The 136,886-nt window shown below is 47.7% G+C and overlaps 1 long non-coding RNA gene across 2 annotated transcripts; it reads right to left on the reverse strand.

The window, feature by feature from the left end:
• Positions 1-65,216: 65,216 nt before the first annotated feature.
• Positions 65,217-116,737, reverse strand: LOC144118630 (uncharacterized). 2 transcript variants are annotated; one of them, XR_013312081.1, is made up of 3 exons: positions 116,431-116,737; positions 109,183-109,261; positions 65,217-65,409 (listed from the first exon to the last, which is right to left on the reverse strand). It is a non-coding gene; the product is annotated as an uncharacterized LOC144118630 (long non-coding RNA). The 2 variants fall into 2 exon arrangements; XR_013312080.1 differs by lacking the exon at positions 65,217-65,409 and adding an exon at positions 85,398-85,436.
• Between the last annotated feature and the right edge of the window lie 20,149 nt (positions 116,738-136,886).

The following is a 136,886-nucleotide window of genomic DNA, read 5'->3' on the forward strand; positions in this document are numbered from 1 at the left end:
CGGTGTCGTCAGTGGCGAGAATATGCGCGGCAGTAGCAGGGGAGGTGTACACAAGAGGATCACACAGCGGCGAGAAATCAATTTGAGCACGTGCACAGTCGATGACTGCGTGATGCGCGGACCGAAAGTCCCAACCGAGGATGATGTCGTGAGAGGAGCGGGCAAGAACGAAGAACTCAATGGTGTAGGAGAGACCTTGGACGATGAGGCGAGCGGTGCACGCTGCGAGAGGTCGAATGGGGTCACCGCTGGCGGTTCGAAGGGAAATTTCAGAAAGCGGCGTCGTCACTTTTTTTAGTTTGTGGCACAAGTTGCGGCTAATGATGGACACGGCAGCACCAGTGTCAATGAGCGCATGAACAGGAACACCTCCAACCAGCACTTCAAGATTGTTCACAGGGGTGGCAGTAGGGCTTGAGACGGTCGGTGACGGCGCAGTTCTTGCCTCCGGAACTGCGGCGCCTAGTTTTCCGCTTGGAGGGGCGGCGACCGGCGGCGCATAGACCGAACGGCGGCGAGGAGACGGCGACCGGGGGGTTCGGTGGTAGGAGTCGGAGCGATAGGTAGAGGGATGCTGGGGCAGATGAGAAGAGTCAGGTGCGGAGGGCACGGGAACGTCGTACGTCGGCGCTCGCCCTTAGTCGCGAGGACGGGATCCGCGGGTGGGCCCCAATGCGCCACATGACCAGCGAGGCCGGAAGTATAGCAAATCGGACGGTTATCTTGCGTGCGCCACGGATTCAGAGGGCGTGGAGCGGTGCGAGGCAAAGGCCGGTGAGGGTGAGGCATTGTAGGAGCGAGCGGCGGGTCAGGAAAGACGGTGCAAGGTGGCGCATAGGAAGGAACAACAGGCTGAGGTCGTGGCCGGACGACAGCTCCAGCACAGGTCCGCGGTGCAGTGACTACAGGAGGTGGATTAGCGGGCGGCAGGACCTCTGCAACCTGCTCTTGGATGACACGCTGAATGGAAGGCGACAGCGTTGGCCTTGGAGCGGGTTGGGAGGTAACCAGCGATAGCTGGCGGGCGACCTCCTTCCGCACAAACTGCTGGATCTGCTGAAGAAGGGTCGACTGATCGTGAGCAGGACCTCCGACAGCCAAGCTGGAAAGGATGTCGTCCGGGCAAATGGTACGGCGGGTGACAAGACGCTGTTTCCGGAGCTCGTCATAGCCCTGACACAAACGACGTCGGAGATGGTTTGAGGATTTTTGGACACTAACATCTGAAATGCGTCATCCTCAATCTCTTTAAGAGAGTGTTTTTATTTTGTCCGCGTCGCTCATGGATGGATTCAGACGCTTGCATAAATCAACGACATCTTCGATATAGCTTGTGAAATTCTCGCCGCTCTGCTGGGCCCGACTGCGCAACCGTTGTTCGGCACGAAGTTTTCGGACAGCGTTGCGGCCGAAGACATCGGTAAGGCTGGTTTTGAGGGCCGCCCAAGTAGTAAAATCGGCTTCGTGGTTGCGAAACCACAAGTCGGCGACGTCGGTCAGATAAAAGATGACGTTTGTCAGCTTGACGCTGTCGTCCCATTTATTATAGGCGCTTACGCGTTCATAGCAGGCGAGCCATTCGTCGACGTCGGTGTCGTCCGTGCCGCTGAAGATCGCAGGGTCGCGCTGACGCACGGGAACGGAACAGACGACGTTGACGAGAACAGTGGAGCCAGGCTGGGGCTGGGTGTCAGTCATCGTGGTAGAGGCTGGTAAGGGGTGTAGATATTCACGTAGATCCGTAAGGTCTGTAGCTCCAGGGTGGGAACAGGCAGCACCTCCACCAAATGTAAAGACGCAAATCTGACGCACAAGTAATGTGGACAAGCAAAACCTTTGTCGACACAGCGCAGCTCCAAGCCAAGAGTTCGAGAGCGTCAGCTTCGTCTTCTTCGCAAACTGAACTGCGTCAGCTTCGTCTCCTTCGGCGGCACTGGCCGCTGGGGCAGCAAACCCCAATTGTATGTCTTACATGATATATGGTTTGGTTTGCATTATATGTGTTTAACGTCCCAAAGCGACTCAGGCTTTGAGAGACGCCGTAGTGAAGGGCTCCGCAAATTTCGACCACCTGGGGTTCTTTTACGTGCACTGATGTCGCACTGTACACTATCCTCTCGAATTTCGCCTCCATCGAAATTCGACGGCCGAGGCTGGGATCGAACCCGGCAATATATATATATATATATATATATATATATATATATATATATATATATATATATATATATATATATATATATATATATATATATATATATATATATATATATATATATATATATACAGAATGGTAATACACGACGTGCTACGTCCGCCGCTATGGACGAGGGTGGGGCTGGTGAACACTCTCAAGGATCGCTTACACCTAATGAACATAAATACCCACGAGAGCAGCAGCTTGGAAAGCCGTCGCCGTAGCTCAGTTGGTAGAGCACCGGACGCGATATTCGGAGGTCGTGGGTTCGGATCCCACCGGCGGCATGGTTGTTTTTCTGCTGCTTTATAAGTAATTTTCTTTAAGCGATAGATTAATCTAAGCATTATTGTCCCACTGATTAGGACTATACATTAAAAAAAATTATCATTCCCCTATGCGCCTTGGTTTCGGTGACTGTTGGCTCCCTTCATAAGTATATATATATATATATATATATATATATATATATATATATATATATATATATATATATATGTATATATATACAGTTTTATGCGTTTTTATCGCTGACACATTCAAAAATTTCCCCGCCTCAACCGCTGGCTCATTTGCGGTGAAACGGCACACAGAGCTTGCGTATTATGGTAACTTTTGTATCGTAGCAAGTTTGACAATGATACTTACTTAGTTCAGGCGCACATGATGCGAAAACGTAAGCGTCTACGAGAGATCGGCGAGCCAAAACCCGCAGACGACGCTTTTTCGCTGAGAACCGGCAGTGGCGCCATCTGTTTTCGGCAGCGGAAAGCGTCACGACTAGGCCGCCGAGGCGAGCGTTGCAAGGAGCGCGTGGGCCCTTTGAATTTTTTTTTTAATTGGTTTTGAGGGAAAGGAAATGGCGCAGTATCTGTCTCATATATCGTTGGATACCTGAACCGCGCCGTAAAGGGAAGGGGTGAAGAAGGGAGTGAAAGAAGAAGGGAAGAAGGAGGTGCCGTAGTGGAGGGCTCCGGAATAATTTCGACCACCTGGGGATCTTTAACGTGCACTGACATCGCACAGCACACGGGCGCCTTAGCGTTTCTCCTCCATAAAAACGCAGCCGCCGCGGTCGGGTTCGAACCCGGGAACTCCGGATCAGTAGTCGAGCGCCCTAACCACTGAGCCACCGCGGCGGGGCCCTTTGAATATGCCGTTCGGCATTTGCTTCATCCTAAGTATTTTCAAATTATAGCACTGAAAAACAAACCAATTCCAGGCGTATCTCATCATTTGCCCTATTAAAACGATATACACACATTAGGCCGGAAGAACGGCTCTTTTTCTCGCAGGACGCTCCGTCGTCGGAAGGGAATGGTGTGAGCTGTTGAAAGAAACAATACTAATTTATTGGCAGTACACGCCGTACGCTCGTGTGTACGTTCCGTCCATGTGTCCGTATCTTTCTGAACTGTTTTAAGAATGATCTGACACCGACTCACCCTTGCAGCTGCATTGGATGGAAAGCTGGCAAGTAAAAGACGTTCAGGCTGCAAAGCAATCAATCCTCAAAGTGGCCTCCTGCAGCGTCTATGCATCACTGCAACCTGTGAGCGTATTCCCTGAACACTGCAGCTCTCATGTCGCTTATCGTGTCGAATTCTTTTTTTATATTCTCCTGAAGACGCTCAACACTGTGAAGGCTTCCAGCCCTGTAGACGCGCGATTTTATGTATCCCCACACGAAAAAATCGCATGGCGTCAAGTCTGGCGATCGCGGTGGCCAAGGCATATTGGGCGACCCACGCCCCATCCACCGGCCCGGAAATTCTTCATTGAGCCATTGTCTAACTTTGCTTGCGTAGTGAGCAGGGGCGCCATCTTGCTGGAAGATGCATAGCTGCTGCTGCATGTGGTACTCCACCAGCTCCGGCAGAAATCGTTCCTTCAACAGGCGCAGATAAGAGTCAGCAGTCACAGTGTCCTCAAAGAAGAACGGGCCGACCACTCCCTCTCGCCAAATTGCGCACCAGACAACAGTCCGTGGCGAGTTCACGGCCCTGGTGTGAGTGAAATGCGGGTTGTTTTTCGACCAGAAACGTGTGCACTGCCGGTTTACTTGGCCGTCCAGGTGAAAAACAGCCTCGTCGCTGAACATCAAAAAATCGAGTCGGCCAGGATCTGCTGCCAGTCTCTGCTGCTCTGAGCGACAGAATGAGACCCGCTGGGCTTTGTCTGCTGGGCATAAGTGCTGGTGTACACGCACCCTGTACGGACGCCATCCTTTAATCTGAAGTGCTCGGCTCACCGTCGATGAGGCTACGCCGAAAAGAAGCCCAGCACGGGTGCATGTCATACGAGGGTTGGTTTCAAAGACCCCCTCAACCGCATCACCGATTCCATGGTGCCCCTTTCCTTTACCTTTTCTTGCTTGCCTATTCACGGATCCAGTGTCTTCAAACTTATGGCGCCATTCCGAAACGGCTGTGTGAGACGGTGGCCGCCGACGAAACCACACCATAAATTGTTTGCGGACGTAGTGCACTGAGTTTCTCTCAATTAGCCACACCACTGCCGCAGCTTTCTCTTTCGCACTGTAAGTTGGCATACCGCAGCTCAACACACAACACAGTGCAACGAAGACGTCTAAACAGCAGGGAAGAATAAAAAGTTCGCACCACACAACGAAATTAAACGAGAACAGCAGCTCAGGACTTCTTGGTGTCACACTTCGATGCTTTCAGAGAGTCCCGAAAGCAGACGAAATGAGCTGAATTGGATAAGCCACTCGGCAGAAGAGATAAAACAATATTCTTATTAAGATAAAGCCTCTATATATAAGTTGTTTTGATATTTTTCCGCTCAATTAGCCGAAAATGTTGTAAGCGCTTCAGTTGAAGCAGACGCAAATGCCGAACGGCATATTCAAAGGGCCCGCGCTCCTTGCAACGCTCGCCTCGGCGGCCTAGTCGTGACGCTTTCCGCTGCCGAAAACAGATGGCGCCACTGCCGGTTCTCAGCGAAAAAGCGTCGTCTGCGGGTTTTGGCTCGCCGATCTCTCTTAGACGCTTACGTTTTCGCATCATCTGCGCCTGAACTAAGTAAGTACCATTGTAAAACTTGCTACGATACAAAAGTTACCATAATGCGCAAGCTCTGTGTGCAGTTTCACCGCAAACGAGCCAGCGGTAGAGGCGGGGAAATTTTTGAAAGTGTCAGCGATAAAAACGCACAATACTGTATATATATATATATATATATATATATATATATATATATATATATATATATATATATATATATATATATATATATATATATGGAAATAAATTACACGAGGAATGCTAAACGAAGCAGGGTTTATGTCAACGTAACAACTTAATAAGAGCTGTATACAATGATGTTACTTAAATAAACTCGCGAAGGCTAACTAGCGCGGAGGGTGTGTGCAGATAAATGTTTACGATTGTTAGCCCTCATGGTATAAATATTGAACTTAATGGACCTTTCTCCTCATATATCGCAAAATCTTTCTGTCATAGTTTTTCCACGTGCGCAACGAGCCGTTGGGGTTGCCATAGAAAGCCATTGCGGAACTGTCTTTACGATAGCAAAACCGTTAATAGCTAATAAATGCAAGCATGCCGTGGGCGGATCTGGGAATTTATTGATTTTTATAGTGAACTCTTACAATATAATAGAAAATTGCGCTCAAAAACACTTCCCTGTTCAAAAATGCTTTTGTCCAGAATTGCTGGGTATGCTGGTCGCATTCGTTCCTAGCTTGTCTGGCATAGATGAAACTGAAGGCAGCTAAAATTAGAGCTAGGTTTTTTTAATGTAGTAGAGTAGCAAGAACAAAATAGTCTCATTTCTTCCGAGGTTTGTGTGCACTGACATGGGACTTTCTGAACAAAACCAATGCGAGGTACAACTTTAAATATTCGTCGTTGAAGCCGGAAGCTGTGTGACTTCAGTGTTGAAAAATTGAGCGTAATGGGACAGAAAGAGTATCAATACAAAAACATCAAGTACCAAGCATAAGGAAGCAGGAACATCTGGGGTGTAGAGTACTGAAAGCAGATGAAATGAAGACAAATGACGAACATTGCAAAACAGAAGGAAAGAGGAGCGGGGCGATATTGGAGCTGGAAGCACTATGGAGATACCATAACTACGAGGCAATTCGAGGACTGCGGATGTTGTAGTTATTCTGGGCCTAAAATTAATTAATATATCGCGAAAGGCAAAACAGCCAACCTGGGGGGACGAGAGTTTGCCAGGAACCGAAAAATAAATTCGGTGGCACATCGAGTACAAACTTCAAACAAAAAAACGAAAACGAAACAAACATTACTTTAATGCTGGAATGGATAAAATAAAATCTTGAAGAAAACACTGGGCAAGAATTAAAGAGACAGTGTCCTCCTTTTCGTGGTTTATCTGGTTTTAAAAGCAGCAAGCAAAGAAGTAAGTATGAACAAGCAGATGAAGTTTGTATGTGCCAGCAATGTGGGCAACAATAAACATGCTTTGGTAGGCTTTAGTGCTTCACGCAAACATATCAAATGCGATACGGTCATGCTGCCAACATGTTTTCTTTTAGAGATAGCGAAAGCCAAAATAACATCTGCGCGGTATGACCAAGACCAGACCAAAGTACATTTTAATTAAAAGCAGAACATGATATTAGCTTGAACAGCGATTTTAAGTTACCAGTTATGGCGATAATCGGGATCCCCCGGTTTAAATTGGATAAAAATCTGATCAGTCCATCATTCTGTCTAGTATGCTTGCTGCCTCCCGGCCTGCCTGCCCACCCGCCCGTTTGCCTGCCTGCCTGCCCGCCCGCCCGCCCGCCTGCCTGTCCGTCCGTTCGCCCGACCGCCCGCCTGCTTGCCTGCCTGCCTGCCTGCCTGCCTGCCCACCCGCCCTCCCGCCCACTTGCCCACCCGCCTGTCTGCCCGCCTGTCTACCCGCCTGCCTTTATCTATCAAAGAGCTGTCGCTAAAATGTATAAATGCGCAATTTTTTTCTTGTTGCAGATTAATCATAACGATATGTTGTAATAGTGCTGTCGGAGTATAATAATAGGTGGTCATTTAGGGAAGGGTTCTTATAGGGCTAGTCGTTTAGCATACAGTAACTCCGTGACGATTCCTAGTTGTTAGTTCTGGTCACGATGCCTCCTGTATTACTTTATGTCGTGTTTTTTTGTGGGAGGGGGGGGGGGAAGGGGGCAAATCTTCAATTCATACTGTGGTTCCCTTCGCTACGTTTCATGCATTCATTGTCGAGGCTGGAATTCCGTATACAAAGAAGTGATTCTCAAGAACAATGGAATGGCACCTCGTTCCAGTTATTCGGTCAAAGAAATGAAGTTTTCAGATAGGTATTTCACTTTTCTTTAGTCACACATTCAAGACTACTAAACGTATTTGTGCCTTTGGTAGCCTCCTTCTTCTCTGCTAAAAAGATGTCCAAAAACTCGCTCGCTATTTTAACTATATGAAGAACGCAGTGAAACGTCAGGTGGCACCGCTTAGCTTTCCCACTGTCAAAGTCCAAAGCCAAATTCATTAACAAACATCACAACCATCTAATTTTGTCCAGCGTATAACCCAATACAACACACGAAACTGCGCGATGCTCGTGAAGAAATAACGTAACGGGTGGTTTGAGGCCAAGTAGTTGTAGGAGAAATATTTATCGACAATTGAAAATAAAGACGAAGTGTTCTGCAATTGCTGTCTTTAGTTCAGTACTCCAATGGTTATATATGTTTCTTTTGCCTGGGACACCACGTTACGCTGAATCGTCAGGCCAGAGCTGCAGAGAGCGGCCTCCCACTACTCCTTCGGATAGTGTGTTTGTAGTTTGGTTTTCCGCCCCTCCAGCCCCACGTGATATATTATGCTGTGGGTCTCTCGTCGCGTCATGAGCATGCGTCTTTGCAGTATTCAGGGAATATTATGCGGTATTTACGTAAATTTGGGAAGGTGTTAGTTGCCGTTGCCTCCTAGCCACCTGTGCTCTCAGCCCCTTGTGTAGTGGGGGAGGTGTTTCCCGGGCAGGCTGCACCAATCTGTGTGCAGGCTGCTCGGTTTGGACATACAGAACGAGAACGACTACATTGCCCATAGTCTTTGTCTTAAATTTTTCACCTATGTCTGTACTCCGACGGGAAAATTCATGCAAAAGCACACCCAGTGTGCACTGATACGCATCATACATACATCATATTCTGCACAAATAATAATAGTCAGTGGTTTCTCCTCTAAACACGAAAATCGCCACATCTACAGCTTACAGCTGATCGGAAGTTACAGAGCACATAAGGAGTTTCCAAGGAGGTACCTCTAGAAAAACCGAATTTTAAGGCCTCTTTAGGATCGTACCTCATTTCAAACAAGATTTCTATCCTCAACAGGACAATCAGTGCCGAGGTCCTTGCGAATAATGTCGCAGCTGTTTGTACTTTTGATCCAAAAATTCTATGACACGGAGAAAATTTACTTACCAAGCACGTCTTGTTATCATTAATTGCTCTACCATTTGCTAAGCAGTCATGGTTTGTACAACTCTGTCAATAAAAGTAAAACAGGCGGATTAATTACTCAAACACCAAAATACTCTTTTGAATGTAACAAAAACAGCGGCTAAAGTGGGTCAGGATTACTTCCCGTGCCCACAGAAAATATTGTCGCCCAATCCGAGTGAGTGTCTTCTTATATACTCAGCGGTAGATACCCCATTATTTATTACCTTTTTTATCATCTGTTAAAAAGAATGTTTTATTTCGCAACACGGCCAGTGTATAAAGACAACTTTTGCTTTGTTACCACTAAACTGCAAGCTAAACGAGTTACTATTTTCCAGTACGATCACATTAACATGAGTGGGAAAATGTGAATTAACGTTTTCGAATTCCGGAAAATGGCTTCCTTCTCGCGAAGCGTTATTGATATATCATCAAACCGCTCTAACAGTGGCTCACATACATATTGATGTAATGTGTTCAGCTGTGCTTACGACCTGTAATCAATAACTGCAACCGATGAGAAATACTACAGAAAAGCATGTTACTGCTATAGAAAGGAAGTTTAGCTGTGACGTCGTGACACAGCTGCAGAGGCGAGGTTACTAGTGCGTCACCAAAGCTGTGCATCGTATTCCAGAATGCAGCGTCGATTTAGATAATGGAGATGTAAGCGGTAGTGAAGATTGCAATGTATGCGCCGCAAATATTTTTACCCCGTTGAAATTTGCAACCTTGCCCCCATTATTGTATTTCTTTGTAAGAAAAAATAGCGGGGCCATTTTCCCGCCTTCTCAACTTCTTGCACTTTGATTCAATGTTTTGTCTAAGCGTGTATACTACTTTACCCTTGGAGCGTGAAGAATTTAGCACCATAAAACAAATTCACTCACCTTTGAGCCGAAAAGCCCACTTGCAGTGGCTGATGAAGACAAGGGAATATGAGTGCGAGAACACAAAATGTTTACTCAAAAATATAAAGACGACTTCCTGATTGTTAACTTTTTCAGCAAGATATCCAAGGACCTCGAATAACCTTTCCAAAAAAATTACCCAGAACATGTCATTTTTAGGAAGTACAAATTCAGAATGACCAACTATTCAGGACAATAAAATTTTTAGCAATTGAGGTCATGCTTTCCAGAGAATTGAAGTCATTTTTAGAATGAATTGTGGAATACTAAGTATCAGACTGAAGACAAATAAATATTTGTCACACCCGGCTGGCACAATCTCTTTAGTGATGTTACTTGTCTCGCTGATGGGAAGCAAAAATGCAGTGACAGGAAGGAGTAGGAAGCAAACGATTGAACCGCCAATGCGGGATTCATCGTTCAGACAACACTGCATTTTTAGAGTAGATGTGCAAAACGAAAATATTGCTATTAACGTATCGTGACAGGTGCAGTGATTCCCACTGGGATGCGCCGCTGTTAATTTTAACACTTTTACTGCTTTACATCTGCGGTTCAAGTTCAGTAAACTCTTTTTAGCCTCTAGCAACAGATGCTCAAAAATTTCATCACACGCGTTTTTTCATATTTGAAGACAGTTTTTCTTCGATTGTGAGTAAAGGCGCAGTAACTGTCTCACTGTCAAATTATTGGAACACGAACCCCCAGGCTGGAATAGAAACAAAAAGAGTAAAAACCAGACAGGGCAGAACGCTGTGTATTACGGGATTCCGGATGTATTATTCAGTGGCTTTTGTCAGTATATATCTACATGACCTAGAGGTCTGCCTTATTTGCGGCTTAAAATGAGCTCTAATTCAAAAGTTTCGAAGGAGTGCCCAACCTTGACACACATGAGAAGGAAAGATGTCTCCATGGGGGAAATGAATAAATGTATCTGAAATTGTCCTGACAGCTGCTCGCTCTAGTGCAACAATAGATCTTGCAATATTTTGCCTAAACTTTAAAAGAATTTTTATTTAGACCGCGCGGTCTATATTACGTGTATAATCTGTAACCCTTACGGTTAGGTAATATTGTGATGTAAAAACATTGACGGTCACGAGTAGGCAAGTTCAGGATCCTTGGACATCAGTTTTAATTTGTGAAGCAACTGTGGACCACTGTAAGTTACTGTTATGAAAATACTGAAGATAATGGTCTTTTCTTCCGACGCGCAGCATACCGTTTTTTTCAAATTCTGTGAATCGCTAGCATTGAGAAGCTCAGATTGTTTTATAAATCCGTTTGGGATTGGTTTTCACGAGCAGAAAAATGTTAATAGCAAAAAATGCGAGCCTGCCGAAAGGAGGCCGGTTGATATATTGATAAAGCATATTAAAAAAATTTGCATTCATAAGCTATTTTTCTTTGAAAAATAGCTTGTGCAGAATTTTTCGATATGATTTTGGTTATCTGCCTGTGACTGCATTTCAGGTGTCACAACAGAAGAATATTTGGTAGCTTCATAGTCTAGTTTTCTGAGCGTTTAAAGCTCAAAATATATTCTCTCTAGCCTACATGCTCAAGGTCTCCCCAACGGAAACAAATTAAAAAGCTTTTTGGTTTCTAACTTAAGGTATCAAGTTTGATTTATGCTAGTTAAATTTTGACATTTTCTTCTTTAATATATTGCTTTTGAATATGTATTTGTATTCTTCTATTAATATTTCATCTACGTTATTTATAATTCCTCGCATCCAAAACTTTTGTTTTCATCGTTTAAGAGGCGAGATTTTGCATAGCAATTTGCCAGCGTGACCAACAAGGCTTCTTTAACTGATCTGTTCTATTAGGATATCACGAAAGCCAGAGTGGTATCAAGCAGAACAAAACCAATTTATATTTTTGGAACGTTTTATAAGCACGACGTTGTACAGCAGCTCCGACGGTAGCCCTCCAATTTTCTCGTTCTTGTGCACACTGTGCTTCAGGTTTATGGTCGTCTTATATGGAAAGGTCTCTGGTAAATGTTAAAGGAACGGTTAGCGGGAAACAACTTCGATAAAAAAGGCTCCTCCAGATGAATTACTCAGATCCCGTAAATTTTAATTATAAATAAAGAAAGACCGTTGTTATAGGTATTCCGGAAGCAAAGTTCCGCACGACGCCTTAATATAATCCGCAACTGCGTGCACTCGGAAGGAGTGGCCTATCACATATAAGAAGCGCAGCCTGCACCTCGTCAGCATTGTGGCAACTCGCGTGGCCTACTCCTGCCGCGTGCTGAAGAGGATGAGGCACCTTAAAATGCTCTGGATCCTGGTCGCAACCAGATGCTGTTGCCGCCGACTGCTGCGTTGCAAAGTGCGCAAAAAATTTGGCCGCGGTCGCCCTGCAGGTAACCTTCGCAGTCTGGCAGTCCAGCTAGCTGCACTTACTCCCCGGTGGAATTCAAGGAGCGCAGTCTGGCCGGAACCGGCCTTCAGCCTGTCCCTTGTAGCGTTCGTGTGGCATCGATACATGCATGTCCGTTGGCTGCACTGCACATTAGTGGCCTCATCGTGCAGCCGGTCAAATGGGCAGTACTCTGCAACTTCATTCAGCCCGATCGGTCACGCCGACTCGTCTGCTCAAATTTTTGTCGAAGGCTGTACGACGATCCGCGCCCGGCCAAGATGGCAGACTTCGGCGCCTGCTGCTCTACTATGGACTGGACAGCTTTCGCCTTTGGCCAAGTCCGCCCCGCCCGCCCCTATCAACTCAACTTGGACATTGCTCCTGTTCTAATACCCGAACCATGTTCTTTCATCTCTGTAACTCTCATGTCTCAGCGCCTTCGCCTGCTTTCCACCCAGCGCAAATTGCTCTCAACCTTTGGTTCCTGCGTTTCTGCGTCTCACTACCCCGGCAGTCTGCGCCTAGTCACGATACACAGGACAGGGACAATGCCAACAATATGCTACGCTGAACGTGCCTCCAGCATAATCGTTACTAGCCCCTGTGGGCGCTCGTCTCCTCCGCTTACCCATCGCACGTGACTGGCTATTACCAGTTTCTTCCTGGCGCGACGCGCAATCGCTGTCCCTACACAGCTCTTGCATCTAATGGAGTTGTTCGACATCTACTTTGTCACCCTGCGACCAACCTCATGCGACGCTCAACGGACGCCCCTCACCCAATCGTTCGCCTTGCAGGGTGTCCTCAGGGCTCGCATCGTAACCGTCGTTACGAGTGCCTTTCTCTATCACATATGCCACAGCCCCCTGCCTTATTTCGTCGATGCAGCGCAGCCGGCGATGTCCGTTTGCCACCGCCTCCTAGAACACTGGGCGCAGACCATTCACTGCACATAGTGGTGGAAGCGCTCTTCGAAGCTCTTTGTGGCCGGCTACTAACTCAGTGAACTGTGCTCCCGGCTCTCCCGTCGCTCTTGTGCTCGTACATTGCTTTCCGTGTGTGTTCTGAGCTCTTCATTATAGCAACATCATGGCACTTGCCTCTGCCCAAGGGGATGGGTTCGCGTAACCAGATGGTTTCTATGCTTGACCTGTCACTCCAAGCTCCCTGCCCACCGAAATGTCGCCAGCTACTGCAAAGGCACAACCGACCACCCAAGCTTATAATTCAGCCGTCGGACGCTTTCGATGGCGCAATCAACACTTAGACTTTCGACCTTACCATCGGGCCTTGTACTTGCCGCAACGCATTTGTACATAGCTTTGCTCGCTGTATGCTACCGACTGATCGTCTCGGGAGGTGGCCTGTAGTGAACCGCGTGGCCAGTGCCGCCTGCATGCCAGAGAGTATAGAAGCTGAGCCATCCCGAGTGTCTCAGAACGCTTGAGAACTGCACCGCGGCCGGACGTTGCTGCCGCCCATCTGCCGACAGCTACTTACGTTGGCAAGTGTGCGAATAAATGTCGTGGCGGTCGCCTTCCAGCCGATTTCCACAGAATATTTCAACACGCGAAGGATATGAGTGCGGAAGCACCATTCTGATGGGCAAACCACGAGCAAGAACTTGCAATGTTTGTGCGTTTGTGCCAAATGAAATAAGTAAATAAAAATCAATCAAAAAATCTAGGACAGATTCAATGTCAGAGTGGTGCGAACAGTCAGCTCCGCTTCCCATTGCGCAAAAACATTAGGCTATCGCCGCTTTTTTTTCCAGCACGGTATTTACTATATGAGGTTAAGCATGTACAGAAGAAGCTATATACAGATTATTTACACTCCTCAGCTAGTGGCTGCACTCCACCAGTTTGACCGAAAATAACACGTCTAAAATGGTGACAACGATAGACGCCGCATCAACCCAGGGAATACAGTTCGGTAGAAAGTATCTTTCATCGTAAATGCCCCTGAGCTAGCGCATCATTGCATAAAATTGTTTTTGGGTGAAACAAGAGGTTCAGCGTTGTGATTTAAAATGTGCGTTTTCCACAGGCTATGATTTGCAATGAGAAAAACATGTCATAAGGTTCATAATCAGTTTGAGTGGCCACAAGGTAACGTACACTATAAGAATTTAAAACTAAGTTCTTCTTTACCGTCCTTTGCAGCACACCGCAAACAAAATCGTATCCTTGCAGTTGATAACACAGTGTTTAAAGGTGGCAGGTACAATGCTCAGACGACAGTTAATAGGAAGTACAAAAATGTTCTCTCTACGGGGCCACGCTTCAACAGGTACAGCTTCGGCGTGTAATTAACAGAAAAACGTTTTCGTGGATGGAGAAATCGGCATCGCGCACACGCGGTTTAACACATGTTGACCCGTAAGGCTAAAGTACGCAGAAAGATACAATGGCGACTGACAGAGCGTCGCTCTCAAACCCCTGTATAGTCTTTTACGCGAAACAGGTTATAAGTACTCGTTAGAAATTCGAGCAGTTATGCTTTCACAGCAGCCGAACACGTCTTGTGTTAAATTGCAACACACTATCGCGCTCTCCATTGCACATCGTCTTCTTGATCAACTAGTGCTAATCGCGCTTTGAGGTACGCAGTGGTGTTGTTCACCTGCAAAAAACTGTATTTTCGCACAATATTTTGTGCTTAGCAGCGCTAAACCGCCATGCATGTTAATATTTGCCCAATATTTTCGTGTCTTCACCCCTCCATCTTGCCTCTAAAGTCGTCAAGCCGGTAACTTAGAGCATCTTCAATGATTATATCCTTCGACTTTCATTGATTGCTCCTTCTTAATCATGCTCCTTTACCTGCCGTCTGTACGGAAACAATAGTTTAATCACTTGATTTTCCTGTATTTGAGCTCGTAAAACTGATATTTGCTGTAAATTAGATTATTTTGTAATTGGCGCCTGCTACGTCGAACAGACGAACAAGTTGCCCGCGCTTAAGGGATGTTTTTGTAGGGAGCCAAACACGCATTAGCAAGTCGATAAGCCTGTGATGTGAAGTAACCGCGGATATCCGCGCCGAATTCTTTGATTTGAAGTTTTACGTTAAAGATATAACCTCCACTTTTGCCATAGTACGGTACCACTAAAATTTAAACTCGAGTGTTGATTAATTGGTAACCTGATACGTTAAATATATAACCGGCACTTTTGGCCATAGTACGGTATCCTTGAAATTTAAACTCAACTCTTGAATAATCGGTAACCTCAAAATGCAGAAATATGTATTGTTTACAAATGCCTGTCTCTGTACCTGTGGACTCTGCTACCTCAAATCTTGTGTGATTGTAGAGAGTACGTTTTATGAACTTCGTGCAAGCTTTTGTTATTTAGGAACTGAACACAGCTTTATAATAATCGGAATAAACTACGAAGATGGCATAAGGTCATCATTATCGCCTAAACATCAAACGTTTTTGTTGTGAAAACTTCGCTCTCTCCCTTCGCTCGATCTATAGCAAAGCAGCACTAGTTTAGTGAGAACTAGTTTATATAGGCACACCCACAAGCGTCCGTCCAAGCTGTGCCCTGTTTCTAAATAATCGGAGAAGCTTGCACGAAGTCTCTACAACCACACAAGATTTAAGGCAGCAGAGTTCAGAGATAAAGAGGCAGGCATTTGAAAAAAAAATACATAGTTCTGTCGCCTTGATATCTATGTGAAGCTTAGTCACTGGCAACCGCGCATGGCAAACGTGTTTCTTGGCCTGAATTCCTGATTTACGGCTTGGACCTGTTACGCTGGTGAACTGTTTCCATCAAATGATTGTTGCTTATCTGTCTATTTACGAGTTTTATCCACTCCATTCCAACATATCGAAAGCATGAAGTGGCCTCACTGACCTGTTTGCGAGGGAAGCACCGGCAGGTCGAGTTTTTGCCGCGTGTGCAGATGCAAAATAAAGCTACGTGTTCACTGTTCCTTCTTTCGTTCCATGCACGTAATATTTAGGCAAAATAACATGAGCTCAAGGCCTGTTTGTCCTTGCGCTCTTGTTTTAAGAGCAGTAAACTGTCTACATATATATTTTTGTTATTTAACTTGGAATTCTTTTCTTCTCGGTCATATAATTGGTGGTTTGATAACAGCTGCTCGGAAACTTATTCTTTGCTGTTTTTGATGTTGTAGCCACAAATGCGATGGCACATATTCACAGTGGGGGACTGGCCAGGGCTTGGTGCAGATCCAAACAGGAAAAAGCTCATCCAGGTTTATCTCAAGCGGCTCATAAACATAGAGGAATCTGAGAGAAAAAGAAAACCACGAATGTTGAAAGATTTACAGGAAATCGGAATGAAAATCCAGGAAACAAAGTGGTAGGGGTTGAAGAACTAAATAGAATAAAATAATTTTGAGAGGAAAGTAAAGGCATCGAGAAGTTAACACAAAAATCTCCCAGTTTCAATATTATACTTGGAAAGAAGCTTACACACCGATCTAATGGCATGCCCTTTGACGGTTGCACCAAAGAAGAGGAGGACGAGAAGAGTAATTTTATTATTTTTTTTATCTTGATTCAGTCTTCTGACGTTTCCTTCCCCGCGCAAATGCTTCATTGGCATTCTACTCTATACCTTGGCCAATCCCCCCACGTGGGTATGTGCCATATTACTTGAGGAGGAGAAGAAGAAGAAGAAGAAGAAGAAGAAGAAGAAGAAGAAGAAGAAGAAGAAGAAGAAGAAGAAGAAGAAGAAGAAGAAGAAGAAGAAGAAGAAGAAGAAGAAGAAGAAGAAGAAGAAGAAGAAGAAGAAGAAGAAGAAGAAGAAGAAGAAGAAGAAGAAGAAGAAGAAGAAGAAGAAGAAGAAGAAGAAGAAGAAACGGCGGCCCTGAATGAGCGAGAGCATTTTGCAATTTCTACTCTCTCTCTCAATCTCTCTCTCTTTTTTTACTGATTCCCTTACCTAATTTTCAGTTTGTTAGGTCGCCCTAACCTCCTACAACCTCCCCTGCTACGGAAACAGAGTTACACAATTTTTGTTAGGTGATCCCACGCTTGCCATATGCAATCTGTAATTTAAATAATCACCGTCTGGTTATGGCGAATCCCCCTTGTGGGTATGTGCTATTTTGTGAGTGGAACAACAACAACCACAAAAAGTGAATTCTCTGCCGTGCAGACCGCCGGCAGTACAGGATGATATGATCTATCGTTTCAACGTCCTCGCTTGACGCACATAGATTCGACGGCGTGAGCCCAGAACGGCATAACTATAGGTTAAGGCGAGGAATCCTGCAGCGCAACAGCGTCATGGAAACCTCACGTTGTCTTGATGCGCAAGAAGGTATGTTCCATGGGTATTTTATACGTTCGAAATCCGCTGTACGAAGGATGGGCTCTTGGCTCAGGTAATAGTGTATTTGGTAACGTTCATAACAGGACGTGGCCAGCAGGCTGAGGTTCGGAACGACATGGGCATCGGACATCGAATTTGAAGTAATGCCACAGTGCTCTGGGATCCACTGAAAACGCACATCTTGGACATGACGTGGCACATCGGAACAAGAGACCAGTTGCCGAACTTTCTAGTGCTGCCAAGACTGAGAGACAGTCCGAGAGAATGAGAACTTGAGAAATATTGCGGGGAAGTTCTTGAAGGGGCAAACCAAGATCGAGAAATTAAGCAGCGAAAATTTGCGTATAATCAGGGACCCGGATAGAATAACTCCAATCTAGTGTGTGGAAATAAAAACCTACTGCTGCCTCTTCGCTTTGTTGCGAGGCATCTGTGAAAATCGCCGCAAGGCTCGAATACTGGAACAGATATTCCTCCAAGAAGCCGTTTAGCATATTGGCAAATACGTGCTTTGCATATAACGGCAGCGTATGGTCGAAGCAAACAGCTGGCGCAGCCGGCACATTGCTGACGCATTGCACGGACCTAAGCGAGACTGCAATTCTAGGCAAGAGGTGTTCAGTAAACACAAACTGAGGCAGTTTGTAAAGTGGCCAATGTTTAACTAGAAACAAAGCTGGGTTAGTAGTAAAAATTGGAGGAGCGACTACAGGCATTGGCTAAAGTCCCCGTAAGAAGGTGCGCACTGCGAGTAGCTCGAAGCGAGAGTTCAAGCCCCGTATGCGAGCTTCGAGAAAGAGGACACAATTTGCCACTCATATTGTTAAACAAAGGCAAAATGAAGAATTGTACCTGGCGCTTTTTCGTTCATTACCGTGACCTCTACCGAATTACCAAAAAAGACGTCTATCCAATACCTCTCATACACGATGCCCTGGACTGCCTTCTTGGAGCCAACTATTTCTTACCTGTCAATCTTCGTTCCGGGTATTGGCAGACCGCTGTGAACTACATGGACCATGAAAAAACGGTCTTTATTACTTCCGACGGTCTGTATTAGTTTAAACTAACGCTATTCGCGACATCTAATGCTCCGGCCATTTTCGTGCCGATGATGGATAAAGGCGGCGGAACAGGTGCTGGTAAAATGTGATCATTCGTCATCACCTCATACGAGGATGCGAGGTGGATTCATTTTAATGCGAAAACATTACTAGGCTATGTCGGCGGGGTCGTGTCACGAAAACGTCGGCAGCAGTTGTAACGTTTTTAGAAGAGTTAGGATGAAACGAATTGTTGTAATCGATAGAGGATGATGTGAGGATGCTGCGGAAAAAAATTAGGTCAATAGGATGGGTAATTACTTATTAGAACCAAGAATGGCGAGCAACCGCGAAAATAACGCGGACGTCGATACATTGAGTGGACGGCAAAACAACTGCGGACGGCAAAATAGTGAAAAATAGGCAAGGGAGTTGAAACAAAGTTTGAAATGTATTGAAGTGTGTTTCAAGAGTGATAAGTGAGAACAGTTTCAGCGATATAGAGTAAGTAGTTAAATAATTACATGCGAATTGCGTTAGACGGTTGAATAGGCTGGACGATGATATATCAGTAGGACGGGAAAGCAGCACTGGCGCCAAATTTGAAAAAGAATATATGATTGACGTGACAGATGTCGCCAACTCGGCTGCCATGGTAACACGTGACGTCATGTCGCCTCGTTGAAATGGTGTCACCATGACGTTAGAGAAGAGAGCGACGCCTCGGTGGGGTGAGCGGTAGCACAATGGAAAGAACCTTCTACAACGTTCGTGCGCATCGCCTCCACTTCGGCGCTTCCGTCTTGCGTCATCGTTGCCTCACAGGCTTTGAGTGCGCGGGTTGCTTTCGTATGTGCCGAATGGTGCGGTATCTCGTTGTGTGATTGTGCGCGAATTGACGCGTTTGCTTTCGCATTCTTCCAATGTAGGTCGCCGCAGTGATCTCTAACGTTTTTTCATGCTCGACTGCGTGCGCATTAGCCAAACTTTAAAGCTTTTCAAGCAATAAAATACCAGTTAGGGTACCTATGTGTTAACGGCTCCAGAAAAAAACTGACTTCTCCTGGACCACAGGTGACCTTAAAAATAAAACCTGATGCGTCTGATTTTATTTTGCTTTGATACGCCTGACGCTGCTTTAAAACTTCACATTTTACAATCTTAAGAAAGCCGAATTTGAGAGCAGAATAAAAACTACTCACACGCATCGCTCTTCAACTCACTCACAATATCGGCACCAGAAGTCTGATCTGCGTTGTACTTTGCCATACTAATTGCAACGGCTCAGATATTTTAGCGTTGTCTCTACTTCTCACAACTTACCGCAGCAGTATCCAAATCGTTGAGCATCCAGCTCGCATGCGGCAGGTGCGGGGTTCGATTCCCAGTGCACCCACCGGTGACACAATGTGGACAAGCTTTCCACTGGCCTGGTGCTAGGCTTATCAGGGGTGAGAAGCTGGGATAATGGGTCTTTGACCCCACCGTTACGTGTCGAAAATACCTAGTGCCATGCCACTCTTTGGCCATAGATGTATTTGCCCCATAAATATCTATAATCACCATAATCAGCACTTCTCACATCTCGTCGGATGTCAGCCACGGGTTCGGCTAGTATAGTAAGATTGCTAAGGCATCATCTTAGAATGTTTCACTGTCTTGATGCCTCAGACTAGCGGCAAGTGACCGTTATGAGACCGCCGAAACAGATCGCGCGACGTTAACGACTCAGATCTAAAGTCGCATGCTTCAGTTGTCCTGTGTGAAATTGTAAATTGAAATTAACACTTTTTTGCAGCTATATTCTCTTTGGACGGAATTAATATGCGAAGAGAGGAAGCAACACTTACGTTTGGCTGCCGAGTAGGCAAACCATATCAACAACAAAAAAGCCCCAGAGTCCAGGAGTTTCATACCAATCATCTATTTCTGAAAGAAATGGCGAGAAACAAGTTGTCGAATCGTATTAGAGATTAGAACACAGCGCTGAAATGAAGAATAACGTATGACGGGAAGCAAGTTGGTTAATCACATTCGTGATTGATTCCCTCAGAAATTCACCGACGTTGATTGAGCCGAGAGACGAGACATGGGGGACATATGCATGTTTTGTTGTTATCTTTTATAACCACGCTTCCTACCTTAATGTGCTTGCCTCACAATGGCTTTTTCCTGTAGCCCTCATGTGCACTGGCCCTGTGTACTGGTCTTACCAACTCGTAGGCGAATAGCTGTGAGACGTACCCCGCGAAGTTATCAAGTCGTTCAATCGGTCTGCTCGCATATATCTTGAGGAACATAACCGAATATATCTTTACATAAATTCCTAGGCAGGGTCCCAAAATCCACCGCTTTAAATGCTGCGATGATTTTTTGGCACTTTGCAACAAGATGTACATACATTCGCTGTTGCAGTGCAACCAGTGTACCGCCATTAGTAACACTGCCTAATATCATTTGCTTAACGATATGCCTATTGATAGTGGCCACGTAAAGTCTGATGCCACAGACTCTCGTACTTTGAATTCTAGCTGAAATTGAATTATTGTTTTTGAGGAAAAGAAATGGCGCAGTAATAGTCTCACATCTCGGCGGACACCCGAATCGCAATTTTCCTAGCTTCATAAGTAACGTTTTTATCTAGCACATAACCAGCTTCACAGCATTAAGCCAAGCGGCGCAATAAGCCATTCAGCTTGCAAGAACCAGGCTGCCAACAACAATCATCACCCTTGGCCGGAGTTCTGAAAAGGACTGCAGCCGTTGGAATCATGGTGCCTGATAGCGAGAAGAATTGGAAGACATAATTACCGCAAAACTATGCATTCTGGTGCCTTGAAACTTTTGTGTCATTTTTTTATTTAACACAGGGGGTCATTTGCTGACGGGTCGTTTTTTCCTGAACATTTTTTTCTGAAGCCGGAGGAAAAGTAGAAGCAACTATCTTCTTCACCTTAAAAAACGTGATGCTTCGTCGTAGTGGATTATGTCAGTGGAAGAGACGAAGCCTCAAAAAGCTCACACAACGCGCCAGCCTAAAGATTTTACATTTTCGAACAGACCCTTGAGACTTCCAGAGTCGTTTTTGCCAAAATAAAATAGGTCGCATATGTTGTCGTGCTCATGACAGCGGGTGAGTCTCCATGGCTTTGTTTGTTGCACTCTACAGCTAACCTCAGTCAGTGATTGTGGTAAGTTTATTTATTGTGGCCAAGGAACTGCGAGCCTTCACCATGAAATAAATTTTTCTTTCACGTTACTATGCCTACTCAAAAGGAGATGTTGCCAAAAGGCGTCTCAAAGCCAGTGTACAGCAAAAATGAAGTAGCAAGCTTTTCAATGGATGGACCTCTAGAGCAAGACAAAAATATCTGTACTTTCGTCACATTCCACGGTGCCACGCAGGCTGGCTGAATGTTGGCCTCCTTTCGAAAGCTCTTTTTTATTATGGATAAAAAATCACAGCGTGAGCATGAATTATTCCGACATCATAAATTTGACTACACTGCAGACAAGTTCACGCACGGTTTGGAGGACACATCTGGTTATCATAATTATAGTTAGGAATGTCGTATTTCTAGTGCTAATTTGCAAGAGTTGTCAGCAGCTTTTTGTTGAGCCATTCAGCTTATAAGAGTGCCAGCAAAAAATTTGGCCACTATCATCTTAAAGCAATCGACAGCAATAAATCTCTAAAGCAATCGGAAAATGGGTGCAACTGCTTCTATAGTGCCCTCACTGTATTCATTCGAAAAACATCGGTTGCATCCTTTTGGGAGGGTTCAGAATAACGAGTAATAGACGCCGAAATGCGCCAATAAACAATCCTGCAGTGTGCCTAGATCGAAAACTTTTTATCGAGTCTAGGGGCTCTTTATACCTCCGGTGTAACATTCCTCTACACTTGAGACCTTGGCTATGTCAATGTTCTATGCTGGCTTTTCAATCCTGTTTTTTTTTTCTTGCTTGTTTGCGGTTCGGCTTTAATTTATGGAATCCCATTTGATTACAAAGCAGCATTTTAACATAGAAGTGACTAACCACGCCAATAGCGCACACATTGTCGGCACATTGTTTCCAAAGCTTACAGCTTACATTTCTCGACTTATATACGCTTTGCTGCTAGTAGGCTGTAAAACAACTACTAACGCGAAAGGTGGCAGTGCTCCTTGAAATGGTTCAGCGCACACACTTGCTCCCCACAGTACCGTTCATTCAGAAGCTATGCAGTATTGAATTATAGGGTTTCATTCCAGCTCTGGCAAGCACGCGCTTCTAAGGAAGTTTGAAAACGCCGGCAATGCAGGTCCTGCCATTCATTTCTACCAAAATGTGCTACGAGCGGGGCAACGACTAAGGAAGCTTCAGCATGCTACCTCCTTGCTATCATGTTCCACCAATGAACATTTAATAAGGGCGGGGTGAAAAAGCTAGCAATTTTACCTGCTTAAGGCACTAGCACATTAAAAGCGGGAATGCACAAACTTGCTTGCATACTTGGGTGTGAAATAGATAAATCAAATAAAATTTTATTTCCTTTCTCGAGAAGAAAGAGGTGGTGATAGGTAAAAGAAGGTATAGAAATGCGTGCTAATGCTGCTCAGGTACCATTCTACATCGAAAGTCCTAACCTTTTCCCAATCTTCAGCTGATGGGCAATCCAGCAAAAAGTCACCTCCCGCGAACATTGCTTTTTTCCTCTTCTATGAATGCGTTGTTGTCGAGGGCGGCAAGTGAGTCTTCAAAACAATTTTTGTTCTCTCTTTTTTTTTCGTAAAACATTCCTCCAGCCATGTGAGGGAGAACGTTAGACAGGAAAAGGAATGCCTCCCACGAACTGGTTTTGATTTGCACACAGCCGAAAGCAATGGCGTCGCGGAAAAACTAGCGATTTGGTTCGCTACGTGTTATTCCTATACATATTGGTCCTACACATCTTGTTAATATATATATATATATATATATATATATATATATATATATATATATATATATATATATATATATATATATATATATATATATATATATATATATATATATGCATGCTCGGCACTGGCCCACCTCCGTGTGGCACCAGATTTTCCGACGATATTCGACACCAAAACTCTGATTTGACCGTTTGATGCACCGAGTTTCGGGTGGTATAAGATTTTTCTTTGGATATAGCCTAGTGAAGTTGACGGCTAGCTTGCGACTCGGATTCAAACCGGCAAAATATGCGCTTTTGAATTCATGCCTTCCGAGACTATTTGCTTTTTCCCTCCTGCGCGATGTAGGTGCACGCCTACATGGGATACACTGTGAGAATGTGAGTTACTGCGTAATTTCCTTTCCTCAAAAAACAATTTCTGTATTAAAAGTGTGATGCAACTGTTCGTCGTACAGCGTTCCGCGGGTGTGTGTGTGTGTGGAAGGGGATGGGGTGTAGTGTGTACGGGTCGGAGCCAAGCACCCAGGAACAGTAACGCTTTCGCATTCCAAGGAGTAAGCAGCCTTAAGTGTCGCTAATTTTTCTTTCATGATCTATTTTTTAGGAGCAAGAGGTATTTTCGGTCTAGTCAAATTAGGTTGGAAGTGGTGTTTATCTGCCATCAACGCAGCTGCGTCGACGCAATGCACGGACGGTTGAGTGATCGCCCCCCCCCCCCCCCCCCCCCCCCCCCACGTACCCCCCTTTTGTATTTGGTGCGTTTCTAGCACGCTGTGGCGCACAGCACGGCAGTGAATGAGCCCCAGCACACAGGCGAAGAAACAGAGGGAATTTCTAAAAGAAGTTTCCCGCATTGTGGGAACATCAAAAAACCGAAACGCCTTTGAAGTTTGCCGCGTCTGTTCGCAGTTCCTCAGCATGCACTTGGTGCAACCAGACGTTTTCCTGTCTTTCCATTTTCTACTGGCAGGAAATGAGGGATATAGAGATAAACTGACTTGACCGGCGACTCCCAAAGGGTAAGACGGGTCCTCGGGGCGCCCCAACGAATTATTCCTTGAAAGCGGGAAAAACAGCTGTCCGACTCCCCTATTTAATACAGGCGAAATCAGTAATAATTTACTCGGGTCTGCATTCGGTTTTTCCACACATTTCTCCTTTGATGCTGCTCAATTAAAGGGTCCCTGGCTGCATATCTTGATGGTCGGTACCAGCTGTGTGCACGCGTGTTCCAACGCTTGGAGCTGAAGCGACGAGTTGCTCTTTCATGATATCTGCAACAGCTATATTGGCCAATGTTTTTTGTTGATGCTAGGAATGTTCCTTGGTTCCATGTGAAAATACCTCAAATGGCGCCGCTATATGGTTTCATTTTTGTCCGCCTGGCCGTTTCTGTGCTGGCGTTTCGATTATTCTACGAATATACGTGATAACAACGAAAGGCCGAGGAGACCAACCATTTTGGGCTTGTAGGAAAACAAGAGCGTTCTTTCAAGAACCTAGTGCCTGCCTCAAGAAAAGAGATATGACGGGTACAGGCAAAGGGGTGATTCGAAAAAGCAGTGTTTTTGACTGTAATGCCATCCATTTGCTAACCTGCACACCGCATCAGATAGAAATGAGCTAAATGTTTATATGATGTGCTATGCTATGGCGGAGAGATTGCGAAGAAAAGAGGTGCTTTTAGAGGGCTTACCGGTTGATTTTGTCAGGAAATTCTTTGAGGTAGAGGCTTGGGCAAGCTTTTATTTATCTTAGAACATTGAACACAGCCCAACAAACGGTATGAGAAAACAACACACATGTGTTCTTCACGTCGAAAGCGGTGCGTTTTTTATTCTCATTTAAGAACTTGGGCGAGTGGAAGCTTTCTTCCCAGTTCAACACCAGCATGACGCCTACGCTGCAGCGCTAGCGCTAAACGCAACGGCTCGTCGTGTTCAACTTCTACGAATGCATAGTATTATCTACCACAAGCTTAGTTACCGCTAACGAAGCTTGGTTGAGTACACCGTATTCGTTGTCCGTAAGTAACTCTATATATGATGGGGTCACCAGCTATGGTGTGAACTCTTTGTGTGTGTGTGTGTGTGTCACGGAAGAATATTTTCTTTACGTTGCAGTCCCGGAAGATTCTGGCCGGCTCACTATGCAATCCCAACCGTGCTCATGCGCGCCAATCCATCTTTGTTCATACGCAGTCTGCGGTCCAATCAGATCGCCGCTTTCTACCGTCTTGGCGTATGACCGCGTCATGATGCTGCTACGTGGTGCATTGTGACCAATTGTGCGCACGCGGCCGCATTTGCGGTCATTCTAATTGACGGCGGAAAACATCACAGGGATGCTAAAGGGATGCTTCGTAGAAGCAAGCGACCCGATGATAAAACAAGCTTCTGCTGCTTCCACAGAAAGTTCGTGTCTCCCCCATTCATATTTAACGTACCCTGCAATGGCGGTAACATTTGCCTAAATAGGAGCGCCTTAATAGGGGATAAGATACAGGAAAAGCGGTCAGTCGTGCCGTGATTAATTCTTTGTCCTTTGCCACTCGCGTTTCCCTTCCGCACGTGCCGTTGGTTCCGCTTCGCTGAATCGGCAATTCTTCACGGCATTGTCAAGTGAAAGCGCAATAAGTGTGACTTCCTGCAGTGCGAAAATCACGTCATTTGGCTTCTTTTTGCGCTTTTAGCAACATCCTTTGTCTTCACCAAAGTCTTCGATGGAACAAAAATTAATGTGGCTCAAGGTTGGAGAGGATTACTGAGCACTTTGTGGGGACGGGAAAGGCGGTTTGTTTCGCTGGGGTTGAATCTATCGTTTTGAGGCGGGAAGCCCAGATAAGTTCACAGATGTCCTTTGGCCCCAAGGACATCTCGGTTGCCGAGAATGCCATCAGATAGAGTATTGGTCGACACATTATACCGCATGCGTCTTCTGTTGCTTAAACGGGACAAATCGCTCCTCCAGCGGTCCCAGGGTTAATAAAACCTTAGCTAAGGTGACCTCCCATCAAAGCAGGATGCAAAGGCCGAGAACTTCCTCAGGGCTTCGTAGAGCGGCCTTCTCTTTCTTGTCAACAAAGAAATCCCCTTGCAGACTCTAATCACTTAAGAATCTTAAGTGGCCTGCCATGACTTGGGCTCTATGCCAACATATCAAAGAATGGTGAGCAGCTCGTCATCCCAGGTCTTTAAGGCAAACACAGTGCGAGTAATGAATATTTTTTCTTGAAGGACCAGTGGTGGTGCTGGCCTATTTTGTTCTCATCTCAACACTTCACCGACCGTGCGCTCTTTCGTGTCCGGCGGCCTCTACTTCCTCGACTTGTAATTCTGAGCAGTTCGAATGCTCTAAACATGCGCATGCCTAGACGGGCACTTAACTTATTCAACTTTGACACGTTGACGACTCACTCCCGGTGACCTTCCTGGGCGTTGTTGGTGGTGGTGTCTCAGCCGTTGCGTTGCGGTTTGTGGAGTGGGTACAGCTTCTCCACATGCCTCAAAATATTGTAGAACCTCGGAGGCAAGCAATATTTATATACCTGCGGCTCTCAACGGACCTAACGACTGACTGTTCGGCTTCACTGCTCTGCGCGGGCTGCTGCGCATGTTGCCTTCTCTAATTATCTCGGCGATTCTGTTCCTTTCGATGCGCATTACCTCCCTCGCCTTCCATCTTTCTTTACTTGCACTATGCATTGATTTTTCCAGTCTATAGAACCTACAAGCCATGCTATCTTTCTTCCTTCGTTTAGCTTCTGAGAAAGTACCAGCGGAACAACAGCGACATCACGCCTATTCACTGTGGTGCCGAAGCGAAGGCAAGTGCAGACTGGTTTGAAACGAGTACATTGGTGGCTCCAAGTGACGACAGCATAGTGCGTACGTCTAGTTTGGGTAGTATTTCCTTCTGTTTCGACCATGAGCGCTGCATATCCTGTGCCTCCGGTCAACTACCGGAACATATGGAGTCCCGCTTAGTGGGAATGGAGTCTCTGTTTTGCAACGGTAAGCACTTCATTGAGCTCATGGTGCAATGTTTCCTGAATAAATGAATGGTTCGGATAAATGCGCATCGATGTGTGACTGTCAGGCAGGAAACCCCAGTTTCGTTAGTGCGATAGCTTTTCTAGCAGCATTCTCTGCGAAAGCCGTGGGATGAGTGAAGCCTGCTGCCGGGTCATGTGACTCAATTTTCAGCCGCTGTAAAAAAAGCTGTGATAGGATTTGACAATGAACCTTTAGGTTGGGGGTGTCATTATAGCGCACCCTGAAATGGTCCATGCCCAAAAAAGGGGTGCTTTATGTATTCAAACTGAGTGCATGTGCGATAGCGGGCGTTTATTTTTCGTGTGGAGGAGACACTAAAGCTCCACCTTAAAGACATGAAGCGCTTGCTTTAGTGGGTGATTGCCGGCATATGCAGAATTGGTCTTTCTCTGCTTAACATTCATAGCACGCGGTGAGTCGTCGTGCCACAACCAGCGCAGCGACGCAGCGATTAAGCGATGCGCCACTGCGCTAGCAGTTGGCTGTTTCTATTATAGCCACCGGTAGGAACTGTGCGAACCATGTCGCTCTTACGAAGAAGCCTCATGTGAGCGGGACACTCGTCAAAAATTACCCGAGTCGCTCGGGTAAGCTCGGATTAGTTTGGAGCACAAGGCTGGACAGGATTCTTCCTCGGGGTTGATAGTCTGGAGTAATGCTATCATACTAATATGGCATGAAAAACTCAAACTTACACCTTCAGGTGACTTTGGCCGAAATCATTGGAAACGAATAGTGAGTTTTGAATGTAAGGACCCAGGCTGAATTTGATAGCCAGTGAATTTGGATGTGATCGAATGGAAGGCAGTGGGAGTGAACTATGGGTAGTGATTGTGTGCATACAGGGCGACTGTGGGAGTGGAATATGTGCTATTATAAGTGACTGTGCGCATAGGGGGTTAGATCCGACAGGTTTTAAGATAACATTAACATAGAAGTGACGCTACGGTAGAGCAATTGCCTGCAGAATAAGCAACGCTAATCCGACCTGTAGCATTAAACACCACAACTCAAATCACTGCAAGGCAGCCTTGACCTGGCCTCAAAGAGAAATTGGCCCATCTCCGAAAACAGGGCTCGTCCACGTGCGAAATGTGCCTGGCCCACACCTAAGAATTTAAAACTGTGTTGACCCACGTTCGGAACTAGCCCAGGACACTATAAAAATGTTGTTTAGTCTAACTCTATAATATGGGTCGCCCCCAAAATTTGTGTGACTCACCATGATTTGGCGCAATATTTCGCGCCCAGCAGTGCAAATTGCTAGCTGTCATTTATTCGTTCATGTCGAAGGCTGCTCATCACTGCATACTGCAGAAAAGGAGGAGTCGGTGATAGTCCTGACCTGTAGATGACCGTGAAATGCAATCGGAGTGTACTCCATCGAAAAATGATTGATTTCAATTTGAACGACGAGCTATACGATGAAGGCTCCGCGTAATGTTGTTTTGCGTCTTTATGAGGATAACACGATTTTGTCCTTTTTTTTTATCCCTCGTGAGGATTAAAAAGAAACACGCCAAAAGATATGCTGGCATTCTATTATTCTTTCTCCAGTAAGATTCCTTACGAGGTTGAACACTACAGATATCTGGGACTATGGATCGTTAACACTTTTGACTGGACCAGGCACATTAATCAGGTTCAAGCAGTGCGAACCATTTAATTTTCTTTCTGAGACGGGCATTGAAGCTCTCCACCCCGAAGTTCAGCTTCTAGCCTACAAATCAATTATCCTCCCAATACTACATTATGCGCTTGTAAATTTGGATCCATTCTCTAAAACAAATATTGATAAAATTAACAAAAATAGAATGGAGCGGTCTGCTTCTTATTACAAAAGTGTCACGTAGTGGTGGCGGCAGTCAGGAGGGATTAAGATGGACAAAAGTTCTAAAAAAAAACTCTTCATTTGGGCTGACTGGCGCCCACGATGGGCTCAATCACTCGGCGGCGGCGAAGCGACATGCGTGCTCGGCGGTCATCGAACAGAATGCCCGCCGCTGTGAGCCGTGCTCAATTTAAAGCTGATAGCGAACTTTCGAGATAGCGAACTTTCGAGATAAAGCGTGCACAGTTACTATACTTTCCGGAACAACTCAGAATCAGCTCTGCCTGGCTCCGATCAATCGAGATAAATCTAGTCGTCTCTTGCATGCAAACAAAGCGATAAAGCGCCGTGCCGGCAGCTTTGAAGAATGAACAAACAAACACTCGAAAGATTCGCGGCAAATGTTATGGACGTACGCACATTAGTGACTAGCGTGTTGCATAAACTGGTTCGTTACCATTAACAGAAAGAAATCGCGTTTCTCGTCTCAAATTTTTGTACCAACTTGTAAACGGTCATTTCAAGATTAACCTTAGTGAAATAATATCTTACCCTTCAGGTTACAACACTAGAAAGCGACACAATTTCACAAACACCCTTTTAGCAGTCGTAATAATTGTTTTAAATATTCTTTTTTCTAAGAACAGTAACAGACTGGAATCGGCTTTCCAACGACGAAATTTTACAGCAGTATGTGGCGTCATTCAAGTTTTTCCTAATTCCGGCTTCGTTGTTGCATTTTGTCCTATTTGCTCATCTGGTTTAAATATTTTTGTTACGAACTGGTTGTAATAGTGGCACTACGTATTATTTTCTCGGTTTACTGCTGGTGAGGGGTTGGTTAAATTTGTTCCTTTTTATGTGTGACTTTCTGCCTTAAGTTTTGAGACATGTGCTACGTATTTTCATTTTATTGCCGATGAACGTTTGTTCAATATTTTTACTTTTATGTCTGAGCTTTTTTCCTCAACTTTTGACACTTGTACGTGTAATTTCCTTTTATTTTTTATTCAGGAACCCACCCTGGTGAAATCTCTTGTGGGATTGCAGGGTTAATAAATAAAAAAAAAATATATATATATATATATATATATATATATATATATATATATATATATATATATATATATATATATAGTTAAGTTTGTTAATTAATTTTTGTAAGGTTAATCGTGTTGTTAAAACTGGATATGCAGACGTGTTGTAACATTGAGAGGCGCCTTTTGCACACGAAAATCTTCTTCGTTGTCTAACCTTGTTCGATATATTTTCGCTGCATGCATACTGTTTCATGAAAAAAAAATGAATGAAGAAATCTCCAAGCGCCCGTGTATGCAGAATTTTTGCGAACCGAGAGCAGCAATGTAGTTTCATATATGTGTTTCTAAGTTCTTCTCATTCTTGGGATTCAACTCGTAGTCGTTGTTTGCTTTCTCTATACGTGTGTTTGTAAGTAGTAGTAGTAGTACTGTAAGTGGTTTTATTAAAATAGTAATAAAAAGAAAGGAAAAAGATTTTGCTAGCCCCGGCATCTGCCATCGACACTGAAGCACCTGAGCTTGGGCAGCGGAAATAAAGGATAGCAGGCAGAATTGAGAAATTAAATGAAAGAGGTGAGGGGACAGGAAGAGAGGATAGGAGTAGAGGTAATATACGCAAACTATTTACACAAGAAATGTGTCCAGGTTGTGCACGTGATTAGTTCATGATAGGGCACGCGCACAGCACTATGTTGACTACAACTGGAGTGGGGCGTCCAGTTGTTAATTGTCCAAGGTAACAACTGGACGCCTCACTCCAGTTGTAGTCACGAAATTGCATTTTAATCAGATAATAACTTATACTTGTTACAGGACTTTTTATCGCGGTACTTATGTCTGTCTGTCGAACCATCGCCTAAAGAAACACGTTGCGGGGCTAGTTGGTGATGCGTTTTCTTTTCTTAAAACTAAACAGTGCTACATATCGCCACAGAAAGGGTTCCTACTGTGCTGTACTGTGACAGCGCCGGCAAGGGCTATAACGTCCACCACGGCTAGCCAGACAACTCAGCTTTCCGGGAATGCTGCCCCGCCGCTCGGTCGCCGCCACCTTTACACAGTTACAGGTTCCAGGATGTTGAAGACAGGTTGGCGAGCTTTGACCGAGTGGCGGGCTTCAATGAGATGGACGGCGAGTGCAATTCGCACAACGTCTACATCGCGCTGCAGGACTCCGCCAAGACGTCATTTGAGAAACACAAAGTTTTCTTCACCAACTGGGAGGTTTTTCGGCGAGAGCTGTTAGCGAAATTTAGTATTAGCAAAAGAAAAGAGATGGCTAAAATCGCCCTGCACTCGAGGTCAGAGCAGCCGAACGAGAGCGTTGCCATGCTCATTGAGGACATGACGCGAGTCTTCAATCGAGCCAACCCTGCAATGCCCGCAGCCAAGAAGGTGCGCCATTTAATGCGCTGCGTAAAAGAGAAGTTGTTTTCCGGACTACTCAGTGACCCGCACAGTGTCCGACTTTACCAAAGAAGCAACGAGTATCTGGCGTTCTCTACATGAAGGGGGGCGCGCACTACGGTCGTCAGGCTCGTGTAGCAGCCCCTTCCCAGTACACGCCTACGTCGCTGCCCGCCGAGGAACTTCGGTAGCTTGTGAGAAGCCTTGTGCGGGAGCAAATGACGAAGCTTCGCTTTGAAGCTCCACTACTCAGCATCGTTGTAATAACGGACGTGGTCCGTGACGAAATCCTGCGAGTTGTGCAGCCAGCACCACCTCCACAGCCGGCGCCCTACGCGATGACGTACAGCGACGCACTACGAAGTCCTGGGCCAGCGATTCCAGCATTTCCCCCCCGTGGCTCCTCTGCCTTCTCTGCAGTACCCAATCGCAGCAATACCCTCGGTGCAGCAGGCCCGGAGTCGAGGCCCACCATGAGCAAAGCGCACGTGTGGCGTACGCCATACAATCGGCCGCTCTGTTACCAATGAGGGGGGCCCGGGAACATATCCGCCACAGCCCCTACAGCAGAATGGGTTTAAGGGGGTTTTCACCTGATGCACCTGGACCGCGCTGCGGTGTGCGGCCACGGGATATTGAGCAGTACCTGGCCGATAACGTGCAGTCCTCGACCTCGCAGCGACGCCTGTCTCGATCGCCATTTCCAAGGTGGCTCTCGTCGCCAGCCGCCTGTCGTCCTCTGGCCAGTTCAGACGTACGTCCCCACATAGGAAAAAATGAAGACGGCGTCCTCCAGGAGTAGGGCTGCCGATACTGGACCGAGTCAAAAGCCTCCATCCGACGATTCGCCGAGGCGATCCGACTGATGTAGACCTGATCCGTCAATCTCAACGACGCGCTTCGACCGACTGGTTTCTGCCGAAAGTCAGGCAGCCGCCGAGTAACATGACGTTACCGCACTCATGGATAACGGCGCCAATTATTCTGTGATGAGCATTTGGTTAGCTACGGCCTCATAAAGGTTCTGACCCTTTGGTCTAGACCGCAGATCCGCACTACCGGTGGCCATGTGGTAACACGATTGGTGTCTGCACTTCGCGAATCCGGATCCGCGGTGTTACTTTCCCTTGTTGCTTTGCTGTGTTACCCGAGTGCTCCAAGGACCTCATACTCGGTTTGCATTTCCTTCGAGAGTACGGTGCCGTTATCAAACATTAGGAGCTAATTTTGTTGTTTTTGACCCAAGACCTTGTCGAGAACGATAACCAGCCACTCAGGACTAAGTTACGCGTCTGTGGCGACGACGTATTGATCCCATCCAGATACAGCATGTTTGTTACCGTAGAAAGCGATAACAACCCCGGCACTCGTGGCATTGCTGAAATTGACATGTCGCTTCTCTTGGGTCAGCAAGTCTGTGTAGCTCGCGAAATTATTTAATTGAACAATGGGCGAACCTAACTTTTGATGAGCAGTTTTGGCTGTGAACCTCAGTGTCTGCCTGGCAAAACGGAATAGCGTATTCCTAAGAACTTGGGAAGTTCGAGGGACAGCACGCGTTGTTCGAAACCCCAACATCAGTGGAGGCAGCAACCACTTCCATAAAAAACGACGTGAACCCGAACCTTCCGTCTAAACAAAAGCGCTGCCTGGACTGGAGAGCATAATCGAATCTTTCCGTGACTGTTTTGCTCGACCTCCAATGTTAGGCAGACTCCGCTCACAAATCACCGCAGTACAGTCAACGCAAGCAAGTGACCGTTATGCCAGCTGCCTTATCGGATATCTTTGAATGAACGTAATGCCATTTGCTGATAAGTTTAAGGAATGCTCCAGGACGACGTGATACAGCCGTCGAAGAGCCCGTGGTGGTCACTTGTTGCTCTAGTGGTGAAGAAAGATGAAACCCTACAGTTCTGTGTTGATTACAGACGTCTAAACAAAGTTCTGAAGACATAAAACTACGCAGGAGGCAGGACAAAGAAAAGATGCAGACAGGACCTGTCTCCTGCGTAGCTTTATGTCTTCAGAATGTCTTACCAACTAGCCTCTCATCACACACTTCTAGTCTAAACAAAGGCACCGAAAAAGGTGTTTGTCCCATGCCAGGCATAGATGACTCCCTGGACTGGCTGCGCCACGCGACGTACTTCTCGCCTCTAAATTTGCGCAGCGGCTACTGGCAAATTGAACTGGACGAAAGCGGCCGGAAAAAGAGCGCCTTTATTACACCGGATAATGTGTACAAATTCCGCACCCTTTTGGCCTCTCGTCGGGTCCTGCCACCTTCTAGTGGATGATGGACAGCGTGCGTTCCGATATAAAATGGTAGTCCTGCCTCATGTACCTGGATGACGTTATCATTTCCGCCACGTTCGAAGAGCACCTGAGGCCCATGCGCGCTGTGCTCGCAGCAATTCGTTCTGCCCGACCGGTGTCTATCTGCTCGTCGTACCTGCGGCCTTTCGCGACGAAGTCCTGCAGGCCTGCCATGATGACCCATCTTCTGGTCACCTGGGTTTTTCTAGCAGTTTGTCACGGATACGCCAGAAATACTACTGGCCCAGGGTTGCTGCAGTTGTTCAGCGTTATGTCATAACTTGCCGCGAGTGCCAACATCGCAAGACGCCGCCGACTAAGCCAGCCGGACTACTGCAGCCTATTGATCCACAACGAGTCCGCTTCCAACAAGTCGGCATGGATTTACTCGGTCCATTTCCGGAGTCCTCGCTGGGTAACCGCTACATTGTGGTCGCGACCGACTACATCAGCCGGTACGGTGAAACTAAACCTCTCCCTCGTGGTACCGCTGACGAAATTGCGAACTTCTTCATTCAAAATATTGTGCTTCATCACAGTCCTCCCACCGTCGTTCTGACAGGGGAACAGCGTTCACCTCGGCCCTTACGCAGGAGTTTTTGCGTCTTAGCGGCACAAGTCACTGCAAAACAATCGCTTACCACCCTCAAACGAACGAACGCACTGAATTGTTCAACAAGACGATCGCCGACATGATTTCTGTGTATGTCGATGCAGACCACCTGAACTGGGACGCCATACTCCCTTACGTCACATTTGCATATGCTAGTGCTATACAAGAAATGACGCGCTTAATGCACGATCGCGAAGTCACAATCATGATGGGCGTAATGCTGCTTCCGACTAGTACTACCTCCTCTGCTATGGGTGCTGCCCAATTCGTTCGTCACACCGAGGCAGCCCGCCAACTAACTCGACAGCGCGTCCGCCATCAACAAGCCCACGACGCTCGCCTCTATAACCTCTGCCACAGAGCTGTCAGTTACCAGCTAGGCGAACAAATCTGGGTTTGGAGCCCAATCCTTGTGGGACGGCGCTCCGAAAAGCTTCTGTGCCTATATTATAGTCCCTTCGAGGTGCTCCGCCAAGTCAGTGAGTTGAACTACGAAGCTCTCCCCTAAGAAACAGTTCGCTCCTTTAGACGGCCGACCTCCGAAGTTGCCCATGTCGCACGGATGAAACCGTACCACGCCCGCAAGCGCTTCAGGCGTGTCTACACCAGACGCCAGACACATGCGACTTCCCTTCTCTTCCTGCTTCCCATTGCTGCGGTACCGAGTCGATGCCCTTCAGAGAGTGGGAGTAATGCCACAGTGCGAACTCTTCCAATGCCGTCGTACCACTGCCGCACTGTATTTACCTCGCACTTGGCACGCTTTGGGCATTCTAGGGCCTAGAGGTTTCTCGTCTTCCTCTCTCGAGCTCTCTGATGTCTTGCACGCCCCAGCACGTTTAATTAAACCTGCTTTGTGCACGTTGTTGGGGATGGAATCCAAGCCCATCGCAGGCCACCAGTGTTCGGGTTTGCGCTTCAACGCCACCGGTGCCACCAGAGTTGGAGACAGCGGGGTCCTTGAGTAGGCAGACTCGTTCAGCCCCGCGGGTCCAGTCTCCGAATGACGTTGTCGGACTCCAATAAGGAGGAAAACTGTAGAGAAGGGTTTATTTCTATTAATACAAACATGATAATCAAAAATGGGATCTCTCCGAATGGAGGATCTTAAGGGAGGATGATCTAAAGGGAAGAACATAACGGAGGATGAAAATGGAGGATCTTCACTCCACTCGCTGTCGAGTTTTATGCAGTTCTTCGTCCCTAAATTTCTTAGGTTGAGGACACCCTCGCCGAGGTGGGAGTGGCCTGAAACTTGCATTCTCGCGCACAAACTCGCCCAATCGCACATAGGCACACGCCCCGTTATATGTCGACCCTGGGAGAGAGGAGGATGCCGTCGGGTACACGTCGACTGCGGAGGGGGATGCTCTCTGGCCAGCCGAAAGTTCCCACGCGCCGCTGACACCTGTTCTTTTGGTGACAGCCGACGCGCCAGGCAAGATCTCACGGTCGGGTAGAGAAGCTGAAAGGGGTCGTTTCGTGCTTGTGAAGATAGCGGACGATGACCGCTAGCCCGTCGCCGTACTCCCACGCTGTTCATCTTCAACCGGGAACGAGGCCCCACTGTTCCCCCGCTCTTCTTGGTTCCCGGAATTCACCCGGGCGAAGCTCCGCGTGGTCATCGGATGGGATAAGCATGAAACGATTACTATCGATTGAAGTAACAGGGTGGTTTGGGCTAGTTGGTTGCAGTTCATAATGGAGACAAGTTTCGCAGCATGAATAAAACGCACACAGAAGACAAGGAACAAACAAGACAGGACTGTGCTGCACTTCCAACTGATTTTATTTGAAAAAGCTCGACGTTTAAATACATTCAGTTATCATGAGGTGAAACCTAATCACAATCATGCAAAAAAGCCATTTCATTCTCCAGCAATGACAGTGAAGGCGTGCTGACGCAATTGTCACCGGCTTTCCTAATAAAAAAGGCTTCGATAATTTCACGCTGAAGCTTGTCCTTGGCTTGACCCAGAAACTGCGCCTTCTTAAGCAAAGGTTTGCATTTGCACGACCGGCAGTGTACGGCAAGATGGCCGCTGATACCATCTTTTACAAGATTGAAATGTTCTAGCGCTCTTTCATTAAAACAGCGCCCTGTTTGGCCAATGTACACTTTTTTACACGTAAGAGGAATACTATAAACGACATTCGTTACACATTTTGTGAACTTTGTGACGTGCTTAATACTGCACGGCGCCTTCTTCTTTCTCGTTATCATTGAGCAAATTTTTGAAAGCTTGCATGGTGCGGAAAATACAACGTTAACGTTGTATCGGTTGGCGATCTTCTTCAGATTGTGAAATATCTTGTGCAGATACGGTATTACCTGAGTGTTATTCTGTTTGTTAATTAAATTAAATTAAATGGCGTCATGTCCTAAGCGTAGCATGGTCTCTCGCATATCTCTTGGTAACAGCAGCTGTTGGACCCGCCTTCCTGAACTAAATATGCATTCCCTGTGCAGAAGACCATTTACCAATTGATACTCGAATGACGTCCGACTCTTCTTTCTATTCACCTTTTCCCCGACTCTTTGGAAGCAGGTCTTCAGGCTCGGGTCTTCTTTTTGCATAATTGCAATTTCGCCCATTGTTACGCTCAAGCACATCGTAACAGGGGTAGAGAGCGAACGCTTCGTTGCTTGGGCTTTCGCTTGAGCTCTTGTCTCCACTGCCGACGAGAAACTGACTGCACACGTCTGAGAAGTCGCGGGCCTTTCCTCCTTTGGATGTTCTTCAACGTCGAGCATCCTCCACTCGGGATCGGGGTCTTCGACACTTCTTGCACCCGTAATGTTTCCCAGGATGATCGTAGATGGGCGGGTCTACGCATTTTTCCACTACCTGCCCAGTATAATATGGCGTGGACACTAGAATCCTTGCTTCAGGAAGGCACCTCACTGTGCTATCTACAAGAGTGACGACCGACGCTTCCCCTCTAAGATCCTCGTCCTTCACCAGGCTTCTCCGAACCAAAACTGTGTTGGCTCCGCTATCTCTAAGCACCAATATAGGACGGTTCCCTATTTGCCGAACCACCACTGGCATTGCTGCTTTCGACATGGGTGTTCCACTCACTGCCTCATTTTTCAGCGTCGTTTGCTCTCCTTTCAGCTGTGGAACTTCGGGTGGCGTGGCAAGTTCTACCCTAGAGTCGACAACGCATGCAGCTCGGTCCTGCGTTCTGTATCGGCACTCATCCAGAGTATGGCCCCTCCTCTTACAACCTTGGCACACAACCTGTGTTTTTTGGGCAGCCCTACTAGTCCGACAGTCAGCTGCACGGTGTCCCGCCTTGCCGCAGAGAAAACACCTTAGTGGCGCCTTAGATACACTGCCATATGCTCTTGGTTTTGCCGCATCTGTCTTTAGGGTCTTTTGGGTTCCCTCTTTTGCCTTACTCAAATTCCTTAACCCTTGAGACTCGAGGAATTGGTCAGCAGTGTCGGCAAACTCTTCCAACGAACACAACTTTCTTTCCTTCAGGAATAGCGCCAGCTCTGAGCTGCAACACGCTAAAAATTGCTCTGTGACCAGCTTGTCACGCACACCTTCAAAACTCTTTTCTGTGTTTGGCATATCAAGCCACCTATCAAAATAGATGGATAGCCTGCAGGAAAACTGCTTAGCGGTTTTCGAATCCTCAGGTTTCGCGGTGCGAAATCTCTCACGAAAACCCTCTGCCGTAAGCCTGAATCTTTGGAGAAGTGCCTTCTTGACTTTCTCGTAGTCCATGGAATCAGCCGCAGACATCCTTCCAAACACATTCAGCGCCTCTCCGACTAAACACATGCTTAATGCCGTGGCCCATTCACTGCGCTCCCAACCTTGCCCCACAGCTATCCGCTCGAATCGTTGCATATATGCATCCAAATCATCTCTCTTGTCATCAAAAGGAGCCATCAGCTTCCTTGGGCAAACTCTGGCCGGTCTAGGAGATTCTGTACCCGCTAAGGAACGCTGATCATTGTCCGTGATCTCCTCCTATCCTCCCGCGACATGCGCCTGTTTCCACAAAATAAACTCCTTCTCCCGTTCTATCCTTCTTTTCTCCTGTTCTGCCTCGCGAGCTCTTCTCTCTGCCTCGCGAGCTCTTTTCGCCTCGCGCTCTTCTGATTCGCGAGCGTCTGCGCGTGCTTGCGCCCTTTCCTCTCTCTGCCTCTTTCCCTCCTCCTCATAGAGATGCATCGGCTCTTCCTTGCTTAACCCTAGCTTGAGCGCCAGTTCTAACGTTCTTGCCAAATCCATCCTTTGTGCTGTCGTGAGATCGGAAAGATCCGAGGCAAACCAAAAAATTGGAGGCTTATCAAGGTTAAGCCCAGTGGATGCGAAACACCCTCGGAGCGTTGCCGTCGAGCCGCATATTGAGCGCGCCGCTTGGCTAGGCGTTCTTCATCGGTTTCCGTAGCACGCTGCAGCCTTCGTTTTGCATTCCTATTATTAACGTCCTTAGCGTTTGGAGGCATCTTGACCGCATACACGCCCGGCGCAAAGACGCTGGCGCGGTTGCGGGCACAGAGACTGACGCGACGGCGGGCGCGCGCTGCTTCGTCCCTGGCGTGATGTCACATATTACGTGATGCAGCGATGGTGGCGCCGCCGTAGCGTCGCGCGCGACGGCGCGAACCGAAGCGTGGAGGCCTCCGCCGGGCGACGTCCGACGGCGCGATATGAGGCCCCATCTGCAGCCGGTGTGACGTCATCACGTGACGTCACGTCATGTGATCTCACTTCAGGGTCAATGGTGGCCACCGCCGGGAGGCGACCGACGGCGCGATATGAGGCCCCATCTGCAGCCGGTGTTACGTCATCACGTGACGTCATGTCACGTGACCCCACTTCAGGGTCAATGGTGGCCAACGCCGGGCGTCGCGCGAAGGCCCGAAACCTACGTTAATATGCTTCGCATAAAAGAAAAAACGGCAGTGGCTTAGATTGGTTATGCCTGGTGATTGCGAAGCTTCTCCTTCTTCCGTCTCCGTAGCTCGCTGATGCTCCTCTTTGCATTCTGCCGAGCTGCCTTGTTCGTAGGCACCATAGTAACATCTGGCTGTATGACTGCCTTGGCGAGAGGAGCGGAGCTGTTTTATACAGCTGGTGTGACGTCACTCTGACCGTAGCGCCCCTGGTGAGAGGAGCGGGAGTTAGGCCGCCGTTGGTGGCTACCGCCTCGCCTCGCGACGGCGTGAGATGGGGCCCCGTTTTTACACAGCTCGTGTGTCATCACACCGACCGTAGCGCCCCTGGTGAGAGGAGCGGGAGTTAGGCCGCCGTTGGTGGCTACCGCCTCGCCTCGCGACGGCGTGACATGGGGCCCGGTTTTTACACAGCTGGTGTGACGTCACTCTAGGTCACGTGGTGTGACGTCACGCAGCGAGGTCACGCTAAAGGTCAATGGTGCCTCCACCGCCTCGCCACGGAACGGGCTGAAGTGCGACCTAAAGTAGTATTGCTTCACAATAAAAAGGAAATGAATTCTGGCACCGGCTCGCCACTTTGTCACGGATCTCTCCGGAGAACACTCGGACCGAAAGAATGGACTAGGGGACGGGGGTGTACCCAATCAAACGCACATTTAATACACCCTACGTGGCACACACTAGAACACGAAACTAACAAAACACAAAACACAAAGACTATAAATACACACGACCCGGGCACACTGCTACTAGCGTCTACTACTAGTGTTTTACTATTAGCGGTCGGCGTTCGTGTTCACGGTTGGTTCGGTGTGGCTGCGGCGTTGTATGGATCCAGTAGGCGGCGTCGAGGAGGCATTCGCCATGCTTGGGCTGGCGTCGCTGGCGGCGTTCGACGCGCTTGGGCTGGCGTCGCTGGCTGCGTCGTACAAGCTCCAGGTCCAAGCGCCAGTGGAGGTGATGCCGGTGTTGTTGGCTTTGGGGGCACCACCAGGATGGGTGGCAACAGCGCTGGAGATACCCCTGGCCGTAGCAGATGGTAGCGTCCTCTGATGACTCCCCGGAACGGGCTCAGGCACGGCAGGAAGTCCACGATGTGGAGTCGTAGAAACGCGAGCTCACCGGAGCAGTAGCCGGCGTCGCTCTCTTCCAGCCAAAGTGTCCCTGACCCGCCGGAGCCTCCGCTTCTCTGCTGTTCCCCCCCCCCCCCGGGCCTCGTTCTCACTCGCCCCTTTATAGCCTCGGTGTTAGTCCACGTATGCCTTGTCGTCGTCTTCTCTTCCAATCATCTCTCTCCACCTCACCGCATGCTTCTCCACCAATCATCTCCCGCCACCTCACCGAAAGCTTCTTCTTCCTCTTCTTTATTCTTCGGTTAATTCGCGTCGTATTCTTTCCACCTTTCTCCTTTAAAATTTTATTTAGGCTCCTTAATATATGTGACAACGGCCTTGCCCGCATCCTTATCGAGGTTGTTCCCGAAAAGGGCAGAAAACCAAACACTTTCATTCTGAACAATTAGAGCCCCCTAAGAAGAAGCAGGCCTCGTTTGATGCTCTTGTTGGAATATCACCACTGAGCACAACGGATTTGCCTAGTGGTCTTGGGAGACTTCAACGCCGCCGCACTACATGAGCCCACCGCATCGATAAAGCTAAAAACTCCGCTCTGCAGGACGCAGCAGATGCATTGAGACTAAATCTCTTTACTGACTTCACCTCCTCCACCCGCCTGGCCAACAGCATATCCTGTTATACCTCCTCCGATCTCACTTTCACCCGGAACAATCCACGAGCGGCCTGGACAGACCTAGGGGAGGTCACAATAGTCTTCTCTAACAGAAAACCAATGGCCAGCATCCGCATGATGGACTACAACAAATTCCGCTCGACAACACTCCAATCGTCATCCATGGCAGAAATAGCAAAATGGACCCAATCCCTATACAAGCATTGCTCTAACCACACCCGGAGCATTCAACGCACTGTATAACACTACTCAGCTGACAACCACCTGCTACACCTCTTCATGGGACACACTCTCTCTCAAAACCACGTCATTACAAGGGTCCCCGGCCATGAGGACCTTGATGGAAACGTCAGGGCAGACACCTTAGCTCTAAAGTATACTCACTGAGCGGGGACACCTCCCTGCCCTTTACCATCTATCCTTCCACGCCACCCAGCTCAATACCTAACACCTTAATAGACGCCTCTACGCTTTCTCTCATCCCTACTTCTCCTCTGAAGACTAATGCCTCCTGCGGCGTCTTGAAACAAACACCAATCACAACATACACTTCTTAAATCGCCTACAACCAACACTTTACGAAGACAAATGTCCATGGTGCGGTGACACCACAACCCCAACACATATCAAATGGACATGTCTACAAAAACCCCACCATATAAACCCGCGTAATGCGGCCCAGGAGCTGTGGGAGGTGAAACTGACCAGCGCACGCCTATACGATCATGCAGCGCTCCTTCTCATCGCCGAAAGTTGAGCAGAAGCCTCTGGAGCCCTGGACTGGGGGCCCAACAACGTGCGCTGGAGCTACCATCCTCTTCAAAAAACGTTTACTCACTCACTAACAATGACGCGACGAAAGACACGTGATATAAATGGCAGCTGCATGATGTAGCACAAATAAGCCATGGAACATAATGAACGATTTAAAAACTTTTGTATTAGTTGTCAACACGAAAGGTTTAGTGCAAAAACATCCCTGTAGGAAGTTTATTCTTGGCGCCACATCTTTTCTTTGAGTGCCTTCGGCATCTGATGCAGCTCTTTAACATTTTTGTGATCTGAATTGTACAATTTTTGAAATTTGTTGTAATTAGCATGCAAAGAATTTGCACTGTTACAATTCAAGCGCTTGCTTCTGCTTGCATATCATTGTTATAAGGTCTGCTCTTTCGGCTTTGTTTAGTTTGCCTTTCGGTCCTTCATTACACGTAATAACTATGAGTCCGAATAACTGCGTGTGTGTTCGTTTTTCGATAACAATGGAAATTTATTTTCCTTGACAAATGTCTGTTTTTCAGCAACTTAAGTTTTGCTGACGCAGCCACGTTTCTAGGGAGGCATTACCTGGGGAGTAAACTATTCAAAACATGTTTTTCCCAACTTGACCTCACATATTCTTGGTCTAATTTCTTCATACCACTGCTAAAATTTCGATGCTAATTTATTCCATAAGGTGATTTATCTAACCCCTGTCGTTCTTCTCTCATGTGGTTGTCGTAAGTGCTTTAGCAGCTGAGGACGAAATTGAGTGCGTCTATTTCGTCCCGTCATAAATCACACGTTACACTGCGTGCAAATGCGAGCAGATGGTTGCTTATGTAAACACTGAAGCTCTATGTCAAAGAAGAGCACCTTCTTTGACAACTGAAATTGTTCAGAATATCTACGGGCAACCTATGTCATTCACAGAAATGCACGCTGCGTGCAGAAGGTTCTTCTGATTTAATTCAATAATGCTTGAACATGTCCTCGGATAAGCCTCCAAAGTGTCCAAAACACGCAAATTGAGGACGCTGAACAACCAGCGGTGTTGGGAGTTCCTGTCATGCAGGGACACCAGGCAGTGATGCCATCGATTAGGGTGCGGCTCGCAAGCTGTCTGTATGTGGAGCTTTGTATTCCCCTCGAAACATTCCTTGTTTAACTGTAATGTTTCTCCACGTATTTACTTTTTTGTATAGAACGGCGGTTCAGCTTATATAAGTGGAACAAACAGTTCTACTTCGAGATCCTTTTACTGCTGGAACTTGTGTGGAATCAGATTAAGAGTGTACTGTTGCATTTGTCATGGTGGGGCTTCAAAATGAAATTTAAAAACAATAACCCAGTAGGAACCTTTTGCTTAACATATTGCCGCCAGGTGTCCCCGTGAGGCGCCTTGAGGACAAAGAAGTGAGTCGCGCGTGCTCTTGCACCTCGACACTGCTTCATTGCTTGCGGCCTGTGCCTGGCCCTTTTAGTTCAGCAACCTATTTGTGACATTTTGTGGTGGAGGTGCTGGGTGAATCGCCCTGGAATATGTCGCACACCCCTCCTATCCCCGAGGACCCCGGACCTCTCCCTGTCGACACGCCAGTTCACCGGGTCAGCAGCCGAAATCTCATACTGCCTCCAGAGCATGGGCTATTGGCGACTACCTCGACGCCTGGCCGACTGCTTCCTGAGCTCAGGCCATTCGACTCTATCTCAGCGCCTACCTCTCAACCAGTCATACAAGGGGCCATGTACTACACCCTCCAGAACACACCGCTATCAAAGTCCTTTCACGGGACTCAGCTGGAGGATGTGGGAGATTGGCTCCTCCAATTTAAACGTGTCGCCGCATATAACCAATGGCATGACGCCGCCAAGCTGAAGAACGTTTTTTCAGCTTTACGGACGGTGCTCGTACGTGGAAAGAAAACCGTGAGGACATTCTTTAATCATGGCCTGAGTTCCGACGTCAACTGCTCGCCGCGTATGTCAGCGCTGGTCGTCGGGAGCGAGCTGAACGCGCCCTGCATACCCGCATGCAAATGCCCAACGAAATGGTTACCATGCACGGCGAAGACATGACGCGGCTCTTCCGGTGGGCTCACCCAGCCATGTAGGAAGCCGAAAAGCTGCGCCACCTAATGCGCGGTGTTAAAGAACAGCTTTCCGCCGTCCTGTCTGCCTGTCTGTTGTTGCCAGGAAGAAAGAAAAGAAAAGTGCACAGGCCTGCCCACTGGCTCAAGCCGAGCCACAATCGCTACCACGTGCAGATTGTAGGAGAGTTGAAATATGGGATAGAAAGACAGGATAGTACAGACGCGCTAAAGACAAGGCCGATCTCAGAGGTAGTGCATTACTGGGCCAACCGGTGGCAGGAGTCGTGCGCAGCCCCCAAGCCCTGTTGCCGAGTTGCTAGCGGAGGCTGTCACGATGGAGGAGGTCCTCCGGCAGCGTTCTACCGTGCACGACCGGCCAGACCTTGCTGCTTCTGTTACGGAGTCCCTCCCGGCTTTCAACAGCACTACCGAGTTTCTTCGCGACATGATCTGCGCTGTCGTCCGTGACGAGCTAGAGAAGATTGTGGTACGTCGCAGCCAGCGGCGAGCTCCCTTATGAGCGTTATTCGCGAAGAGGTGCCGCAAGCAATCAGGCCTCTGTTACTACACGGTGAACCACAGCCAATACAGGCCGACTAATGCCGCCCGACATACGCTGAAGCTCTGCGACGCTCTGCCCCAAATCCGCCGGCATTTCCACCGCCCAACCAGACATTCTACTGCCGCCCGACCTACGCTGAAGCTCTTCGATGCCTTGCCCCGAATCCAGCGGCAGTTTTTCCAACCCATCACGACGTCCTGCTACCCTCCGTGCAGACAGTGCAGCACCACATCCCGAGTGATCGAGAATCCCTGCGCAGAGCGGACGTGTGGTGTGGCCCTGACCGCCGGCGTTTGTGTTTCCGCTCTGGGGAGCCCGGTCACCTGTTCCGCCAGTGCCCATATAGGCAGCTTAGCGTGCAGGGTTTTTCCTCCGATGCGCGAAGGCCCCGGTTTGGCCAACGGCCCCGTGAGATTGAAGAGTACGTGACCCAGCAACCTCTGTGGTCCATGGCGTGCCGTCAGTTCCGATCACCGTCACCTCGCCGATCATCGTTTCCACCAAATGCGCAGAATTCCTTGCGAGCGACGGCGGGCCGCTCGTCCAGCCCTCGCTGGGAAAACTGGGAACAGCGACCTCCTGGCGCGTGGTCACTAGATATCGACGCTCTAAAGACCGCCTGACGACGCAGACATCCGATGATATAGCTTTGACGACGTCTACGACAGTAGCTGAACTACAGGACCACTTCTCACTCGACATACCGGTGCTTCTCGATGGTGACAGCATTAGCGGGTTGGTTGACACATGAGCGGTGTTGACACATGAGCGCTGCCAATCTGCCACAGATATGTGGCAGATTGGCAGCGCTTCTAAAGAAAGTTACAACTCCTTGCTCTGACGTCGAGATCCGGACGGCGGGGGGCCACATCATTACTCCGCTTGGACAGTACACTGCTAGGTGTCGTACTGGTCTTCGCTCAAGGATTCTCTCGCTACGGGAGGGACATGTGCGACGCGGCTTAAGATCATTCCTAAATTTATAAAAGGCCATGTTTAAAGGTACAGCAGAGGGATACGGTACATTATATTATAGGGTGTGTTGGGCAGGTTCACGCTGTAATGTACATATAGTAGCTTCTTTTAAATCTAGCGATAATGCTACAACTCTGAACTAAAACTTTTGGGGTTCGAATAACAGCAGAAAAATCACACAGGGACAAACTGTTTAACCATAACAAAAACATTGGCTATATTCAAGAGGCATTACACACGTCTTCTTCCGACGACTGTTCTTTTCGCACTGGCTCCGTCGACACGCTGTTTCGCCCTGAGTGTCCACGAGGCACTTTTTCTGTTTCACCCGCACGTGCACATGGTTTGGTGGTCGCGTCCTCACCCCACACTTGCGCCGTGTTTGACATCTGGAGTTCATTCGGGGAAGGAGACCGCTTGCGGGCGTGTAGAGCTGAAGCGCCGTCTGTAGCCGACCGCGCGGCTCTCCCCTATGTCGCTGCCAATTAAAGGCGCCGTGCTGTTGGTGGTCTTTTCTCCCACTCTTTGGGGCGCCGCCTTTCGGGTGCCTCCAAGGGCGCCCAGGTTTCTGTTGCCGTCTGTTCCTGCTTTGTAGCACTTTACCCAAGCTTGGCGCTTCTTTCCGGGGAACTGCTGTTTCTGCTTCTTTGTTTCCTTGTTTCTTTACACACGCTGCGAATCCGTAATTGCTTTATAACTACGACTAAAAGATAATTAGTTTTGGTCTAGAAAGAAGCAGTCATGAAAGAAACAACCATGCATTTGACGCGAATGAGGAGACATCCGCGCTTGCATATGCCCGTACTGCTGTTATTAACCGAAATAACATTATATATCACGACGACGACCATAAAAATGTTCAGGATAATGGCTGTTTTTGATTTTTTTCTAATTTTTTTGTTTGTTTTTTAATTTCTATAACTTGATACTAAGAACAATGATTCACTAACATTGCTCGCCTTTATCTGAGTGAACGGGAAGAAAGTAGAACCGTAAAAATTTATTCGTGAACTCTTCGAAATGTTAATATTAACTAAGCGATATTACGTTCATCGAGATATATATTAGAGATAAAAAGTTATGCAAAAACTGAAAAAAGATACAACACAGCAGTTAGTTTAGCTTGTGTCGAGAAATATTGTGGAGTTTTTGTATTCCGCTCAGATTCTTCCTCAGTTTTGAAAAAAATATTCAGAACCAAAGAACTTTTACAGCATTATACTTATGCGATGCATACTTATCTGCATGGTTGTCATCGCGGAAAGCTATAGACTGTACAATAATTATGAACTAATAAGAAATAACATAATACAAAAGAAGCACATGAAAAAGAATAAACCGGCATGTCGGCTGTTCAAGCCTCTGCCCCCCCCCCCCCCCCCCCCCCCGCCCCTAACCACCGTGCGTACTTACAAACCGCCTCTCCCTTAGGTGTTAATACCTCACCCCCATTTGGCACAATAATAAGTTTGTGCCGCCTTTCTTGTGCGTCCACTGTTGTGGCGTCCTGGCATAAATCAGTAGTTGTTCCCACCACGCAGCGTCAGCCGGAAGAAGTAAATTGCGGGCAGGTGGCGCTCTGATAAACCTTACGCCAGAAATGCGCAGTCAGACAGTGAGAAAGCGGTGAAGAAAAGCTAAAATTGCTTTTGGGGCAAAGGAAATGGCGCGGTATCTGTCTCACGTCTCCGTGGACACCTGAACCTCGCCTTAAGGGAAGGGATAAAGGAGGGAGTGAAAGAAGAGAGGAAGAAAGAAGTGCCGCAGTGGAGCGCTCCGGAATAATTTCGACCACCTGGGGATCTTTAACCTGCAATGACATCGCAAAGCACACGGGCGCCTTTGCGTTTCACCTTGATCGAAACGCGGCCGCCGCGGTCGGGTTCGAACCCACGTACTCCGGATAAGTACACGAGCGCGCTAACCACTGAGCCACCGCGGTGAGTGCGGGTCGGCGAAGGATCGTAATTGCGATCAGGGACTTTTGGCTTTTACGACCACGCGTGCGGAACTTCCATGCACCACATAGAATACCACGCGGCGGTAACATTTTTAAATGATTTCCAAGAATAGCTCCATTCTCTGATGCAATCCTCAAGTTCCTTAAAGTCAGAATACACAACCTTCTACGGGTTTTGCTCGTCAAAAAAATTTGTACATACACCCCGCAACACGGGCTCCAAGCCAGACGTTCGCAGAATGGTTCCTGGGCAGAGTGAGATAAACATGCGGGTGCAATACGTAATTTATGTTGCGCAAAGGCGAAGTTATCGACGCAAAAGTTGATGGTTTTTGAGCTTCGACTCCTATGCGTTACCTTATTTCGGGTCGTTTTGACAAGCGCATTCTTATGCTGCTACTGTGAGAACGCTTGTCTTCAACTCATTTCCCAGTTTTTGACAAGTTTACAATATAGCACCCCACCATAAACATGTGTAAAGAAATTACAGATTATTAGCAATATAAAAAAGCAGCACCTTCCCGTAAGAGTCACAGCGACAGTATCCCCGGCCGACGTGTCTTCGCTAACTGTGCAGTTTGTGACACCGGCAGGCATGGCCAGCGGGCACGATCTAAATTGCTTGCAGTGCACCGTTTAGTGTGATAAAAGCATTTTCTCTTCTTGCCATTGTCAGAAACATAAACATAATGCCACGTCCCCGTTTACGAGTCAACGCGAAACCGTCTAAACTACCGTGGCCAGCGCGAATTCGCTGAGTGCACAGTTCGTGACACGGGTGTGCTCGGCCAGTGCACTACTCTAAATTGCTTGCAATGCGCCGTACAGATTGCCCAAAAAATACGTTGCGATTGTCAAAGGAAACAGGACTGCATCGTCGATCAGCAGCAGGGACGCGAAAACAATCAGACGGACAATTTGAGCGAACTACAAACGAAAGACGAAAATTCCGAGCGTTAGCATATGCTATCAGCGTAGCTGATCGCCACGATCTGTGCATGCAGTAGCTTGAAGACGCGCATACGCGTGTGTGGTGCGATCCTTTGCTTGGAGAATTTTCAAGCTTCTTAGGCCATGTATCGTATATCTCGAGGTCAGATTTCGCCAATGTCCGCTCCTTATCAATCTTTTCTTCTTGGTTTCGCGCTCTTGTAAAGCATGTAGTTTCCAGGATTTTAAGACGTAGGATTTTTAACGCGAAAGCTTTAAGGAGCTCGTGAGCCGGAAAAGCCAGTGTCGTGGCCATCGTCTGAGTCGCCAGAGTCTAAGGCTGCCAAGACTCCGTCGCGTCGTTAGTGTCTGAAAGATCCCAGTAGCACCAGTGGCGGACCCCTTGCGCAGCTTGAGTGAATGGAAGCGTTCCACTTCTCGCAATGGCCACCAGTTGCATTGTGAATGCGTGTGACGTCATCATTCGTCCTTGAGGATGTTCACGGCGGCCTCTAGGAGCAGTGCGGAGTGGTGCCGTCATGTGGACGGTATAAAAAGCGTGCGCTAACGCGTTTTTTTCTTAAGGCGGAGCTTAAGTGTCTCCCGAGCTCATTTAAAAACAAAATCAGATAATTTTACACCCTGGCTGATGTTCGCAGTGATATAATGCCGGGAAAAGCCGTAGTTAGAAATGCGCCGCTCAAACATTTGCGAACTTGCGCGCTTGACAAAGCCAACTTTCTGCCGACCCCCGCTGCGCTGCAAACGTTGGAATGGCTCGGCACGGTCGGTATCAGCGAGTACGTGAAATGCGGCGCAGTGCTGTGCGATTCTGCCACTCCGTTAGTTGCTAAAAGCCGGAGCCGTGTTTCCTATTTCGTGCTTTCCATTTTGTCTCGCCGCCAGATGATATATGCGTTCAGCTCTCAAATTAGACTCACTGGTTTTACTTGAAACGCATGGTGATTACGGAAGCTGCCATTCCACGTGCAAGGATTTGTTTAACTGGAATGCTCCGAGACATCAGACCTCTGGGTTTTGTCTTGCTGCGTACCAGTTGGCGCAGCTAAAACATAAAGAACGGGACGAATTTTCGCTTTATGGGGGCTGCATAGCGACGGCATAAGCTTGTAGAAGATATATTGTTGGCACGATGCAGTAGAGCGAAGTATGTATGCCATAACAAGTCGTCTACATACACAGTGTGCTTTCCTGTAGTTATGCGGTCAACTTCATGCGGTCAAAGAAGGGATGCGCCACAATGGCCACTTCGCATTTTTATGCTCAATAATATGTGCACAGCCCTACTGAAGATCACATTTATTTACCCGAAAGACAAGAATGTACCCTTCCTGGATAAGAGGTTGCGGAGAGGCATACAATAAGAAAAGCCCTAACATGTGCCATAAAAGCATTTACAGCAAGCTAATCGTATTCGGACACTCGTATAACGTGAAAAAAGAACTCACCTCAAGAAAATAGCAGTGTCTTTTATAAGTAAGCGGCTCATTCACTGTGCGCCTGTTTCTAAGTAATCGGTGTGTGGTTTCTTTAAGGCCCCTTCTAGGATGCTCTTTCCGCAGCTATTGCCCCTGTGAACACCGGCGTTATGTATGAGAGCGGCACCCCGCCACAAAAAAAAAATCGCACAGCTGTGTGAGAACTATGATCGATTCATCTAGAGGGGTACGTAAAAGGCTGAGCAAGCGACCGTATGGTTAGGAAGCTGCTTCAAGATTTTTCTGGCATCCCTTTGTCTAGTCTTTGTCTAAAGACTAAGATTTTTTAGCCTTCTCCGCCTCGTTATCTATTCTTCTTCAGCTGTTTCACCTATTTATTATTGTGTAAGGCGAATATTCGCTACCGTGCTTAATCTTGAGTTCTTTTGATTTCCTGAAACCTCTTTGTTTAGGGTCAATCCTCACCAGCATTCCACGATTAATTCGGTATTGCATGATGTGCTTGTTATCTGCACCGAGGTAAAGCGTCAGACGAACACTCTTCTGCCATTTAGGTGCAGCCAGTTGATAAAAGGGACGATGGAAAAGTTTTGAACGATGAGCTCAAAATTGTGTTTGTTCCGCCAAAAAGGCAGCAGGAGTGGCTTGAAAACACAGGGTGAGAAGCGGTCAGCTCGAGGCGCTCCTTTGATAGAGGCACTGAAAATAGTCATCATCACTATCGGTTTATTTCTTTTTCATTAGAATACAGCAAGCAGGTCTTCAACTTTCCTTTTTTTCGCAGCTAGTACTTGCACTGGTCATTGAGATCAAAAAACCTCTTCACGCTAATGTCAGTCGTGAACACAATTAGCCGATTTCACAAAACCGCACAAGAAACGTTCCATTGTATTTATGATAAATATGCTGAGTAAGGAATGTCCTTTCATACATTTATTGTACCCGCGAGTACGTTTTCTGGCAATGAAGCAAAGTCTATGGAAATGAAACAAGCCCTCCGTTCCTACGCGCGCTATGTACTCTCCGCTTGCAGTTTTTAGTTTTCTGTTTAAATACAGTATACGTCAAACTTTATTATTTTATGCATATTTCTAATCCATCAGCACTTTAAACGTTCAAATTCATGAAGAAGACGATTTTCTTCATCACCAGAAATTCGGTAGTAACGTCTACTTACAAGAAGGTTCACCAGATGGCGGCTACTGCTTTAGCGACGGACTAAAGTTGTCTTCCTCATAAAGAGACTATGGCGTCTTAAATTTGTCTTTGACCTTAGGAATAACAGTATTGTCGTTATTAACATTCCATAGCATTTTGCAATTGCTAGCACCAGAACATGATTTAATGTCTTGGCAGATCACGTTTGCAAATAACAAATTATTCGTACATTAAACACAGAAAAGTATATAGGTATGAAATAATGCCAAGCATCTGTTGACGCCGTTCAGAGACCAATAACTTAGCTGAAGGTAGAAAGCGAAGGGTCTAATCAGCACAATTATTTTTTTGATGCCCACGAGGGATGAAGCATTAGAAACCATGCTTTATTGTTTCCGATTATGGTGATGTCACAGTTCGGAGTTGCACCCCATTTTTTTACGATTGCAAGCAAGTTTCTCATCAGCGTATTTTTCTTTTTTCTCTTGTGAGATGAATACACAAAAGCACGATCGAACCAACCATCCATTTCGCTAGTTGAGGGTCCAGATACAAGGCAATCAAAGAAGTGATGGCAGAACTTTGAACATAAAATACAAAAAGGCGCTCAACACTACATTCATCGTTTTGCAAACAGGCAAAAGGCAGGTATTTCGTGCAAAAGAATACCAGTGTAATAAAAATGACGAAAAATAAGTTGATAGGGGCACAAATTCCAACACATATTCACTCCTATATTTCCAGGCAGTCAAGAAAAATACGTTAAAGTAAGGCTGAAAAATGACTAGTTGACTTTTATTTCAGTCAGAATCCTCATTAAATAGTCGGGCACTATTTTATTCTAAGAGATTTTGACCATAAGTGTTGTGGCATCGCGGTAGGTTACATTTTTATTAGTAGAAGCTTTTGTTTGTCTCATCCGTGATCTAAACAGCATTAGAGGAAAGGGATGACTACTTTTATTAATGTCTTAATTACGTGAGCTCGCTTTAATTTGTATGCAACTCTGGCACATGGAAGCTTTAAGCCTGCAATATTAACCGGGCACGCCAGCGAGTATCTGCAGTAGTGACGCTGATTACGAGCGCATGAACAAACAGCAGCTTACAAGCCACAAGAGCCAGCCAAGCCAATGCCAAGATCTAGTTCTTAAATGCCGGAATGGACAGATGTGTTCAACGCTGCTACATTCAATTCGACATGCCCACTCGAGCCGGAGCATGATTTTGAGATTTTTCAAGCGAAAGCTTTACTACTCCCGTCTGTAGCTTGTTCGCCGTATGCGCACGTTTGACTTTCAACCAACCTTGAACCACGTGACAGCTGGACGTCACTTAGCCGCCCCTCCGAAACCGAGCGCTCCCCTCTGTTTCTGTACGCCGTCGACGTTACTGTGCTCATTGGCGTTGGCGTTGACAGCGTTCTAGAGTCAGATGATTTTGAGGAAAGAAAGGGAGTATAACTGGCTCCTTGGGTCAGTGGACTCCTCAACCGCTATTTGAGGTACATGGCGCTGGTGAGAGAGAGATGTCGGCTGCATGAATTAGAGCTGACAGCGTTGTGGCAGACACGTGGCACTGCAGCAATAGGCCGCAGCGTTCATTGGGTAATCAACCTCTCGCGATCAACCATTAATATAACTTCCACCTGCCAGGGTGGCACGGTGGGCGCGCTGCCTATCCATTATGCCGAACGCATTCAGCGTTGCAGATGCCAAGCCGCATCCACTTCCCCGATACAACATAGCTCTCCCTCTCTAACCAGGTTCAACAGCAGTTAAACCGCAGCTGATTTTTTGTTTTTGTTTTACTCCATTTCACTCTACAAGGTATTCATACATTAATGTCCTGTATTTCAACACTTAAACCCTAAGCCTTACCCTATGGTGTACGTTCGCTTTTGACTCTTGATTATTACATGCTTCTTGTTTTTTTTTATTGAATCTTGGACAATCATTCAATAGCGAACCTACACCTAAGTATGAAAGAAATTGTAAAAAGCTCAATAAAAATGCTTTCTCGGGCCGCAACTATTGTTCCTCGAATTTGTAAAAGCTTGGCCGCCAATATACCGTGTGATTCATCTAAGATGCTGTGGAAATTTTAAAGCAGTAGGATTTTTGAGTAAGAAGAGCGCTTTTTTTTCGCATGAAATTGGCAGAGCTGTTGCGTATCAGAACACATTTTAGGCGCCCTAGATTGTTCGCCGCTTAATTAATACTTAATAGTAACTTTTTAACTATTACTGTTAGTCTGTTTATTTATTGGAAGGTATGAAGCTCACCGTAATACCCATATCAGTTTTTTTTATCTCTAAAATCGAGTTATCCTCGGCGCTACGGTCCAACAAATTTTGGCCATTGGGGGCATATTGATGGTGTTATTCAACTACATTGGGAGCAGTAACGTGCACTGGAGGGGTTGTTTGCCTGCAAGCTTCTCGAGAGCGCATGTATTTTGGCGCGATATTGGCAAAATTACTTCTGCTGCAGCGCCGAGGGTAACTGCTCTTTCCAAATTCTAAAAACTAATATAGCTATTGTTTACTGTGGGCTTCACGCCCCTCAATCAATAAAAAGACAGAGCTGTAGATAAACATTTAAGTACTGAGTATTAATTATCCAGCATGCTAGTTGACATCAGTTAGCTGTACTCGATGCGCTTTACCACTGACAATGCTATGCTCAAAAATGAACGTATCTAACTCAAAACACCCACTTTTAAAAACTGTATAATATCTCAGGTGAAACGTCAGGTATTTAAAGCACTCAAGATCAGCGAATAGGAAACCTACCTCTTTGCCGTTCTTTACCAGTGTAGTGCATTCGTAGAACCCACCTTCACTGTGTCAGATGCACTTCCGGCGGAACACCATGAACTCGTCGAAGCTTTGTGACAAAGCAAACAGCGTCATGAGTTGATTTCTACTTATAATTACTACTTGAGTTTGGACGAGATAGTCTCATGCAGTGGTGCGGCTAACGGGGTAACCCAATGGTAATATCTTACGAGACTGGAATGGCGACGAAAAGCTGGAGTTTATGACTGGCACACGTTACTAAAGAAAAATGGTTTCGCGTGTACTGAGCCTTCTTCAATGTTTGTTGCGGCCGGTATTAATGTACCTATAAACCATGTTTTCTTCAAGCACTATTAGGAGTTTCCTGATAATGTCATTGATTCAGCAAGTGCAGTTTCCTGAAGCATTATCAGTGAGTGACAGTATCTTAATGGAGGCTTTATGCTAGTCTGCGCTTAATGCAGGCCTGCATCATCACCGCCAGTCATGCCAACCGCAAATGAGTAAAAGTGGTTCTTTTTGCGTATTACGTTTCTCTTGTGGAAGTACTAGCATGGTATGTTCACTTTCAGTGGCACAACAGTTGTAGCCAAAGCAACCAAAAGAGGGAACGTTCCGCTCACAGGACGGATTTTTTTTACCTTTCATTCCTTCTACAATGTTGGCTCAGTAACATATGAAAAGCAAGCTTTGAGGATAGCATAAGAATGCTTCGAATAGAATCCAGTATGCGCAGCTCGTCTTTGAAGAAAATACGCATTTCATTATGATGTATCACTATCTCGACTGTCAAGCTGGCGCCTTATACAGAAAAAGATGTACTTTCTTCTTTTCACAGAAAAGCAGATGTCATCAAACATAATGGATGTATATTTATAATCATGCGAAAATATTTGGCAAACCTAGCAGATGCGCGCGATGCCGCTCGAGCTTTGACGCACGAGCGGCAGGAATGTAACATGTATTAAACATCATTTGCTGTGCCTGTATCTTGCAACAGTCGTTTACTAGGTATTGAGTAAGCGCTGAAACAGACAATAATATTGTGTACAGCCGGGATAGAAAAGGGCATAGAAACAGGCACAGGAAACAGGCATGGTCATGAGGGAACAGACGGTGCACCGCGATGAGAGCAGAAAAACAGTGCAAGATTAGGACCAGACAAATGAAGAGAAAGCTCGCTCTTTCGAATGGTTATATGGGATTCTTTGAACCACGGCGTCACAGGAAGGACGGACGCCATGTCATCCTCTCGTAGTCATAAAACTGCTACAGGTCCAGCCTCGCTTTTCTAAAAATTATCACCTTTCCAAACTCGAATGAATGCCTGCTCTGGCTGTTGGACAAAATTCACGCTTCCTAGCAAAGTGTTGTTTACTGCTGCACCCTGGCTCCATGTAACCTTCACCGCAAGTGCTTTTTTTGCTGCGATAAATGAAACAGAATATTTGAACTTCTGGTCTTCACCCTCAAAGAGCACATATTGTAAGTGAGTATCTAGACGTTTGGAAGCGGATAACCATTTACAAACACCTTTAATGAGATAGCATGTCTGGCGCTGCCAGACACTTCTGCTGACTCGCATTGAAACGCGCCAGGCACGTGTAGCTCGACTGTCCGAGATACAATCAAAGCTCTAAGGCAGACATCACACATATTGCCTCCACACTGCTCTTTCTCTTTGACGCTTCCAGCCGCTGTGTTGAGCACCTCAAGGCCTCTTTTTTTGCAGGTACTTAACTGATACACTTCACAAACTTCATGGCTATCTACACCCTTGCGCTGCGAGTCGCCGTGCCCAATACAGCTATTTCAAGCCCAGGAAAAATCAAAAATATCCTTAAGGAGCGCTTCAGGGTGTCCTCGTAGACTGGGAACCAATCTCAGTTTTTTGAGCTGCGCACACAGCTCGAATGGTGCTCTGAACGCCTCTCTCTAGCTGCGTTGAGTGAAGGATTAATCGTACACGGCCTTGTACAACGTACTGCTGCTTCAGTACTGGATGCCACACGAACCATTCGGGTGAACTCCTCCGCAGCGCTTTGGAAACAGACGACCGAATAATGTTCCGTGGAAACTAGCACTTCGATGTCATGTGAGAACTTACATTTTCCATGAGCCTATAAGTTTTATATGCCTCTAAACGAGGCGGATACAAACGCACTCATGAACACAGAGTGGAGTGTTTGAATAATTTTGTGTCTTAGACTAAAATTTTTACCAGGAAATGTTCCAGGTGCTCCCCGTCGCATTCCTCCATTGCGCGCCGGCTCATGCCGAAAAAATCATCTGCAGTGGGGCACAAGTGCCCTAAACCTTTACTACGTCTTTGGAGACTTAACTGTGAAAAAGGCTTGGCCAGTGGAGGAGATATTTCAAAGTTATTTGCCAGGTGGTAGCTATCGTGAGCAACGACCCTCAAGACAAGAGCAATGAAACCAGTGCATAAGTTGATAGTTTACTGCAAATTATTCATGTAAATTCATGACAGGAAAACACCAGAAAATGTGAATGCATTTCTTTGGTGTGTTGGTGAAGGCGCGGCGGAAATTATACCAGAATTTTTTTTTTGGTATTGAAACTACCAGCTGTTTATATCTAGGAGGAGGAGGAGGTCCTTTAATGAAACGGAATGTTCTGTTAAATCTAGATTGCGACATTATGTTACATTTGATTCTCACCATGTCAGGTGCTGTACATTATATTTGATTTCTTATTTCTTTGCATGCATTTTTGGTTTTATGCCTTCATAATTCAACGCTTAAACTATTTTTTAGTCTTGCTTTTGACAGAAGAAGCACATATGACTTTGGTGCTAAATAAAATTACCATTGCATTTTACAAATACTTATTTGCTCTGTATTTAAAGACCTCAAGGGAAGCTTCTATATATGGTAGCCTATGCCTTTTGGCCCTTATGCTTAGGGGAATCCGCCAAGGTGGAATTCGCTATCGGGAGTCAGTGATTTACACTTTTACTGCGTCTTTGGAGACTTGACTGCTGGAGGAGGAATCTCAAAGTTGACATTGGCCATACGGTAGGTGTCCTGGGCGACAGCCCTCAGAACAAGCGCAATGAAATCAGTGCATAAAGTGATTGTTTACTGAGATGACTTTCAAAGCGCTCTAAGGTATTCTGAACAACTAAATAATTACTCATCCGCATTCACCCAAATACAGCCTTATGGCTGCAAAAAAAGCTATCAGCTTCCACAAAATCGTCGAAGTTGAAGAACAAAGATGACAGGTGATGTTCTGAAAGAGCAAGGTTTGAATACGCTATCAAACAGCTGACCGCGCTACCGACTTCTTTGTTCTTTTTGTAACCACTGCAAACACATTTTGTTGGCCATTGTAAACACTTTCATTTCTTCACTCTTAACTACTGCTTAATCACTGCCTCCACTACCACCAGCGTCTCCTTCACACGGCGTCATAATTCCTTTGTTGGTGTTTATTTTTATTGTTGTGCTTCGTGGTGTATTGCAGCACAGACTATGTTCAGCTCTGTGTACCGCATAACGCGCCACTCTTCGTGGCTATGAGGTTCCGTACTGGCTTCCCACGAGAAATTTCTGGGTTCAAATTTGACCCATGGAAGTTTTCTTTCAGGGCTTTTTCTTCTATTTTCTTGCGCATAAGGACCACGCACTTCGCCGAAACCGGTCACCACAGGCAGTGATGCTAGCGCATTAAAATTATTTCTAGTTCGAGCAGCAACCTCACAAGCACCATCTCGCTACAGCAGTCGCTGCATGAACAGAACTACCCGGGACCGCCAGCATATGTAAGGGTAAGAGCGAATTTAGCAGTTGTTTTGTGGCCATATGGCGGTACTTGGATGAATGTGAGTAATTACACCCATATTACAAATCAACTCAACCTTGAGGCAATTAACTATTAAACCTACGCCGCTCCCACTTCGAGTTATCCTTCAATTCGCTCTCGCCTGACCATGCTACTGCCCCGGTTTGCTGAGTTAGTAGATAAGTGTCCCGGTAGGCGATAGTGCCGGGTATAGCCCCCCGGGCCAGGACGAAATTTTCTTTCACTTCAAAGTTTCTGTGGAAGCTACATAGCTTTCAGCTTTAGCTATATGTCTACGCTTGAGTGGACATGAGTAATTGATTACTTCCTTATTACCCTTTGCCTTTGAAATCAGTAATGAGTTTTCGTACAACCTGCCTTCACTCAGTAAAATCCAGTTTCGTTCAAGCTGGGTAAATATATTGAAGCTTCGAAGTGTGGCCTAGTTACAGAGAGAGAAAGTATTTAATGAGAAGAAAGGTGGAGAGATTGACCTGCTGTAAGATGACCCTTGTCTGCAACTCCGCACTGGGGAAGGAGAGAAGGAAAGTAACAGAAGAGTTAGGATGCGAATGGAGGGCCATGATATCATAATGGTTTTGGTTTGGGTTTGAGGAGACTATGCACACACTGGGTATCACTCATTTCGCGTGACTACATGTACCATGTGAAGCGCATGTCTCCCTCATGCAGCATATGTCTTGCACACACGCACACACATGCACGCCGTGCACACACACACCGCGCGCGGTTGCAGGAAAGGACTCTGCGCACTCTCACATCCCCGCACAAACAGGTGTGCACTCACAGCGTGCGCTGCACACCGTGCAGGCGCACTCAACACACGCTAGTGTCGGAGACGAGAATCGAGGCCTGCTTCAGAGAAAAAGCTGAGAACACCTTTATTGCATAACTGCCGCCAGTGAGGCTCGCCCTGGTGCTTATAGGTATAGTTTCCTCAGAGAGAGGGCGTCCGTCCAACTGTCTGAGAGTGTTTTCCAAGGCCCTCCTAGCATCAGTGTTGTGAAGGCACTCGCAAATAATGTGATGGCTTGTCTCTGTATGGCTGCAGGTGAAGCAGTTCGTGTCCAATCTTGTGCAGGTAGCTTTTTGTGTACGCTGAACCAAGCCGCAACCGATAGAGCAGAGTTCCTTGACGTCGTAATATTTGATGGTAGGTGAAGTCGCAAACCATCATGAAGTCGAGAGATGCAGTCCTGTTGGGGGTTCACCTAGTTCCAATGCTGTTGCAACGCAGCCGGCATTGAACGAGCCAGTAAGGCTGCTGCGTCACGTCTTGAGAACGAGACTTGGATGGAAGCCCGATCAGTATGAGCCAGCTTAGCTTCCGCATCAGCGCTCTCATTTCCCGCTATACTGCAAAGGGTGGGTATTGTTGCGTTGTGTCTGCTCCGTTAGCGGACCCAACGGGTAGCGAAGAGCCGATCGTCAGAAGTCGGGCAGCAGGCACTCGGGCATCGCGTTTGACGACGATTCAGAGACAAGTCGAGCAATAGAGAAAACTAACAGAGATTTATTTACATGGTGATCGACGTGATTTCGGTCCCACAATGAGCACTGCGGCTCGTTTTAAAGGGTCCCGTGTCCCCAGGTCCCTAGTCAGGGAACTTGGTTTAATGAAAAGCGTCCAATCACTACCCTTTTGGGTCACGTGCACTTTCTTCGGGAACCACCCACCGAGACGACCACGACACACCCTCGCCACTTCCGGCGCCTGGCCGTTCCTGCAGCAGCCATGACAAACACGAAAGGCGACCCAGGTGGAAGGGGCGAAAACAACGCACAAGTCGAGGCAGCACTTGCGAACAGAGTTCCGCACAATGGAAGAGGAGGCGTCTTCAGTACGGCTGGTACACAGGTGGTGGGGCTCGCTGTAAACAACAGCAGCCGCGTCCGCCGCCGGGCACGGCCACCCAACACGACACCCCGGCACAGTCTCGCCGCCTCCGGCAACTGGTTGTAATGGGCTTTGCCACTTAGCGCACGACCCTCTCGGCGCCGCTCTCCCGATGCACACAATTGAAAACATACGTGCGCCGGGAACACGAGGAAGCAGCTTGGAGCAGTTTGGCCAGACCAGCGGATGTCCGTCCTAAATCCACTGTCCCGAGGCTCGGGATATTTCGAAACGTAACAGCTTCTCCGGCGGCGTCCGAGGTCCCGATGGACAAAGGTCAACAATCATTGTTCAGAGGGATAACTGGGTCGGATGGTGTTCACCATGTGCTTCACTGATGCTGGTACTCAGTTTCTTCAGGAAGTCTCTGCAGCTCCCTTTTTTTTTCTCTCAAAATGACGGCTTCTTGTTCTCTGCAGGCCAGTTTACTTCCTAGGAAGGCAGCATCAGTTGAACAACACAGAAACCACAACTGCAAAGCAAGCAAGTGCCATGACTCTCTCCCTGAAATTTACCAGGCTTCTTTTCAACGAAAACGGTTTTAATTCTTGCACAATTACGGCAGCAATTGAAGCAACCTGAGCACCTGAGAATTTTGATTAACTTGGTGGAGGATTGACTTGGTCTTGCCCAGTTGCCTCGCGTCCGAAATGGTATAGAATCGCTCTTGCTGTAGGTTTTGAGGTCGTAGACGATCTCTTCTGCCTGCTGGTCATAGAATGCGTTGTCGAGTACGCCTAGGATGGCGTTGTCAGGTTGGGTTATATAGCCTTTCACCGGATACGTCGTGTCTGCGACGAGTAGGGGGGTGATCTGCACGTAGCGCACCGCGCGCTCTTCCGAGAGCGTACTCACTGTGAACGAGTTGTCGAGGGTTTTTATACGGATGACGTCTTGTTGACGTACCGCTTCCACGGGGAGTTTCAATATGGCGCACAGAAGGAAGAGGAGGAAGCCCTCGTTGTGCTTGTGAAGGCCTAGGCCTCCGTTGGGTCGGATTTTAACTTTCAGATCTAGGGTAGGCATTTTCGGTAGCGGAGCCTGGCGCTTGAGCTTAGGTAGAGTGGGCGAAGACGACTTGCCTTTTTGGGGCTGGGCCGGTGTGGCGAGGCCAGCCGGTTGCGAAGACTTGAGCAGCGAGAACGTGGCAGGGACGGCTTGTTTGGACGAAAAAGAAGCTGGGTGCGCTAGCTTGCGGACCGTTAATGCCCGGGCTCATCTCGAATCGTAGCAAACTCTTCGGGCGTGATGTCTTCTCCTTCGACTTGGTAAACCCTGCTGTTGCAGGCAGGCTCGACGTCGAGAGAGGCAACGGCAGCGAACGAGTAGGGAGTTTAGGTCTGGGCTAGGCAAAAGCGTTGCGTGGTCGAGCTATGCCTGGCGCAAGGCCACGCAAGGCGTCCGCCCCGCATTCGGAGCAATACTCGAAAATTTCATGCAAAATTCGTACTCGAAAGTCCCGAGACATGATTTAAAATGATGTGGAGCAGCTTCACGAACAGATTGCAACAGCTTTCAGATCATGGCTCCTCGAAAAACTGCACAAAAGATTGGAAAATTCCGCAGCCGACGCAACACACGTTTTCTCACTCCGGTGGCCACCTGGCATTCCCCCTGGGGATCTTTAACGTGCACTGACATCGCACAGCACACGGGCGTCTTTGCGTTTCGCCTCTATCAAATCGTCGGCGTCGCTAACGCTTCATAGCTGCGACGTTCGTCGGAGCCTCCAATGCGAACGTCGCAGCTATGAAGCGTTCGAAACCGCTTACATTCTTAGTTCTCCTTCCTATCAACTTCGCTCATTCACTGATTCTTCGCGTCTTCTTCGCCTAGCAACAGTTTCGCTGCGCCTCGTAGTTATAGGCCCACCAGAGGCCGATCCTCTTCGCCGTACCGCCACCTTTCCTCGCCGCTGCGGCCGACATCTCCGGCGGCTAACCTCCGCTCGGAAACCTAAATGGTGAAGTATTTTGGGGGGCAAACTGCAAGCATCGGACACTGAAAAATTCCTCCGAACGCCCGTCAATTAAGACTAAACAGTTGGTTGAAAGTTTACGAATGGAGGCTTTGATTGACACGGGCGCTCCTGCTTCTGTAATTCATACTGGCTTGTACTCGCGGTTGTGGCTCAGTGCTTAAGGCGCTCGTCAACAGAGCCAGTGTGCCCGGGGTTCGAACCCGACCGCAGCGGCTGCGTTTCGATAGAGGCGATGTGCAAAAACGCGTCCGTATGCTGTGAAATGCCAGTGCACGTTGACGATCCCCAGGTGGTCGAAATTATTCTGAAGCCCTCCACTACGGCACCTCTTAAGTCTTTCTTCTTCTTCTTTGCCTCTTTCTTTTTTCCTTGTTTCACATCCTTCTTTACCCCTTCTCTAACGGCGCGGTTCGGGTGTGCACTGGGACATGTGAGACGGCTACTGCGAAATTTCCTTTCCCCCAAAACAATCTTCATTTTCACTACGGCACCTTTTTTTTCCTTTCTCCTCCAAGTCCTTCCTTTATCCCTTTCCTTACGTCTGGGTTCAGGTGTACGCCGTGATCTGTGACAGGTACTGCGCCATTTTTTCCCAACTACCAACGTATTATTATTAGACTGTGTTTCCGCCTATGAAAGGTGAGAACGCCGTGCGATGGTCCCACCCTGCGTCGTGCTAACAACGTCACCTTTCGCCCATTTGCAAAGAAACTGTGCGGGTTTCGTTTGGAAAGTTTGGGACCGTCGCCATGTGCAATTTAATTTCGTGTCTCATTGCGCTCATTTCTGAATAATTGGCTGGGGTTGCTTGTCTTCCGCACGCGCTTTTATTTCTTAACGCGACGGCATTGTTGATATGGGCAAGTAACCGATGGCCCCGATGCATGGCATCGCCTCATTGCCGGTGCCGGTTCGGTTTTGCCCGCTGGGTGGCAGGAACTCATCACGCTTACTTCTGATGCTATTGTTAATAAGGATGTGCTGCTCACGCCTTCTGATCGGCACTTAAACTGTGGACTTGCCTTCCACCTCTAGTGTTATTTTCGAAACCCTTCGGCCGTCGTCGCTGCCTTGAAAAACTCCCGTGAACCATTTGTGCTGTCGAAAGGGACCTTTTTTCAAGCGTGTTAGACATTAATCCGGTCTATCCTTGCGGTGCTTACAGCTCCCTCCTCCCAGCCGCCCCTTCAGCGGACGTTTCTCCTTCTCTCTTCTCCAGCGCCATGAATTTGCACCTTCCTGCTGCGCAGCGCAGAGGGTTACAGGACTTGCTCCGCAAGCGCTAAGGCTTTTATGATGTACATCTGCTACGTTAGGAAAGACTTCTGTTCTCGAGCACCGCATTGTCACCGAAGGTGCCTATTAGCTAACCGTCGCCCATACCATCATTCTTTATTCGAACGGAAAGTCGTAGAGGACCAAAATTCGCCACGACGTTATTCGACACTCAACCAGTCCTTGGTCCTCCCCGGTGGTCTTGCTAAAGAAAAAGATGGGTAAGTGAGGTTTTGTGTTGATAACCGCGCCCTCTACAAACTCACTCGCAAAGAGTTTACCCTATACCCCAGACTGATGACTCCCTCGGATCTCCACGGAGCTCAGTGCTTCTCCACCCTAAATCTTTTTACCGGTTACTGGCAGATTCCCATGCATGAAGCATACCAGAAAAAACCGGAACGGCAACGCCCCTTGGACTCGGTAATGCGGCCGCTACTTTTGAACGCATGGTTGACACAGTCCCCGTGGCCTGAAGTAGAAAGCCTGCGTATGCATCCTAGACGACATTGTTATCTTATCGTCGACTTTTCGTGACCACTTACACAACCTCAAAGAACTGCTCACCTGGCTTGCTTCTGCTGGCCTTCAACGCAATACAATAAAATGTAATTCTTTCAGGAAGGACATCAAGATTCTGAGCGACCTTCTCAGCCGAAACGGCATTCGACCCTACCCTGACAAGCTTGCCACTATCCTCAACTTTGCTTGTTCCAAGCGGCCTAAATAACCGCGCAGTTTCCTTGGCCTGTGCTGCTATATTTGTCGGTTTGCCTGAAATTTTCCTACATTGCCGCGCCACTGCATCAACTTCGCATTGCTTGCAGTGCCTTCATCTGGTCAGAGCAATGCGAAAGTGTTTTTCTCGCGAGGAAAAAAATGCATTCGCAAGCCGCTCTGCGACACATGCAGAACCTAACTGCACCATCCCTGAGCAAGAATGTCACGTCGTTTTTCGGGCAGTTCATAAATGCCGCCCTTTTCTTTACAGCCGCCACTTAACTCTTGTCAAAGATGGCAACGCTTCAGCTCATTGTCTGGGCTCCCGGGCATCCGGCATCGAATTTGCGTGTCCTTGCTACGGTGCCCGTACTTTTAAACTTCTTAGCCAACCTTTGCAGACACGAGCGCTGGGGCGGTCGACGATGGCATGTGCCTCTGATCTGCTTCATACGAAGAGAAGGGAGTTGGGCTCGCCCAGCTAAGTCACGGCCATAGCCCTCCCTTAAACGCTGTACGACCGCATTTTTGGTGATATATTCCACTGCTTCGCACCAGAGAATACCAAGCAAGGATAAATCATTCACCCACTGAGCACAGCTACCGTACGTGACAAAGACGAAACCATACGACGCGAAACAGATTTAAGCCCTTTACTGCGATAGACGGAAACCGAACGGGCTGAAATTGCGGCAATATCGTGCACCCCAAGATTTCTGAACATTGGTAACGCTGCCAAGAGCGTCCTCTCGGCCCGTTCTCGGTAGAGGGCTCGTTTCTCCGTTGGATGCGAGGTGGCTCCAGGGCACCATTGCTGCGAAGCCTTTCGAGTTTTAGTTCGCCGTCGGAGCAGACGATGCGGAATACCAAGTAATTCTGACAAAATTGGGCATGTATCATCGACCTAAATGTAGTGTAAAACAAAGCTGACTATTAAATTCAATCTCTGTACGAAATTTGAGCCGGCACAAACGCATGGTGAGGTCGCGAGAATTTTTTTGTCAAATTTTTCCTATCGATACAACAGTCAGTATTATTACCCGCTGGCTGGAAACAGCTAAAAGTGAAATTCCTGCTTATTCACACCTCTAATTATGGTCTCCAAACAGAGGCTAATAGTAGAGCAATCGGCTTCGTTTACGGAAGGCCGAAATACGTTTTATCCCCCAGATCAACGTACACTCGGAACAACATGTGTGAGTAGCCAAGCCGTTAACTATTAGGAATGGCAGCCCGATAACACTCATACAATCACATTGCTACGTGATGGCCAGACGAGGAATGAGGCGCGATGAGCGATGGCAAAGAGATGATTTTAATGGCCACTGGGCTAGCGCGAACGCTCCGTCCGGCGCCACTGACAGCTTCTTATTCGTCACAATATTCCTCCACATAACACAACTACTTTCGGCAAGTCCAAGCGAGAACTCTCCATAAGAAACTGGCCTATCTCTAGGGCAAGTTGGGGCCATCTACTAAAGCTGCTCCTCGTGAACAGCAGAAAGGTTTAGTTCAGCGCTTTTTTTACACCGGAGTTTGCATTTAAAATTAGGTTTCCACATGTAAATTCATGAATAGTCTGATAACAAAGATTGAGTGAGATATACAGCAGCTTTGTTGTAAAACTTCCATTTATTTGCATCTCAGTGGAAGATATGTTCCTAACTTATTTATATGTCACACTTCATTCTGTCCCGAATCTTTAAGTCCCGGCCATTCTAAACTTGTGCACAGTTTATTTTTGCACCGTCCACACAGAGGTGTACCTTCGTATATTTTGGTAACCTCCCCGAAAGCTAAAATCATCTGAAAGAAAAATAGGGCACTGTAGGTGTGAAACTCATCAGCAATTCAATTGCTATAAAAGCTTGCTATGAAAATAGAGAAGATTCATTCACATCAGAAGCAGGATGAAGTGTATAGAGGAACTTTTTTTTGGTCATGAACTTATTTTTTAACATTTTTTGACTGCATAATCCTGCAATATCGTTCTTATCCTACAAACTTTACACTCAGCTAACAAAGTGGTGAGGGTGGGATTTCCCAGCATATTTCATGGGGGCCTTTTAGTACCCTGAACAGTCGTGAATGCAGACGGGGAAGAAATTTATGCGTGCAAGCAGAGAGAGCTTTCTAACAATAAAAAATGTCCTCCTTCTCAATAGCAAGTTGAGTGCAGTACTTATCTTTGGAGTTTATTGTATAAGCTTCGGCATGAAAAAATTTTCAACACAATATCTGCACTGAACTGGCGCGCTGATGAAAGTGCACCGGTGCTGTGCTCTCCTGCCTTGTGTTGTGCTTTTAAAAATATTTGCAACAGTGAAGAAACAGAGTCGAGACTAAAAAAGCGTATATTAACGCGAATAAGATATTTGAGCTGATGCTGCGGACGTTTTACGGAAGGTACTTGTCATGGAGTTCGGGATTTGTGGCCTTAGAAGAGGAATACAAGAAAAAGGTTTGATATTCCGTGGACTGTACAGCAGTACTGATGTAGCTGTTCGAGCATTCTCCTCGTATGCTGGAGGAGCGGGGTTCGATCTTCAGTGCCACCGGGTGTCTAACAGTGGCACGGAGGGTACAAGCTTTTTGCTGGACATGAGCTCAGCATCTCTTAGTTGAAACGCTAAGAAGATGAGTCTACGACGTCATCTAGTGCAGTAAAAACATACTTTGTGCGTTCGCGCTCTTTGGCCGAAAGTTGGCATTCCGTTCTCGCAATACCCTCCCTATTCCTTCCATGATAACCAATGGTTGCCGTGGTAACGATCCTCCAGTTACGCATTCCTACTCCCTTGCCATACCAACTTCCTTCCACGGTACCTCTCTTCCTCCTCGGTGCAGGGTAACTACCGATCGGGTGGTGTATGTGGCAACCTCCCTACGCTTGCACTCTAGGCTCTCGCTATACCTTCTTCCTTCCACGACAATTACCCTCCTATAAAACTCTCCTATGTTCTCGCCATACGCTTCTCCTTTCACGGAAAAAATTCTCCAGTTGAAAACTTCGTCCCTCTGGCCACATCCTCCTCCTTTATCAGAACTCTCCTCCTGCTTCCAGGGTAACTGCACAGCGGGTGCTTCTTGCGGCAACCAGATACCGGCTGTACATTATAACCCTGTCGCCATATTCTTTCATTGTTACCGTAACCGTCCTCCGGTTAGAGGTTATTCTCGCGATACCATCCGCTTTCCAGGGTAAATATCCTCCGCGTGGTTGCGCTGGTAAAAACCTTCCAGTTACGCATTGCTCTGCTCACGTCTTAACCTCCTCCTTGAAATATCCCCGCTCCGAGTCGTCCTCATGGACACGCACCACCGGTTAGGACAACTACTACTAACTACTGCTGCTTATTTATTTATTTATTCATTGGTACCTCAAAGGCCCCATTACGGGGTATAACATGAGGGGTAGGCGTGGAGTACGGCAATGAAGGTTAAAGGTGAGTTTACAAGCGATTTTCGATGGCGGTCTTGAATTGATGATGTTCTGTTAACAAGGCGATCTGGGTGGGAAAGTCGTTCAAGTCCTGGGCTGTTCATGCGAAATATTCTTTTCGGAATGTTGTAGTGTGGTCGTGCTCGAGATAAACATCTTTTGCGTGGCTGTGGCGGAATAAACGATGTGCTGGACGCATGAAGATGTTGTCCAGAGGCAAGGTATAAAAAACTCTGTGATAAAGGCAACGGCGGGCTAGTTTATGACGGGAAGCTAAGGGGTGAAGATCAAGTTGGAACTTCAGTTCAGTCACGATGGTGTGATAAGATTAATTGAAAAGTACGAATCTAGCCGCACGATTCTGAACACATTCGATCAAATTGGTTAAGATAGCTTGATTAGGATCGAATATAGCATGAGCATACTCTAGTTTGGGTCTGACAAGTGCAACAAAAACGATAAGTTTTACACTAGGGGGCGCTAAGGCAAGGTTACGGCGTAGGTAACCAAGATTGCGGTTAGCAGAGTAGGCAGCTTCAATAATATAATTGCAATAAGATAGGTCTCGGGAAAACCTAATGCCTAGGTACATAATTGTGTCGGCTACGTTTAGAGGACAGTCGTAAAGACAAAAAGTAGGAGCTTGGTACTTAATAAAAATACTGCTATACTACTACTACTACTACTACTACCACTACTACTACTACTGCTACTACTACTACTACTACTACTTCTACTGGAATTGAAAATACCACTACTACTGCGACTCGAAACACGGAGACGAGCGATGGCCAGCTCTCGCTGTAGAAAAGAAAGTGCATAAAAATCGGAAGAGGGGAGCCATAATTGTGAACCGCGCCGAGTGTGGTAATCGCCTGCTAAGATTTATTTTATGGTTTAATGGTGGTTTAACGTCCCAAAGCGACTCACGCTGTGAGGAACGCCGTAGTGAAGGGCTCCGGTACTTTCGACCACCTGGGGTTCTTGAACGTGCACTGACATCGCACTATACACGGGCCTCTAGAATATCGCCCGCATCGTTGGAGTCAGCAACCGAGCGCCTCCTAAGTTTTGTGAGATTTTTGATGTGTGAGATGTGTGGGAGCGACGAAACTATAGAACACCTTCTTTGTAACTGCCCTCGGTTTCAACGTGAGCGTGCACTCCTGGGTTCAACACTCCACTGTTTAGATCCTCGGCCCCTTAAGCCAAGATTCTGGGTCCTTGGAATAAACCTTCATCGCAGAGGACAGCTTTGAAGGCACTTTTCAAGTTCTTGAAGGACTCAGCACTGAGTTCAAAATTGCGAACAGTCAGTGTGTGCTCTGTGTACCCTGCAAGTAACGGCCAACGGAAACGTGGAAAAGTGATCATATCCTTTTGTTCTCTCCCTTTTATATCTCTCCCCCCGTTCCACTTCCCACGTGTAGGGTAGCATACCGGGCGCTGCCTAGTTAACCACTCTGCCTTTCCGTCTTTCTCTCTCTCTCTTGGTGCTCCTTTTCGAACTTTCCTCTCAATAAAATTCCTTTCCCTCTCTTTCGCTTTGAAAGTTGACAGTCTTTGCTTCAGTACGTAAACTACTGGTCACTATTAAGCCGCAGATGTTCATGTGGTTATTTCTGAGAAAAACTGGCAAACTTTTTTCGGCGTTAATGTCATTTTGTTACACCGGAGTTTTACGGCGACTTCGAATGTGCAACCGTTGAAAATTGTTCCTATCGGCAAAAATATTTTTCAACGATGAGAGAAGAGTGATAGATGCCAATATACCTTCAGTTTTCCCCTCATTGTTGTACACGCATCCGCCGTGGCTAACTGGTTATGGTGCATGGATGCTGACCCGAAAAGTGTGGGTTCAGTATCGGTCCGAGGGGGTCGAAGTTATACGGAGAATCAACCACGGCGTAGCTCACAGCCTGAGGCGCTGTTTGAAGGTAGTCCCCTGAACCGCTGAAAGCGATCTTTGTTATGTATGCCGAGGACATTTGGTTGCAGAATTAGACTAGTTGATCTTATATAAATGCGTTACTTGTGGAGGCAACACCCAAGTTCGGGGATGCGTACTCAACATCAGTACTTGAGGTTTGAAAAGACGCTCGGGACAATGCGGGTTCGTACCGCGCAGTTATCTAAACAATTGAGCAATGACAGCAGCACTCAACCTTTGCTCATACATCCAGTTCATGATGCTCCACTGCGCCTCACCACCGACGCCTCGGGCATTGCCGTTGGCGCAGTTCTCGAGCAGCACGTCTCTAGTTGGCAACCTCTCAGTTTTTTCTCTCAAAAGCTGAAGCCACCTGAGACTAAATACAGCACCTTCAGCCGAGAGTTGATCCCTGTGTACCTCACCATCAAGCACTTTCGCCACTTCCTGGAGGGCCGGGACTTTCACGTCATCACAGACCACACGCCCTTGACGTTTCCCTTCCAAAGGAACCACAGCACCTACACTGCACGCGAGATCCGCCAAAAGTGTTTTATCTCCGAGTTTGCACTGGATCTCCGTCACGTACATGGCCCGGAGAATGCTGCTGCTGATGTGCTTTCCCGTGTTAGTGTCATGGCGTCCGAATCACCAGTGGACATGGAGGAGCTAGCGGCTGCACAGCGCAATGATTCAGAGCTGCAACATCTTCGCTCCTCATCCACGTCCCTGTCCTTCGCCGACTGTTTATTGTCGTTTTCCTCCCAGTTCATTACGTGCGAGAAATCCACTGGCGTCTCGCGCCCCTACGTGCCTTTGGCTTTCCGACGCGCCATTTTTGAAGAATTTCACCGCCTGAGCCACCCTGGTACTCGTGCTACGCAGAAGCCGATCACATCTCGTTTCCTTTGGCCAAGCATCAGCGCCTACGTCCGCCACTGGGCACGAACCTGCCTTCACTGCTAGCGCGTCAAAGTTAACCGGCATACCGTCACTCCTGCTTCTCCTTTTCGGCGGCCTGACGCACGGTTTTCCCACGTTCACATAGACATTGTTGGACCACTCCAGTTATCACGTGGGGCCTGTTATCTGGTTCACGTGTGTGGATCGTTTCACCCGCTGGCCCGAGCCGTTGCCCATTGCTGACATTAAAGCCGAGACCGTTGCTTCGGCCTTTATGGCCGGCTGGATCTCTCATTTCGGCTTCCCGTCTGTTATCCACACCGACCGCGGCCGCCAGTTTCAATCGGCCGTATTTACTGCTCTTGCCAATATTCTGGGCGTTCGCCATATCCATAAGACCGCCTACCATTCTTCGGCCAATGGCATGGTGAAACGTCTGCATCGACAACTGAAGGCTGCCGTTATCACTTATCAGCCAAGGGAACACCGGTCCGACCACCTTCCCCTCGTCCTCTTGGGCATTCGCTTGGCTCTGAAGGTTGACCTCGTCAGCTCTTCTGCTGAGCTAGTCTACGGCGTTCCCCTGTGTATCCCTGGGGAATTCTGCTCTCCTTCCTCCCCTTCGTTAATTCATGGCGCTTCCACCCACATCCTAGACTTACGCAACACATTTCTCCACATTACTCCTGTCATCCCTGCAGCCCGTCACCCTCAGCCCATGTTCGTGAGCCAAGACCTGGCCTCCTGCACCCATGTCCATAGAAGCGACGCTGCCGTGGAGCAGTTGCCGGCAGATAAAGCAAGGCTAACCCCACCTTTAGCATTCAACGCCTCAACTCAACTCGCCGGCGCAGTCGCAAGCGGCTTTACATTATAAGCGAGAGCCCCCCCAAGCAAATTGGAGAGGTCTTTTTACGCACCGCCGCCGTCTTCACGAGACCCCCTAGGCTATCTTCGGAGAGACACCCGTTGTCCCACAGCTGCCCGCAGTGCCATGTGGAAAAACAAAGGCGTATTTCAAGGATGGCAGCGACGAACACTTGTTAAAACGATTATGCCGTACTCACCCAATGTGAGACCAAACAGGACCGTTCATATGTTGTTTATGGAGGTGGCAGAGAGCACTCAAAAAGGGCAATTACGGCGTTTTTCTGGCAATGCGCAGGAACTAAGCCCATTCCTCATTCTTATCAGCCGAGCGTCCCACCATCTGTGGTGTGGCGGCTTCGTGGCCCTTTCATCTCCCCTTTTGATGCTGACGGACGACACGCGCTTATGGTGGGCGGTAGCGCATCAGCATGAAGAATTTGACTAGCAACGTGAGTGGAAAAGGGTGGAGGAGTGCCTGAGGAAAGTCGGAAGAAAAGCTCCGAAGGGAGAGCGTGCGGATACTCTCGCTTGAGAGAGTGGGATCGTTTCAGATTTGGCTTGTGTGGTTAGCGAGAGCCTGGGTTCGAGTCTGAGCTCAACCCCCGGGATAGTCTCCATTTCGCATGACAGTTTTGATCGGAGAATTGATGCTTGGGGCAGGCCACTGAAAATGACTGCCCCTAATTCTTTTTAATTAAGAGTTTAAAAACGCAAGTGAACGAATGGAGACCAGTCCAGTCTAAGCTGGGGCTCTAGGATTAGCATGTAACGCAGTTATACTTAGGCTCAAACCCGTCAGGTCGATGAGAAAAGTGGAGCTAAGTTTGTTCTTTTGTAAATTCATTTCTGCTTCTACCAATTTTACTCTTTGTGTATGTATGCTCTAAATATATGCTCTGCTGTCGAAATCTACAATGCCGCGTCCTGTTCATCTTCCACGCGAATTTACATTAGAGGAAAGGTTTGGAAACCTTCCTCGATGAATTTAACGACCTGAAATTCTACTGGCGCAACACGGCAGGGTTCGGCATGTCTTATTGCCAAGACAGGCTTCGCAGCAACTACAACAGCCCATCCGACACAGAGCAGCGAGGAGCTGTCAAGGCACGACTCCACCGCGGCTGCTACCAACGCTGGTAGAACGGACGCATCATGCGGGCTTCGTACTGCAGAAAACAGAAGATATGACCGGGTGATTGGGATTTCTTGCGTTTTGTTCAAGCAGGCATGATAGTTTGTGGGGCCCATGATCAAGACAAGAATAACGTTAGCCGCTGAAGATAGAGAATCCAAGCCTGAGAATGAAATGACGTCGAATCCTCGCAGGAGCAGCGATTGCTGGAGAGCGGTGTTGAAACTGGGATGGATCAGAGCGAGGTATTGACTATGGAGAGGATTTCAGTGTGGAGAGCAGGTTACAGACAGGCGACCAGAGACAGACATTGCCACTAAGCTCTACCGGAACTCATACAGATAAAATGTGTGGAGAACCTGTTTCTCTCCTTCATTTCGACGCGGCCCATCTTCACGTCGGGCGTCAGGACAGCACCAGTTGGGCGAGGAGGGAAGTTGTTCTCATGGCGGAAGTGGAAACAGCGGTGGTAGCGCAACCTCATAGGTTACGCGGATGTCCGTGCAGCCGTTGAGTGTCTCTTCGGGATCAGGTCAGGGTCACAAGCCGTTGCAGGCGCACGCTGTCGCCACCTTCAGCAGCAGGCGCACGGAGATCCGTCGTGCCTTGTGGCTGGACTTCTGGTTCCAGGCAGCGAAGCCGTCACCTTCGCCAGCAAATGCTCGGGGGTGGCTTTGCCCCAAGAATGAGGCGCGCAAGGGAAAACCCGGCCGCCATTGCCGGCGCATACAAATGTTCGCCGCCGATACTTCCGAAGTCGCGCCCCTGACCCAGCCGGTAAGTCGAAAGTCCTTTTTACGTAGCCTTATATTTCCGAGGAATGCCTCGTTTATGTTTTGTAGCTAGCTAGCCCGCTCTGTAATAAATAGCAATAGTGTAATAAATAGCATATGAGTGCTCATGCTTTTTCGTCCCTTCCCTTTGTTCTCTCAAACACGAACCCCTCCGCGTTTAGCGAGCGGGAACGTTGCATCCGCGAAGTGGGAGTGCGGGGGCGGAAAGCTGGTCCCCTCATATTTCCTCAAATGGCTATTCGCCGTATGGAGTTAAAAGTTGAAGTTGAGCTACGAATGCACGGAATTGAATCCAGGGAGCGTCTGGCACTCAAACAGATAGTGCTTGTGTTGTCGAATGGACGACTCTCACCACTTGGATCAGGACAGTGTTTAGCAGTGTATAGGCTCAGAATCAATAGCCAAATGTGCGAAAGTCGTTGAGGGCTACAGAATGCCATGCGATGCTGATGTACCACTATGGTTTGAAGAGGTGGAGAACCTTTTCACTACATTCAATGTTCCAGACAGCAGCCCAGTGCACCTAATTATGCCAGCACTGCCAGAGTGAGCCAAGTACTTGCTTTGTAAACTTGATGCAGCGCAATGCACGGAGGATGTGTTATAGGCAGTAGCCTCATGCAGTGGCTAGGTCGTCTGCGTGGCTTGGCATGGCTGCGCGGTTGTGCGCCCGTGTGAGGCTCGCGGCGGCTGGCACGCGTCTCGTGCTCGTGCCGGCATTCGCCTGACTGGAATAAAGCTGTCCGGTTGGCGTCTCAATGGTCCCGCTTTCCTCCACTCAACATGGTGTCAGAAGTCGCGCAATTCCCACAGTAATCCCCACCGGGGCTACCTCCTCTCGCATTTACGGGGGCACACGTTACAGCAGCGTCTACGGCCTGGACTACACGTCGAGTACATCGCGTTCTTCGTCATTCAACCGCCCGAGGCCTTCTGCTTAACGGTTAATGCGGAGTGGCCGAAATGTAGGTAGCGGTTCGAGCGTTTCTACACCGCTTCCAGTCTCTGCGACAAATCAGGGTCACACTAGCTCGACACGGTCTTTTACTTTATGGGCGACCTGGCCGAGGACGTCTTTGGAACATTCAAACTCTCCACTGAGAAAGCTCAGAACTTGGAAGTCGTCCTAAAGCAGCTCGACAGCTACTTCATATCGCGGCGCAACGTCATTTTTGAACGGGAACACTTCAACACGAGGGTCCAAAATGACGGCGAATCCCTCAAAAGAATTCGTAACTGCGCTTCACACGCTTTCTAACCATTGTGAGTACAGCACCCTCCGAGAGGAAATGGTTCGAGACAGACCGGCCGTCGGCTTTCAAGACCAGATATTGTCAGCGAGACTGCAACTAGACTCTGCTCTTACACTTCAGAAGGCGCTAGAGAGTATCAGGCAGGTCGAAAGCGTTCGTCAGCAGCAAGCGGAACTTCACCTTGAAACGCTGACCGTCAACAAAGTTGCATCGGGCGAACAGCAAGTCAGGCACCCCACGAACGCTACTAGCGTCAACAACGGCCGAGAGCACTTTGAATCAAGGCCACATCCGCATCCAGCTGACAGCGTTCCGTCATCGTGTCGTTGGTGTGGTAAAGACCCGTGTTCACTATGCCCAGGGCGGACGCAGGTATGCAGGGACTGCCACAAAAAGGGGCACTACGCGTCTGTCTGCATGTCGCGCCGGGTTGACATCGTTGAAGCATCAGAACCGGAAAGCGAAGGTGAATTTCTCGGAACCGCCTCGTCCTTTGATACGTCGACATGGGAGACAACCATCCTCGTGCAAGGCCAACCTGTCAAATTCAAGATCGACAAAGGTGCCGACGAATTTCTCCTCCAACTTACGACTTTCAGCATGCTCCGACATCAGCCTCTGTTGTCCGTGGCTCCTCGGCAGCTCTACGGTCCTGATGAGAGACCTCTCGCAGCCAAGGGCGTAGCGCGTCTTCAACTCGCCTACCGTGGACGTGAAACGCTCCAAGACGTCTACGTGCTAGAAGATGTCCACACTCCCTTACTCTACAAGCCCGGCATCAGAGACTTGCAGGTGCTAACCAAGAAGGTGAGCCAAAGTGGCTATTTCCTTCGTTGTTTCAAGGCCTCGAAAAGCTGCTAAGAGAACACCACATTCGCCTGCACGAAGGTGCGAAACCATTTGCTTTGAGCACCCCCTGCCGCATGCCAATTCCGCACTACACGAAAACAAGGCTTCAACTGCAGCGATGGAAAATATTGGCGCATTTCCCCTGTTGATGAGCCGACTGCATGGTGCGCAACAATAGCAGTAGTCCAAAAACCAAACGGTGATGTTAGAATTTGCGTCGACTTCACCTAGCTCGACCGTCACGTCCTACGAGAGTGGCATCCGATTCCCTCTGCTGAGCATACACTCGGGCTGCTCCATGGAGCCAAGGTGTTTTCGAAGCTGGCTGCTCATTGAGGGTTCTGGCAGATACCACTCAGTGAAGTCAGCAAGAAGCTCACTATTTTCATCACGCCATTAGGGAGGTTTTCCTTCAACAAGCTTCCATTTGGCATCGCGTCTGCTCCCGAGCACTTCCAGAAGCAAATGTCAAAAATTCTGGAAGGTGTGAATAGAGTTTCGTGTCATATGGACGACATCCTTATCTGAGACTCAGACGAAACAAAGCACAACGAGACACTCCGCGCCGTCCTTTAACGACAATCTAAGGCAGGTGTCACGCTAAACGAGAACATGTGCCTGTTTCACGTCGACCAGCTCACGTTCCTGGGTCACAAGCTTGACCAACAAGGAATGAAACCGGACGACAAAAAAGTTGAGCCATCTTAAAAATGAACGGCCCGACCAACAGAAGCGAGCTGCAAAGGGTGCTTGGGATGGCAACCTATCTTGCCCGCTTTGTCCCCAACCTCCATGACGTCCTCCAACCGCTCATTTGCTTGCTGTCAAAAAGGAGCAATTTGTTTGGGACATTCCTCAGCTGGAAGCGTTTGACAAGTGGAAGCGACTACTTTCGTCTCACCCAGTGCTAGGGGTGTCGACGCTGCAAAGGATACAGTAGTCAGTGCAGGCGCTTCTTCATATAGACTGGGGCGGTGATTCGACAGACACAGTTTTCGGTCATCGCTTATGCCTCCCGGCTTCTATCTGACACAGAGAAACACTATGTGCAGATAGAGAAAGATGCTCTTGCCTTGGTTTGGGCTTGCGGAAAGTTCAGCGCCGATCTCGTCGGCAAGTCCTTCACACTCGAGACCGACCACAAGCCGCTGGAACCAAACTTTATGTCACAGAGTCTTGATGACCTTACACCTCGACTACAGAGGCTCAAAATGAGGATGATGCGGTACCAGTACGAGGTGGCTTACGTCCCTGGGAAAGACCTCCTCGCCGATGACACGCTTTCCAGAGCACCGCTTCAACAGACCCGTGACACTGAGCTAGAGGGCGACGTCGAATCTTTCGTCCGCTGTGTGAGGACAACTCTTCCCATCAAGCAGCAGTGCCTTGAGTGGCTGAAAGAGACCCAAAAATCAGTTGGCATGTGCTTGTATCTCCGAGAAGACGGGATTTGCCCCTTGAGGTCAGGCCAATCTACGAGCATCGTGGCCAACTCACCGTGGAGGACGATCTGCTACTCTACGCAGTCCGGGTGGTTGTCCTACTCACGTGCAGGAACGAAATTCTGCGTCTTCTGCACGAAGGCCACTTCGGCATTACGAAGACGCAAGCTCGCGCCAAGGACACTGTTTTGTGGCCTACAGTGGCCAGACGTCGCAACCACGATAACTATAAAACGTTGTCTAGAATGTGTCAAGACTTCCAGCATCCGAAAAATTCCCCTTCGAAGCACCGAGTTTCCTTCAAGGTCATGGGAGAGAGCTGCAATGGACCTGTTCTTCTTCAATAGCCATCTGCGTTGCTAGCCTGTCGCACCGTGCTTATGAGCCAAGCCACGTTGGCCGCTAGCTTACAGTCCTCCCGTAGCTGTTTCAAGTACTTGGCAGGTTCCTCCTTGAGCATCACTGGTACACTGACTTTCCTGCCCACTTTTGGCGAAGAACCGTAAGCCAACCTGTCTGATTTCGGCAATACAACAGCCGAAAAGGTGACACCCCCGCATTCTATTGGGGAACTTTGCAGTAAGCACATAACACAAAAGAGGTCAATTTATCAATTGTTCAGGCCCTTTCCTTTCACATCAAACAGCATGTTCTTTAGAACTCAATTCAACCTTTCCACGGCGCCATTGCTTTCAGGGTGTTCCGAGGTGGAAAAGCTAAGGGAACAACCTAATTTCACCAGCATCAGCTGTGCGAGTTCAGCCTTGAAATTTATTCCCTGATCCGGACAAATTGTCTGTGGAATTCCTATACGACTGAATATTTCTGAAAGGGCGTCACACGCAGCCCTTGCAGTTAGGGAACGAAGCCATACGACTTCACGCCATCTCGTGCATAAATGGACACGGCAAAAAGCGTATTTGTGACCCCTTCCAGATGACGTGTCAAGTGGCCCTACGACATCCACGTTGAAAACCTGAAAGGGGTGTTCAGGCCTAGTCAATGGGGTGACGGGTATGTCGTCAGTGTGACGCGGGTCTGAGCGGATTTGGTACCACTCGCATGACTGGCAGTACTCTGAAATCTACTTTTCCATAGCGGGCCAATATAGGTTGTATTTTATGCGGCCTTGGTCTTCCTTGGGCTAAGGTGTCCACTCCACAGCGATTCCTGCGCCAAGAACAGAACTAACTTTCGTCTCTCTTGGCGAAGCACCAGTTGTCGCACTTCATTACCCGCTATTGAGTCCCAGTGGTCTGGCAATCCCTCAGCAACGAAAATACCCGCCTTTCCGTGCACACAATTTTTACATGGCTTCCTCAAGCTCTCGTCAGCAATCTGCGCTGCTCGAAACATCTCTCGTTGGCTAAACAGCGAAACTGCATTTTCTCTCTCACTCGCTCTGCTTCCTGTCGTGAAACATCGTACATCGTCATTGGTTGCCCTGCCAACTTCGCATGGTACTGCCTCACAATTCTGATTTGCCGCGTTTGCAGGTTCTTGATTTTCCATCATACTGACTGCAGTACTCGCACCTGTTGTGTATGCCTCATCGCTGTGCTTTTTAAGTAGATGCCTATATTCTGATCATCGGTCATTGTTCCGTTATGAGATATTCTTAGAGGAATCGTCGCCAGTTTCGCCTGCATAGATCTGCTGGAAGCCGACACTAGCTTCACTGTCTCCGATGGTTCCGTCAGCACCTGCAGTAGAATGCTCTCTCTTATTACCGTGATTTCATTATCAGCACCAAGCAATGCCTCTGAGCAGACATCTCCGCATACAAGTTCTACGAACTGTAGTCTTGATGCGGCTGCCCTTGAATGCCGAGTCGGCACTCCCATTTTAGCTGTTAAAACCATACTTTGGTTTATCGCTGCATTTTTTACTTCTTTCTCATCTACCAGCGTGACCTTCTGCACCCTCTGCTTGTGCTTATTTGCTTGTTTCTGGCGCGGTTCATTTCCTTTTGCTCCCGGGCACTTCCAAGCAACTTGGCCAGGTCCATTTCACAGGTGGGACTTTACTGTGGGATTTTCAGCACTACACTGTTTTTGGCCCGCTCGCTGTACTGGCGCCGTAATCTGCCTTGCAGCCCGCACTGTATCCTTTGCTTGCTCTACGGTTTGTAGACCCTTTGATATTCCTTTAGGCTTCAGCCAACTCTCTCCTTCGATGTCCTTCGGACACATTCGATGTCCTTCGGGCGGACGCTTACCTTAATCCGATCGGACGCCATGACATCAGTCAAAACCTCTGTTGAGTCTACCTCTCTAGCCTAGATGTAGTTCGCTGAATAAGTTTTCCCGCCAGACGTAAACTGAGCCCACGTCTGCTCCTTCCTTTTCGATGCTTTCTCAAATATCTCAAGGTACTCAGTCGGAGTGATATTTAATTCGCTTTGAACCACTGTTTTTACTTCCTCATCAGTTGGGATGAGGAAAACTAGAGCGTTGAGACGCCAACCGGACAGCTTTATTCCATTCAGGCAAATGACGGCACGAGCACGAGACGCGTGCCAGCCGCCGCGAGCCTCACGCGGGCGTACAGCCGCGCAGCCAAGCCAAGCCACTCAGATGGCCTAGCCACTCCATGTGGCTACTGCCTATAACATCTCCCCTGACAGAAAAGCAATCTCTTGAGAGGAATGACGGAACGTCCACACCTGGTGTACTGGTGGGAGGCGTCAGCGCAGGTTGTTTGTGAATCTTCTTAAGAAATTGAAGTCCCAGGGGTAGATTCGTCGTATACGACGTCTTAGTGGTCTCTCTCCTCTTTCGCAGGCTTCAGAAAAGGGACAAGAGGGGTTCGATTTCGCCGTATAGTGCTGTTCTCAGTGTCAACTTTATATGACCTAGGCTCGCTTGCGGGCGCCACCACGTTTCCTTCTCGCTTTAAGTCTGTAACCCAGACTTCATCTCCTTCCAGACGGGTCGGAAGTTTTCGTACGCCATGTCGTTTATCGTAATCTTTTCCCTGCTGTTCGCGGTATTGGGTTTCATAATTCCGAAGTTTAGTGGCGTCTGGCAAACGGGGAACAAGCCTTCAGGGAGTCAGAGGAATCTCAACCGCCTCCTCATCAATAGTTCAGAGGGGCTGTAGCCATTTTTCAATAGAGTTGACCTGAAGAAATAGAGGGTCAGGTTCGGGTCTTGGGTCTTCTTCATTGAATCTTGGATGATTTTTTAGTCTCAGGCTTTGAGTCTCAGCGAGTCCGGTACTCTGAGGGTATTTTGGGCTTGATGTGGTGTGTTTGAACCCGTATTCTTGAGCAAACTTAGCGAAGTCGAAAGACGAGAACTGCGGACCATTATCAGAGACCACCATCTCTGGAATACCGTGCCGTGCGAAAACTAATTTGCAGTGATTGATCACTGTACTAGATGATAACTTCTCTAGACGAGTCAGTTCCGGATGTCTGGAGTAATAATCAGTGACAATTAATCACCAGAATTTTTGGCTCTTTGGAGCCGCAGTCAATGTCGTCTCTGACCACAACCCCCTATCATACTTGTCTACGTGCAATCTACATGGAGCAAATTTGGCTAGATATGCGCTGGCGCTACAGCGTTATAACATAACGGTTAGACATAGTAAAGGCACCAAGAATGGAAACGCAGATGCGCTATCAATTCTCCACAATTTGACATAGAAGTGAGTACCTAGCGCTGCTTCCATGCGAGACCAGACAGGCGTGAATGTTCCCAATCAACAGACGCTGAGTGTGCAGGGAGCCATCTGTTGATGTCGGGCACTTATGAAGAGACTTCTGCATGGCGTCTGCATGGAGTAGGTGTTCATGAGTTTTGCGCGCAGACTTGTGAGCCGTGATGAAAATTGCGGCTTCGAGTGTCTGTGCACATGAATGTGGACTGTAAGCAGTGCGTGATGTGGCTGCCCGTTCAGCAGATCTGTGCACCCGCATGCTTAGAGCGGTTCTCGATGTGTCGTATTAACAGGAGATACTGTGTCCCGGGAAGGCTTACATTAGCAAAGAAAAACTGTTGCGGACTTTTTGTTAGTAAGCATAAAGAAGCTGATAGCAAGCTCGGTTGTCCTTTTAGGGGGGGGGGGAGGCATGTAACGCCACCGCTCTTTTCCAGCTGCGTCTCATTGCAGGACGCCGGCACACGGGGAAGCGGCTTTCCATTATAACAGAAAGCCCTCGCAAGCAAAGTGCATATGGGAATTGCAGATGTCTTCTGACGCACCAAATCAAAGGCGTCTTTCAAGGATGGAGGTGCCGAACACCTGTTAAAGCGATTATGCCGTACTCGCCCAATGTGTGACAAAACAGGACCATTCCTTATCCGGTTTGCGGAAGCGGCAAAGAGCACTCAAAAGGGCAATTACGGCGTTTTTCTGGCAATGCGCGGCAAATAAGCCCATTCCTCTTTCTTATCAGCCGAGCGTCCCGCCGTCCGTGGTGTGGCGGCTTCGTGGCCCTTTCCCTTCCCCTTTTGTTGCTGACGGGCGACACGCACTTATGATGGGCGCGAGCGCATCAATGTGAAGAACTTGAGTAGCAACGTGAGCAGAAAGGGGGGTAGCGGTATGCCTGACTAAAGTTGGAAGAAAACCTCCGAAGAGAGAGCGTGCGGATACTCTTGCTTGAAAGAGAGTGCTTTCGTATTTGTTTCAGATTTGGTTTGTGTGGTTAGCGAGAGCCTGGCTTCGAGGCTGAGCCGAACCCCCGGGATAGTCCCCATTTCGAATGGCATTTTTGATCGGAGAATTGATGCTTGGGGCACGCCACTGAAGAAGACCGTTTCTAATTCTTTGTTAATTAAGAGTTTAAAAGCGCTAATGTACGGATAGAGACCAGTCCAGTCTAAGCTGGGGCTCTATGCTTAGCATGTAACGCAGTTCTACTTACGGCCTAACCCATCAGGTTGATGAGTAAAGTAGCGCAAAGTTTGTTCTGTTGTAAATTCATTTCTGTTTTCAGTTTTGCTCTATGTATATGTATCCTCTAAATATATGCTCTGCTGTCATCATCTACAAGCACACCTCCTGTTCATCTTTGACGACGAGCTACACTAGAGGAAGAGTTCGGAAATATTCCACGAAGAAACAAACTACCTGAAATTCTACTAGCACAATGAGGCAGCGCACAGACTCAGTGTGATACGAATACAGCCTCCAGAAGCTTCAGCGGTAGCTCCGAACTGGCATCGTATAGGGTGAGTGCTTCCGCCATCGTTGAATTGTTTGGAGAAATAAATGAATGCGCGCAACAAGCCCTTATTGCAGCGAACTTCTTTTCAAACCTCAACCACTTATTTTCAACCCGTATTTACGAATATCCGTGTTGCCAACACAGGAATGATAACAGATTTAAATAATATCAACGATCCTATTTATACAACAAACTCTCCAGAGCGCAGATAAGAATGGTGGGTTTTAGGACGTAAAGGAGGTTTAACGTCCCACAGCTTCCCAGGCTCTGAGGGACGCTGCATAAAATTCTGCGGATAACTTTGACCGCCTGTGTTTTTTGTAGCGATAGCTACATTACGCTAGCACTTCGAGCCTTCAACGTGGCACCCCTTCAGCTGCTTGGCCACCCTTGAGCTCCGTGGCCGCCCTTGAGCTCCGTGGTGGCGCCGTGGCTGGTCACGTGGTTGGTGATGTAGTGCGGAGCCGCTGCCGGCGGCGCGGCACGCAGGCGGAACCGAGTGGGAGGGAGTGGAGAGGGGGGAGAGAGTGAATCACGTCCAGGGACGAAGATGAAGACGGGACGCCCAGGGAAACGGAGCGGCGAAGGACTGACTTTGCAATTCGACTGAGCAAGTTCCACTCGGCCAGCTGTAGCTTTCGTGTCATTCCAGGTTTAACCAGAGTTAAATCACAGCCATTTTTTAACGTGCACTGACATCGGAGGTACATGAGCCTCAAGCATTTCGCCTTCGTCGAAATGCGACCGCCGCGGCCGAGATTGAACCCGCGCGTTTCGGCTCAGCAACCGAGCACCAGAGCCACTTATCCATATACACAATGCGAAAAAACAACTGATGCTTCTTTGTGTCTATCACTCTGTTTCTAATGTTTGAGAATTTTTGTTTGCAAATAACAAACACTTTCAGCGTGTTACCGTACAAAGCGCCGAGTAACACTGTTTTAAGAATATGAAATAAACGCCAAAAAACAACCATGAATTTTTGTCAGGGAAAACCAGAGGAGAATCCACGACCTAGTTGTGGACAATAGTTTACGGACTCAGGCAATAGACTGTCGACTTTCTCACAGTTTGGCTAGCAAGAAAGTAAATTAGGAACATCGAGAGACTCGCGAAACTCACGGACAAATACGATATCGGGTAATCCATAATTGTAGTTCCCTTTTCCAAATATTCAGCCATAATTTTTCAGCGCCAGTTTCAGCGTTTCTCTTCGTAGTAGTGGTACAGTAGTAGTAGTATTCTAGTAGTCGGTATAACTGGTCGTTCGTATCCATGGGGATCGCTCGAAGCGTGGTTATTTGAAGGAGGAGGATATGAATTGAGCGGAGGAATGCGTTGACGTTGGCTCGTGAGCGCCGTAGCTATCTGGAGGGTAGTTACTCTGGAAATAGGAGGATATAGCGAGAATAGATGAATCTCTAACGGGAGGATGGATATGGTAAAAAATGGGACGGTATTGCGAGAGGGTTAGAAGGTGCAGCCGGTATCTGGTTGCCGCGAGAAGCACCCGCTATGCAGTTACCCTGGAAAGAGAAGGAGAGTTCTGTTAAAGGAGGAGGATGTGGCCAGAGGGCTGAAGTTTTCAACTGGAGAATTATTGCTGTTTAAAGAGGAGGGTAATGCGAGAACGCAGGAGAATTTTATATGAGGGTAATTTCCGTAAAAAGAAGGTGGCATTGCGAGAGCCTAAGGCGCAAACGTAGGGAGGTTGCCACAGACTCCACCCGAAGGATAGTAATCCTGGAACGAGGAGGAGGATAGTTACCATTGAAAGAGGAGGGAATGGCGAGAGAGCAGGAATGCGTAACCGGTGGGTCGTTACTGCGGCAACAATCTGGAGGGTGGTTACCTTGGAAGCAGTAGGGTGAATATTGAAAGAGTGCAGGAATATAGCCTTTCTCGTATGCAGCAGCTGCTGCGAAATCCGGCGCCTACGGAGTGTGTCCTCGGTGGCTGTGCGCGCCTAATCGGTGGAGTAGCGAGGCCATCTTGTCCATTTCAGGATAAGTATAGAAAGCTACAAACACTGCTTTAGAACTCTACATATATGCAGTCACTGTATTATTCTCTGCCTGAACACATCATGAATTATAAATTCCTCAACAGCTGTCCGCGAATCTCGTGTCACCCATTGTTAACCGTGCTAGTACGTTTTTTTATATATTTAATAGACGCAAGCGACGCCCACGCATGTGGCAATATAAGCCGTATATTACTCTCGGGCATTCAAAAAGAAGCAGGGTAGATGCCAACGTAACAAACAAATTGGAAAACATACATGGAAATTTTCTTAAATGAACTGGTGAATGATATGTGGTACAGCGGATGTGTACGGACAAAGACGCTTACGAGAGTAGTGTCTCTTTCGCCACAGTCGTTCATGATATATATAGCATGGATGAAACTCAAGGTAGCCGAGCGTAGAACTTGGTGCTTTTGCGTATAGGAGGAGGAGGAGACGTTAATGAAATAGGAGGTCTTCCTGGTTGCTGGCCTGGCATGCCACTCAAGTTGAGGGTGAAAGAAGAGAAGAAGATTAGAGAAGAGGAGCGTGAAAAAAGAGGAAAAGAGAAAACGAAAAGGGTGAATGGTGACATCAAGCATACTGAACACTCACACTCATAAACACACACACACACATAAATGTCAAAGAGTGTCTACCAAACCCGTGTCTCTAATGAAAAGTAAAAATTCTTTTGTCTCGTGCGCACCCGAAGCCGCAATCCCTCCAGGGTCCAAGGCTCTAAAAACCAAATCTAGCCTGATCTATTCCGAACTTAATGTACGCAGAAAATATTGAACTTTTGTAGTATAAACAAAGTAAGCTACACTCCATTAATAAATTTGTGGGGAGAACAAGGGAATCTTTGAATTTTATATCAACATTAGAGAGTTTACCTTCAAATGGAAGTTATAGAAAGGTATGAACGTCTAAGGCCTCTTTAGAGGTGGTTACTTTTTAAAAAAGATTTTATACTCGCAGCGCAATAGGCAGCGCTAAGCCTAGGGCAATTTATTTCAAAGCTATTTGTCTTTTTCACCCAAAAAATGAATTACGCGTACGAAATTTACTTACCAAACATGTCATATTGTCATTTATGGCTCCATGGTAATTTAAACAGTCATTGTTTTTGCAGTCCTTCTAATAAAAGAAAAGGAAGTGTATTAGGTGCTCAAACTCAAAATAATCATTTCAATTTGACTAAAATTGCGATTAAACAGTGTCTGGTTTAGGTTCCGCGCTCAAACAAAAAATTTGATCGTTGAATCCCGGTGAGCATAGTCTGTTTAAGTAATCAGCAGTTAATACCCCAATATTTTATACGTGTTTTATCAACTGTAAAGAAAGAACATTTTCCTTCACAAGGCAACTAGTGTAAAAATAAACAGCCTTGCCATGTTACCACTAATCTGCCAGTTTGAAAGAGTAAATGTTTCTAGTACGATCACATATATATGTGACATTGAAATCTGGAATAAAGTCTACGCATTTTGGAAAACAGTGTCCATGTCATGAATCATACCACATAAAACATCAAACTACTCATACAGTTGGTCACATTTTGCTGATGTATTATGTGCAAGTGGGCCCGTGACCCATCATCAATAACTGCAACAGTATATATATTCTACACAAAAGCGTGTTACTCCTATACGAAATAACATCAACAGTCACCTGGTGACACATCTGCATAGGTGAAGTTACTAGTGCATCGCCAAAACTGCGCATCATATTCCAGAAAACAGTGTCTATTTGAAACTTGCTGATAGTAGGCGGTAGAGAAGTCTGCAATGCACGCGCGCCAACTGTTCTCATAGAGTTCCAAACCTGTAATTTTACCCGCATTATCTCATTTCTTGCGAAGAGAAAAGAGCGGCGCCGTTCTCGCGCTTTGCTCAATATCTTGCACCTTGGTGCTGTGCTTTGTCTAAGCGTGTATATTACGTTATTATTTCAGCACTAACGAGCACCCTGATGATAAAAAAAATTCACTCACTTTTAAAACGAAAGGCCCATTTTTATCGGATGGATTGGCTGAGGAAGAGGAGAAGAAGAGCGCCAGGATAAAAAATGGTTACTTCAGGATATAATAACTACTTCCTGGTTCCGATGTTCTTTCAACTAGCCTTCTAAGGAGATCTTACAATAATTGTCTTAATTTATACAGAAAATATCAATTTTGGGGAATACAAAGTCGGAAGGACATACATAAACGATTAAAATAAAACAGGAACATTGAGCTCCTGCTTTCAAGATGAATGATATCATTTTAAGAATGAATCTTGAAATATTGAACGTCAGGGTGGAGTTAAAAATTTCACACAGCCGGCTTGCATGCTTTCTTTTGCGCTGTAACTTGTGTTGCTGATGGGGAGGTATGTATTCAGTGATAGAGAGGAGTCGGAAGCAAATGATAGAACGTATCATTCATCGACACGACACCACTGCATTCTGATGGCTTGTTTGCAAAGCGAAAATATTTCTAGTACAAGATCGTGAAACGCTGAAATATCTCACATTGTGTAGCACCGCTCTTAAATTTTACATCATTACCGCTTGCCATCTGCACTTCTATTTCAGTAAACTCGTTTAACTTCTATCAACACATCCTCTAAAGTTATATCATATGCTTTTTGGGGCATTCGGAGGCAGTTTCTCTTCCGTAATGAGGAAACGGGCAGTAACAGTCTCACTTCGTGATACGTTATCGCCCCATGAACCCTGGTGCTTGAACAGAGATAAACAGAACAAAATAGTGACAGAGGAAAACGCGGCATAGTATGGACTCCGAAAGTATCATTCAACTTCTGGAATAGGCGCTAACTACGTGGCTCAGGGTGTTTCATGTTTGCAAGTTAAAATCGGCTCGAATTCAAAAGTTGCAAACAAGTGGCCCACCTTGACACACATTTTATGAAAAACACTTTCATCGTGGATTTGAATAAATCTTTCTGAAATCATCTCCGTAGCTCATTTCTATTGCGCGATGATAATTCTTGTATTATTTTGTTTTCAACTATAAAATAGATTATTATTTTTATACCACTGTCTCGATTACGTCTATATTCTATATTACCTTACCGTTAGATGATATTCTAAGCAAAAACTGCGACGGTCACGGGTACGACTCGGCTCACTGCATGGGAGTCAGTTTAGTTGTCACAAAGAATTTCAGAAAAAAAACAATGAAAGCATTTTTCGCTAAATAGCACCGTTCATATCACCTTTAAAATTAACAGACATACATTCTTTCATACATGCTCCAGGTCTGACTAAGGTACCGAAGGGGAAAAGTTTCGTCCTTCGTAACATAAGGTATTTCAGAAGCGTGAATTGTAGGGCGAGTTGGTACATGTTGACGTGAAAAAAAAAACAGCGAGAAAAGACGCAAGACCAGAGGAAGACGCACACAGACTGTCGCCGGCGACAGTCTGTGTGCGTCTTCATTTGGTCTTGCGTCTTTTCTCGCTGGTTTTTTTTCACGTAAACATAAGGTATCAACGTTCCTTCATGTGAGCCAAAATTACAAATTGTACGTTTTTAATACATTTCTATGTATTATATATTTGTGGTCTTTTATTATTGTTTTATTGAATGTAAAAATTATTGCTCACCTCCCAAAGTGTTTTTGTTTTTAATAACGGTCAGTGTTTGGATATCAATCTGCCCAGCTTGGCGTACAAGAGTTCTTTTAACTGCTCTGTTGTAGAAAGATTTGACGCAAGGCAAAGTGGTATTAAGAAGAACTAGACCGTATTGATTTCTGGGGATGGTTTAAGCATTGCTTTATAAAGCAGCTCCGACGGTAACTTATCCATGTTCTCGATTTTATGCAGAAGTGTTGGGGGTTATGGTGGTCCTATACGGAGAACTCCCGAGAGAATTAAAGATGCGGCTAGGTCGAAAGCAACTCCGATATAAAAAAAAACCTTCGTATGAATGACTCAGATGGGGCAAATTGTACTAAGAAATAAAGAAAATGGCAGTGGTTTAGCTCTGGTTAAACCTGTAGTCACGCGATAGCTACAGCTGGCCGCGCGGAATTCGCTCAGTCGAATTGCAGTCAGTCTTTCACCGCTCTGCTTCGTTGGGCATTCCTTCTTCACCTTCGTCCCTGCGCGTGGATTCACTCTTCCTCCTCTCCTCTTCTCCACTCCTCCACTCGGTTTCACCGGCGCGCCGCGCCACCGGCAGCTGCTCCGCACCACCTGACCAACCACGTGACCAGCCACGGCGCCACCACGGAGCTCAAGGGCGTCCACGCAGCTCAAGCGGTGTCACGCTGAAGGCTCGAAGTGCTATCGTAATGTAGCTAATGTAATGCAATGTAAGCTACGCACAATGCCTTTAACTACTCCACGAATTCCTGCACTCCGAATGAGTGGCTTGTGACGTATAAGTAGCTCTTCCTACACCTAAATAAAATTGTAGCGACTCGCGTGGCCTACGCCTGCCGCGTTCCGAAGAGGTTGTGGCTGCGCCAGCAGTAGCGCCTTTGAACACTCGGGACGTTGGCCGCAGTCAGAAGCTGGAGCAGGCGACAGCTTCGTTGCAAAGTCTGATAACATATGAATAAATGTGGCCAGTCGCCAGCAGGCGACCTCCACATTCTGATGACCCATCTAGACGCACCTACTCCCCGCCGGTGTTCCAGGAGGCTATAGGCTCAACGAAACTGACCTTCGGCCCGTCTCTTACACTGTTCCGGTGACGTCGGTGCATGCATGTTGGTTGGCTGCACTGTACATGAATGGCAGCATGACGGAGCCGTTTAAACAGGCAGCATTTTGATAAATTCTTTAGTCCGACCACCTACACCTACCTGTCTGCACCCCTTTTTTTTGCAGAGAATACGATGAGCTGCGCCCGGCCGTGCTGGCGATCTCCGGCACCTTCTACTACGCGCCGCTGCTCTATTACGCGACTGACCCGCTTTCGCCACTGTCAGAGTCCGCCCGCTCCGCTCAACTGAACTGGAACGCTGGTGCTGCTTCAAGAGCTCAGCTGTGTCCTCTCTTCTCTGCGACTACAAATGTTGCCGTGGCTTAACCTGCCTTTCACCTATTGCATACTGCGGACTCTCTTCGGTTCGTGCGCGCCTGCTCCTCGCTACGGCGGCAGTCTGCTGCACCTAGTCCAGCCCCATAAAACAGGAAAAATGGCAACACTGGGTTCCATCGCACGTGCTTCCGTCAAACTCGTTACTATTCCCTGTGAGCACTCGTACCATCAAAAAGCCCCATAGAACGTGAACGACTCTTACCAGGTTCTTTCTGACGCAAAACACAATCGCTGTGCCCAGTGCACTTGCCTCTACTGCAGCCGCTAGCCACCTACTTGGACATCCTGCCACCAACCTCCTACACGATACGCTCTAAGGACAGGGCTCAACCGACCCTCTCGCCTGGCAGCGTGCCCGCAGCGCTCACGTCATACCCATCACTACGAGTCCTTCTCTCGATCAGAACGCCCCTTGCCCACTCCTCTATTTCGTCGATGTAGCGAAGCAGGCGATTTCCTTTTACCGCCTTTGTCTGAAACGCACAGCGCCCACGCGTTTTCTGTGCTTATCTCTGCAAGCGCTCTTCGACGCTCTTCAATGCAGGCAACAAACTCGGTGCACAGTGCAACTATTGCTCTGCCGCTGCTTTTATGCTCGTGCATCTTCCTTCTTTCTGCGTTCTTAGCCCTTCACTCGAGCAGCATCACGGAATCCGCCGGTACCCCTGGTTATGGGTTGGCGTAACCTATTCATACCTATTCATGGTATTCAGGCGATACCTATTCATGACCTGCCGCTCCAAATGCCCTACTTACCGAAATCTGGCCTGCTACTGAAAATGCAGCGCCGAGCACCTGAACTTCGACTTCCGCCCCTGGACGCTCTCAAGTGCCTATTCGACACCTTGACTTTAGAACTTAGCACCGCGCTTAGGAGTTTCGACGATCCATTCCTTCACAGCTTTTCTCTCTGCATGCTATCGACTGTTCGTCTAGGGAAGCCCTATGGCGACCCGTGTGGCTGCATGCCAGATAGTATGAATCTGCGCAAGCGCGAGCGCCTCATAACGCTCCGGACCTTCGCCGGACAACGGCCGGACGTCGCTGTTGCCCATCCGCTGACAGCTACGTTGGCAAGTCTGCTAATGAATGTGGAAGTTGTTGCCTGTCAGGCGACCTCCAAAATATGTTTTAACATGAGCAGGATATTGATTAGCGCTATATAGTTTGGATTTTTACACCCTTCTGTTTTGCCTCTAAAGTAGTAAGGCTGATTGTTTGGAAAATCTCAAATGCTGAGGCCCTTCAGCTTCCGCTAGAATGTTTTTTTTTTAGTCATTGGCTTTCCTGTCCTCAGGCGCCTTTGCCGAGCCGTCTGTAAAAAACACGTTTTGTCACTTGAATTGTTTTTGAGCTCGTAGAACGGATATTCGCTCTATATTAGATCATCTCTCTCGTCAAAGGTACACGCTATTTTCGTAGTGATGAGCAGGTTGTCGTCAATGTAACGAATGATTTTGTAGAGAGCCAAGCACGCAATTGCAAAGTAAGAAAGCATGTTGTCAGAATTAATGTCGGGACTCCGCGTCGAGTCCTTTAATTTGGCTACACATGTGAAAGATATAACGTTCATTTTTTAAATTGGTATGGTATCACTGCATTTTGAAATAAAACGGTAAATAATCGCTAACCTGAAAATGCAATACTATGTTACTTTTTCAAACGCTTGCCCTTTTTTTTTATCTACGGGCTCTGCTACTGTATATCTCGATGGTTCTAGGGAGTATATTTAGGGACTTCAGAGAAGCCGGCCACTTATTTTTAAAATTAGATTTTGGATATACGGAGCAGCTTTTTGCGGCATAGTAATACCAGTGCTGGCAAATCGTGGCAACAATGGCGAATCATGCTAAATAGTGAAGTGATCAACAAAGTTCGAATTCGAATAAACTTTCTAATATAGTCAGGCGCCTGATTCGAAATAAAGATTTGTAGCCAGCCGTAAGTAATGCCCATATAATATTTTGAAATTTCAAAAGTGTGGATAGCATCGAGGCTGTAGTTAAATTTAGGCCATTTCTCGCGCCATTGAAGACCGTGCGGCTTCGGGAGGCCGAAAACGAAGTCAATCAGATCGCGACATTCTCTGACGCACGCACCACGCGACAATCTCAGACCGGGCTGTGCTGCAATGCTCTCCGCTCCTCACAACGTCGCTTCTCCAGCACGGGCGGGGCAGAGAATTCACACTGTACGTGTGTCCCGAAGTGTCCCGATTTCACTGACGTCACAAACGCGCAGTTTTCGAATGCTGCGAAAATGGCCCAAATTTTGTGTAGCCACAGTGGCCAAGTTAACCGCGTTTTCAAAAATCTCAAAAATGATATCGCTGTTACATAGAGCCAGCTACAAACATCTAGTTGCAATCAGGCGTCTTTCGGTAAGAATTAAAAAGCTGACTTTTAGTATTTAGTTTGCCGTTTTGCTAGTTAACTTGATTCCCATATTTTTTGTACGTCCGCAAACACTGGAATTACTATGCCATAAAAAGCTTCTCTTTAAGCCAACGCAATGGAGATGGAAGGCAGCTATGTCAAGCTCTGACGGTATGAACCAGAAGGTCCTCGTCACAATGGCCAGGGCAGCAGCCTTCGCCGAAGGTGTTCCTGAATAAGTACCCCGCCCGTCACGACCTTCTAAAAGCGCCTTTAAGGCATTTCGCCCCTACCGCCTTGCCTTAAAAACCATAGTTTTACAAATTAGTGACTGGATTCTTTGAACTATGTATATATTATGAGCGCTGTGCGCGCTCTTTCACCTCTTTCATCTGTATATTCCCATCATCATCATCATCGCTTGCCTGGGCTCCGGGGATCGCGCGCTGTGTGCCGGGCTGTTCCCGAATAAAAATGCCTGTGCAAGCAGTGGCTCACAAGCGGTGGAGGTGCTATTCGTATCCCCTACCTCTTCCTTTGGACCCGTCTTTCGCTCTCCCTGGAGCTCCGATCAGGCCGTCGTTTGCGTCTGCAGCCCTCAGGTATGGAGGAAGGCAACGGAACACACTCACTCCCATCGACTTCAACGCTTACTGCGTCTGCCCCAGCCTGGACCGTCACCAGCCACCAGCGTGACCCTCAGGTCCTCGCCGGACTTCGTGGCGATGACGTCGTCGACTGGCTCTACAACTACACCAGGGTCAGTACCTTCAACCGGTGGGATGACTCCCACAAGCTGCTGAATGTCGTTTTCTACTTAATAGATGTTGCAAAGACGTGGTTCCTAAATCTCGAAGATGACATTTCCGACTGGCCTATATTCACACAGCAGCTGCGGCAAATTTTCGGCACGCCGACAGGCCGCTGTGAGCTAGCCCCGCAGAAGCTCGCCGCGCGCCTGCAGCAGCCTGGGGAGTCCTAGACATCTTTTATCGAGGACGTTCTTGCTCTTTGCGGCCGCGTTAGTGATGACATGCCTGAGTCGGAGCGTGGCCGCCACATTATTAAGGGCATCTGTACCGTTGCTTTTAACGCCTTGATAGCCCAGAACCCCTCCAGCCTATCTGCCATTACCCTCACATGCCAGCGCCTGGACGAGCTGCAGTCATGCCGCCTTCAGCCAGACCCCAGTGATGGCAGCGTCCTCATTGATGGCAACCTTCGTTCCGTCATCCGTGCCCTGATACGCGAGGAACTCTATGGGCAGACCCCACTCTCGTCCCTCCCACCTTTTATATCCCGCCTGCTACACCTGACTTGCGCAGCGTCATCATAGATGGCCGCTTTCACTTGCGCCGTGCCCCCCCCCCCTTCCCCACCTTCTCGTCCGCCCACTTATGCCGACATTGCCTCGAGGCCACCCAACCCGGTCCCTCCGTCTTGTTCAACGCCTGTCTGTGGTTACGTGGCTGCCATGGCTCCGTGTCCCCGAGCAACACCTTATGCTCCAGCCTGGCGTACTTCCCGTCCTGTCTGCTACTACTGCGGGATCCGCGGTCATGTTTCCCGCGTCTGTCGCCGGCGACAGCAAGATGAACGACGCGGTTATGCTTCCTTCGAACGTGCACGTGCGCGCCAGCCGGATACTTCTACCACGCCGTCCCCCGAATTTTCCCGTCGCTATCCCTCACCGCCATACTCCCAGGATATCATTCGGGCTCCCGTTCTACTCACCGCCACTCCCCTTCACCTTTTCGCCGCTCATCACCTCTTCGTCCTGCCTCGCAGCCCATCGCTCCTAGCCCGGAAAACTAAACGAAGCAGTTTTTTTAGGGAAAGCTGCTTACCGTGCGAACTGTAAAATTCCTCCCGACCGCCCATCGAATATGTTAACAGTGTGTGTTGAAGGGGTGTGGACCCCAGCTCTCAACGACACGGGCGCCGTTTTCTCCGTCATTCACCTTGCCCTGTGTTCCCGCCTGCGCCAAGTCACAACTCCATGTACCGGTTCGCCTCTCCGTGGAGCCAACGGCACGCTCATCCACCCCTCCGGCCAATGCACTGCGCGCGTTTTCATCGATAACCAGCGCTATCATATTGAATTTGTTGTCCTCCCATCCTGCGTTCATCTGATAATTCTGGGCTGGGACTTTTTGTCGTCGGCTTCTGCCCTCGTCTCTTGCAACGACCGCCTCATCAACATAGCAGACCTCTACTTGGCATCTTCCTCTGACCGTTGGGCACCGCGTATGGTCGCTGCTGTCGACTTCGCTCTGCCCCCTGGCCGTGAACAGCTCAATCATTGCCACTTTCGACGGCGCTTTCGACGGTGATGCCTCAGTCAAGCCTGCGCCATGCTGGACCTCCCAAGGCATCGCTCTTGCCGTTTGCCCCACATGTTTCGTCCGTGGTTGCGCGGTCGTCACGGCGCTGAACACTACAAGCCAGTCCGTGTTACTACCGAAAGGCGCTACCATTGGTTCCCTGTTTGAGGGTGAACCTGTCCCTATCGACACCGACCCGATTTCATGTGCTCTGCTACCAGCTGATACTCCCGCTCCGTGTTCTTCCTCTGCGCTCGCGGCCGCTATCAGCCCTCACCTTACGTCTGAGCAGTCGGCCGCCTTACTAGAAGTTCTTTTGACCCACCAGAACTCATTTTATGTGTGCACGCCCGCTCTATAGGCCAGACTTCTGTAACGTCCCATCGCATACAGACAGACGGCTCAGCTCTGAGCGCAAGATCATTGAAGACTAGGTATTAGACATGCTTTCGCGCCACATCATTCGATTGTCTACAAGCTCCTTGTCATCTCCTGTCCTTCTCGTGCGTAAAAAGGACGGCTCGATTCGTATTTCTATGCCCTTAACAATATAACCCATTAAGATGCATATCCGCTTACTCGCATCCACGACGCGTTGGACTGCCTCCAAGGCGCTGAGTACTTTTCAAGCCTCGACCTCCGCTCGGTATATTGGCAAATCCCCATGCACGAATCAGACAACGAGAAGACCGCCTTTGTTACCCCTGATGGTCTTGACGAATTCAATGTGATACCTTTCGGACTGTGCAATGCCCCGGCCACATTTGAGCGCATGATCGACACCGTGCTACGGGGAATAAAATGGATGAACTGCCTTTGCTATCTGGACGATATTAGCATCTTTTCGTCCGACTTCTCCCAGCACTTGCACCGTCTCAACGAAGTTCTCAAATGCCTTGCGAAAGCCGGTCTTCAGTTAAATACCAAGAAGTGCCACTTTGCCAGTAAGACCATCAAAGTACTCGGCCACGTCGTGAGTAAGGCTGTTATCCGACCCGATCCTGAAAAATTTGTCGCTGTCCTCAGTTTTCCTCGCCCTCAACGCCTGAAAGAACTTCGCAGCTTCTTGGGCTTAGCGTCCTACTACCACCGTTTTATCTGTACTTTCACTTCCATAGCGTCCCTGTCTGCGTGTCTGGGTGAAGAATTCGCTTCATGGATGGCCGATTGTCGCCAGCTCACCCACCTCAACACCGAAGCCGCTTAGCAAGACCGCAAGCACCGCTATGACCGGCAGCACCGTATTGTCTCCTTCAGACCCGGTGATGAGGTCCTCCTTTGGACGCTCGTGCGCACGCCTGGTTTGTGCGAAAAGTTTCTACCGCGCTTCATCGGACCTTATACTGTAGTCAAGCAAACATCTCCCGTCAACTACGCCGCTGTTTCCTTGCACCTCGTCATCGACCGTCGTCGATGTTCTTAGGAGGTGGCTCACGTATCGCGTATGAAGCTCTACATCTGTCGCCCCTCTTCTATTTAATACGCCCGTCGCCCCTCTTCTATTTCCTGCCGAGGGACTATTTATGTGAGCGCTGTGCGCGAGCTTTCACCTATTTCATCTATATATCCCCATCATCATCATCGCTTTCCTGGGCAAGCGATGATGATGGATGATGATGATGACTATATATATATATATATTGACACGAGGATTGGAAGTAGAAGAAGAAAGAGATCGCAGCCTCTAGAAGTAGACGCCAATCCCCCTTGTGGGTATGTGCCATTGTGTGAGGTCAACAACAACAACAACAAGTAGACGACGCTGAAGGGTAGATCCGTTTCTCTGGTGCCCTCGTTCAGCCGCTGCAGTTCCTTTTCAGTGTAGCAACTGTTACACATCTGGTGGAGCAGTGCTGGGTACGCTTCCCGACCTGCGTACGCCTACGAGATAAAGACGGCACTCACACCGGTCCATCAGCGCCCAAGCCACCGCCTCCGCGGTGAGACACCTGAGTTCGGGCCTCTGACAACCCGACGAGGAAGACGCAGCCTCGACCGACGGTTTCACCGGAAATGGCCACAGACAGTAGGTTCCCGGCGCCCATCCTCTTCCACACGCCGCGAACACCACCATCTTTTCACGGCGACGTGTACAAAGATGCGGAAGGCTGGCTGGACACCTTCCAGCGGGTCGCCCGCTACAACGGTTGGAGCGAAGACCGTAAGCTCCATAATGTGTATTTTGCGCTCGAGGACTCCGCTAGGACATGGTACGAGAACCACGAGAGCAACCTGTCCACCTGGGAGACATTTCGCCAAAATCTCATAGCTACATTCCCCAACGCAGACCGCCGGGAGAAAGCTGAAGCTGCGCTTCGCTCCCGTAACCAGCGGACTAACGAAAGCGTCCGCATGTATGTAGAGGACATGACGCGCCTCTTCAAGCGTGATGACCCATCCATGGCGGAGGAGACGAAGCTTCGCCACCTCATGCGCAGGGTCAAGCAGGAACTTTTCGCCGGTCTTGTGCGCAGTCCACCGCGTACTGTTGCCGAATTCCTCACGGAAGCGACTACCATGGAGACGACGCTCCTGCAACGAGCCCGGCAAAACAATCGGGATGTAAGCACGCTTGGGCCCGCTGTTTCTTCGATGCCGCTAGGGAGTGATGCGGCCGTTTTACGGGACCTAATCAGGTCGATCGTCAGGGAGGAATCACAAGCCCTCCAGCTGCCTCCCAGCGCGCCGTCTGTTACATCGCTGTCTGAAGTCGTCCGGGACGAGGTGCGCCTAGCAGCACAGCAGCAACAACTGCCTGAGATCCCAAGACAGACTGAGGTCAGACAAACCTATGCATCTGTCCTCTGCCGGGCCCCAACGCCAGGCTACGACGTGAATACCGCGACTTCACGCAGCGCAGCAGTCTGGTCTTTCCCGTGTGCCTGCTCGACCAGCTTATCAGCGACCACGGAAGTGTGAAGTGTGGCGTGCACCGGACCGGCGGCCCCTTTGCTACCACTGTGGTGAGGCGGGACATCTTTACAGGGCCTGCCCGTACCGCCGAGTGGGTCTGCGTGGTTTCGCGCCCGACGACCCTTGCCCCCGGAATGGCGAACGACCATTCGAAATTGAAGCTCATCTGTCGGCCCGTCAGAGGCCTGGGACATACGGTCGCTACGATCCTAGGTCGTCATCTCCGCTGCGTTACCGTTCCCCAAGCCCTCGCCGAGACGCCGGCTACCCTGAGCGGCGATCTCCCAGTCCACGCCGGGAAAACTAATTCCAGCGGTCTCCGGAGGCAAGGCCGCTGCTGTCGGGAAAACAGAAGATCCTCCGCCGCCGATATACCGATACGTTGATTCCTCACCGGGGCAGGGTAGCGACAGCATCCGACGCGCTACTTCTGATTTGCGTGTGACGATTGACGGAACTGACACCATCGCTTTACTTGATACTGGGGCTGACTATTCCGTGATGAGCCACACCCTCGCCCAGGAATTGAGCAAAGTTTTGAAACCGTGGTTGGGCCCTAGCATTCGCACGGCTGGAGGTCACCTCATTAGCCCGGCCGGAAGGTGCACAGCCCGAGTCGGCATCCGCGGTTTGTCTACGTGGGTGAATTCGTCGTGTTGAGCGAGTGTTCGAGAGATTTGATCCTGGGCCTCGACTTTCTACAGGCAAACGGTGCTGTGATCGATCTACACGAGGCGCGAGTCACATTTTCGACGAAGCAAGCCGTGGCGCACAGTAACACAGAAGGCCCAGGAGTCAACGCTCTGCGTATAGTCGAAGACGACGTAATGCTGCCACCACGGTCCAGTGTGCTGGTGTTATTGAGGAACGACTCGTTTCACGACTACGAAGGTATTGCGGACAGTCACCCTTCGCTGTTGCTCGAGAAGGGTGTGGCTATCGCACGCGGTCTTGTTGAACTGAATGACGGCTGTACGACAGTTTTTCTGACAAATTTCTAGAACGAAATTCAGCACCTCGCCAAGGGAGCGGCCGTCGCCTTCCTCGACGACGTGGATAGGTTGCCGAATCTGTGCCCCGTACAGGTGAATCTTCACGACGATGCCGCCCCAAGTAACGCCCTTCAGAAGGTTAAAATCAACCCGGAGTTGTCACCTCAGCAGAAGAACCTTCTGTCGTCGCTGCTACTTGATTTTAAAGATTGCTTCGCGGCGAGCTCCAAGGTCTGACGTACGCCGGTAGCCAAGCATCGCATTGTCACCGATTCGGCCACGCCACCAGTTTGTCAGCGTCCATACCGCGTTTCGCCTAAAGAACGCGAAGCTATTAGGACGCAAGTCAATGAAATGCTTGCAGACGACGTTATACAGCCGTCAACAAGTCCGTGGGCGTCGCCGGTGGTCCTGGTGAAAAAGAAAGACAACACGTTGAGATTCTGTGTCGATTACAGGAAACTGAATAATGTTACCAAAAAGGACGTATACCCACTCCCGAGGATCGATGATGCCCTTGACCGACTCCGGGGCGCCAGGTTCTTCTCTTCCTTAGATCTGAAAAGCGAATATTGGCAGATCGAGGTGGACGAGCGAGACCGCGAGAAAACGGCTTTCGTCACACCCGACGGACTGTACGAATTTAAGGTGCTCCCGTTTGGACTTTGCTCCGCTCCGGCCACATTTCAACGCATGATGGACACTGTTTTAGCTGGTTTGAAGTGGCAGACGTGCCTTGTGTACCTGGACGACGTGGTCATCTTTTCGTCTAGCTTCGAACAACACTTGCAGCAATTGCGCATTGTCCTTCAAGCTCTTCAGTCTGCACAACTAACGGTCAAGCCAGAGAAATGCCATTTCGCCATCGAGGAGCTCCGTTTCTTAGGACATGTTGTCAGCGCACAAGGTGTTCTTCCAGACCCCGACAAGACTTCCGCCGTCTCCAGTTTCCCACGCCCAACCGACAAGAAGGCCCTCCGACGTTTTTTGGGCCTCTGCTCGTATTACCGCCGCTTTGTTAAAGATTTTTCTTGCCTAGCTGAGCCATTGACTGCCTTGACTCGAGATGACACATCCTTCGTATGGGGAAGTGCCCAAGACGCAGCCTTCGAGGAACTCCGCTGCCGCCTTCAAAGTCCACCAATACTAGCTCATTTTGACGAGAATGCAGAAACTGATGTCCACACTGACGCCAGCAATGTCGGCCTCGAAGCGATCCTCGTACAGTGGCAGGACGGCGCAGACCGAGTAATCGCCTACGCGAGCCGCACACTTTCTCGATCGGAACGGAACTATTCGACGACCGAAAAAGAGTGCCTTGCCGTCATCTGGGCTCTGAGTAAGTTTCGACCTTACATCTACGGCCGACCGTTTCGTGTTGTCAGCGATCATCACTCGCTATGCTGGCTGGCCAGCATTCAAGACCCTTCTGGCCGGTTGGCCAGATGGAGCCTCCGTTTACAGGAGTACGACGTTACGGTCGTCTATAAATCGGGTCGGCAGCACCAGGACGCGGACTGTTTATCACGAGCGCCCGTGGAACCGGCTACGCAAGACATTCCCGAAGATTGCCCTGTTCTTTGTGCCATTAGCATCTCCCGTATGGCGCAACTTCAACGAGCAGATTCTGACTTGGCGCCACTCGTTAAGTATCTGGAGGGTTTGAATTCTCATATACCTCGTGTGTTTCGCCGTGGACTACAGACCTTCATTCTGCGGCGTGGAGTCCTCTACAAGCGCAACTTTGACAGCAACAAAGAGTCGTTTCTGCTTGTTGTGCCATCCCAGTTACGCTCCGAAATCTTAAGCGCTTGTCATGATGAACCATCCGCCGGCCACTTGGGGGTTAGTCGCACACTGGCAAAGATTCGGCTTAAGTATTACTGGCCCAATTTATTCCCATCCGTGCGTAGATACGTAACAACATGCCGGGATTGGCAACGGCGCAAATCTCCTCCTCTGAAGCCAGCCGGCTTTCTGCAGCCCATAGCACCACCAAAGATCTCTTTTCAGCAAATTGGTATAGACCTCCTCGGCCCTTTTCCGAAGTCGACCAGAGGAAACCGGTGGATTGCGGTCGCGACAGATTATTTGACCCGATACGCTGAGACCACGTCACTTGCAAACGGTACTGCTGCTGAAGTCACCGACTTCTTCGTCCACAACTTCGTCCTGCGTCACGGCGCTCCTGCAGCTATCATTACTGACCGTGGAGCTGCATTTACGGCCCGCTTCACTCAGGCTGTACTCAAGCTCACGCACACCAGCCATAGACGTACAACAGCCTACCACCCGCTGACAAATGGCTTGGTAGAACGCCTCAACAGGACCTTGACCGACAAGTTTTCCATGTATATTGATATCGAGCACAAGACATGGGACGAAATTCTCCCATACGCAACATTCGCGTATAATACCGCGCAGCAAGAGACGACGTAGCTCACTCCGTTCGAATTAGTCTTCGGTCGACAGGTTACCACCCCCCCTCGACGCTATGCTACCCGTGGACCCCCCTGACAGTGAGAGTGAACTTGTTATCGACGTCGCCACCTATGTTCAGCGCGCGGAAGAAGCACGGCAACTGGCCAGACACCGCATTCACCGTCAGCAGCAGATCGATGCTGACTGCTACAACCTTGGACGCCGCTACGTTACCTACCACCCAGGCGACTATGTGTGGGTTTGGACGCCCGTTCGTCGTCGCGGGCTGTCCGAAAAGTTACTGCGCCGCTACTTCGACCCTCACCTTGTTGTCCGCCGCCTCAGCGCCGTAACGTACGAAGTTGCACCAGCCTCGCCAGCTCGTTCATCGCACAACGGCAAGCGCAGCGACGTTGTGCATTTGGTGCGAATGAAGCCGTACTACGAGTGACCCCCCGGTTGACTTTCCGGCTGCATGTAGTCATATTCCGTGATGTCAGACTCGTGGTGTACCTCTTGAACACTTTTTCTCCCCGCTATTCGGTCTTACGGTAACACCGCATCGGGGCGATGCTCCTGAAGAGGGGGCAGTGACACGAGGATTGGAAGTAGAAGAAAGAGATCGCAGCCTCTAGAAGTAGACGACGCTGAAGGGTACATCCGTTTCTCTGGTGCCCTCGTTCAGCCGCTGCAGTTCCTTTTCAGTGTAACAACTGTTACAATATTAAGGAAGCCAACAGTCACCGAAATCAAGGTGCATAGGGGAATGTTTCTTTTTTTAATATCTAGTGCCAATCAATTAGTTTTTTTAAAGAAAATTACTTATAAAGCAGCAGAAAAAACAACCATGCCGCGGTGGGATCCGAACCCACGACCTCCGAATATCGCGTCCGGTGCTCTTACCAACTGAGCTACGGCGACGGCTGTCCAATCTGCTGCTTTCGTGGGTATGTTTTGCGTGTAAGCGAACCTTGAGAGTGTTCCCCAGCGCCACCCTCGTCCATAGCGGTGGACGTAGCACGTCCTGTAATACCGCAAGTGTGACGTAGAACGTCATCTAACGGCGAGGGTGGAAACTGTGCGAGAGCCCTCTTATTCTACCTAAGGCATCAAGACTGACAGAACCGAGACCCCCGTTAAGCTATTAGCAGACAAGGCAAATGAAGTGAGGGGCTCGTTTGACAAACATATTAAGGAAGCCAACAGTCACAGAAATCAAGGTGCGTAGGGGAATGTTTCTTTTCTTTAATATCTAGTACTAATCAATTAGTTTTTTTAAAGAAAATTATTTATAAAGCAGCAGAAAAAACAACCATGCCGCCGGTGGGATCCAAACCCACGACCTTGGAATATCGCGTCCGGTGCTCTTACCAACTGAGCTACGGCGATGGCTGTCCAATCTGCTGCTTTCATGGGTATTTATGTTTTGCGTGTAAGCGAACCTTGAGAGTGTTCACCAGCGCCACCCTCGTCCATAGCGGTGGACGTAGCACGTCCTGTATTACCGCAAGTGTGACGTAGAACGTCATCTAACATCGAGGGCGGAAACTGTGCGAGAGCCCTCTTATTACAGCCGTCGCCGTAGCTCAGTTGGTAAGAGCACCGGACGCGATATTCGGAGGTCGTGTGTTCGGATCCCACCGGCGGCATGGTTGTTTTTTCTGCTGCCTTATAAGTAATTTTCTGTAAAAAAAACTAATTGATTGGCACGAGATATTAAAAAAAAGAAACATTCCCCTATGCACCTTGATTTCGGTGACGGTTGGTTTCCTTAATATGTTTGTCAAATGAGCCCCTCACTTCATATATATATATATATATATATATATATATATATATATATATATATATATATATATATTGCAACGACCGAAACATTACAGTTAGAGGTAGGCTCTCCGAGACAAGCAGCCGCTAGCAGGAAGACGCTAGCTCACGGAAAACCAACATCCGCTTCCACTTCTGGGCTTCCTGCAAGCTTTCGCAGTCGTCGTCCTCACGTCTGTAACATTTTTCCTCTGCGCAAGCAAAACCCCCTGGGCGAGTCAGGCACAGTCACGAGAATGGCAGGGCCACGTGGCGTGCGTGACTTCAGATTGTGCAGAACGTCGACCGCTGGTGGTAGTGGTGGAAAAACTTTTATTCAGCAACCCTTAGCAGGAAGCCGGAGAGGGTGGGGATGAGGCAAAGAGGGGTTGCAGGAAACAGGTGGGCCATCGCGGTCGCGCTATGTGGGCAGCAACCCGTGAGCCCTGGCGACCTCAATGGTCCAGGTCACCATTCGGAGCGGAACCTCCGACTGTGAGCTGTCCAGCACGGCCGCTCATCTCTCCTGGTCATCGACTCTCAGAAAAGGACGAGTTGGACTATTAGGGTAGGCCCTAACTATGTGATAGACATCTGCATTAGGGCGTTGGCAGAATTTTTGAGGCCAGACGATAGCCCCTGGGTGGATGAGGAAATTTGGGAAGGGGTTCGGAAAAGTGTGTGACTGAATCCATTTCCAAATGAGTTGCTCAGCTTTACTGAGTGATTTATGAGGAAGAGAGTGAACTAGCCGGGAAACCCGTTTGTGGAGCGTAATTTCGTGGTATGTCTTCATGTGTTCTCTGGCACTGCGGAACGAGGGGAGGCCGTCCACCGCCCGGTCTACGAGTACTCGGGCAGGATTATGTGCTGCCGAATTGCCGCATGTCCGCAGTGCGCCAGAACCCATATGAGTGTAATGAGCCAATTAGGTGCTACAGCACTACTCAGGACACGATGTGCTGGTGTTGTGTGGCAAAATTTTGATGGCTTATTTAAACTTCGAGAATATGTATTGTGCACTTTTCTGAGTAATGGCCAGAGCTATAACTGCTTATTAACCCACAACCGGATGGTCAACTCGATTGAGAGTTAAAGCTGAGCAGGGCATATGATTACAATTAAGTACTATGACGGTATAGGCTAAGGGAGAATACTCCGCAATGTCCACGTATGTGACTGTCGGATGTGTTGAGTAGTGCTTATGGAGGGCTCTGCTCGAGCTGTTCGATGCTCTTTGCTGTGCTAAAGTTGGGTCTTTTGAAATAGGCGGTATATAAAGATTTTTTGATGGTCAAAAGACATGTGAAGCTCATATGAGATTTGGTCGTCGAGCGCGATTTTGAGTGTTTTCAGGAGATTCGGTCCTGTAGGTATTTCAGATAGGTGATAGTATTGCCCTGTGAGGTTGGCTTCAGTTAATTCTGCTGGGTTGCTATGTACACTCATTTTGAGAAATTTGTTGGTTGGGGTTGCATACCAGACGTGAAGGGCCGCTTTATACATTGTCACGGTGTTGGTGACAACAAAAACCTCGACAGCTTGGCAGCACGTACTTCAAGGATGACAACGAAATTGAACGTCTTTAAATCCGAGCGCCACCACAGTCTACGTGTTTTTGCCTGAGCGCCAACTGGCAATATGCATCTGACAATTCTATCTACCATAATCAACGTGTTTTTGCCTGAGCGCCACCTGGAAATATGCACCTAACCATTTTATCTATGCGTTCCTGCTCTTTTCGAGAGAGACAGAGATAGGGGAGAGTATAAATTAGTTTTAAGATGAAGACGGCCTGAACAAGACGTCGTGCGTCTGCATCCCTCATGCCTCTGTGTTTATTAGAAATTCTACGAATGAGCGAAGTTGTGTTCTGGACAGCGCTGCGGAGTGATTTAATGGTTGTTGTGTTGGAACCATCATTCGTGGTGAGCATACCCAATGACGTAATGACGGGTTTGATTGGGATTGCAATGTCTTCAAGTTTGACGGAAATGGATCGGGGATTAGAATTCGGATATCGGGGTCTGATGAAGACGAGCTCTAGCTTGGCAGGGCAGCATGTCAGGTCTATACTTTTTGCCTGAATTTTGATCGTGTCTGTTGCATTTTGCTATGTCTCCCCTATTTGACCGCAGTTTCTAGCGGTCGTCCAGAAAGGCATAAATAGAGTGACAGAGGTAGAAAATTTTAGACAAATTTCGTGCTATATGGATGAGCGTGATTTTGAACAAAAAGGGTGAGAGTACTGCCCCGTAATTGAGGCGTGCCTCCACCGCCTAATGGGAAGGTTGGGGAAGTGATTGATGCGATTTGGAACTCCGCTATTCTGCCCGTGAGGAATTCTGTCAGATACGCATAGGTGCCCTCTCGCACGTGCAGGAAGCTCAAAGCTTGTAAAATTGCCGAATGTTCTACATTGTCAAAAGCTTGGTTAAATCTAAAGCAAGAAGACCTTTGGTGCGGTGTGGTATCGAAGGATCAAGAGTGTCTTCCTTAATCTGTAACCTGACATCTTGTGTGGAAAGGTTGGACCTGAATCCAAACATGCTATGGAGGTAGAGCTTGTTCTCTTCCATGTACCGGTTGAGACGGGTTGAAGTGGTAAATATTCTACTAGGCCGGAATAAAAGAAAAGACGCTCTACCTGATTACATTAAACACAATAAACGAGCACTTTCCGGTGTAGAGCTGGCGGATTATTTAATCAAATATTTTGTTTATATAGCTAAGCCAAACAATCCCTCGCTTTCACTGCATAATAAGTCGGCTTCGAATTCTGTTGATAGCCTACTTCTTACTCCCACAGATGAGCTAGAAGTATATACAACATTCATGTCACTGAAAAAAAGTAGATCATTGGATATGGACAATTTGAAAATAAAGGCAACAAAAGAAGTCATTCAGATCATTGCTCCAGTACTTAGTTATATTTTTAACCTTGACATTGACGTTGGCGAATTTCCCAGTGTCATGAAAAGAGCTTGAATGTCGGTGTTGTGTAAAGGCGGTGATACGAAAGAACCCACAAACTATCGACCTATATCTGTTCTGCCCGTGTTCTCGAAGGGCTTTGAGAAAATTTTATAGACGAGAATAAATAACTTTTTCAATAGAATAGGCCTTATTTCGGATGCGCAGTATGGTTTCAGAAAGGGAAGGTCAACAGAGTCAGCACTCCTGACGCTAAAGAACACATTATCGAAAATGTTGAAAACCGCCAAATTACCCGTGGGTTGTTTGTACACTTTAGCAAGGCTTTTGACTCTCTTCATCATGATATTTTATCTGGAAAACTCTTAATAAATGGCGTTCGTGGTAAACCTCTTCAGCTATTCAAGTCATATTTGGAAAACAGATACCAATGCGTATGTATTAACAATCGAATGCCATACCCATTACAGATATCAAATGGCGTCCCGCAAGAGATCGTGTTAGGTACTATTTTATTTATTCTGTTTATTAACGACATAGTTTGTGCCGACACGACAGTTAATTTTGTTATATATCCTGATGATTGCAATATTCTCATTTCAGGTACCGATGCAAATAATTTAGTGATCAGATGTAATCATTTGCTTGAAGAAATTGCTCATTCATCACACTGAAATCAGCTTAAAATCAATCCTAAAAAACCAAGGTCATGATTTTCCAGGCTCGAAATAAAGTATTCGTTTTAGATCAACCAATTAAATTTGATGGACAGGATATAGAAGTGGTTGAGCACCACAAGATACTTGGCGTTACATTCTCCTCATATTCAACAATGGAGTTACACGTTGAGAATATATGTAAGAAGCTTTCCTCTGCAACTGGGGCCATATCACGTACACGCGCTATTTTTCCGCTAAAAAGAAAACTTCAAATATATTACGCTTTGTTTTCCTAAAAAATAATTACTGCAGCTTGGTGTGGGTAACAACTAAACAGAACCTAAACAAAATTCTCGTGCTACAAAAAAGGCTATTCTTCATATATTTTGTCTAGATTATCTATCTTCCTCCCTACATGTTTTCCAACAGTACAAAATTCATGTAAACTACATGTATGAGTACAGACTCTTACGCTCGCATTAATTTCACCTGTCAGCTTTCGGTTACATTTAGCAATTAGTGGTTCATTGCAGCGTCACACTAACATCCTAAACACACGCAGTAAAGACGCACGGCTCGTACCCGTTTTCCGCACCGATTACAAGCTAAAGTATTTATGTCACTATATTTCGCCCATATTCAACAAATATCAACACATCGAATATTTAACACCTGTTCAACTGCTACAGCTTTTTTCCAATTTGTAATGCAGTTTTTCCCTACAGTGTTTTCTAGTTCTTTTTTCACAGTTTCCTTCCAATTGCTCACGAAGATGCCTTCCCATTATTCATGCAAGTTGTGTCAATCTATAACGAAAATGCAGTGTTTATTTACACATTTGCTACTCACTTACTTGTAAGTATTTCTTATTTTTGTAAAGCTGAATATTTCATGTTAACCTTTTTTTCTTCATTATTATTAGTATTGTTATTATTTAGTGGTCTCGTCTATGCTGCCTTGTAAGGGTTGCCTGGGCCTCGTCAAGCTGTTTGATTACAGCTTTTAGCCCAGGTGACCCACCAGCCTTTCTGCTAAACAAAGATCAAGTTCAAGTTCAAGATAGCGTGCTCTATGAGATTACCCGCACATGAAGTTAAAGATATGGGTCGGAGATTTTGCGGCTCTAGTGCTTTGTCTGGTTCAAGTATAACGGTAATTCTGGCATGTTTTCATACTTCCGGGAGCGTTCCAGCCTCCCCATGCTGATTTATGAATTGTGTGAAGGCCGCGAAGGGGGATTTACATCCTAATTACTGAGAACATTATTGGTGACTTGATCTGCTCCAGGTGCTGAGGTGGTCCTGAGCTGCTCTAAGGATTCCCAAACTTCTGCCTCTGCTATAGGTGTCCCGAGTTGAGAGTTAGAAAAGCCATCATATTGCATAGGGCATGTTTTAGGGATGTCTGAAAAGTAGTTATCTCGAAGTATTTGAACAATGTCCTTATCTTGTCGTTGCGCTGAACGAACTAGGCGTATAATTGCTTTGGCGGTCTCTGATCGAGATGAGTTGGGATCTTATGGAAATTTGAGAAAATTCCAACTGTTCTTATTGGAGATTACCATCCATTCTTTTACTCAGCTGTGACCACTGCTTGGTGGTTAGCCTGGCTGCGACTTTTTTTCTTTGAGTTGAAGAGCGAAGTTGAAGAGCGTTGAGTTGAAGACTTCGCTCTTCAACTCAACAAAAAAAGTCGCCATTCACCACCTCCCTGCAGTGCGCCAGCGTGACTAACAGCCTAAACCCCCCTCCCCCTCCCCCGCGCCTTTCGCATCACAGCTGTAGTTCCTTTGACCCCCCCCCCCCCTCCTCCCCTCCATACTTAAAGACGCTTAGCTACTGCGCTCAGTCACCCCTGATGAAGGAGCCGAGTCGGCTTCGAAACGTTGGGTTAAGGTTAAAATTCTTCTTTGGAATTGTGCAGTTTATTATAAGTCTTCAAACCCAACCAGACTTGCAAATCTGTCAAAATGTTTAGTTTTCAATCTAACCGAGTGGAGCCCGGGTATTGAAGGCTGTGTTGAACTGGCCTTTTTCGAAAGAAATTATCATCTACAGAATAGTTGAGGGAAGGTCCAAGGAAAGCTTATCGTTAAAGTTGGCAACGGTGGCCACATTTGCCAACCGCCTAAACTTTGGCGTTATGCGTTGTGTCTTCAGAACTTCAAACGTGCGGATCTGACATATGAGGCCGGAGATGGTCACCGTGTCGTCTTTGGCGCTTTCGCGTGCGACGGAGTCGCCAAAAGAGTTTACAATCGACGGCGAAGCGTTTATACATGGTGAACGTATGTTCATAATTTTCAAAGATGATGAGGCTGGCGTTTGTAAGAAAACCACGGCCTCGAATCTGGTAGTTTTGTTGCCATAGCTTGCATAAGGGGGTTTTCGCACAGCTTCCGCTATAACAGGACGCACTACCTCCGCTGCTATGGACGAGGCTGGTGCTGATGAATGTTCACATGTTTCGGTTACGCTGAAAATAAATCCTCGCGGAAACAGAAGACTGGACCGCCGTCACCGTACCCCTGTTGACAGAACACCGGACGCGAAATTTGGAGGTCGTGGGTTTGAATCCCACCGTCAGCTTGTGGCTGTTTCTTCTGATTTCTCATCAATAATCTTTAAAATAATTACGCTATTAAGCTCCCACTGATGAACACCACAAATAATATAAATCCCCCACGCTCGTTAATTTCTGTGACTGTCAGTGACTATAGGCTCACGTTACGAAGAGGTAAGTGCTGAAGTATAGAACCGGCGACGTCACATGTCGTCACAACTGTTAAGGGGGCAGTTTCCGCATAGCGCGTGAGATGATAAATGGCGACAGTGATCCAGCTGTTACCCCGCGCAAGTTCCTGGTAGAAGGTCATAAAGGTCGATCTCACCAGGGTCGCATGGCCGGGCTCGACAAATCAGGACAAAGTGCTCTAATAAAGGTAAATGCTGCAGACGAGCACGTGAGTGCGCGGGTAGGATCTTGCGACACTGACGTTCGAGTTAAGATCGGACATACTGGCGTGCAAAGCAATATGTGCCCCGCTAATGTTATTGAAGACTGAGGCTTGTAAATGTTTTCATCAGGCCGGCATGAACATATAGAGGGTGATCGTCATAACTGTCGCATTGATGACGTGGAACAACGAACAGGCATTATCGACCATTTGGTAGGTGTTTCTGATGGTACAGCAACTGGTCACGCATGACAAAGTGATGGGCTTGACGAAAAAAAGCTCTTGAAGGGAGGCTCGCTGAGCGGTTGGCTGAGAAATCTAGAACCGAAGCAACCCAATGATCCTTGCGCTGCTCAGTAGCCATATCAATGGAGTCGAGAGAAGGTCTGAGGCCGGAGAGAGACGGTGGGCCACGATCAGAGAGCACTACAGAACGTGAGAGGGCGTCGGCATCTTAGTGACAAAGACAGGAGTGATAAATGGGCCAAATGTCGTGATCTTGTAAACGAAGAGCCCAACGAATGAGGCGGCCGGACGGTTCCTTGAGAGAAGACTGCCACCAAAGTGCGTAGTGATCAGTCATAGCATCGAACGGGTGCCCATATAAGTAAGGGGAAATTTTGTAATGGCCTAAATAATTTCCAAGCAGTTTTTGTTACTGAATAATGAATCTGTACTTTTGTGACCGCAAGGCTGGAGTAAGCAACGACGTACTCCTGGAAACCAGGGTTGTGGTGAACTAGAACGGCACCCGGGCAGATTCCGCTTGGTTGAGTACCTTGGTGTTAACGGCTCCAGACAAAACAGATTTCTACGGGGCCATGTGTGACCTTCAAAATGCCGGATGCATCTGCTTTCATGATGCTTTGATGCCGTTAAACGGCGCTTTAAAACTTCACATTTTAAGGTCCTAAGGAACCCGAATCTAAGTTCGGAATAAAAGCTACTCTACTTTTAAAAGCTAAAATTCTACTAATAAAAGCTCATACTCCAGATTCAGATACTAGAAATCTGGTCTACGTGGCAGTTTACTATTTCATTTGCAAAGGCTCCCGGATGTTTTATTGTTCCCTCATCTTCCCACAACTCCTCGGATGTGAGCCACGGGTTCCTCCAGCGCTGCAAGTTTGTCAAGGTCTCACCTCGGGGTGCTTCCATGTCTGCTCGCCTCAAACTTGGGGCAAGGCTGCCAATACACACCGCGCGACATTGAAAACTCAGATCTAAGGACGCACGTTTCAGCCGTCTTGTGCGAAGCTCTAAATAAAAATGCAATAATTTTTGCACCTAGGTTCATCTCTAAAGGGTTTTATGTGTCAGGAGAGGAAGCAACACTCACGTTTGGCCACCGTGAAGACGAACCATGTCAAGAACAAAAAAGCTCCAGATTCCAGAACTTTCATAGTAGTCAGTTACTTCTGAAATGTATGACCGAGGACAGGGGTGGAGGTTGATTGCGGGCTTTGTTGCAAATATATTTTCAGCAGTGTGTGTCCGAAAACTGTGTTCGAGCAAACTAATTTCATCAAAAACAATCTTATCTTTTTCACAGCAATGTGCGCAATCTCCTCGATACATTCCCAAAACAATCTGCAATTTAACTCTTTTACCGCAAGCAGAGCAAACTACTAGGTACTTTCACCACATTGAAATTCTTGTGAACGTGATCCCATCTATCTTTCTGACCTGTCTTTTACTAAGTAGCCTGTCTTCAACGAAGAAGAAGGAACTTGCAAATTAGTTCTTTTCATAAAAGCCAAAATTACACCACATTTTTGTTCAGTAATATTTCTGCCTTAGGTGCACCATAATTTTGCAATACATGCAACGTTTTTCTATTGGTGCGTACCCTATTGAAAATACACGATCGCGCCGTGGCCATTCTCTACAGTTGGCACCACGAAAAACAGCTTTAGCCTCGCGGTAGAACATAAATTTATCGATACAGACGTCTCAACAAGTATTCTGGATGAAGTGGCCTGTTTGACCTTAATATCCCGTTTGGCGTGGATTCCGTTGGTCCCGGATTGTGGGCGCAGGATTCCACTTTGCGCTGTCCACCATAACCGCAAGTGCGCGTTGTGCTTTATTATTAGTTAGGTGATGGGGCAGGAAAAGACATTGAAAAGTACTAGCATCTGTCTGTGCTCGTGACGTGCAATAAAAAAAGAGAGAAAATAGAAGCATAATTTTTCTTCCTATCGAAATATTTCTACATACGGAGAAAAAGTTTAGAGTAGCTCTTTGTCAACTTCTATATATTTGTTAATCATGAATAATTTCTAAAATATTGTGATTGGCGTCACAAGAATAGGGTCTCATTATAACATAGAGCGTGCAACAGCTGTTTTAGGAAGTTCAGCAGCTGGCAGGAAAAATAGCATCTCTTTTTTCGCAATTTAGGACCTAGCATTATTTGGTACTCCAGGGCCACGCATCAAAAATGTCTTTTACATGAGATGGATGGAAAACTTGACCAGTAAAGTAGCAAAATTTGCGTCGAAACGCACGTGCTTTCAAGACTACGCCTGACAATAGCATGAACGCATACGAGTGTTGTTCGCCGTCACTCACATGAAACGAATCCTCCAAATCATGATCTCTGAGAGTCAACCATCGAACCTCTGGATAAAAATCGTAGTGAGTGCCTTTTTATGGAGCGCGCGCTTATGCAGTGCCACTTATTTTCTCGCTAGCAGAGTACGATGGCCGCTTGCAGCGTCAGCATCAATGACCACTAAAAAAACAGAATGTACAAAAAAATGGCCCCAAAATAAATGCCTCCCCGAAAATAGCGTAAAAAAATCGTCCAAACTAAAAAAAATATCACGCGCATGCTTTTCTCGAAGAACGGCAAAAGAGGGCTAAAAGCCAATTATCTTCAAATTTCTTTTCTCGGAACTAAATTGAGCAAATTGCTCCTTTTAACCTGCGTCGCAGCACGACAGAGCGCCGACTCTGTCCAGGGCCATCGTCATGGAGACTTGCTTTTTCAGAATGCGTCGCTTCGCTGCCACCCACACTTCTGAAGGGGATTAGTTTGAGCAAGTTGGCGAGTCATACTCTGGATTGAAACATAGCGCAGAAATGATGATGGACGAGAGAAGAGACAAAGTTGAAAAGTGCGCGTTTTGTTGTAAGCTGTGCCAACCACAATTCCTAGCTTCCTTTACTGCTTCTCACAATGAATTTTTCCTCTAATATCAAACTGCACTGGCTGTGTGGGTATACCACGTCGTAGAGGGATAGGTGTGAGGCGTTCACCCCAAAGCTGGGAAAAGCCGCAGTCAGCACTGTGGACTCCAAACGTTTCCGAACTGGCGGGCTTGACAAAGCCTGCTTCCTGTCTACCTCCGCTGCGCTGCAAACATGGCAATGGCTCGGCTCTGTCGTTATGGGTGAGAGCACGGTTGCAGCGCCGTGCGATCTGACTCCGCCCATCCGTTAGTTGCTCAACGCTGCAACCATGCTCCCTGTCTTGCGCTTGCCATTTCTTCTCGCCGCTTTACATAATTGCATTCAGCACTCATAAAAGTCGCATTTGTTTTGCATGAAACACATGATGATGACAGAAGCTGCTATTTCACGTGTAAATAGCTGTTTAACAAGGATGCTGTGAGACACCGGGCAGCTGACATGGATCTTGTTGCGTAAAAGTTGGCGCAGCTAACACAAAAGGAACGGGGCAACTTTCTCTACGGGGCTGCATAGCGACGGCTTATGATGGTGGCATAAATAGAGATGGTTGTCAGGATACACAAAAATTAAAGCGTGTGTAACATAACCGGCGTCTTCTACGTACACAGTGTGGTTTCCTGGAATAATACTTACGAGGGCGATGTGGCCTGCAGACAGTTACGCCAGACGATATAGTTGTTCCTGCAGCTGGCTAACTTTTGGGACCAAGCACCGAATGACCAGCGTCAGCTCATCAATCGTCGGCAACACATTCGACGTGCTCGAGGCGGTGCAAATTACCATAAAGCCGTGTGAGAATGCCGCATCACCTTTGATTGGCGCTTGCTGTGGATCTCATACCGTAGCTTCGAAACACCTGGCTTAGGACCAGATAATCTTTATGTTACACATCCGGGCCCCTGCCTGGAAGCAGGCTGGTGTACTGCCGAGGTTTTAAAAGCTAGCCCGTGTATTGGAGAAGGGGAGTTCAGGGAAAGAAACAGCATGCGAATCTTCGGCAATCGCCACTGAGCGAGGCCATCTCGATAAGCCGCAATGCTGTCAGCCCTCGTGCCCAACCCTTGCGCTAAGAAATTAATTATGGTTTGGTTGGGTTTAGAGACTTTAATGTCCCATAGCGAATCAGGCAATGAGAGGTGGCCTAGTGGAGAGCTCCAGATAATTTTCATTGCCTGACGTTCTTTAGCGCCTACTGACATCTCCCAGTAAAGAGGCCTCTAGCATTCGGCTTCCGTGGGTATGCGACCTCCACGGCGGGGGTCCAACTGGCGTGTTTTGGGCCAGCAGCCGAATGTTGTTGTTGTTGTTATTACCCTCATAAAATGGCACATGCCCAAATAGGGGGATTTATTTTGTCCATTATTTACAGAATACCTGCGTCGCCTCGTAGGCATTGGCCAAGAATTGGGGGGCACAGAGAGTTTTTCAGGTAATATTTCCTGGACGAAAATAAAACGAATGCTAAGGAAGAAGTAAACAAAAAGGAACAACGAAATGAAACGGGAAGGCATAACGCACGAAGGAGACCGAGACTGATGTTTATAGCCGAGTGGTTAAATGGTAGTGATAATTGTAAGAATAAAAATGCTATTGAAAAAACAAAATAGGAAAATTACCAAGGTAGCCGATTTGATTCCATTAAAATATTTTAGACGGCGGTTAAAACAGACTTGAGGCTGTACCCAAGTATGGTGGCTCCAAATGACAATATAACTGGGCTGCTCAAACAAATCCCATGCTGTTGTAGTGGTTTCTCTAAAAACTGTCTTCTCACCATGGTGTACCGGCGACAAAACCAAAAAATATTGTCTATGGTTCCTTGCTCACCACAGAATAAACAGACGGGATTAAGCGCAAATCGAGACCTGTGCAAATAAAAATTTAAGAGTGGGACCCGGCAGCGGAGCCTTGATAAAGATACCTCAAGCTGCCGTGAATGGCATGATTGCCTGCTCCACCCATACCTTACGTGCAGGTAATCATCAGATCTTAAAAGAGATCCAGTTGCCATTCTTAACAAATTCTGTCTTCGAAACCTCGCTGCTGTAATGTACATTGTAGCCGGAACGATAGGTAGCACAGGGCCATTGAGGGACGCCTTTGCCAGGCAGTCCGCAACTTCATTGGCTGTCATACCGTTATGACCTGGCACCCATATCATGTGAACGAGGCTCAAATGCAGAGGGAGTAATGAATGGAAGATGTTTAGGATTAGCGAATCTACAGCCGAAGCTAGGGACGAACACAAAGAAAGAGAGTCTGTAATGACAGCCACTGAAGAGAAAGCTGGCTCTAGTTTGCGAAGACCAAGCACCACCGCCAGAAACTCCGCTTGGGGAATTGGGGTGTAGTCGTGAAGCCGCACAGCAAAAGACCAATCTAGAAGCGGGCAATATATTCCCGCCGCTGCATTTTTGTCACATTGGGTGGCGTCAGTAGCTATCGTTACGCTAATAGGTAGGCTTTCTAAATGGTCTTCTAATAATCCATTTAAAATGTGGCGTGGTCAATGCATAGCGTTTTTCGGGAAAATGTCATCACAGACAATTTCTAAGAGGACCCACTGTTTTTTGTCGGAAGGATGTTATACAAGAGAACATTAAAAGGTTCAAGCAAATTTTGTACCATAACTACCTGCGGAGTATGAAAGCTAGGCCAGTGGACTCCAGAAAAGGAAGTCGCCTGGCAACAAAAAACAGACAAGGAGCGGTGTAAATCTGATCCATATATCCTTAGGTACGTCTGAACAGTTAGGAATTGAAATCTAGATCATAAAGGAGGAATAGGGGTTCAAGATAAAGCACGTAATTGGCCACCCATTTGGGGAGGCCAAGGCACAACCGAAGCGCTTCCCGCTTCAAAAGAACGAGCGGGCGAATTTTGTAAGCAGCCGTACCAGAAAACAGCACAGATCCAATTTCTAAAATTGGCCGGACATACAAAACATAAACCAGCAAAAGTGCGTCTCGCCGCATTCCAGACAAGGGATTACTTAAACTACGCAACATGTTCTCAGCACGAGCCCCTTTCGCAGCGACATGGTCAATGTGAGAACGCCATGTGAGGCTGTCACCATAAATGACACCAAGATATTTTAATGGCTTAACTTGAGGAATATTTTGTCACTGGTAACTGAGAGACAGATGAACGGGATCTTTCATTTGAAAAACAAGCACAGCGCACTTGTTTACATTTAAGGTGAGACGTAAGTCACACAACAACTTTCAAGCATATTCAGGTACGATTGCAGGCGCACATAGAGATTGAATGTCAGGTGCAGCAGTGAAAAATGCAGTGTCGTCCGCATAGACGTACGTGCAAATCTTTTGATTGCTGAGAACAGAGCTAATTAGAATATTAAAGAGCACAGGCGACAGGACTTCCCCATGTGGAACACCTCTGGATTGTTTATATCTTCCAGAATTCACACCATTTAGTATACAAAAAAACCTCTGTTTTCAAGGAAAGCAGATATCCACGCAAGTAAGTAATTGGGGAACTGCAGAGTATGTAATCTTTGCAATAATATGTAGTGTTCGACGCTGTCATAAGCTTTGGCTATATCTAATGCCACCAACGAAGCATGCATTTTTTGGGGCCGCGCAAAAAGAATACGACTCTCAAGATCGGTGTGACCATTCCATATGAAACATTTTTGACGGAAACCAGTTTTACAGAGACTAAGGATATTATTACGGTTCACAAACTCCGAAACACGCAGGAGTATGACCATTTCAATTAACTTAACCACGTTTGATGTCAATGAAATGGGTCTAATATTATCCAGAGAATAGCCACCACCTTTGTTTTTAGGTAAAGGGATGACCTTTGAAATTTTCCACTCAGGAGGAATCCATGCATGTTTGAATGAAAAATTAACCAGCTGCAATAAGGAGGCAGGGGACTCCTGAAAGAGGATTCTTAACATTTTTGATGTTACCCTATCAGGGCCAGGAGCAGCAGTTGGTAACCTCAACACTATCAGGGAAAGCTCGGGAAGGGTAATAGGGGGGACATGCTGAAACTGGTCCACTGACGTCACAAACTCGGAACGCAAAGGAAGTACAGAGGAGAAACGCTCAAATCATTTGGCAATTGTCTGAACTGTTTCTATTGCTTCTTGCGGCGTCAAAACACATGAGGGTGAATTTTCAGATAACGGAATCTTTTTCCGCGATCTTAAGAATCCGAAAAGTGCACGACGATTTCCTGATTTTGATAGGTAATCAAAATGCTCGGATTCATAATGTTCATAATGTTTTCGTTAACTGACGCCAACTTGATTCATCTTACTTCCTTTGAGTAGAATACGCGCCGATAGCCATTACGTTCCCCCACACTACAGTGATGATCCCGACGCTGCAGCGGTGCACTCTGTCTGAGCATCTCGACTACCACTCGAATAATGAAAAAAATCCCCTCTCTCTCTCCAATAATATCAGTACTTTTTGTTTGACTAAGCGGAAATTGGCAAAACCAATTTTTCTGTCTATTTGGACTTGATTCCCGACTGTTTTACTGGCCTGTGCAACTTGTGTTCGAGCACTACAAGACAGTTAGGCATGCGCCTATCACAAAAGTTCTTCATTCTATCTCAAGACGGCCGTTTGGTCGCTGCTAGAGGTTACATAAAGCGTGAAAGGAGCAGGAGTCTTGTTTGAAGTCTGCTTTTTGAGACACTAGAAAAGTAAGTAATCCATATGCCATGAGTGGCCGCTGTTATTACTATTTTCACGGCTTCTTCTCGAGAAATATGAGCCAAAGGACGTGTGACATGTTGTGGTCGCTCCGCGGCCGCTTACCGCGTCATAGCGCTGTGACACGTTAAATAATTGATTAATCATTGCTGGTCTACCACCTGCCAGATTATTTTTTAATTGATGAAGATAGCTTGTACTAAAATATTTTTTTCTTCCGTTGTTTGTCTTCGTGCAAGGATGCAGTGTTCTGCTTGAAAATATTGAACGGAGCTGGTAACTTCATGTGGTCAAAGAACTGATGCGCCGCAATGGTCACTTCGCATTTATATGCTGAATAATAAGTGCAAGCCACACTAACATAACACTTATCTTAGAAGAGTGGAAAGTTGGGCGAGTCGGTATCGATCCATGACAAAAGGAGCGCGAAAGCAAGACACCGACGAAGACAGAACACGCACCACGAGCGCTCGTGCTCCGCGTTCTTTTCTTCGCCCATCCTCTTGTTTTCGCGCTCCTTTTGCTGTGGAGTATTTATTTATCTGAAATACAAGAATGTTTTTTTCTAGAAAACAGATTGCAGAGAGCCATACAATACGAAAAAAACCATAACATGCGCCACAAAAGCCGTCAGTGCAAGCTATTCATATTCGGACAATATATAGTACTGCGTGAAAAAAAAAAGGACTCACCACAAGAAAGTAGCAGTTTTGTATATAAATCAGCTGCTCTCTCACTGTGCACCTGTTTATAAGTATTCTGTTTGCGGTTTCTTTAGGGTCCTCTTCTATAGGATGCTGTTTCCGCAGCGATTTCCCCTGTGAACACCGGCTTTATGTACGAGAGCGGCACCGCACTACAAGAAAAAATCGCACAGCTGTGAGAGATGAGTAACAGAATCATCTAGAGGGCTACGTAAAGGGTTGAGCAAGCGATCGTATGGCAAGGAATAAGCCTCATGATTTTCCAGGCATGCCTTTGTCTTGTATTTTACTGACGGAATGTGATTTTATAGCCTACGCCACCTCGTTATCTATTCTTCTTCAGCTTTTTCGCGTATTTATTATTATGTAAGGCGAAGATTCACTACCTTGCTTACTGGGGTTCTTTTGACTTCCTTAAACCTGGTTGTTTAGGTGTCGACCTCGACCAGCGGTACACGCTTAATATGGTATTGCATGGTGTGCTTTTTATCTGCATCGAGGTAAAGCGCCAGTCCAACACTCTTCTTCAGGGCTTCTGTCGTTGAGGTTCAGCGTGGTGATAAAAGGGGAGATGGAAAAGTTTGGAACGATGAGCTTAAAGTGCATTTGTTCCGCAAAAAAAAAGAGAGGTGGCTTGAAAACTCAGGGTGAGAGGTGGCCAGCTGGAGGCTCTCCCTTGATAGCAATAGTGAAAATTGTCATCATCGCTGTCGCTTTCTTTGTGTCTCCTAAGATGACAGCAAGCAAGTCTTCAACTTCCCTTTACTTTCGTGGTTAGTTCTTACCTTGTTCATTGAGATAAAAAAAAAACCTGTTCACGCAGATGTCAGTCATGAGCACCATTACCCGTTTTCACAAAACCGCACAAGAAACATTGCATTGCATTTGTAATAATAAAACTGAGTAAACACTGACCTTTCATACCTTTATTACACCCGCAAGAACGTTTTCTGGCAATGGAGCAGAATCTAGGGAACTGAAACACGCCCTCATTCCTACGCAGGCTATGTAGTCCCCGCTTTCAGTTTTAACACAGTAAATGTCAAGATTTATTATTTAATGCATATTTCTACAACATCGGCACTTTCAACGTTGAAATTCACGAAGAAGGCTGTTTTCTTCATCACCACAAATTCGCTAGGCACATCTATTGGCAAGAAGGTTCACCAGGTGACAGCTACTGCTCCAGCGGCGGACTAAAGTTCTTGCTGGTGAGAGCAAACCGCCAGGAAGATTGCGCACTATCGTGCGGCGAGCCTTTTTGTTACGTATTCTCCGCCCTTGTAGCGTTCCTTCGAATGTCAAGAAAATTTTTCGTCGAGTATTGCACAGCAATTGCACTGACTCCCCTCAAAAAACGTTGTTCCGCCTTCACCGCTACCTTAAAAGAGCTTTTGCAGCGATAGCTACACTACGGTAGCATTTCGAACCTTCAGCGTGGCGGCGTCTTGGCGGTGGCTGCGCTGCCGTTCTGGGGCGGCGCCTCCACCCTGCGGCTGCGCCGCCACGCCGTTGCTGCTCCGCCACGCTGTCAAGTGGTTGGTCACGTGGTGCGGAGCAGATGCTGGCGGCGCGGCGCCGTGGCTGATCACGTGGTTTGTCACGTGGTTGATCACGTGACCAAGTTCCACCCGGCCAGCTGTAGCTATCGCCCCACTCCAGGTTTAACCAAAACTAAACCACCGCCATTTTTTTTTGCTTTTAAAGCTTTTTTTATAAAATATGCTTCTAATGGTGCCATTCTTTGCATGAGATTGAATAAAAAGCGTGTCTTATTGAAAAAAAAATGGTATCTGCATTTTTCCGTGCTGCCTGTTCTCAAGTTCAGCGCGCAGCCGGCGCAAGGCTGCAGGTAATAACCCTCGTGGCTTCTTGGTCAAAACGATGGGAAGCGTCTTCTAAGTTATTCTTTTATGGAGAGCACGTGCGTGTAATATCACATCATTAAAATAAAGCGTCTGAATGACTGCGAAGAAGGCGCAAACAGTGAAAAAATAAGGAGCGGTGATCTCTCGAACAGGAAAATTTGCGCAGGGGTACTGTCCTAACAAAAATACAGAAACTGCTCAGTCGACTGCGCTATAAAAAAGCTTTCCGCCCGTTCTTAGCGGTATTTGAAGGCATGCTGGCGCGAACTCGGGCTCTTACCTCACGGACATTTTACTAAACTCGGTTATGACCGAGCAGGTTCTCAGTGAAATCGTTCACTGTATGATTACCTGTGTAAAAGTAACGATAAGATGATCGTGACGACATTCTGAATGTGGTGAGGAACTGACGAAAACAAACATGTAGCATCTACATCGCTTTTAATGCTGCTGCATTCCAAGCTAAACTTCGCTTTTCTCCATGATGTTTATAGCACTGACGGTAATATGATCTGCACAAGCTGAGCAAACATTTTGGAAGCCAACATTGCCCCGATATTATTGGGCGCCGTGCAAGAGCTTATTGGTACGTAATTCGAGCCATTATAAAATATAGACAGCCGCACGCAGGCCAGCACGATCTGGTCAGCTGGCACAGCTATTCCTGCAGATTGTCTGGTCATTCTCCAGTTTATTTGCGTGAGAGTGAAAAATGTGGAATCTTGTGTAACTTAGTCATTGTGATTAGAATTATTATATAAATCATTAATAACAGGAACATATGGGCGCGTATATTAGAAATAAGAAAAATATTGTCGGTGGTTTAGCTCTGGTTAAACCTGGAGTGACCCGATAGCTACAGCTGGCCGAGTGGAACTCGCTAAGTTGAATTGTGAAGTCCGTCTTTCGCAGGTACGTTCCGCTGGGCGCTGCTTCTTCGTCCCACTTGATACGGCGCATGCGCACAGCTGTAGCAATCGGTTTCGCCGGCGCGCTGCGCCGCCGACAGCACCACCTACTCCGCACCACGTGGCTGGTCACGTGACCAACCACGTGACGACCACGTAATCAGCCACGGCGCCGCGCCGCCGGCTGCTGCTCGCTCCACACCACGTGACAGCGTCGCCGCGCAGCCACGGCATTGCGGCGCAGTCACAGGGTGGCGGCGCCGGCACGCGCAAGGCTCGAAATGCTACCGTAATGTAGCTATCGCTACAAAATTGGCGGTAGTTTAGCTCTGGGTAAACCTGGAATTCCGCGATAGCTGCAGCTGGCCAGGTGGAACTTGATCAGTTGAGTTGCAAAGTCAGCATTTCGCCGCTCTATTTCGCTGGGTGTTCCTCCATCTTCGTCCCACTTAACACGGCGCATGCGCACTATTGCAGCTCAGTTCCGCCGGCGCGCCGCGCCGCCAGCAGCAGCAGCTGCTCCGCACCACGTGGCTGGTCACGTGACCAACCACCTGACGAGCCACGGCGCCGCACCACCGGCAGCTGCTCCGCACCACATGACTAACACGTGACACCTTGGCGACGCAGCCACAGGTTGGCGGTGCAGCCACGGTGTAGCGGCGCATCCACAGTGTGGCGGCGCCGCGATAGCGTGGCGGTGCAGCCACAGGGTGGCAGCGCCGCCACGCTGAGGGCTCGAAATGCTACCGTAATGTAGCTATCGCTACAAAAGTAAAGAGCAGCACACACGATAGAATGGTCGCACACTGGTGTTGTTAGACCGTTTGAAGCATTCCATCGGTGGACAATTTTGGCTTGCCACTTTTTTTTCCGCATAAAACCACCCTTTCTTCTTGCATATGGGCCCTACTCCTCGACAGGAGACCGATGAGGGCAGCATGCGGAAACGTGAGCTGTCAAGCGCTGGTCTACTTTTCGGTGGTATATGTGCTGCATGTAACCTTGCCTTAAGAGTTCACTCATGGTGTCGAGAGCCGCGCACTGCGCCGCTGTTGCTGCGCGCCTGCACGATTGAGAACTTCGAAAGATGTCAGTAACCTTTGCCCCTGATTGTAAAAGCTCGTAGTCAGAGCGGGCAATTCAACTCCAAAGACAAACGCACTATCAGAACCAGAAACCACAAAGGTGGTTCAGCGTACTGACGAAAAAGAGTGTTTCGGATGCTATCAAGGCGGCATGATGGATCGGTTTTGACTCTGAAGTATAAGTGAAAAAAAATCCACTTCCTAAGTTTGAAACGTTGACGAATAGTTGCTCCGCTAGCACTGTACAACGACAGCTGGCAACAACAGATGTAATAATTCTTTCAATTCGTTGAAATCTACCTCAATTCTGAAATAATTAAGTGCCGATCTTGTTGCGATCAACTACCTTATATCCGTTAAAGTGTAAATGACGGCAAACTTATAGCGGATCAGTCGTGTTAAACTGCGTTAAAATGCCTAACTGATAGAACTGCTCGGTGCTAGAAATTTTTCAGAAAGCTTGTGCCCTACACTTTGAAAGACTGCATCATTGTCAATCAACCTTTGGCCCAGTTTTGTTTTACTTACCAAATAAATGTAAACGCGGCAAATTAGTTGCATTTAACTGTGTACAAGCTTGGTTTATTAATGTTCAAAGTTTTCAGTGCAAAAGCGACATATGGATTTAATGAGATTGCGGAGAAGTAAAACGTAATTTACACAGATATTTTCGAATACCAGCTCATACACTTAGAAACACACACCACTATCCCTCCTGAATTCTCCTATTGTCTATGCGCCGTCACTACTCACGCTTTTACATTTACGTAACATGGAAATAAAAAGCAATCTTACTGCGAGAGAATCCCTCGTGCATTCTCGATTTCATGTCAGTAAGTGATCAGCTGCGAAAACTGGGTCCTGAATTCGAAATGAGGTTTCCGTCATTCGGGTAAGACTGCAGGCATATTGAGACAAATCATACGCTAATATAATATCAAAAAGAATATTCTCATAACGAAAAGTAGATGACAATTCGGCGTCTATCTACGAACAAGGCTACCACGCGTGGGCAAAAGGATTGGTTACACACCTTCGTTCGGTGGAAACACAATTTCAGCTCTCGGAGGCCACTCCGGAGGTAGACAACCACCTTCTGCACCTCTGGGAGGCGCGGCACAGCCTCGTCCGCAGATGGCGCCACCAAAAACGTAACAGAAAGCTCAAAATTCGTATCGCCGAGCTCACCCAGCGAGCGGCAGAGTACGCGGCCCAACTCGCCGACTCGAACTGGGTAGACCGCTGCAACACGGCGGCCAGACAAATGTCGAGCCAGAGCACGTGGCGCCTTTTCCGCGCCCTAATTGACCCGACTCAAACCCGCGCCGAGACACAAAAACATCTCCAACGAGCTATTCATAGCTTCGATGGAAATACATCAAAATTAGCATGCAAACTGCGCGACCAGTATCTTTGCACTAAGCAGGACACCGGCGGACCCGCGTTCTCGTATGCAGGTTCAGAGAACGCGAATATGAATCAACCGTTCCAGTTGCATGACCTCAAGGCTGCCCTAGCTAAAATGAAACAAGGAACGGCACCGGGCAGGGACAAGCTAACTGTGAAAATGCTTGCTAATCTTCCCGATCTCGCCTACGAAACCCTCCTCGCTTTCATCAACTCCATCTGGCTTGGTGAGGCACCTCCACCAATTGAATGGAAGACCGCCCTGGTAACTTTCATTCCGAAAGCCGGCAAAGCCATAAACGCAGACAACGTGCGCCCCATCTCCCTCACGTCTTGCGCGGGAAAGCTGATGGAGACCATGGTGCGGGATAGGCTGTCTGGGTTTCTGGAAAATGAACATACATTCGCAGACACCATGTTAGGTTCCCGCCCGCAGAGGTCCGCTCAAGATGTTCTGCTTCAACTCGACCGAGAAATTCTCAACCCTGTCGAATATCCCTTCAACGATAAGGCAGTACTCGCCCTTGAATTGAAAGGGGCTTTCGACAATGTCACACACGAAATCATCCTGCAACATCTCTCCCAAACGAACTGTGGACATAACACGTTTCAGTACATCAAGCAATTTCTCTCGGATCGACGAAGTTTCATCCGAATACAAGACGAAGAACACGGCTCATATAAACTGGGAACGAGAGGAACCCCACAGGGTGCGGTCCTCTCGCCATTACTTTTCAATCTGGCCATGATGAAACTCCCGGCTCAGCTGGCGAAGGTCGAAGGCATCCAGCACGCGCTGTACGCCGACGACATAACCATCTGGGCCAAACACGGATCGGTTGGAGACATTGAGGCCAACCTGCAGCAAGCGGCGGAGATCGTGGACGCTTACGCCTGCCGCTGCGGCCTTCAGTGCTCACCGTCAAAATCCGAATTTGTGCACATTCGCCCGTCGCTTGAGTGCGCCACCAAAATGGAACTATCTCTGGCCAGCGGCCCGATACCCGAACACGATGAGATTAGAGTACTTGGTCTCCTTATCCACAAACATCGACGGGCTGATACCACACTAGCAAAACTGCACAAGGTGGGGAACCAGGTGGGCCGGATGGTCCGCCGGGTTTCCAACAAACGCGGGGGGTTACGGTGCAGAGAGACTTTGCGGCTGGCGCATGCATTCGTGACCAGTCGAGTCCTCTACTCGACTCCTTACCTCCACCTGCGCAAGTTTGATGAGAACGCCCTAGAAGTGATTCTCAGAAAGATGTACAAGCGTGCCCTCAATCTCCCGATCACCACATCCAACCAGCGTCTCATGGGCCTGGGGATGGTTAACACATTCGCGGAGCTCCGGGAGGCGCACTTGACAAATCAATACACAAGGCTTTCAAAAACGCCGTCGGGTCGCCGCCTATTAGCCCGACTACACATCCACCACCCAACACTTACGGAAGAGCGCGTACGCATTCCTGAAATCTGGAGATACGCCCTGCACGTACGCCCTCTTCCGGCCAACATAACACGTGACGACCACAGTGGCAGGCGCCTTGCGCGGGCGGAGGCACTGGCCCGTCACTATGGGAACAAACATGGCATCTTCTACGTGGACGCCTCAGGCCCCCAGCATGGGGGGTGGTAAACGGCCGCAGTCGTCCACCAAAAAATCGTGGTGAATGGCCTAACGTTCCGAGCTCAAGACATAACACATGCGGAAGAAGTTGCCATCGCGTTAGCCGCCGCAGACCAGGAGTCGCGAGTGATCGTCACCGACTCGAGAGGGGCCTGCAGAAATATTAAACAGGGGTACATTCCTCTCTTTGCGCATCGCATCCTTCAAAACAGTAACTACCTCGGGGCCCCCGCGTCTCGAACGATTGTATGGGCTCCAGCTCATATGGGCCTCGAAGGCAATGAAACGGCAGACGCCGCCGCCCGCGCGCTCACTCTCCGGGCAACGCCTTCAGACCCTTTGGATACGGATCCCGAACCCAATCCGGCCCTCACTTTTCGAGAAATTACTGAATTATTCCAATTCGGCCATGCAATTTGTCACAAGCCTTGTAAGGGCCTCACAAAGGTGGAGGAACGCACACTCCTCCGCCTTTACACCAAAACGCTGCTGTGCCCGGCAGTTTTAACCCTTTCGGCCCTGATTTTTTTATTTCGTCGGCAGATTTTTTCTAGCACCTTTTTTTATCTTTGTATGAGTCAAATAACATCCCCAGAAATTTTTAACCTTGTAGTAGAAGTATTTACCGAGTTAGCGATATGGCGTCAAAATAGGACATCAGGGCTCAAGGGTTGTAAAACGAAATTTTTCGATGATTTATTTCCAGAGTTCCACGAAGCGTTATGAAACCACACTTTCTTTAGCACCGAGTATGAAACACTCTGAAACAGTTCCTGGACTTTGAAAGGCACAGGTGGACCTTGCATTTTTCACACTGGATGCGAGATTTTCCAGGGCAGTTCTCCATTTTGCATCGCTGCTCCCTTGAATCTTCATGAATGGGCCAATGTCCAATTTGATCAAATCTTACATCTTGAACAGGCCTGTTTTCGGCGAATCTAGCCTGCTTTGCAGGTTGCAGAGGGTACGGTGAGGGCCGTCCTCTCTTTGGAGTCAAAGGTTTGCTCTCAGCTGCCGAAAGCGCCCCAATGACGTTCAAGGTGAAGTCTAATATTAAAGTCAAGCTGTTTTGTTGACTGGATTAGGTGCCTGTCTGCTTCATTCCTGTATTCAAGCCAGGCGTTCCCAGCCGCCAGATTCATGAAGTGGAATATCATCCTGAGGGTCCACTTCCTTGACCGGATGGTCGTACGTTAAAGCGCCACAAGAAAATCTGCTTTGTCAACACCACCAATGCTGCGGTTGTATGCACCGACTACAGCAGGTCGTCTGACGTCCACAAAACACTTCTCTGTTTTGCTCCATCGCCTAGCGGTGTCTTCATCCTTTACAGCCAGGAAGTTGGATGCCAAGGTCACCGATCTGTTATCCATCCACTTCGTCACGGCGACCTTTCCGTCCCCACTCACAAGGCAATCTGATGAGCCACGCCCCTTTTTCTTCAGATCCTTTTCGCTCATCAAGGGACACTTCTCACATCGGTTAGACCGTATTGTTCCCGCAGCAAATATTTTCTTCTTCCGCAATTCACGAAGCAGGGGCAAAGAAGTAAAATAATTGTCGAAAAACAACTTGTGTCCCACACCAGATGGAATGCGCTGAGCCAAAGTCATAACTACCGCACCGCACCCAAAGTTGCACTTTAGGCGGTCGGGTAAGGTAGTTGTCGACCCTTGGTATGGCAGGAAGTCATAAAAAAGGCCAGATTCGCCACAGATCATAAATACTTTCACGCCCCACGGGTGTGGCTTTCCTTTTATGTACTGCTTAATGTCCAGGCGGCCCTTGAAGGGCACAATCTGTTCGTCAATACAAAGCCGCTCCTCTGGAACGAGCTCATTGCAGCGTTTCTGAAAGGCATCCAGCAGGGCCTCACTTTTCAAAGGCGGTCTGTCTTGCTGGGATTATTAGCGTCGACAATGTGCAGGTTGTTTCGGAGCTTTTCGAAGCGGTTGCGTGACAGGCCGACTGATGTTACAAGACCAGATTTCATGCTAGGCTTCCAGTAAAGTCTCAACCTCGGATAGCGCAAGACACCCATTGTGAGGTGGAGTGCCACAAGACGCCTTATCTCTTCTTCATCAGTCTTGACTGAGCTTCCCTCCTGAAGCACCGAGTATTGGTTAGTTCTATCCACAAGTTCCAGAAATATACTTTTCAGAACATATCTTATGAAATAATGATACGGTGATGGCATTTCTCCGTCCAGTTCGGGCACATCATGAACGTCACCTTGAAAAGACGCATCTGGTTGCTGAAATGGTGTCCTTTTCCATCCAGTGGACATTCCGAGACCGCACTCGTCATCAGAAGACTCGCTCTCATCGTCTGTTGGCGCTGGATCGGTCGCATGAAGCTCGACAGCATCGGCATCGTCCTCGCATTCGCCCTCTACATCCGACAAATTTCCATTATCAAGCTCCTCAAACAGCGCATCTGTAGCGGCTTGGAGCCTTCTCGACTGACTTTGATGACAGGAGTAAAACAACGCCGTCGAGATGGACGAATCTGCGAGAATACAGAAACAGCAAACCTGAAACACTGCTGCCATCATAACTCAATGGGCGCCATTTGCAACCACTGAGCCCTGATGGCGTCAAAATCGCACATGGAGAAAAAAGGGCGCTACGAAAAAACCACTCACTCAATTAATCCAGCTCAAGCACTCGCTCATTTAGCTAACCTTTACAATCTAAATACAAAAATCACGACGCGTGTATTTGAATAATTACTCGGTTACAATATTTCAATGTGTGAGCTTACCTGACCCGTCGCCTGCCATGTTTTTGCCTGAGATTCTTCTTCTTTGTGGCCGTCAGCGTGAAAACATGGCGCGACCTCTCATGTCGATGGCAGTAGGGATTGCTGAAGATGACCTCGGGAAAAAATGCGTGGTTTTGGTTTCACTTTCGAAGCGCAGAGTCGAATTTTCTCTTGTGGCGTCAATTGACGCCGCCAGGGCCGAAAGGGTTAAAACACTTTGATCCTGCCTGTACAGGAGAATGCCCACACTGTGCGGAGAAGTCTTCGGACATCTTTCACATGATGTGGGCATGCCAGTCAACCCCGAACCTCGCCCCCAAACCCAACCACACCCGGGAGGACTGGGAGGCAGCCCTGCTCGGCTGCTCGGACCTAGCAAGCCAGAAGGCCCTGGTCCACCGAGCTCGAGTCGCGGCGGTCGCCAATGGGCTCCTGTAATGAGGAGCCCACCTAGAGATTGCGAGAGGTTGCTCCGGCTACCTCAAGCTTCCTCCCTGAAATAAAGTTTTTCACACACACATGCACAACACATCTTCGGAGAATTTTAAATGCGCTGCGTCGGACAGCGGAGCGCTACGCGTGCCAGCCCAGCGTTACGCGTGTGCGCGTGGGAATGGTGTGTGCGAAGCGACGGCGACAGGGAGCGTGGCGGGCACGAGGAGCGGAGATCTGACGTGTCAGAAACCGAGGTTTAAAGGAAGACAGCGCAGCGGAGGTCCGGTGATTGAAGCGTGGAGGTAGCAGCCGTCGGATGTTGGGTCCGTACTGCCGTGGGCCTCCCTTGGATCACCGACGCAAGCCTCCTGCGTTCCTTGCCAGCGTGAAGGTGACAGCCGATGGGCAGAAGGTCCGTGCTCCCGAAAGGCACTCTTGGATAGCCTCTTTTAAGCGTCCGGTGTTTCGCAACGCCGTCGACGGGTCCTGGCTACGGTTCTCCTGCTGCTGCCAAATTCTTCGGGCTCTTGACTGGAGACCACCGGCGTCTTCCTGCAGTTCTCTTCCCTCCTAATACCACCTGGCTCCTTTCCGTCGCTTCTTTCGACGCAGCGCCAGCGACGCGTCGCATTACAACAACCCGCGTCCGCCCTGTCTGCAAGTCCTCCCCGCTTCACCTGGGACGCTCAGTACCTGGCGAACTCTTTCCTTTTATTCTGTTGTGTTGTACGCGTGTTGAGTGTGTGTGTTTTTGTTTGCTTTCGGGTCCGTTTCTTATTGTCCCCTTTTCCTTTAAATTATAAATACGGCTTCGTTTTGTTTTCTTTGATCTCTTTGTTCTCTTGTCCTCTTGTTAGAATCTGCACGCGATAGCGTTCCCCTTCGGAACGTCGGTAACGCGTTACCAATTCGCGACAGTCGGCCGTTAGAGTTGGGTGAATTAAAAGCATCTGCTCTTATAATGCTTATCAAGTACGCTCAGAAAAAAATTGTACATCAACGTATGGCGAAGACATTCTTGGTGGCCTCTTTCTTCGATAAACAAGCGGCGCGTTTGTATCCTTTGAATAATGCCACGCGTACGCCATGACTTGGCCTGTGTCTTCTAAAATTACTACCTGAACCTGCGACAAAGTCATCATCGTTAACGGCTTCATGGAGTCTTGTTTCGATAAGTAGCGCCACGTGTCTGCCCGGAGGCTGTACGCTTGTTAAATGTATTATTTTGTTGATTACACTTTTGGCATTCATCTTTAGATGGCAAATGCTATGCGATGAAAGTGCAAGGGGCTCTTCACGCTGTGTGCGACAAGTGGCGCATGGTTGAAATTTGTACTGCACTTTTTGTTTTGTTCTAATCGCATATGAATGTGTCATAAATATCCAATTCGTTTAACGCAAAAATACACTTTCCAAAATTAGACAGCGTTGCCCTGAAGAGCTAGCACAGCAATCTACTTCATCCCTGTTCTGCTCGTTGTCTTCGTCGTCAGTATATCTTCCCGCAGAGAAAACGGAGGGGAGAAAAAGAACGAGTGCGTGAGGAAAGCTAAGAAGAAAAGTGGACAAGCGCAGAAGGCTGGTTATTTGTTGATGGGCGTGACAGCGATTGAGGAATTGACGTGAAATACGGGCTCCGGGAAGATGTGGTGGTACCCTGGAAGGCAATTTTCATGGACTTTTTCTAGCTTGTAAATCACCGTACACAAGCAGAACACGACATGGAACGGGGGCTGCAAGCGTGGAAATTGCTTTGCGGCGCTTTGCACTAAAGTGAGGTAGCAGGGAGGAAATGACGCACTAAGCCGTGCACTATATAGCTGCGACCCACAGTGACCTGAGTGCTGGCTTTGGCGCGTATCTCATTGACGCTGGGCTTTGAGCCGACGTTCTGCTAATGGTGCCGGGGAGTCGGTGAAAGCTGGCGGTGGAACGAATGGATCGCGCCAGTATAACAAAGAAGAGGGCGTAGCTTGTGTTGTCGTTTAGTATGAAACGCGCCGACATAGGCGTCCAAGATGTCCCTTGCACTAGAAAGGACTCACTGAGGTTGAGCGTGGCGGAGGTCGTGGCGGTTGAGAGTGCGTTGTGGTTGGCGAGGAATAAAGGTACTGCTGCGGGCGGTAATTACATATTGGGGAACGCCTTAGCTCGAAAGTAGCTGTCGCTGGAGGAATGAGCCTACGTATCATGCCAAAGTATCGAGGAGAGCCTCCGTTTGGTAAAATGTCAACGGTTATGAGCAGGTACTGGCTGCCTGCAGCAGTTTCGGTATATGTCCTATATGGTCAATATCTGTGATCTTGAACAACGACTGAGGTGGTTCGCACGGCTGTATCGGAGATTTTGAAATGCGGTTACGCGCGTAATAATAATAATAATTGGTTTTTAGGGGGAAAGGAAATGACACAGTATCTGTCTCATATACATTTGGACACCTGAACCGCGCCGTAAGGGAAGGGATAAAGGAGGGAGTGAAAGAAGAAAGGAATAAAGAGGTGCCGTAGTGGAGGGCTCCGGAATAATTTCGACCACCTAGGGATCTTTAACGTGCACTGACATCGCACAGCACACGGGCGCCTTAGCGTTTTTCCTCCATAAAAACGCAGCCGCCGCTTTCTCAAAGTGCCAAATCACGCAGGTAGACATAATTTCTCACGTAGCACAGCATGTCGGGCTACCTGGTCTTGAGCAAGTGTTAACATGTCCCATGTGCCTACAATTTGAGGCTGCATGCAGCAACCGTAAGTTACCAGTGAGCAGAGTTTTCGGAACCGCAGGGAACCAACGAAGATGTCGCCCACAGTAACCTCCAACATGGAGAAGACCGTTGCTTACTCGGAAGCAGCGCAAAAGTCGTGAGCAACACGAAGAAGGTTGGAAGCAGTGTACTGAACTGAGAAAGCGAAAAATAATGACGAGTTCCGGATCGAAGGCCTTCGCACTTCACAAATCGTCCATGGCTGCAAGGGGGACTGGTTAATTCTACAAGATTTATGCGTCATGCAGCAGCGACCAGTGAGCGATTTTCTCTGCTACATGGCCTGAGGACCTTGAAAACCTTAAGGTCGGAGGGCCAGGCTGGCAGAAGCCAGCACTGATCTCCGTACATTGTAGCCACGCACATGAATATTTAATCCTGGTAAATAGGTGCCATGGTACATTTTACATCGCTTAACACCTTGTCCATCAAGTGCTCGAACGTGACCTGGGCGTTGGAGAGGACAAAATGGAGACGGTTGATATGGTATGCATTAGCGCTGACAATGTTGTGGCAGACACGCGACACTACAGCAATAGGACGCAGCGTTCATTGGGTAATCAACCTCTCGCGATCAACCATTAATAGAACTGCCACCTGCCAGGGTGGCACGGTGGGTGCGCTGCCTATCCATTATGCAGAACGGATTCAGCGTTACAGACGCCAAGCCGCGTCCACTTCCCCGATACACCATAGCTCTCCCTCTCTAACCAGGTTCAACAGCAGTTAAATCGCAGCTGATTTTTGTTTTACTGCATTTGAGTCTACAGGGGACTCATATATCTTGTTCTGTATTTCAACACTTAAACCCTAGGCCTTTCCTTATGGTGTACGCTCGCTTTTCACTCTTGATTATTATATGCTTCTTGTTTTTTTATTGAATCTTGCATATTCATTCAATAGCGAACCTACACCTCAGTATGAAAGAAATTGTGAAAAGCTCAATAAGAATACTTTCTCAGGCCGCAAATATTGTTCATCGAATTTGTAAAAGCTGGCCGAAAATATACCGCGTGTTTACTCTAAGATGCTGTGAAAATTTTAAAACAGTAGGCTTTTTAAGTAAGAAGAGCGCGTTTTTTCCGCATATAATTGGCAGAGCTGTTGCGCATCGGAATACATATTAGACGCCCTAGATTGTTCGCCACTTAATTAATACTTAATAGCAGCTTTTTAACTATTTTAACTATTACTGTTAGTTTTTTTTATTTTTTGATAGGTTTGAAGCTCACCGTTAGTAATACCTATTGCAATTTTTTTTTAATCTCTAGAACTGAGGTATCCTTGGCGCTAAGGTCCAACAAGTTTTGACCATAATGGGCAATAACGTGCACTGATGGGGCTGCTTTGCCTGCATGCTTCTCGAAAGCGCATGTATTTTGGCGCGATATAGGCAAAATTGCTCCTGCTGCATTGTCGAGGGTAACTGCACGTTTAAATTCTAAAAACTACTATAGCTATTGTTTACTGTGAGCTTCACGCCCCTCAGTCAATAAGACAGAATTGTAGGGAAACACTTAGGTACTCAATATAAAATATTCAGCCTACTAGTGGACATGAGTTAGCTGTATTCGATGCGCTTTACCACTGACAATGCTATTCTGAAAAATGAACTTATCTAACTCTAAACGCCCACCTTTAAACCTGTATAATATCTCAGGTGAAACGTCAGGTATCTAAAGCACTTACGATCAGCGAATAGGAAACCTACCTCTTTGCCTTTCTTTACCAGTGTATTGCATTCGTGGAACCCACATTCACTGTGTCAGATGCACTTACGACGGAACTCCATGAACGCGCCGAAGCTTTGTGACAACGCAAATAGCGTCACTAGTTTATTTCTGCTTAGAATTACTACTTCTATTTCAACGAGAAAGTCTCATCCAATGGTGCGGTTAAAGGGGCAACCCAATGGTGATATCTTGCAAGACAGGAATGGCGAAGAATAGCTGGAGTTTATGACTGGCACAAGTTACTAATGAAAAATGGTTTCACGCGCACTGAGTCTTCTTCAAATTTTATTGCAGCCGGTTCGAAAGTACATATATATAAACCCTGTTTTCTTCAAGCAGCCTTAGGAGTTTCCTGTTAAGGATATTGATTCAACAAGAGCAATTTCCTGATGACTTATCAGTGAATGACAATATCTTAATGCAGGCTTTATGCTAGTCTGCGCTTAATGCAGGCCTGCATCATCACCGCCAATTATGCCAACGGAAAATGAGTAAAAGTGGTTCTTTTCGCGTATTACGTTTCTCTTGGGGAGCTACTGGCATGGTGTGTTCACTTTCAGCGGCATGGCAGTTGTAGCCGAAGCAACCAAAAGAGGGAACATCCCGTTCACAGGACGGATTTTTTACCTTTCACTCATTTTACAATGTTGGCTCAGTAATATAAGAAAAGCAATCTGTGAGCATGCAATAACAATGCTTCGAATTGAATCCAGTATGCGCAGCTCGTCTTTGAAGTTAATACGCATTTCATTATGATGTATCAATCTGTCGACTGTCAAGCTGGAGCCTTATACAGAAAAAAAATGCACTTTCTTTTCGCAGAAAAGCAAATGGCATCGAACACAATGGATGCATATTTAGAATCATGCGAAAATATTTGGCGAACCTAGCTGATGCGCGCGATGCCGCTCGAGCTTTGACGCACGAGCGGCAGGAATGTAACATGTATTAAACATCATTTGCTGTGCCTGTGCCTTGCAACAGTCGTTTACTGGGTATTGAGTAAGCGCTGAAACAGACGATAATATTGTCTACAGCCGGGATAGAAAAGGGCATAGAAACCGGCACAGGGAACAGGAACGATCACGAGGGAACACACGGTGCACCGCGATGAGAGCAAAATAACAGTGCAAGAGTAGGACCAGACAAATGAAGAGAAATCCCTCTCTTTCGAAGGGTTATATGGGGTTCTTTCAACTACGGCGTCACAGGAAGGACGGATGGCATGTCATCCTCTCGTAGCCATAAACTGCTACAGGTCCAGCCTCGCTTTTATAAAAAATATCACCTTTCCAAACTGGAACGAATGCCTGCTCTGTCTGTTGGACAAAATCCACGCTTACTAGCAGAGTGATGTTTAGGGCTGCACCCTATAGCTCCATGTGATCTTCATCGCAAGTGCTTTTTTTGCTGCGACAAATTAAACAAAATATATGAACTTCTGCTCTTCACCCTCAAAGAGCACATATTCGAAGTGAGTATCTGGACGTTTGGAAGCGGGTCACCATTTACAAACACCTTTAATGAGATAGCACGTCTGGCGCTGCCAGACACTTCTGCTGACTCGCATTGAAACGCGCCAGGCACGTGTAGCTCGACTGTCCGAGATGCAATGAAATCTTTAAGGCAGACATCACACATATTGCCACCACACTGTTCTCCCTCTTTGACGCTTCCTGCCGCTCAGTTGAGCATCTCAAGGCCTCTTTTTTTTCAGGTACTTAACTGATACACTTCACAAACTTCATGGCTATCTACACAGACCCTTGCGCTGCGAGTCACCATGTCCAATACTTCTATTTCCAGCACAGGAAAAATAAAAAATATCATCAAGGAGCGCTTCAGGGTGTCCTCGTAGAGTAGGAGCCAATCTTTTTTTTAGCTGCTCACACATCTCAAATGGCGCTCTGCACGTCTCTCTCTACCTGCGTTGAGTGAACGTTTAATCGTAGACGGCCTTGTACAATGTACTGCTGCTTCGGTACTGGACGCCAGACGAACCATTGGGGTGAACTCCTCCGGAGAGATTTGGTAACAGACGACCGAATAAGGTTCCGTTGACACTAGCACTTCGATGTCATGCGAGAACTTACATTTTCCAAGAGCCTATAAGCTTTATATGCCTCTAAACGAGGCGCAAGCAACTCAAGCACAGGAATCCCGTCCTTCGGACACGATATTTCTCCCGTCCGTTCTGCTACACGTTCCTGACGCGGTCTCAGTGCCTCATCGACATGCGCCCTTAAAAAAAAGGTCCGTGAAGCTCCATACGCTCTCCTCTAGCAATCAGCTCGAGCGCGCTCATCGTGCGCAGAAGAATGTAGAATATGTTATCAAACATAAAGCAACAATCGACCTTTTCTTGATTTGTCGTCGCGGACGCCAAATTTGTAAGGAAAGACTGCACAATACAGGCGCTTATGCCACCGGGTGCTACCCTCTGTGAGACAGTAGGAGACGAAACGGAATTAAAAAACACTTTGTACTTAGCGTTTCAAGAACAAAGGCTAGAGGCACATACCAAAAGAGCAAAAATAAAAAGCGCCGGGAAAAAACGACCCAAGAAAAACGTCAGACATGGAGGCTGCTTGGGGCTGTGTAGCAGAGGATGCTGCGGCACTGTGAGGGGTCGGTTTGGTGCGGTACGAAGCCCGCACGGAGGCTCGCTCGCTGGATGGCCGGCGGCGTCCAGCGCGGGAGTCACCGGGAACGTCAGGGCCCGCCGCGGCCTACAGAATGGCCGTTGCGTATGGGACTGGAAGCGCGGACAACCGGAGGTGACCCGAGGTACATCGCGTGGGAAGTGACGAGGTTTGAAGTCCCCGAGCAGCCAGCGCTTCCCCGAGCAGCCAGTGCTGGCGGCTGCGGCACCTGGGCCCATAAGACTGGGATGAAGACAGCGCCGCCCTGACCTGGAAGCTCATGCTGACAATCACGGCCTGCACAAGTCTGGTAGCCCTTACATCTGTGCCGAGGCCCAGGTCAGTAACTCCGTGGCGCCAGAACACAAAAACAAAACATCGTCTCTGATCGTATTTGAGGCAACAGCAACAACAGCGACCTTTCTTCGCGCTTTCTGCGCCGCACAACCCACGTTGATGATGATGATGACGTCCTCGGGCTTAATGGCACATACCCACGACGGGGCATATGCCAGCGTGCATTGCGGATACAAACGCACTCATGAACACAGAGTGGAATGTTTGAATAATTTTGTGTCTTAGACTAGAATTTTTACTAGGAAATGTTCCAGGTGCTCCCCGTCGCCTTCCTCTATTGCGCGCCGGCTCATGCCGCAAAAATAATCTGCAGTGGGGCGCAAGTGCCCTACATCTTTACTACGTCTTTGGATACTTAACTGTGAAAGAGGCTTGACCAGTGGAGGAGATATTTCAAAGTTATTTGCCACGTGGTAGCTATCGTGGACAACGGCCCCCAAGACAAGAGCAATGAAACCAGTGCATAAATTGATAGTTTACTGCAAATTATCCATGTAAATTCATGTCAAGAAAACACCAGAAATTGTGAATGCATTTCGTTCGTGTGTTGGTGAAGGCGCGGCGGAAAATATACCATAATTTTTTTTTGGTATTGAAACTACCAGCTGTTTATATCTTGGAGGAGGAGGAGGCACTTTAATGAAACAGGATGGTATATGAAATATAGATTGCGACATTATGTTACATTTGATTCTCACCATGTCAGAAGCGGTACGTTATATTTGATTTCTTATTTCTTTGCACGCATCTTTGGTTTTATGCCTTCATTAATTCAACGCTTAACCTATTTTTGAGTCTTTTGCTTTTGACAGAAGAAGCAAATATGACTGTGGTGTTAAATAAAATCACCATTGCATTTTACAAATGCTTATCTGCTCTGTATTTAAACACCTCAGGGGAAGCTTGTAAATATGGTAGCCTATGCCTTTTTGTCCTTATGCTTAGGGGAATCCGCCAAGGTGGAATTCGCTATGGGGAGTCAGTGATTTACACTTTTACTGCGTCTTTGGAGACTTGACTGCTGGAGGAGGAATTTCAAAGTTGACATTGGCCATACGGTAGGTGTCCTGGGCGACAGCCCTCAGAACAAGCGCAATGAAACCAGTGCATAAAGTGATTGTTTACTGAGATGACTTTCAAAGCGCTCTAAGGTATTATGAACAACTAAATAATTACTCATCCGCATTCACCCAAATGCAGCCTTATGGCTGCAAAAAAATCTATCAGCTTCCACAAAAACGTCGAAGTTGAAGAACAAAGATGACAGGTGATGTTCTGAAAGAGCAAGGTTTGAATACGCTATCAAACAGCTGACCGCGCTACCGACTTCTTTGTTCTTTTTGTAACCACTGCAAACACATTTTGTTGGCCATTGTAAACACTTTCATTTCTTCACTCTTAACTACTGCTTAATCACTGCCTCCACTACCACCAGCGTCTCCTTCACACGGCGTCATAATTCTTTTGTTGGTGTTTATTTTTATTGTTGTGCTTCGTGGTGTATTGCAGCACAGACTATGTTCAGCTCTGTGCACCACATAACGCGCCACTCTTCGTGGCTATGAGGTTCCGTACTGGCTTCCCACGAGAAATATATGGGTTCAAATTTGACCCATGGAAGTTTTCTTTCAGGGCTTTTTCTTCTATTTTCTTGCGCATAAGGACCACGCACTTCGCCGAAACCGGTCACCGCAGGGAGTGATGCTAGCGCATTAAAATTATTTATAGTTCGAGCAGCAACCTCACAACCACCATCTCGATACAGCAGTCGCTGCATGAACAGAACTACCCGGTACCGCCAGCATATGTAAGGCTAAGAGCGAATTTAGCAGTTGTTTTGTGGCCATATGGCGGCACTTGGATGAATGTGAGTAATTACACCCATATTACAAATCAACTCAACCTTGAGGCAATTAACTATTAAACCTACGCCGCTCCCACTTCGAGTTATCCTTCAATTCGCTCTAACCTGACCATGCTACTGCCCCGGTTTGCTGAGTTAGTAGATAAGTGTCCCGGTAGGCGATAGTGCCGGGGTATAGCACCCCGGGCCAGGACGAAATTTTCTTTCACTTCAAAGTTTCTGTGGAAGCTACATAGCTTTCATCTTTAGCTATATGTCTACGCTTGAGTGGATATGAGTGATTGATTACTTCCTTATTACCCTTTGCCTTTGATATCAGTAATGAGTTTTCGTACAAACTGCCTTCACTCAGTCAAATCCAGTTTCATTCAAGCTGGGTAAATATATTGAAGCGTTGAAGTGTGGCCTAGTTGCAGAGAGAGAGAGAAAGTATTTAATGAGAGGAAAGGTGGAGAGATTGGCGTACTGTAAGATGACCCTTGTCTGCTACTCCGCACAGGGGAAGGAGAAAAGGGAAGTAACAGAAGAGTTAGGATGCGAATGGAGGGCGATGATATCATAATGGTTTTGGTTTGGGTTTGAGGAAACTATGCACACACTTGGTATGATTCATTTCGCGTGACGATATGTACCATGTGAAGCGCATGTCTCCCTCATGCAACATATGTCTTGCACACACGCACACACACACCGCGCGCGGTTGCAGGAAAGGACTCTGCGCACTCTCACATCCCCGCACAAACGGGTGTACATTCACAGCGTGCGCTGCACACCGTGCAGGCGCGCTCAACACACGCTAGTGTCGGAGACGAGAATCGAGGCCTGCTTCAGAGAAAAAGCTGAGAACACCTTTATTGCATACCTGCCGCCAGTGAGGTTCGCCCTGGTGCTTATAGGTATAGTTTCCTCAGAGAGAGGGCGTCCGTCCAACTGTCTGAGAGTTTTCCAAGGCCCTCCTAGCATCACTGTAGTGAAGGCACTCGCAAAT

The sequence above is a fragment of the Amblyomma americanum genome, chromosome 2 (assembly GCF_052857255.1).
Source record: "Amblyomma americanum isolate KBUSLIRL-KWMA chromosome 2, ASM5285725v1, whole genome shotgun sequence".
In the NCBI taxonomy this organism is placed as follows: Eukaryota; Metazoa; Arthropoda; class Arachnida; order Ixodida; family Ixodidae; genus Amblyomma; species Amblyomma americanum.